The sequence below is a fragment of the Festucalex cinctus genome, chromosome 9 (assembly GCF_051991245.1).
Source record: "Festucalex cinctus isolate MCC-2025b chromosome 9, RoL_Fcin_1.0, whole genome shotgun sequence".
NCBI classification, from domain to species: Eukaryota; Metazoa; Chordata; class Actinopteri; order Syngnathiformes; family Syngnathidae; genus Festucalex; species Festucalex cinctus.
In genome coordinates this window covers 25,649,070-25,793,248 of record NC_135419.1, presented here as the reverse complement: position 1 = coordinate 25,793,248, position 144,179 = coordinate 25,649,070, and the positions used below count along the sequence as shown (strand labels likewise).

Below are 144,179 nucleotides of genomic sequence, written 5' to 3'. Positions count from 1 at the left end.
AATGAGCTATGAATTTTTTTATGTCCAATTTTGGCCTATTTTGGCACATTCACTGTGGTCATGCTTTTTCCCCCTCTGCAAACATTTTTCATCCAATTCACATCAAACTTGGCATTTATCATCTCAAGACCTGAGAGAACAACTGGGCAAAAAGTCTTGCCTTTTCGAAATACTATATGATGGGGGCGGGGCATCAAATATTGTCTTTAAAATTTCATTTGTCCAGAAAGAGCAAATGCTTAATAACTCCCATGTTCAAGCTCCAAAAAATCTCAAACTTCTCAGGCAACGTAATAGTCACGGCCTGAAAACATCTATATGATAAAATTCAGTTATACATATAGCGCCACCTAGTGGTGACAATAAATGTCATACTTTACGTTTTTAGCTACTGCGCTGAGCTCGTTGAAGGGATCCAGTTGAAAGTTGGTCAGAAAAGCCTTAAGATGTTGATCATGCGCCACACCGAATATTGTAACTTTTCGCCAAAGGGCGTGGCCGCTACGGTGCCGCAAAGTCTGAAGATTTTTCGTGACAATAAAAGCTGCATGAACTTGACCGAGATGATCCTATCTTCTCAAAATTTCACACATTTGATGAGAGTCCAGCCCTAAAGACATCTACGAACTTATATTTCATCTTACTGATAGCGCCACCTAGTGGCAATTTTTTTTCTTACGAATTTTCTTGTACATTTTTTCTCCAAACACGTTACCTGGACCAACCTCATATTTGCTCAGATGAGGGTTTCGGCCTTCATGATGTCACAACACGAAGTTTGTGAGTTTTCGCGAATCGCTGTGGGCGTGGCTAAGCACTGTTCGCCAAGAAAACAACGCCAGTTTTGAGGGTCTAAACATGCGCAGAAACTCATGAAACTTGGCACACACATCTGGCCTGGTAAAATGAACAATATTTTATTGTTGATTGTGCTATTTTTACAAAAATGACTCAATAGCGCCCCCTAGAAAATTTTAACGAAGCAGCCCCGATTGTACGTTTAAGCAAGATCTACGAAAATTTTTACGTGTATGAGGGAGCCAAAGACCTACAAAAAAAGTCTCTTGGACCCATATGCTAAAATGAACAGGAAGTGAGCTACGAATTTTTGAATGTCCCATTTTTGACGATTTTTGCACATTTTCAGGGGGCATACTTTTGCCCACTTCTCCTACACGTTTTATCCGACTGACTTATGACTTAACCTGGACCATGCCAAGACCTGAGCCAACAACAGACGGAAAAATCTTGACTTTTGGAAATACTATATGATGAGGGCGGGGCATCAAAATTTGTGTTTCGCACTGAAAAAGGATATGCTTAATAACTCCCCGATACATGCTCCAAAAAATCCCAAACTTGACATGTATGTTTATCGTCAAGGCCTGAAGGTATCTCTATGACAACATTCAGTTATATATGCAGCGCCACCTAGCCCTTGAGGCATGAAAAAAAAATACCCCACTTACGGTATTTTGTACAAAAAAATGTAAACTCATTCTCAGTGTGATAACTAAGTCATTTAGGAATATTCTTTTACTTTCCACCACTCAAAATATTCACTGGCATCAGACCTAACCAAACATACATATTTTTGTTATTTAGTTTTATGTATTTTTGATAGCCTCTATGGACATTAAAAGCAGTATCGTGAATGAAGGCTATGCTTAATAACTCCCAGGTACATGCTCCAAAAAATCCCATACTTGAAATGTATGCATATAATCAAGGCCTGAAGCTATCTCTATGACAAAATTCAGTTATAAATACAGCGCCACCTAGTCCTTGAGGCATAAAAAAAAAAATGCCTCACTTACGGTATTTTTGCAAAAATTGTAAACTCATTGTAAGTGTGATAACTAAGTCATTTATGAATATTCTTTTACTTTCCACCACTCAATATGTTCACTGGCATCAGACCGATCCAAACATACGTATTTTTTATTTAGTTTTATTTATTTTTTGATCACCTCTATGGACAATAAAAGCAACATTGTGCAATGAGTACGAGCGATGATGCGTGTATATATACTTTTACGAAAAATACCAATCAGGGCAACTCATTGCCTAAAAATAAAAAAAAGACGCTGATTTTTGCAGATCTTAACAATCACCACAACCCATTGAGCTTGACACACTCATCACACCTGGCAAAAAAAAAAAAAAAATCCACGTTTATCATGCCATTTTCAAAGAAATTCTGCTTCCAATGTGCCAGTACCCCAACGTGCAAGTACCCCAACGTGGCCCGGGCTGCGAGGGCCCTTTATAGCTGCTCGCAGCTCTAGTTATTATTATTCTTCTGCTTCTTCTTTATTCTCCGCAAACGATCGCGATTTTGGGTACCTAAACATTCACGAAAACTCACCGAACTTTGCACACTCCTCAGGCCCGGCGAAAAATTTGATATTATTAAGTCGTCATAACAATGCGACTCGATAGCGCCCCCTAGCGTAGAAAAATAAAAACCAAGCCCGGCACGTTTGAGCTAGAGCAACAAAAATTGGCAGGCACGTGTAGCACCCCGAGACGCACAAAAAAGTCTATTGGGACCATGTAGCTACAATGTACAGGAAGTGAGCTATGAATTTTTTAATGTCCAATTTTGGCCGATTTTGGCCACTTCTCCTACACGTTTCATCTGACTGAGTTAAGACTTGACCTGGACCATGTCAAGACCTGAGCCAACGACAGGGGGAAAAATCTTGACCTTTCGAAATACTATATGATGAAGGCGGGGCATCAAAATTTGTGTTTCGCACTGAAAAAGGATATGCTTAATAACTCCCCGGTACATGCTCCAAAAAATCCCAAACTTGACATGTATGTTTATCGTCAAGGCCTGAAGCTATCTCTATGACAACATTCAGTTATATATGCAGCGCCACCTAGCCCTTGAGGCATAAAAAAAAAATACCCCACATACGGTATTTTGTACAAAAAATGTAAACTCATTCTAAGTGTGATAACTAAGTAATTTATGAATATTCTTTTAGTTTCCACCACTCAAAATGTTCACTGGCATCAGACTTATCCAAACATATATATATTTTTATTTATTTTTGATAGCCTCTATGGACATTAAAAGCAATATCGTGAATGAAGGATATGCTTAATAACTCCACGGTACATGCTCCAAAAAAAATCCCACACTTGACATGTATGCTTATAATCAAGGCCTGAAGGTATCTCTATGACAACATTCAGTTATAAATACAGCGCCACCTAGCCCTTGAGGCTTATATAAAAAAAATAAATAAAATACCCCACATACGGTATTTTGTACAAAAAATGTACACTCATTCTAAATGTGATAACTAAGTCATTTATGAATATTCTTTTAGTTTCGACCACTCAAATTGTTCACTGGCTTCACACCGATCCAAACGTATGTACGTTTCCATTTTGTTTTATTCATTTTTGATTGCCCCTTTGGACAATAAAAGTAACATTGTGCAATGAGTACAACGAGCGATGATGTGTATATACACTTTTACAAAAAAATACCAATCAGGGCAACTCATTGCCTAAAAATAAAAAAGGACGCTGATTTTTGCAGGTCTTAACAATCACCAAAACCCGTTGAGCTTGATACACACACTGGCAAAAAAATATTCTACATGTAAACGTTTATTATGCCATTTTCAAAGAAATTTTGCTTCCAATATGCCAGTACCCCAATGTGCCAGTAACCCAACGTGCAAGTACCCCAACGTGCAAGGACCCCAACGTGGCCCGGGCTGCGAGGGCCCTTTATAGCTGCTCGCAGCTCTAGTTAGGGCCCGAGCAGCTACCGCTGCGAGGTCCCTATTGTTTTTCGATCGGATTATTATTATTATTATTATTAGGGCCCGAGCAGCGACCGCTGCGAGGTCCCTATTGTTCCTGAAGGAATTCTTATTATTATTCTTCTTCTTCTTTTTCTTTGTTATTATTCTTTTCCGCAAACAACCACATTTTTGAGGCACTAAACATGAACGAAAACTCACCAAACTTTACACGCAGATCGGGCCTGGCGAAAAATTTGATATTTTAAAGTCGCCATACATGATAACAGAAAAATGGCTCTGTAGCGCCACCTACATAGGTTTAACGGATCCCTGTCCCGCTACGATTGTCCTATGGCTACGAAAATTGTGTGGCACCTGTAGCACATCCAGATGAACAAAAACCTCTTTGATATGTGTACCCTAAAATAGACAGGAAGTGAGGTATGAGTATTTGAATGTCCAATTTTGGCCCATTTTTGCACATTTACAGGGGTCATACTTTTGCCCGCTTCTCCTACACGGTTAACCCGATTGACTTCAAACTTGGGCTGTACCATCTCAACACCTGGGACAACATCATGGTAAAAAATCTAAAGTTTTTGACATACTATATGACGGTGGCGGGGCATCAAATTTACAGTTTCAAAATTCTTACTTAACAAAGCATTGCCGGTGGTACGTTTAATTGAGAGCCACGAAAATTGGTACACATATGTAACAGACTATGATCTACAAAAAAGCCTGTTGGTGCCATATGCTAAACCTAACAGGAAGTCCGCCAGAGGAGAGGCATCAAATTTTGTGTTTCAAAATTCTTATTTAATGAAGCATTCCCGGCTGTACATTTCACCTAGAGTTACCAACATTTGAAGACATATGTAACAGCCCTCAAGGTACAAAAAACTCTTTTTGTACCATATGCTAAACCGAACAGGAAGTCCGCCATTTTGATTTACTTTGGAACGTGTTGCCATTTTTTGGGCCATTTCATAGGGGTCTTATTTTAACGAACTCCTCCTACAGAGTTTATCCGATCATCTCCAAACTTGGTGTGATTCATCTTAAAATGTTGAAGATGAAAAGTTATTGAAAGCTTTTTATTTCGTCGCACGCTGTTGCCGTGGCATGCACAGTTTGCAAAGGAAAAAAATTCCCTCTTAATGAAGCATTCCCAGTTGTACGAAGCAGCTAGAGCTACGAAAATTTGGAGACAAATTTAACAGCCCACGATGTACAAAAAAGTCTCTTGGTGCCATGTGCTAAACCCAACAGGAAGTCCCGTAGGGGCCGGTCATCACATTTTGAGGTAAAAAACTCCTCTTTAACGAAGCATTCCCGGTTGTACGTTTCACCTAGCGCTATGATAATTTGCAGGCATACATAAGTGCCCACGATGTACAAAAAAGTCTCTTGGAACCATATGCTAAACCAAACAGGAAGTCCGCCATTTTGATTTACGTTGGGATTTGTAGCCATTTTTTGTGGCCTTTTTTAGGGGTCATATTTTAACGAACTCCTCCTACAAAATTTATCCGACTGTCTTCAAACTTGGTGTGCTTCATCTTAAGATGTTTAAGATACAAAGTTATCGGAAGTTATTTATTTTGTCGCACGCCGTTTCATGGCGATGGATTGTTTGCCAAGTAAAATGCTGCTTTTTTTTTTTTGGTCTAAACATGTGCAAAAACTCATGAAACTTTACACACACATCAGGCTTGTCATAAGCATGAATATTTTAGAGATTTCTTATTAAATTTGCAATAAATGCTTCAATAGCGCCCTCTAGACATTTTTATGAAGTCTTTCCGATTATATGATTCAGCTAGATGTGTGAATATTGGCAGGCATGCTTAATATATTCAAAAAGTATTCTATATAGCCATGTGCCAATCCATTTTGATTTTATTTTGTTAATTGTGCATCATTTTTGGCCTTTCCATGAAACTTTACAAACACAAAGCATGGCAAAAACGTTTAAAATTTAGATGATTTCCTATTTGACAGTACCCCAACATGCCAGTACCCCGACGTGCAAATACCCCAACGTGGCCCGGGTTGCGAGGGCCCTTTATAGCTGCTCGCAGCTCTAGTTAGGGCCCGAGCAGCGACCGCTGCGAGGTCCCTATTGTTTTTCGTTCGAATTATTATTATTAGGGCCCGAGCACCGACCGCTGCGAGGTCCCTATTGTTTTTGTAAAAATTATTATTATTATTATTATTATTATTATTATTATTATTATTATTATTATTATTCTTTATTCTCCGCAAACAATCGCGATTTTGGGTACCTAAATATTCACGAAAACTCACCAAACTTTGCACACTCCTCAGGTCCGGCGAAAAATTTGATATTATGAAGTCGTTATAACAACGCGGCTCTATAGCGCCCCCTAGCGTAGAAAAATAAAAACCAAGCCCGACACGTTTGAGCTAGAGCAACGAAAATTGGCAGGCACGTGTAGCACCCCGAGACGCACAAAAAGGTCTATTGGGACCATGTAGCTAAAATGTACAGGAAGTGAGCTATGAATTTTTTAATGTCCAATTTTGGCCTATTTTGGCACATTCACTGTGGTCATGCTTTTTCCCCCTTTGCAAACATTTTTCATCCAATTGACTTCAAACTTGGCATTTATCATCTCAAGACCTAAGAGAACAGCTGGGCAAAACATCTTGCCTTTTCGAAATACTATACGACGGGGGCAGAGCATCAAATATTGCCTTTAAAATTTCATTTGTCCAGAAAGAGCAAATGCTTAATAACTCCCATGTTGAAGCTCCAAAAAATCTCAAACTTCTCAGGCAACGTAATAGTCACAGCCTGAAAACATCTATATGACAAAATTCAGTTATACATATAGCGCCACCTAGTGGTTACAATAAATGTCATACTTTACGTTTTTAGCTACTGTGCTGAGCTTGTTGAAGGGATCCATTTGAAAATTGGTCAGAAAAGCCTTAAGATGTTGATCATGCCCCACACCGAATATTGTAACTTTTCATCAAAGGGCGTGGCCGCTACGGTGACGCAAAATCTGAAGATTTTTCGTGAAAATAAAAGCTGCATTAACTTGACCGAGATGATCCTATCTTCTCAAAATTTCACACATTTGATGAGAGTCCAGCTCTAAAGACATCTACTAACTTACATTTCATCTAACTGATAGCGCCACCTAGTGGCAATTTTTTTTCTTACGAATTTTCTTCTACGTTTTTCTCCAAACACGTTAACTGGACCTACCTCATATTTGCTCAGAGGAGGGTTTCGGCCTTCATGATGTCACAACACGAAGTTTGTGAGTTTTCGCGAATTGCTGTAGGCGTGGCTAAGCGCTGTTCGCCAAGAAAACAACGCCAGTTTTGAGGGTCTAAACATGGACAGAAAATCCTGAAACTTGGCACACACATCTGGCCTGGTAAAATGAGCAATATTTTATTGTTGATTGTGCTATTTTTACAAAAATGACTCAATAGCGCCCCCTCGAAATTTTTAACGAAGCAGCCCCGGTTGTACGTTTAAGCAAAAACGCCGAATATTTTTAGGTGTATGAGGGAGCCCAAGACCTACAAAAACGTCTCTTGTACCCATATGCTAAAATGAACAGGAAGTGAGCTATGAATTTTTGAATGTCCCATTTTTGACGATTTTTGCACATTCACAGGGGGCAGACTTTTGCCCACTTCTCCTACACGTTTCATCCGACTGAGTTAAGACTTGGCCTGGACCATGTCAAGACCTGAGCCAACGACAGGGGGAAAAATTTTGACTTTTCGAAATACTATATGATGAGGGCGGGGCATCAAAATTTGTGTTTCACAATGAAAAAGGATATGCTTGATAACTCCCCGGTACATGCTCCAAAAAATCCCAAACTTGACATGTATGTTTCTCGTCAAGGCCTGAAGTTATCTCTATGACAACAGCGCCACCTAGCCCTTGAGGCATGAAAAAAAAATACCCCACATACGGTATTTTGTACAAAAAATGTACACTCATTCTAAGTGTGATAACTAAGTCATTTATGAATATTTTTTTAGTTTCCACCACTCAAAATGTTCACTGGCATCAGACTTATCCAAACATATATATATTTTTATTTATTTTTGATAGCCTCTATGGACATTAAAAGCAATATCGTGAATGAAGGATATGCTTAATAACTCCACGGTACATGCTCCAAAAAAAAATCCCACACTTGACATGTATGCTTATAATCAAGGCCTGAAGGTATCTCTATGACAACATTCAGTTATAAATACAGCGCCACCTAGCCCTTGAGGCTTATATAAAAAAAAAATAAAAATACCCCACATACGGTATTTTGTACAAAAAATGTACACTCATTCTAAGTGTGATAACTAAGTCATTTATGAATATTCTTTTAGTTTCCACCACTCAAATTGTTCACTGGCTTCACACCGATCCAAACGTATGTACGTTTCCATTTTGTTTTATTCATTTTTGATTGCCCCTTTGGACAATAAAAGTAACATTGTGCAATGAGTACAACGAGCGATGATGTGTAATACACTTTTACAAAAAAATACCAATCAGGGCAACTCATTGCCTAAAAATAAAAAAGGACGCTGATTTTTGCAGGTCTTAACAATCACCAAAACCCGTTGAGCTTGACACACACACTGGTAAAAAAATATTCTACATGTAAACGTTTATTATGCCATTTTCAAAGAAATTTTGCTTCCAATATGCCAGTACCCCAACGTGCCAGTACCCCAACGTGCAAGTACCCCAACGTGCAAGGACCCCAACGTGGCCCGGGCTGCGAGGGCCCTTTATAGCTGCTCGCAGCTCTAGTTATTATTATTATTCTTTTTCTCCGTAAACGATCACGATTTTGGGTACCTAAACATTTACGAAAACTCACCAAACTTTGCACACTCCTCAGGCCCGGCGAAAAATTTGATATTATGAAGTCGTCATAACAACGCGACTCTATAGCGCCCCCTAGCATCGAAAAATAAAAACCAAGCCCGGCATGTTTGAGCTAGAGCAACGAAAATTGGCAGGCACGTGTAGCACCCCGAGACGCACAAAAAAGTCTATTGGGACCATGTAGCTAAAATGTACAGGAAGTGAGCTATGAATTTTTTAATGTCCAATTTTGGCCTATTTTGGCACATTCACTGTGGTCATGCTTTTTCCCCCTTTGCAAACATTTTTCATCCAATTGACTTCAAACTTGGCATTTATCATCTCAAGACCTGAGAGAACAACTGGGGAAAAAATCTTGCCTTTTCGAAATACTATATGACGGGGGCGGGGCATCAAATATTGCCTTTAAAATTTCATTTGTCCAGAAAGAGCAAATGCTTAATAACTCCCATGTTCAAGCTCCAAAAAATCTCAAACTTATCAGGCAACTTAATAGTCACGGCCTGAAAACATCTATATGATAAAATTCAGTTATCCATGTAGCGCCACCTAGTGGTAACAATAATTGTCATACTTTACGTTTTTAGCTACTGTGCTGAGCTCGTTGAAGGGATCCAGTTGAAAATTGGTCAGAAAAGCCTTAAGCTGTTGATCATGCCCCACACCGAATATTGTAACTTTTCGCCAAAGGGCGTGGCCGCTACGGTGCCGCAAAGTCTGAAGATTTCTCGTGACAACAAAAGCTGCATTAACTTGACCGAGATGATGCTATCTTCTCAAAATTGTACACAATTGATGAGAGTCCAGCCCTAAAGACATCTACAAACTTATATTTCATCTTACTGATAGCGCCACCTACTGGCAATTTTTTTTCTTACGATTTTTCTTCAATGTTTTTCTCCAACCATGTTAACTGGACCTACCTCATATTTGCTCAGATGAGGGTGTCGGCCTTCATGCTGTCACAACACGAAGTTTGTGAGTTTTCGCGAGTCGCTGTGGGCGTGGCCAAGCGCTGTTCGCCAAGAAAACAACGCCAATTTTGAGGGCCTAAACTGGCACAGAAACACACGAAACTTGGCACACACAGCTGGCCTGGCAAAATGAGCAATTTTTTATCGGCGATTGTGCTATTTTTACAAAAATGACTCAATAGCGCCCCCTAGAAATCTTTAACGAAACAGCCCCAGTTGTACGTTTAAGCAAGAACGACGAATATTTTTAGGTGTATGAGGGAGCCCAAGACCTACAAAAAAGTCTCTTGTACCCATATGCTAAAATGAACAGGAAGTGAGCTATGAATTTTTTAATGTCCAATTTTGGCCTATTTTGGCACATTCACTGTGGTCATGCTTTTTCCCCCTTTGCAAACATTTTTCATCCAATTGACTTCAAACTTGGCATTTATCATCTCAAGACCTGAGAGAACAACTGGGGAAAAAATCTTGCCTTTTCGAAATACTATATGACGGGGGCGGGGCATCAAATATTGCCTTTAAAATTTCATTTGTCCAGAAAGAGCAAATGCTTAATAACTCCCATGTTCAAGCTCCAAAAAATCTCAAACTTATCAGGCAACTTAATAGTCACGGCCTGAAAACATCTATATGATAAAATTCAGTTATCCATGTAGCGCCACCTAGTGGTAACAATAATTGTCATACTTTACGTTTTTAGCTACTGTGCTGAGCTCGTTGAAGGGATCCAGTTGAAAATTGGTCAGAAAAGCCTTAAGATGTTGATCATGCCCCACAGCGAATATTGTAACTTTTCGCCAAAGGGCGTGGCCGCTACGGTGCCGCAAAGTCTGAAGATTTCTCGTGACAACAAAAGCTGCATTAACTTGACCGAGATGATGCTATCTTCTCAAAATTGTACACAATTGATGAGAGTCCAGCCCTAAAGACATCTACAAACTTATATTTCATCTTACTGATAGCGCCACCTACTGGCAATTTTTTTTCTTACGATTTTTCTTCAATGTTTTTCTCCAACCATGTTAACTGGACCTACCTCATATTTGCTCAGATGAGGGTGTCGGCCTTCATGCTGTCACAACACGAAGTTTGTGAGTTTTCGCGAGTCGCTGTGGGCGTGGCCAAGCGCTGTTCGCCAAGAAAACAACGCCAATTTTGAGGGCCTAAACTGGCACAGAAACACACGAAACTTGGCACACACAGCTGGCCTGGCAAAATGAGCAATTTTTTATCGGCGATTGTGCTATTTTTACAAAAATGACTCAATAGCGCCCCCTAGAAATCTTTAACGAAACAGCCCCAGTTGTACGTTTAAGCAAGAACGACGAATATTTTTAGGTGTATGAGGCAGCCCAAGACCTACAAAAAAGTCTCTTGTACCCATATGCTAAAATGAACAGGAAGTGAGCTACGAATTTTTGAATGTCCCATTTTTGACGATTTTTGCACATTCACAGGGGGCAGACTTTTGCCCACTTCTCCTACACGTTTCATCCGACTGAGTTAAGACTTGGCCTGGACCATGTCAAGACCTGAGCCAACGACAGGGGGAAAATTTTTGACTTTTCAAAATACTATATGATGAGGGCGGGGCATCAAAATTTGTGTTTCGCAATGAAAAAGGATATGCTTGATAACTCCCCGGTACATGCTCCAAAAAATCCCAAACTTGACATGTATGTTTATCGTCAAGGCCTGAAGTTATCTCTATGACAACATTCAGTTATATATGCAGTGCCACCTAGCCCTTGAGGCATAAAAAAAAAATACCCCACATACGGTATTTTGTACAAAAAATGTAAACTCATTCTAAGTGTGATAACTAAGTCATTTATGAATATTCTTTTAGTTTCCACCACTCAAAATGTTCACTGGCATCAGACTTATCCAAACATATATATATTTTTATTTATTTTTGATAGCCTTTATGGACATTAAAAGCAATATCGTGAATGAAGGATATGCTTAATAACTCCACGGTACATGCTCCAAAAAAAATCCCACACTTGACATGTATGCTTATAATCAAGGCCTGAAGGTATCTCTATGACAACATTCAGTTATAAATACAGCGCCACCTAGCCCTTGAGGCATTTATATATATATATATATATATATAAAAAAAACTCACAGACGGTGTTTTGTACAAAAAATGTACACTCATTCTAAGTGTGATAACTAAGTCATTTATGAATATTCTTTTAGTTTCCACCACTCAAATTGTTCACTGGCTTCACACCGATCCAAACGTATGTACGTTTCCATTTTGTTTTATTCATTTTTGATTGCCCCTTTGGACAATAAAAGTAACGTTGTGCAATGAGTACAACGAGCGATGATGTGTATATACACTTTTACAAAAAATACCAATCAGGGCAACTCATTGCCTAAAAATAAAAAAGGACACTGATTTTTGCAGGTCTTAACAACCACCAAAACCCGTTGAGCTTGACACACACTGGCAAAAAAAAATATTCTACATGTAAACGTTTATTATGCCATTTTCAAAGAAATTTTGCTTCCAATATGCCAGTACCCCAACGTGCAAGGACCCCAACGTGGCCCGGGCTGCGAGGGCCCTTTATAGCTGCTCGCAGCTCTAGTTAGGGCCCGAGCAGCGACCGCTGCGAGGTCCCTCTTGTTTTTGTAAGAATTATTATTATTCTTCTTCTTCTTCTTCTCCGTAAACGATCGCATTTTTGAGGGCCTAAACATTTACGAAAACTCACCAAACTTTGCAGTCTCTTCGGGCCCGGCGAAAAATTTGATATTATGTAGTTGTCATAACAACGCGACTCTATAGCGCCACCTAGCGTAGAAAAATAAAAACCAATCCCGGTCCGTTTGAGCTAGAGCTACGAAAAATGGCAGGCACGTGTAGCACTACGAGACGCACAAAAAAGTCAGTGGAAGCCATTTCCTAAAATGTACAGGAAGTGAGCTATGAATTTTTTAATGTCCAATTTTGGCCTATTTTGGCACATTCACTGTGGTCATGCTTTTTCCCCCTATGCAAACATTTTTCATCCCATTGACTTTAAACTTGGCATTTATCATCTCAAGACTTAAGAGAAAAACTAGGCAAAAAATCTTGCGTTTTCGAAATACTATATGACGGGGGCGGGGCATCAAATATTGCCTTTAAAATTTCATTTGTCCAGAAAGAGCAAATGCTGAATAACTCCCATGTACAAGCTCCAAAAAATCTCAAACTTCTCAGGCAACGTAATAGTCACGGCCTGAAAACACCTATATGAAAAAATTCAGTTATACATATAGCGCCACCTAGTGGTTACAATAAATGTCATACTTTACGTTTTTAGCTACTGTGCTGAGCTCGTTGAAGGGATCCAGTTGAAAATTGGTCAGAAAAGCCTTAAGATGTTGATGATGCCCCACACCGAATATTGTAACTTTTCGCCAAAGGGCGTGGCCGCTACGGTGACGCAAAGTCTGAAGATTTTTCGTGACAATAAAAGCTGCATGAACTTGACCGAGATGATCCTATCTTCTCAAAATTTCACACATTTGATGAGAGTCCAGCCCTAAAGACATCTACGAACTTATATTTCATCTAACTGATAGCGCCACCTAGTGGCAATTTTTTTTCTTACGAATTTTCTTGTACATTTTTCTCCAAACACGTTAACTGGACCAACCTCATATTTGCTCAGATGGGGGTTTCGGCCTTCATGATGTCACAACACGAAGTTTGTGAGTTTTCGCGAATCGCTGTGGGCGTGGCTAAGCACTGTTCACCAAGAAAACAACGCTAGTTTTGATGGTCTAAACATGCGCAGAAACTCATGAAACTTGGCACACACATCTGGCCTGGCAAAATGAGCAATATTTTATCATGTATTGTCCTATTTTTACAAAAATGACTCAATAGCGCCCCCTAGAAATTTTTAACGAAGCAGCCCCGATTGTACGTTTAAGCAAGATCTACGAAAATTTTTAGGTGTATGAGGGAGTCCATGACCTACAAAAAAGTCTCTTGGACCCATGTGCTAAAATGAACAGGAAGTGAGCTATGAATTTTTGAATGTCCCATTTTTGACGATTTTTGCACATTTTCAGGGGGCATACTTTTGCCCACTTCTCCTACACATTTCATCCGACTGACTTTAGACTTGACCTGGACCATGTCAAGACCTGAGCCAACTACAGGCAGAAAAATCTTGACTTTTGGAAATACTATATGATGAGGGCGGGGCATCAAATTTTGTGTTTCGCACTGAAAAAGGATATGCTTAATAACTCCCCGGTACATGCTCCAAAAAATCCCAAACTTGACATGTATGTTTATAGTCAAAGCCTGAAGGTATCTCTATGACAAAATTCAGTTATATATGCAGCGCCACCTAGCCCTTCAGGCGTGAAAAAAAAATACCCCACATACGGTATTTTGTACAAAAAATGTCAACTCATTCTAAGTGTGATAACTCCCATGTTCAAGCTCCAAAAAATCTCAAACTTCTCAGGCAACGTAATAGTCACGGCCTGAAAGCATCTATATGATAAAATTCAGTTATACATATAGCGCCACCTAGTGGTAACAATAAATGTCATACTTTACGTTTTTAGCTACTGTGCCGAGCTCGTTGAAGGGATCCAGTTGAAAATTGGTCAGAAAAGCCTTAAGATGTTGATCATGCCCCACACCGAATATTGTAACTTTTCGCCAAAGGGCGTGGCCGCTACGGTGACGCAAAGTCCGAAAATTTTTCGTGACAATAAAAGCTGCATGAACTTGACCGAGATGATCCTATCTTCTCAAAATTTCACACATTTGATGAGAGTCCAGCCCTAAAGACATCTACGAACTTATATTTCATCTTACTGATAGCGCCACCTAGTGGCAATTTTTTTTCTTACGAATTTTCTTGTACATTTTTCTCCAAACACGTTAACTGGACCAACCTCATATTTGCTCAGATGAGGGTTTCGGCCTTCATGATGTCACAACACGAAGTTTGTGAGTTTTCGCGAATCGCTGTGGGCGTGGCTAAGCACTGTTCGCCAAGAAAACAACGCTAGTTTTGAGGGTCTAAACATGCGCAGAAACTCATGAAACTTGGCACACACATCTGGCCTGGTAAAATGAACAATATTTTATTGTTGATTGTACTATTTTTACAAAAATGACTCAATAGCGCCCCCTAGAAATTTTTAACGAAGCAGCCCCGATTCTACGTTTAAGCAAGATCTACGAAAATTTTTACGTGTATGACGGAGCCAAAGACCTACAAAAAAGTCTCTTGGACCCATATGCTAAAATGAACAGGAAGTGAGGTACGAATTTTTGAATGTCCCATTTTTGACGATTTTTGCACATTTTCAGGGGGCATACTTTTGCCCACTTCTCCTACATGTTTTATCCGACTGACTTATGACTTGACCTGGACCATGCCAAGACCTGAGCCAACAACAGACGGAAAAATCTTGACTTTTGGAAATACTATATGATGAGCGCGGGGCATCAAAATTTGTGTTTCGCACTGAAAAAGGATATGCTTAATAACTCCCCGATACATGCTCCAAAAAATCCCAAACTTGACATGTATGTTTATCGTCAAGGCCTGAAGGTATCTCTATGACAACATTCAGTTATATATGCAGCGCCACCTCGCCCTTGAGGCAAAACAAAAAAATACCCCACATACGGTATTTTGTACAAAAAATGTAAACTCATTCTAAGTGTGATAACTAAGTCATTTATGAATATTCTTTTACTTTCCACCACTCAAAATGTTCACTGGCATTAGACTTATCCAAACATGTACTTTTTTATTTATTTTTGATAGCCTCTAATGGACATTAAAAGCAATATCGTGAATGAAGGATATGCTTAATAACTCCACGGTACATGCTCCAAAAAAATCCCACACTTGACATGTATGTTTAGAGTCAAGGCTTGAAGGTATCCCTATGACAACATTCCATTATATATACAGCGCCACCTAGCCCTAGAGGCATAAAAAAAAATACACCAACTTAACGGTATTTTTACAAAAAAAAAAAAAATCCACATGTCAAGGTTTATCATGCCATTTTCAAAGAAATTCTGCTTCCAATGTGCCTTACCTAAACTTGCCAGTACCCCAACGTGCCAGTACCCCAACGTGCAAGTACCCCAACGTGCAAGTACCCCAACGTGGCCCGGGCTGCGAGGGCCCTTTATAGCTGCTCGCAGCTCTAGTTATTATTATTCTTTATTCTCCGCAAACAATCTCATTTTTGAGGACCTAAACATTCACGAAAACTCACCGAACTTTGCACACTCCTCAGGCCCGGCGAAAAATTTGATATTATGAAGTCGTCATAACAATGTGACTCTATAGCGCCCCCTAGCGTAGAAAAATAAAAACCAAGCCCGGCACGTTTGAGCTAGAGCAACGAAAATTGGCAGGCACGTGTAGCACCCCGAGACGCACAAAAAATTCTATTGGGACCATGTAGCTAAAATGTACAGGAAATGAGCTATGAATTTTTTTATGTCCAGTTTTGGCCTATTTTGGCACATTCACTGTGGTCATGCTTTTTCCCCCTTTGCAAACATTTTTCATCCAATTGACTTCAAACTTGGCATTTATCATCTCAAGACCTGAGATAACAACTGGGCAAAACATCTTGCCTTTTCGAAATACTATATGACGGGGGCGGGGCATCAAATATTGCCTTTAAAATTTCATTTGTCCAGAGAGAGCAAATGCTTAATAACTCCCATGTTCAAGCTCCAAAAAAAACCTCAAACTTCTCAGGCAACGTAATAGTCACGGCCTGAAAACATCTATATGATAAAATTCAGTTATACATATAGCGCCACCTAGTGGTAACAATAAATGTCATACTTTACGTTTTTAGCTACTGTGCTGAGCTCGTTGAAGGGATCCAGTTGAAAATTGGTCAGAAAAGCCTTAAGATGTTGATCATGCCCCACACCGAATATTGTAACTTTTCGCCAAAGGGCGTGGCCGCTACAGTGCCGCAAAGTCTGAAGATTTTTCGTGACAATAAAAGTTGCTTTAACTTGACCCAGATGATCCTATCTTCTCAAAATTTCACACATTTGATGAGAGTCCAGCCCTTAACACATCTACGAACTTATATTTCATCTTACTGATAGCGCCGCCTACTGGTGATTTTTTTCTTACGATTTTTCTTCTACGTTTTTCTTCAACCACGTTAACTGGACCTACCTCATATTTGCTCAGATGAGGGTTTCGGGCCTAATGATGTCACAACACGAAGTTTGTGAGTTTTCGCGAATCGCTGTGGGCCTGGCTCAGCGCTGTTCTCCAAGAAAACAACGCTAGTTTTAAGGGCCTAAACTAGCACAGAAACACATGAAACTTGGCACACACATCTGGCCTGGAAAAATGAAAAATATTGTATTGTTGATTGTGCTATTTTTACAAAAATTACTCAATAGCGCCCCCTAGAATTTTTTAACGAAGCAGCCCCGGTTGTACGTTTAAGCAAGATCTTTGGAAAGTTTTAGGTGTATGAGGGAGCCCAAGACCTACAAAAAAGTCTCTTGGACCTATATGCTAAAATGAACAGGAAGTGAGCGACGAATTTTTGAATGTCCTGTTTTTTACGATTTAAGCACATTTACAGGGGGCATACTTTTGCCCACTTCTCCTACACGTTTCATCCGACTGACTTCAGACTTGACCTGGACCATGTCAAGACCTGAGCCAACGACAGGGGGAAAAATCCTGACTTTTCGAAATACTATATGATGAGGGCGGGGCATCAAAATTTGTATTTTGCAATGAAAAAGGATATGCTTAATAACTCCCCAGTACATGCTCCAAAAAATCCCAAACTTGAAATGTGTGTTTATAGTCAAGGCCTGAAGCTATCTCCATGACAACATTCAGTTTTATATGCAGCGCCACCTAGCCCTTGAGGCATGAAAAAAATTACCCCACTTACCGTATTTTTACAAAAATTGTAAACTCATTCTCAGTGTGATAACTAAGTCATTTATGAATATTCTTTTACTTTCCACCACTCAAAATGTTCACTGGCATCAGACCGATCCAAACATACGTACTTTTTTATTTTGTTTTATTTATGAGCTATGAATTTTTTTATGTCCAATTTTGGCCTATTTTGGCACATTCACTGTGGTCATGCTTTTTCCCCCTTTGCAAACATTTTTCATCCAATTGACTTCAAACTTGGCATTTATCATCTCAAGACCTGAGATAACAACTGGGCAAAACATCTTGCCTTTTCGAAATACTATATACTACGGTGCCGCAAAGTCTAAAGATTTTTCGTGACACTAAAAGCTGCATTAACTTGACCGATATGATCCTATCTTCTCAAAATTTCACACATTTGATGAGAGTCCAGCCCTAAAGACATCTATGAACTTATATTTCATCTTACTGATAGCGCCACCTAGTGGCAATTTTTTTTCTTACGAATTTTCTTCTACGTTTTTCTCCAAACACGTTAACTGGACCTACCTCATATTTGCTCAGATGAGGGATTCGGCCTTCATGATGTCACAACACGAAGTTTGTGAGTTTTCGCGAATCGCTGTGGGCGTGGCTAAGCACTGTTCGCCAAGAAAACAACGCCAGTTTTGAGGGTCTAAACATGCGCCCAAACTCATGAAACTTGGCACACACATCTGGCCTGGTAAAATGAACAATATTTTATTGTTGATTGTGCTATTTTTACAAAAATGACTCAATAGCGCCCCCTAGGAATTTTTAATGAAGCAGCCCCGGTTGTACGTTTAAGCAAGATCTACGAAAATTTTTAGGTGTATGAGGGAGCCCAAGACCTACAAAAAAATCTCTTGGACCCATATGTTAAAATAAACAGGAAGTGAGCTACGAATTTTTGAATGTCCCATTTTTGACGATTTTTGCACATTCACAGGGGGCAGACTTTTGCCCACTTCTCCTACACGTTTCATCTGACTGAGTTAAGACTTGACCTGGACCATGTCAAGACCTGAGTCAACGACAGGGGGAAAAATCTTGACTTTTCGAAATACTATATGATGAAGGCGGGCCATCAAAATTTGTGTTTCGCACTGACAAAGGATTTGCTTAATAACTCCCCGGTACATGCTCCAAAAAATCCCAAACTTGACATGTATGTTTATAGTCAAGGCCTGAAGCTATCTCTATGACAACATTCAGTTATATATGCAGCGCCACCTAGCCCTTGAGGCATGAAAAAAAAATACCCCACTTACGGTATTTTTACAAAAATTGTAAACACGTTTCGCAATGAAAAAGGATATTCTTGATAACTCCCCGGGACATGCTCCAAAAAAATCCCAAACTTGACATGTATGTTTATCATCAAGGCCTGAAGGTTTCTCTATGACAACATTCAGTTATATATGCAGCGCCACCTAGCCCTTGAGGCAGAAAAAAAAATACCCCACTTACGGTATTTTTACAAAAATTGTAAACTCATTCTCAGTGTGATAACTAAGTCATTTATGAATATTCTTTTACTTTCCACCACTTAAAATGTTCACTGGCATCAGACCTATAACATACGTATTTTTTATTTAGTTTTATTCTTTTTTTATAGCCCCTATGGACGTTAAAAGCAGTATCGTGAATGAAGGATATACTGAATAACTCCCCGGTACATGCTTAAAAAAATCCCAAACTGGACATGTATATTTATAGTCAAGGCCTGAAGGTATCTCTACGACAAAATTCAGTTATAAATACTGCGCCACTTAGTCCTTGAAGCATTAAAAAAAAAAAACACTTATGGTATTTTGAACAAAATTTGTGAACTCGTGTTATAACCAAGTCATTTATGAATATTCTTTTACTTTCCACTACTCAAGATGTTCGCTGGTATCAGACCGATCCAAGCATATGTAAATTTTTTATTCAGTTTCATTTATTTTTTTATTTTTTTTTGATCGCCTCTATGGACAATAAAAGCAACATTGTGCAATGAGCACGAGCGATGATTGGTATATATATACTTTTGCAAAAAAAATTAAAAAAACAGTCAGGTCAACTCATTCCCTAAAAATAAAAAAGGACGCTGATTTTTGCAGATCTTGACAATCACCAAAACACATTGAGCTTGACACGCACATCACACCTGGCAAAAAAATTCACATGTAAAGGTTTATCATGCCATGTTCAAAGAAATTTTGCTCCTAATGTGCCAGTACACCAATGTGCGAATACCCCAATGTGCGAATAAACGTGCAAGTACCCCAACGTGCAAGTACCCCAACGTGGCCCGGGCTGCGAGGGCCCTTTATAGCTGCTCACAGCTCTAGTTATAGTTAGTTTTGTAAACATAAAATGTAGTTTCAGTTTTCGTTTTAAAAAAAAATGCATTTTCGTTTTTATTTTATTTCGATAACAATATTGTTTTTTTGAATTTCAGTTTTAGTTCTTTCATTAGTTTTAGTTAACTAAAATAACCTTTAATGGCACCTTTTTTTCGATAATTATAGTAAGTTTTAGTTAGTTTTGTAAACATAAAATGTAGTTTCAGTTGGTTTTCATTTTTTAACTCTTTGACCGCCATAAACGTTTCAAAACGTTCAGTATAATCCTAGGATAGGCCGCCATAGACCTCAATTGACGTCTACTATGTTTTTTTATGGAAACGGGTGGAGGAAAGCCTTGGGCAGCTGTGCTCCAAGTATCAAGCCGATCGGGTTACTATAATGAGTATTCCTGGCCACTAGATGGCTGTGATGAGTCTTTTGGACAAGATCGGGTAGGAGACATCAGTAGAAGGAGAGAGGCTGAGCTAGAGTGTTGAGGGGGAGAGAATGGCTAACTTGGCTAAGGGAGTCAAAAAGGCTACAGATGGCAATCAGCTCACGCTTGATCCTTATTTTCAAAGCTCAAAAGCATCGACCAGTGCTAAAGAGCACAGTGATGACAGGGTTAAGTCATAGTTGAAGTGGTGACGCGACCGTTTCGACCACGTCCTAAGGCCTAATAACGTCCTAAGGCCCCACCGGCTAGCGATGCTAACACCGGAGAAAAGTGGTGCACAACCGAGCACGTCTGCACAGATGACGTTTCATCGGACGATGACGACTACTATGGGTCCGATGCAAGACAGTCTTGGACAGTCTTCCAAAGAACGTGAAGGTAAGCGCTAACATGCTAAGAGATTGCTAGTAAGATTACTTTCCTAACTTTTCGGGCGATCTGCTAGCAGCGTGTGTAAATGTGCTGATATACACTAAAACATCTATTACCTATAAAAACGTGAATGTATATTTTATAGATCGTGCTCACAGCAACGTCCGACCGCTGGTTCTACGACAAAGAAAGGTAAAAAAAACAAAAACGTTTTCAATACACCGCAACAATAAAAGGAAAGTCTTTCGGATAGTATTGTAATTGTATATGTTTCTTTCAGCTCCTCCTCAAAGGGCCCAAAGTGACCCTTCTCACAGTGAGCAGAACAAAGGTAAAAAGAAAAAAGATTCTCCACAGCACTAATAAAATATTTGATGGTAAACGTCTTCTATAATTTACAGAATGTGCATCAACCAATACATCCAAGAAAAAAGGTAAACATGCACACACACACACACACACACACACATTGCATCACAGTGCTCTAAAATAATATATGATATTGAAATGTATATTTGCAGATCCCAAAGATTCTGGCTGGCTTGATGAATTCGGCTGGCAGCCAACCATCTTCCCCTTTGCTGCAAAACCAGGACCAAGGGATGCTGCAGCAGAGCTGAATTCCCACCTGCCAGCTGACATCCTGGAGCTCTTCATCACGGATGAACTTCTCCAGCACATCGTTCATCATACCAACCTCTACGCAAATCAGTCTATGTAGAAGCAGACTGACAAAAACTGTTGCGCACGTGTAAATAGTTTGCAAAGAGTTTTCCAAATTGTTTGTTCGGATTGCTACTGTTGCATGTAAATAAACTGTTATTTTGCAATCAAAAAACATTTTTTATTTTTGGGGTAGTGTTTTATAGAAGTTTAGGTGTTTGTAGAATCACTCATGCAAAAAAAAAAAGTGCCAACTTCATTAGAGTGCATGAAATAACATCGTTTCACAAAAAGCTTGATTTCTCCGTATTTTGGAAGAAAATAGAGGATTTGGGTGAAACAAAGCTGTTTTCTATTGTTGATTACTGAAGATCCGAATAAGGTAGAAACAAACTTTTTTTTTTTAGATGAAAGATGAGACTTCAATCTTTCATTTGGTAGTATCCGCGTTTCCATAGTCCTAACACATTTTCTGTGGAGCTTGAAAGATCGGTAAAATTCTGTAACTCAGCTGGCACTATGGGGTTACCTTTTCCGAAAATGGCTGGCAGTCAAAGAGTTAAAAAGCATTTTCGTTTTTATTTGATTTCGGTACTATTGTTTTTTTGAATTTTTTGTTTTCGTTAACTAAAATAACCTTTAATGGCACCGGTTTTTCGATACCCTCCCTTGTTACTTTGACCATCTCCAAACATTTTTGTTAGGGGTGTGCCAAAAAAAAGAATCGAGATTCTCATTTATTAATCGAATAGAATCTATTAATATCCTATAATCGATTTTATTTAAATTAGAAATGAAGAAGACCCCTGCAGTTGCAGCCCACATGCTGTTTTTGTGGAAAAGGCACTTCCAATACAAAATGAATAAATGTTTAAACAAAAATATTTATACGTGGCCCTACACGAGACACTTTAATGTCTCTATTTGTCATTTTGTCTTGCAAAGCAGACTGGAGTAGATCATGACAATTTTGTGCATATCTGTAAATTGAAGCAGAAATCATTTGTCAATCAAATAATTTTGAATCGAGAATCGAAAATTGATTCTGAATCGAATCGTAGACCCAAAAATCGTAATCGAATTGAATCGTGAGACAGTCAAAGATTCCCAGCCCTAATTTTTGTTTTGTTTATTTTATTTGAACTGAGTCAAATGCCATTTTTAGCATATGTCGCGGGCCACTGAAAGATGGACGACGGGCCGCAAATGGCCCCCGGGCCGTGGTTTGGACACCCCTGATGTAAATGATCAAAGCCTTTGTAATATTAGTTTTTTTTTTATTATTTATTTATTTTTTATTTTTTTATTTTTTTTTTTTTTATAACATGTGGCAGTAAATAATAAATGTAAAACATAAAGCTCACTACTTTGCAGCTTTCATTTATTGCGGGTATATTTTGGAACCTAACCCTGGCGGAAAACGAGGGAACACTGAAGTCTAGTTTTTGGAAACGCCTGTCAGTAGTCAGCATGTTGGTGTGCTGGTGTTAATGATTCTGTTTTTTCTTCTCCAACAGGCCCATTCGTGCCATGCCTGTGGTCATGACTAACTCTCTTGGTCAAGTGACATTAAACTCTTCCCCCATCCTAACCACCACTGCCGGAGCCCCAGTCACGGTCGCTAGCGCTAGTGCGACTCCAAAATTTGTCATCCAGACCCTGCCGACCGTGCTGCCGTCTGGTTCCAAAGCCGGCGAGAAAATAACAATCATCACGATCCCAGCCAACCAGCTCGCCACGCTCATGCAGGCCAGTCCGTCAGGCCAGGTGACGCAGCTCGTACAGGCCAAACCTGTCGCTACGCGTCTAGCACAGGCCGTGACAAAACCAGCCGCAACCCCTACCGTCCACCTAGCAGCAGGCACCCCAGTACCACAGCTCATCCTAGCCAAACCGCAGCGCTCTGTAGAACAGGTCCAAAGTCCCAGCCAGCTAAAGGAGTCCTCCAACAGTCAGCCACAAGCAGCACAATCAGAGGTCCCATCCCTCTCCAGTCAACCGGTAGCGGCCGAAGAAAGCCCAGCTTCGTGAGAAGTCAAAAGCTCGGTTGAGATGCGTTCGGGGGGCAGACGACAGAGTAAAAATGCTGCAGAGGAGGCAATCCATGTCCCATCCCTGCTTACAGAGCACTTCTCTTAGAACCGACACAGGCTGCTCTCACCGTGGACAAATTGAAACCCGGCAGAAAAAGAACTATACCTGGTATGTGAATAAATGAAGCTCAGAGAAGATGGGCAGCCTTAGATTGCAAATGAAACTATTACCATATGCAGTCAAACCATATATAAACTCACTGAAAAGATTTTGTAAATGGAAATGTACAGAGCATTTTGATACGCAGCAGATATGTTTTTCTCTTCAGCAGAGTTTGGTTGATGTCATCTTTGTTTTACGTTTGTTCTTGTCTGAAGATTTCTGTCCTTCCCCAGCACTGTTAAAAACACTGCTTTTTTTTGTACTGCAATTTAAAAGGGAGTCAAAAGATGTCTATATCAAAATAAGAAGTTAGATTTGTGCTCCACATATGAAGTATAGTCTGCTATTATTTCTTGTACTATCAATTTTACGAAAACAAAATGTGCTATAAAAAGATGAAAAAAAGGAATTGCCTTTCATGGTGTCTGTCATTACAGCTGTAAAATGTGAGCGAAAAGTCGGTGGTGGGTTGTGGTATGTGGGGCGACATTTGCAAAGCATATCAACAGTGAAAATGTTAAACATTTAGTCTTATATACCTTCACGAAATCATTTACTCTTTGACCGCCAAAAACGTTTAATGACGTATTCTAAAATCCTAACGAAGCCCGCCAAAGAATGTAGTTTATCACGTTTTTTTTTTTTCTCAATGGGCAGCGCGACGTCCTGTGCAGCGCTGCCTTGTCACTAAACAAAAAATATTGGTGTCAAAGTCACAGTTGTGCAAAATTTTTTTATCTTTTCACAAAAAGCTTGTTTTTCTCTTTAATATGTTTGTATTTTTGCTTATGTCACTCAAATGACCTAATTTCAAATGGTGATTACTAAAGAACGGAATAAGGTCAAAACATATTTTTTTTTCTCATGAAAGAATGGAATCCAATCTTTCATATGGTATCCACTAGGGATGTAACGATAAGCGCAATATTGTGATATTAAAATTGCCACAATATCGTCATCGTCATGTTCATGATATTTAAATGCAACATATCTGTTAACAAAGTCAGATTGATTTCCATTTGTGCAGTTCTAGCACCCTCTGGTGGCTAGTTTTTTAGTGGAGTTTAATTTCCATTAGGGATGTTTTGGCCCTTCTATGTTTAAAAATGCTATTGGTCAGATGAAGGGGAACGTAATAGGCCTGTGAACTGAGTCAATATGTGGAGGAACTCTATGTGCGTGTATTAACAAAATAATATAACATTGATGTTATGTACAAAAGCATAATATTGTGCTTTTTTTTTTTTTTTTTTTTTTTTTTTTTTTTAACAATATTATGACCTTTTTTAAATATTGCCAACCTCCTCACAATATCGTGATAATTATCACATTGTGAGCTTCATATCGTGATATCGTATCTTGATGTTTGGATATCGTTACATCCCTAGTATCCACCATATTTATGTCGTCATACCGCACAATATTCTGTTTGCTTTTTGGATAACGTTTGGCAGTCAGAGTTAATTAAAAATGTAAGAAGTTGAGTCACTTTTTTTTTTTTTTTTGCAAATTTAAAACAATACTGTATTTGTCAACTTCAATCCAAATATTTAAATGTCAAATTTTCAAATGTAAAATCTAAATGTTAATTTTCAAATCTGGCTCCCTAGAGCTGTCGCAGAAGGTTCCTTTAAGGAGGCGTTGTGCAAGCACGTTCAGCGGCTTTTTGTTTTGTTTTTTGTTTTGTTTTGTTTTTTGGTTTTTGTTTTTTTTAATAAATATGTCTATGACTACAACCGGGCAGTAATTCACAGTTTATTTCCTGTTACGCATGCGAGGAGCCGATGGACACAGGCTTATATTAATGTGATAACGTAATTATTTTTCATGAACTATTAATACCTTTTAAAAGCTAAATTTTCCACTTACTGTCAATTGAAGATGACATCACCTGTGCCAGTGGCGTAACCCGATGCAAAACAATTTTTGGGCATACCTCCCCCAAAATTTTTCCCCAGCCAAGCTACTGTCAGTTGCATTTGCAAAATTTCGCTGTGCGAACTCCCGCTCACGATTGGTGGGCTGGTTTCACGCTCATTCCTGATTGGCTGCTGTCCTCGAGCGTCAGTTTTGAATGCTCTTTACAAACCGCAACAGAAAAACAGACAGCACCTTTAACTTCAACATGTTTTTTTTTTTTCTTTTCTCTTTTGCGCGTTGATTTTTTTTTTTTTTTTTTTGGCAAACAATGATGACAACGGCAAATCCACTAGCTATCCAGCTTTTTTTGTTTTTTCCCAGCTCGCATAACGTCATTGAAACTCATTGTAATGACAGATTCCGAAGTCCGGTGATTGTAAATGTTCATTTCCACCTCCCATACCAGCCACACAGCGTGACTGACACACCCACAGATATTCAATTTACATAACTCTGGCCGGGGTTTTTTTCTCTCTCTCTCTCTCTCTCTCTCTCTCTCTCTCTCTCTCTCTCTCTCTCTCTCTCTCTCTCTCTCTCGTTTAAATTTTTTTCTTTCTTTCTTTTTTTCCCCCCTTTCCTTCTATTATGGGCCTCTAGTCGAGCCATTTTTTTATTTTTTTTTTAATTGTCCAAATCTTCTGATGTCAGCATATCAGCAGTAATTATTCACTGGTTTCTGTAGTCCTTCATGAAAGAAAATTGATTATCTTCTGCTTTTAATCAAAATAAGACATTTGCAAACATCTGTTTTTACTTTGGAAAACGATGACCGAACCGGTAACATAGTACAACATCAATCCACCCTTCCTTTTAATTACTACAGGAATATGAATTACGAAGTAAACGGCAATCATAACAAACAGTAATTAGTAGGGATGTAATGATATGGGTAGTATCGTGATATCAAAACTGCCACAATATCGTCGTCGTCATGTTCACAATATTTAAAAGGAACACATCTGTTAAAAAAAGTCAAGTTGATTTCCATTTGTGCAGTTCAAGCACCCTCTAGTGGCTAGTTTATTCGTGCAAATTTTCATTAGGGATGTTTTGGCCTTCTATGTTTAAAATCTATGCTAATTGTCAGATGAAGGGGAACCTAATTTGCTTGTGAAGCGATCAATGTGTGCTTGCATTTGCAAGTAAGTGCCTCAATATTGTTATTAGAGATTATAGGTGGTTTATATGCATTGCTGTTATGGACAAAAGCACAATAATTGTTTTAGTATGAGCATTTTTTAGTGATCTTATTTAAATATCGCCAAAGGAACAACCCCCCAATATTGTGATAATTATCATATTGTGATATTGTATCGTGATGTTTGTATATCATACATCCCTAGTAATTAGGGGGAAATGTTTTTAAGACATTTAAATGCAAAATTGAAATGAATCTGATCAATTGAATAACCGATAGATTTATAGATTCTAAAACATATTAGGTAGTTACAGCTCTAGATCGATTCCATGTCCTGTGCTCTTTTCGCTAGTCTAAATCTCTCAGTTGCTAGGCTAATAAAGATGGTGGTCATTATCTATTTGGAGACGTTGATCAGCATCGCTGTTGCTTTCAAGATGGTGTTGGCATCTTCGTCAAACTAGAACCTCTCCTTCTCCTTGTTTGTTTCCTTCAGGCCAGCCTTCTTACTCGACTGTTCTGAAACTGCATGAGTTCAGGGCACATGAAGGATCCTGGGTGCTGTGGCTTGCCCCCTGGCCTCGCTCCTACAGGCTTATTTTTAGGGGTGTAACAATATCCAAATATAACGATATGATATCACAATATGAAGCTCACGGTACGATAATTATCACGATATTGTGGGGAGGTTGCCGATATTTAAAAAAAGGTCACAATATTGTAACAAAAAAAAAAGCTCATACCAAAAAAAGCACAATATTGTGCTTTTGTACATAACAGCAATGCATACAAGCCACCTATATTCTCTAATAATATTGAGGCACTTATTTGCTAATCCATGCACACATTGAGTTCCTCCACCTATCGACTCTGTTCACAGGCATATTACTTTCCCCTTCATCTGACAATTAGCAATGGCGTGGGGTGCACTTTTAGCGCAAATGCAATAATAGTCAATAAATAGACCAACTAGTAACCAAACAGCCCAAGGGCCTGAGAATGAAAAATACTGACAGTTGTCATTTCAAGAAGGCAAAAGGGTATTTCTCACAGGCAAGTGACAATTCCAAACATCCGGGCATTTCTGATATTTCCACAATGCAACTCAATTAAAATACTTCGACCACCCAGGATGTATTGGCCTGCTTTTGAATGTGATTAGTGACTACTAGCCAGTGGTGGGCAGTGAGTTTTTGGAGTGGACATACCGAAGTGTCACATATGCGAGCGCCTGCAAAGGCACGAGCAGAAAAATTTGGGGGTATTTTTATTGTTAATGATCCAAAGTCCATTGCTTTTCAATGCATGGTTCACAGAGAGCTTCCTTTAACCATCATTATATTAGTCTGACTATGTGGTGGTTATCACATTATCTATTATTGAATTAGCATATAATTTTAAACTAGCTATTTAGGTGGCCATTCGGCTAATTTATGCTCATTTGTTTGTGCTGTATGAGACATATGCTACTTCACAACCAAATGTTTATAGGTAAGGAATAGAGGGCAACCACCAATACAATTCCACTGGATTCATAATAAGTTACCTGGCTGGTGGAGAAGCAGGGGAAGGAGACACAATGGTCTTCTTTTACATAATGGCGTTTTACAGCCGAATGTCTTGGCCTGTCAATCAAAGTCAGTGGGTGGGACCACCTGTGTGAGCCGAGATCGCCGTGACGCCTACCCCGTAGCCTGACGCAGAAGTTTAACAAGGCCTTTACGTTCTGATCCGATTCTAAACGATTTGCTACTTCTTGGAGTACTTCTGAAAGTGACTTATCTTCCGTATCCATGCTTTAGCAAGCCTGTGACCGCCGCGGCTCCTCATAGGCCGCCTCAGTATGCTTCTGCGAGAGGCTTGCGTGGAGGCGTCACGTTGGAGCTCCGCTCGTGCGTTTGCCTTCCAACTTGTGCGCAATACACATCACAATACACATCGGTGTCTGCTGGAGTTTCACACCAAGTCCCGCTGTCGCTATGGCTGGGACGCCACAGAGTGGCGATTCCTCTGCATTTTATGACGGATTCAGGAAGTTCAATTTAATTCAGAAACACGAAACAAAGCCGGGGGGAGAGTAAGTTCATCACCGTGGCAATTAATTATTGCCAATTTGCACCGGTGTCGGCCGTAAACTCTCCAAAACACAACAGCCAAGCGCTTAGCGAACACATTTTTTTTTTTTTTTTTTTTAAGTTGTTGTTTTCCGCCTCTCGTCCCAGGCACATATCCACATGCACAGCCGTGGTCTCCGAGCAGGAAGTCGATTTGCGCCGCCAGTTGCCTTCACGGAAACTAGGGGTGTTAAAAAAAAAAAATCGATTCGGCAATATATCGCGATACTACATCGCGCGATTCTCGAATCGATTAAAAAAAAGCGATTTTTATTTTTTATTTTTATTTTTTTTAAGAGCTCAGAATTGTTCCTTCGGTAGTCTTACCGATTCAACGTCTTATCATCATTGCCTTTTTTTTTCTTTTTTCTTTTTTGTGTGTGTGAATCGATTTTTAAACTTCCATTTTTAATGGAAAAATATTCAACAAAACGTCTGACTTCGGGTTAGGATTCACACCTTGAGCATGGAAGAATGTTATATGAACGGAACATTAAGCCTTAATATTTTATTTTAATGCTGTTCAAACATGAAACAGATTACCTCTATAAAACTGAAATTTCAGATAAATAAATAATACATTTTCATATAAATCTTACACTCTACAAGCTTACTGATTAGTATTTTCTAAATTTGAATGAAAAAAAATCGCAACAATCGACTTATAAATTCGTATCGGGATTAATCGGTATCGAATCGAATCGTCAGGTACTAGGCAATTCACACCCCTAACGGAAACTATCTGGGCGGGGGGCGGGGAGAGAGAGAGAAAAAAAGAAAAAACGCCATCGAACGGACCAATCAGAAACGAGCTACGCCCCGCCACCTACGGCGTTCAAGGATTGGCGACGTGTGCACGGCAGCCGGCCACGAGCGACGCGGCACTTAAAATTCATGGCTCGCATCGATCATGTGCCCTACGGCGATCATCAACGCGAGAGCAAACGTGGAGGCATGAATTAGGCTTTAATCGCTGTTTAATCAAGCTGCTGCAGTTTTACTTGCAGAAAGTTGGTGCAAAAAACACTGCTACATTGAGAAAAATGTGTCAAGAGAATGGTATTTCTTTTGTGAAACTGGGTAAGTTACATAATATCAGATGGTCTGCATGGAGGCATGAAACACTGTTAAAAATATCAAGACTACTAACAGCCATTAAAATGCAGCTGGCTACAAGTGACACAAGGGAATTTCAGCATATCTGCACAGAGCGTTTTCAATGTTTTCTGGCCAACATGCTTGATATTGGTAACATTTTGAAGAGCACATCTTTGAGGTTTCAGAAGGAAAAAATGACCATTGGAGAATGTAAAGATGTAAAGATGGCCATTGGACAGTTCACACTTCTGCTTGATAGTAAATGTCACCACAGGACACACGCTGTTTCCAATACTGATGCTGACAGAGACAAGTCAAATTTACTCAGAGGGTTAATTGAAGAATTTGAAAGTAGATACAACTCCCTCAAGTCATGTGACCACTTCTTAGTATTTGATCCCACAACATGGCCTCAAGAAATGCAAGACCTCCACCGTTTTGGCAACACAACTGTTCAAAGCATTCTTCAGAAATATGAAGTTGTCTTACACCTTGACAGTGAAATGAGTGTGAGAGAATGGATGCACTTAAAACAGACAGGAAAACGCTCGGGAGCCTCCTCTGTGTATGACTTGGTTCGAATAGTAAATTCAAGTAACCTGGATATGTATCCAAACATCAACAAAATGATTAAATTGTCTCTTACACTGCCTTTCAGCAGTGCAGTCGGACGGCGGCTGGCGACTATCGCCGCCTCAATGATGCCACGCCGCACGATCGCTATCCGGTCCTGCACATACAGGACTTCTCTACCCACCTGGCAGGTGCGAAGGTGTTTTCCAAGGTGGACTTGGTACGGGGCTATCACCAAGTTCCGGTACACCCCATCGATGTGCCTAAGACTGCTGTGGTAATACCTTTCGGACTGTTCGAGTTTCTCAGGATGCCATTTGGCCTTAAAAACGCGGCCCAGTCTTTTCAGCGTCTCATGGACTCTGTTCTCGGGGACATGCCGTTCCTCTTCGTCTACTTGGATGACAAACTAGTGGCCAGTTCCTCCATCGGAGAACACCTTTTACACCTCCCGCAGCTTTTCTCCAAGCTCAGCCAGGCTGGACTGATTATTAACCGAGCTCAATGTGTCTTTGGTGTGCCCTCCATCCAATTCCTCGGCCACCTCATCAACGAGGACGGTGCCACCCCGCTCCCGGCAAAAGTGGAAGCTGTTGCCGTTTTTCCTCGACCCCAGATGGCCCAGGGTCTCCGTGAGTTCCTCGGGATGGTGACTTTTTACCACAGGTTCATCCACCACGCTTCCCATTTGATGCACCTGCTTTACAACGCACTTAAGGGTGTGGCTCCTAACCGTGCAGTCGACTGGACGGATGTGAGAGTCAAGGCTTTTGAAGAGACGAAAGCCGCGCTGTCCCGAGTGGCCTTGTTGGCCCACCCGCGCTCGGATGCCCCAGTCGCCCTCACTACTGACGCATCCGATTTTGCCGTCGGGGCCGTTTTGGAGCAGCGCGCCGAAGGTGTGTGGCAGCCGCTCGCCTTTTTCAGCCGCCGGTTAGTCCCTCGGGAGCACAAGTACAGCACGTTCAACAGGGAGCTCCTCTCTGTCTGGCTGGCGATTCGCCACTTTCGCTTCATCCTGGAGGGTTGTGAGTTCATGGTCTTCGTTGAGCACAAGCCCCTCACCTTCTCGAAGTTGTCCGAGCCGTGGTCCGCGCGGCAACAGCGCCAGCTGTCGTTCATATCTGAATACTAGGGGTGGGAATCTCTGACATGAGGCCGATTCGATATGTATCTCGATACACAAGTTGCGATTCGATTGAAAAACGATTATCTTTCAGAACAGAACGGTTCGATACGGTTCGATTAAGTTTGGGAACGATACAATTTTCGATTCGATACGATTAATTTCAATATTCAAAACTAATAGTGACATTTGTTGGTTGTAAACATTAATCTTAAAACACCACACATTTTTACAGTATCTACAAATGTGTAAAAAAAAGAACAACAACAATGTCTTCTATATTTTTATATATTGAATCAATTATTTAAATGGACCGGAACAAAGGGCTGGGCGATATGACTGAAAAATGTATCAGTTTAAATATTTATTAGTTGTTATTGACAGTTATAATTTTTTTTTTTTTTTTTTTTTGTAATTCAAAATCAGGATAAGGAAAACAAAAGGCTGATAATTCAATTTGAAATATAAATATTTAACCTTTAAAAAAGACACCAACACAATTAAACAGAATATGTCCACATTGTGAAGTATTTCAGAAACATAAATTTAAGACATGAAATAAACCTACCGTCCAGCCAAAAGAAATATGAAGCCACCTTATGGAACAATAAATCTATCAAACCCATTTTAACAACTTAATATATCCAAAAATATTTCCAAAAGTGCCCTAACTTTTTTTATCAACAATTTTTGTTTTTAACAATTTTTGTTTTTCTTTGCCATCACATTCATTTTTGGTTAATGTATGACATCTTTTTTGTTTTTTTAATCTGAGACACGATGATGACCACAGAATTACTACTGTTTATATTTTGTTTTTTGGGCTGTCGTTCATTTTGAGTTTGATGACGTAATCGCGGGCACGTCTCAGTTCTCCTATCTGCTGCTCATGCTAGTTGTGTACATTGACAGGGAGCCACAAACTGAGAAATGAGATGCTTGCAGTATGCTTTTAGCTTAGCTGGTGTGTTGGCTGTGGGACATACCCGTGTCGTTTGAATCCATGCATTGGATCGTCACGGGAGTTATTCTTTTTGGCTCGCGCGCAGTACCAACGCCGTCCCGGGACATACAAGTGCACCGAGAGGACTCGATAGCCATGGGAAATACCGAGATGTACGGCACCGGCCTCTGCTAAATGTCTCCATTTGCATGTTGCCACTTGTTGTGTGCGACTGCGCGCGAGCGCGCGTGCCGTGTCGCGAGCACGGCGTTGACGATAGGCGGCCCCCCCTCCCCCCCAAAAAAGGTGCGTAACGTCTTTGCATTATGTTTACAACATCCGAGGAATGAAGCGTCTCTGAGCGCTACTTTGCTGGCTCTCTGTAAACACGGAAGTAGCTTGAATAGTGCTGCTACTGAAATGTAAACAAAACAAGTAGAGCACGGTGCAGAACTCTTGCTATTGTTATGAAAACCATAAAGCCTCACTCGCAACCGATTCACAGCAACGCGATATCCGGTCCACAGCTTGACAAGCAATGTATCTAAGGATTCCCGGCGGATTTTGTATCGGTTGACATGTCTGCTACCGATACGGCCGTTTAGCTCCCCTTGACGACCGATGGTTCGGTCGAATCGTTTTTTTGTCCCACCCCTACTGAATACACCACGGACATCCGACATATCGCTGGCAAGGACAACGTGGTCGCGGATTTTCTGTCCAGGGCAGCCGTCAACACGGTACACCTGGGCCTCGACTTTTCCCGGATGGCGGCCGACCAGGCTTCCGATCGTGACACCCAGTTGCTTCGGGGCTCCGACACCAGGTGGCAAGTTAAAAGGGTGGCGGTCGACGACTCCAGGGTCGAGCTGTGGTGCGACGTCTCCATGGACTGGCCTAGACCGCTGGTGCCCTCTGGTTGCCAGAGGGCCGCCTTCAACATGGTGCATGGTCTCTCACAACCCGGCAGGAAGGCATCGGCTAGGTTATTGGCTCAGAAGTTCATCTGGTCTGGGTTGAAGAAAGATGTACGGACCTAGGTCGATTCATGCGTGGCTTGTCAGCGAGCCAAAGTCCACCGTCACACCAAGGTGCCTTTGGAGACTTTTGTTGTCCCTGCGAGGAAGTTTGACCATGTCAACGTCGACATCGTAGGTCCGCTTCCTCCTTCCCAGGGCTTCACCTACCTCCTGACGATGGTGGACAGGACGACCCGCTGGCCGGAGGCCGTTCCCCTCACCTCCATATCGACCAGTGACGTGGCCCGGGCGTGTATCGGGACCTGGGTCGCTCGGTTTGGACCGCCGGCGGACCTCTCATCCGACAGGGGTGCGCAGTTCACGTCAGAGGTTTGGAACTCTGTTGCTGAAAGCCTCGGGGTCAAGCTACACCGCACCTCTGCTTATCACCCTCAGGCTAACGGGCTATGCGAACGGTTCCATCGTTCGATGAAGGCCGCTTTGCGCTCTGGACTTTCTGACGGTAATTGGGTCGACAAGCTACCCTGGATCATGCTGGCCCTTCGTACTGCACCTAAGGAGGACCTGCAGTGTTCGTTGGCTGAGTTGGTCTATGGACAGGTGCTAAGAGTGCCAGGAGATTTCATTCCAGACGCCTCGATGCTTTGGCCCGCACCCAGGCCTGGGCCGCCGGTGGATGCTGCTGGTGCGTTCCAGCCCGTTCCCACGTCGCAGCATGGCACCCCCGTGGCCCGGCTACCTTCCAACCTGCAGTCGGCCGAGTTTGTTTTCATCCGACACGATGCACACCGTGGTCCCTTGCGTCCCCCCTACGACGGGCCATTTAGGGTCCTGCAGCATGGTGCCAAGACTATGGTCGTGGCTGTTGGGGGCCGTTCCGAAACTGTTTCTGTTGACAGGCTTAAGCCGGCTCATGTTGACCTGGCCGGACTTTGGACTTGCCCCGCGCCCTCCGCCGCGGCCGCCCCCCTGGGCTGCGCCTGGGGGACTGTGCGGGGTCCCTTCCAGTTGTTCCTGCATCCCCGCCAGTTGATGCGCGGGACTGTTCTGATGTTTCTGCTGTGCCCCTCCAGCCCGCGCTCCCTGGGTACTTTACTCGCAGGGGTTGGGCAGTTTTGCCGCCCCGTCATCCGGAGTTTGATTATGGGTGAATTCTGGGGGGGCTTGTGTAGTGATGGGAACATAATTCACCCATGGAACATTGGGACGAAGGGGGAGTTCCGGGTGGGAGGAGTTGGTTAGGATGAAAGGATGAAAGGATAAAAGGACGAAATGTTAGTAGGCCTGTGAGCCTCGCGCATAGTGAGTTGTTGTTGCTGTTAAACACTGAGAAGCTGATGTCAATAAAACGCCGGTCTTTGGCTCTAGACTTCAACACTCCGCCTCCGACTCTCGTCACTACTCGCTACAATATAAATCAAAACAAAAAAACGGAAATCGGTTTGTTTCCCGTTTTTCCATGTCCTTGCTTCAGAAGGAAAAACGAATGGCCGAAAAGTACACGGACCGGATCGGACCCACGTTGACGTGACTGCGTTGCATACTGGTTGCCCACATACGAAACGCCCCTTTTATTTGCGTGCAAACCGCCGCGTTACGCAAGGTGGGGCACAGTCGTCAGCGAATTCAAGTGTGTGAGTGGCAAGAATACAAATTTTCCTTTTTTTATTTTATTTATTTATTTATTTATTTATTTTATGTTTCTGTTTTGGTAGTACACGGTTTGGGCATTGACAAAAATAAAAAAGTTAACCACAGGAATATCATGTAAGAGGTGAGCAAGTAACGACTTGCAATCAGTGTACTTGTACATGCATTGCCAATGACTGGAAAGTCGCCCCTGCTAAGATGGCCGCCACGTGAGCACGGCGGTGAGCCGGTTTTCTACAGCTGCCATAACTGGAAACTTTTTTTTTTTTTTTTTTTTTTTCTCATTTCAGTGGACCCGCCTCTCAATTATACGTCAATATGGACCGAACCAAAATACTGTAAGGGGGAACCACGGTAGTTTCAAACATTGTTTCAAACAAAAACTGCTTACACGCACAATGTAAAAGAACGTCCAGAAATAATAGGTAGAGATTTCTACCACATTTAGTCATTTTAGACGATTTTAGCTGTTATCTGTAAAAATTAACTGGACCTAAAATTTCATTGTTCACCTCGTTAACCTTTGTGCAGTGATCAACTGAATATGATGTAACATTTACCGGCTTTTTGACTGTCGTTAAGTATGACTCAACAGGTAATTTGGGGAATATTCTTCATTTGAATTTGTAAGTTTTTCGGGGGTCATAATGAATCCAGCTCGCCGCTGCTGTTCAGCTCTTCTGAGCCAAATGTGTATTTCATCGCTGGAGGGAAGTACTACCAGAAGAGCATTTTCGCCGGTTCATTCTGGTATACAACCGGTAGAAATACGGTACAATTATCCGGGAGGGGAGAAGATATGTCGACAACCGAAGTCAGCTGGAGCATCGGGAACAGTGTCAGGTACAGAATGTCTCGTTCTCAAATTCATCCATTACCCCCTGCTTTCCGCCGACGTACGTACGTGGCTTTTCTAGATACAGTACTTCACAAGCGAAACTTTTTTTTTTTTTAAATTCATTTTTGTATTGACATGCCTTGACATTACAGTAGCAAAACCTTTGCCAATATAACAAATAACGAGAAGCGCCCCCCCCCCCCCAAAAAAAAAAGAAACAATCATACTTTCCCGGTCAGTTACATAATCATAAACATACGCTTAACTTTTATAGGTGCTCACTCCTCAGCCGTTAATACTTAGTTATATATAAATTCGTAAGCATTTAATATGCTTTCAGGCAATTACAGCATATTTTTTGGCACAGTAGTGGTGAGTTTATTCTTCAAAATTATATAACCATTTAACTCAGTAAAGTGGCAAAGTCTAAAATGCTGAAGTGGTACTCAATCGATACCAACTTTTCCCCCCCGACAAACTATATGTTACCTGCTCCAGCAAAACAGTCCGCATCTGGGCAGGATAGAGAGATGGAGGATATGAGACTGTCACTAATGACTTTTTTTTTTTTTTAATTGACTTGCCTATCAATTGTTCCAACAATTAATCGACTAATAGCCCCGCCCCTCCAAAAAATTCTATTTTTTTTTTTTAAGTCCACTAAGTTTGAACCTGAGTTTAATTTAGTCGATATGATACTTATTGTTCCTTATCTTCGCTGCATATATTACACAAACACCATAAAATTAGCCTATGCTAAACGATTAACAATCGCGATTCGCATTAGCTCTGAATCACTTGCTTGGGGTACTTTTCCTGAAAATCAGTTCATAGTCCAACATAATGAAAAATCCAATTTGACCACAATATTAATGCACTTAAATAGATAGCGCTGCATCTTCATCATATGTTTACTAAGCCTGACGTATTCACTTGTCTCGTTCAAACATATTGAGTTAATGAAGCCTACAATGGCCATTGATGCAGCATACTAACGGTCCCCCACACGCACAGAAAGGTTTTCCAAATAACTCGCGTTGTGCTCCAAGATCCTGCGCCGTCACCCTTGTTCCATTCCATCCCATTCAAATCCATAAACGTCCAAATTGAGTCTGTTTCTACCGCCAACGTCCGTGCTAACTCCCTTCCAAAGTTCTGTCTGTTGTTAACACATGACCTAGAAGCTACTGAGCAAAAATGCTAATATTTACGGGCAAAAAATTATTAAAAATAAGTGGAGCTCTAAAATGAAAAAAAAAATAAGAGGTGTGCATCATCCAGCCGACATGCCACTATGAGCCAGCACTGATTTGGGGTCAATAGGTCACATGACCTGGAAGCTATTGAGCTAAAATGCTAATTTTTGCTAGAAAAAAAAAAGAATAAGTGGAGGTCTAAACTGAAATAAATAAGAGGTGTGCATTATCTATCAGACATGCCACTATGATGCAGCACTGATTTGGGGTCAATAGGTCACATGATCTGGAAGCTATTGAGCTCAAACGCTAATATTTACAGAAAAAAATAAATAAATAAGTGGTCTAAAATGACAAGAGGTGTGCATCATCCAGCCAACACCCAACCCTCAATAGCTTCCAGGTCATGTGACCTATTGACTCCAAATTATTGTTGGCTCATAGTGGCATGTTGGCTGGATGATGTGCATATCTTATTTTGTCATTTTAGATCTCCACTTCTTTTTAATTACTTTTTCCTGTAAACATTAGCGTTTGAGCTCAATAGCTTCCAAGTCATGTAACCTATTGACCCCAAATCATTGCTGGCTCATAGTGGCACGTCGGCTGGATGATGCATACTTCTTATTTTAGATTTCCACTTATTTTTAATTATTTTTTTCTGTAAATACTAGCGTTTGAGCTCATTAGCTTCCAGATCATGTGACCTATTGACCCCAAATCAGTGCTGGCTCATAGTGGCATGTCTGATAGATGATGCACACCTCTTATTTATTTCAGTTTAGACCTCTACTTATTTTATTTTATTTTCTAGCAAAAATTAGCATTTTAGCTCAATAGCTTCCAGGTCATGTGATCTATTGAACCCAAATCAGTGCTGGCTCATAGTGGTGTGTCGGCTGGATGATGCACATCTCATTTTTTCATTTTAGAACTCCACTAATTGTTAATAATTTTTTGCCTGTAAATATTATCATTTTTGCTCAATAACTTCTACGTCATGTGACCTATTGACCCCAAATTAGTACTGGCTCATAGTGGCATGTCTGCTTGATGACACCCACCTCTTCTTTTTTCTCCATTTCAACCTTTTCTTCATTTTAAATTAACTTAATATTGTACATATCAATGTTATTGTACTAGGTCATGGAACGTATTCCCCCCACAACAGTGCATACCCAGTGAAGTGGGAATTGGTGCTGTGTTATAGTGAAACATCTTTTAAACTGTTAATAATAATAAAACATCTTTTAAACTGTTTGAATTCAATTTTATTTTTGAAAACAATCTTTTATTTTGAAAACCCAATGTGTTCTCCATGCCAGCGTCCCTTCGTGCACACTACCGTAAATCCTACAAAAGGGCAGACATGAAATGAAGAGCGGCTGGCTTGACTGCGTAGAAAGAAAAGTCGGCTAGCTTCACTGCAGTCAGATGCAATGTTGTCATCGGCTCGAATACCTGCGAATTGTCGTCCAAACTGACAGAGATATTCTCCAGGATGTCGTTCTTAATGAATTGATTTCTACTTTTAATTCAAATTACTACATTCACACACTAAACCATTTTCCCTAAGGTACTGGTTGCTATGGACATTTGAAAGATGCAAATACCAAAACTTTAAACCCCTTTTTCTAAAAACTAGGGATTTCGACCTTCCAACATTAAAAGTGCTGTAACTTTGTCAATTTTTGAGGTCCATCCATGTATTATATATCAATTTAAAGGGAATTAAATGCAGAAGTCGAATATATCAATATCTCAAATTTGATATTTTTATTTTTTTTGGCACATGAGGACCCTTTTGCCAGAGCCGGTCGCACATATACACACACATATACTTTAGGGGTGTGCTCAATAAATCGGTCAACCAAGGTTTAAGCTGCTCCACACTGTGTTGGTATATTGAAGCATGTTGACATTTTCACGCCTGCGATGTCCTCTTATTCCAAAATGACCATACACTGGTGTTGCTCCTCTGTTTATTTGAGACCTCGTGCATACTAATGAGAGTAACGTGACCTCTTTTGAGATCAACCCACTGTCGTTCGCTGAACCAATGAGGTTCAGCTTCAGCCCACTCCCAAATTCTCCAGAGCCCGCCCCCCTTCCAAAGACGTACAAATCATGGAGCTCTACGAGGACGAATCGTTCTTGCTACATTCTCAGCTTCAGATTTGTAGCAAAAGTCACGTGACTGGACAGCAGCAGAAAAAACACTTGTGACTCCTAGTGGCGACTTCTTACACTACAAGTTGTCATTTCTACAGGTACAAATCATGATTTTTACAGATACAAAGTTACCCCGGGTTTTCACCGGATGCGGTTGCGGTGCGGTGCGTCTTGACTGCGTGCTCCGGACGGGTCAATTTTTTTGTCAATCCACACCGGCTCCGCACAGCTGCGGTCCGGCAGCTCCGTCGCCGCCCACTTCCCAACGTGTCTCGCGGGACCGCGCGCGCGCGATCATGTGGCATTTCACAACGACAAACATACAGAAAGTCTGTGCTCAACAGAGAAGCAGAAAGAGAGGTGGACTTCTTTTGATTTAACCTTTTCTTCTTCTTCTGCTATGAGATTCCATGCAGCATCCTTTTTTTGGTTGTCCTTGTAAAGTATATTAATAACGAGAGTCGGGTCAGTGCGTGTCCAGTGTCCACTCTTTATTTCTGTCTTCCGCGTTCGGCTGCCGCTCAGTACGGCAAGCGAGACGGGCACAACAAGCAATCGCGAACATCAAACTCACAATACATTACAGTCCTTATAAAAAGGATGTGCCGTGTCATATATTATTTTGTGGTTTTCCACCTCCAATATAAACCTCTCCTCGTCCATGTTCGCTGGCGTCTAAACCGTGAATGAGCACATGGCCCGGCGACGCCCACGTCACGTTTTGCTGAAAAACTTGCGAAATAGGAGCTGGCGAGTGTTTTATTCTGAAAGGTAACCGGAAATTTATTTTGAAACTGCCTCGGTCTTCCTGTCCCGCTCGATGTGTTTTGTGCTAGCTTGCCATTTGCCGGAGGCCTACCGCTGCGGCGTCCGGCAAAAATAGAAAATAGGTCTATCCTTGCGGAAGGCTTGCGGCACGCCGCAGGCCTTCCGCAGTCGACACGCAACGCACCCGCAAGCGGTGTAAACTGCACCATTCGAATGAATGGAATCTAATTGCTTGCGTCGCCGGACCGCACCGCAACCGCACCGCAACCGCATCCGGTGTAAACCCGGGGTTACACTTCTTTCTCCAGGTACACATATTTTTATACGTACAAATTTTTTTATACGAACAATTTTTTTTTTACGTACAATTTTTTTTCTTTACGTACAAATGTTTTGTTTTGTTTTAAACGCACTTTTTTTTTTTTTCAGTACACATTTTCTATTTTCCAGGTACAAATTTTTTTTTCCAGGTACAAATCATGCCTTTTACAGATACAAATTTATGCTTTTTTCTACATGTACAATTTTTTTTTTTACAAGTTTCTTTTGCACCATATTTAACTCCATAGATTGGTATTGGAATTGGCTGCATAAAACCCTGATTGGAACACCCCAAAATCAAACTCGTGTTGAATGTGACGCCACACGTTACGCCACACGTTTTTTTTTAAATTGCCACAAAACCAACAACACATGATGAGGGATAATAGTATTTTTAGTAGCTATGTTTTATGGCACTTGTACTACAACTGCAGTGAGTGAGTGAGAGAAAGATAGAGGGAGGGAGTGGAAGAGTGGGGAGTGGGGGGGGGGGGGGGTAAAGGAGAGGGTGATATAGAAGTGCTTGAGTCATCACTTCATCTGGCTGCCACAGCACAAGGGAGGCACACTGTCGACATCAGCAGACTACTTGCTGAACCATGGAGGCCAAGTACAGGAAGTGCAAGATGCAAAACCAATGGAAGAGCTAAAACTGCCAGATTGTCTGCCTGCCTGATTATTATTATTTTCTTTCTGTTCTTTCTTACATGTGAGTATCTCTTATTGCATTTTTCTAGGTAGAATTTCTTGTTCATAACTCTTTGACTGCCAAAGACGTTTCATGATGATTAGTAAAATTCCAATGAATGGAATGCGATCTTTCATTGAGTAGCCACATTGTATATGTAGTAAAGGCAAACAATATTTTTTTTGCCTTGAAAGATGAGTTAAAATGTTCAAAAGCGGCTGGCACTGTGGATTTTTTTATTTTGTTTTTATAACGCCTGGCAGTCAAAGAGTTTTAATATATATTGATTTAAAAGTGTATAAGGACAAGGGCTGCTCGATTATGGAAAAAATAATAATCATGATTATTTTGGTAATAATTGAAATCACGATTATTCAAACGATTATTATTATTATTTTTTTGGTACAAAACATGTTTAAACCCTTTAAGCCCTAAGCTATTTTGTCGGCTTTTTGTTTTGTTTTTTTTGTTTTTTTAGAAAATTACATACCCAAAATAAAAATAGGATATGTCCGCAACCACGAGGTCCATTTGAATAATTTTTGTGTCATAATAAAGGGAACACTTGTGAGATTTGTTCAGATCTGTAAATATACGGGCGATAAATGTTACTGGTTATAAATGAAGATGGCACATAGCACAAATGTGAAAAGAGCAAAACACAAACACTGTTTTGCATGAAGTAGCACAGCGGGAGAACCGAGTTATTTCACTGTGTGGCGCGATACACTTTCTATAATTGCTAATTAAATTAGTTGGTGCATGTAAAAATGGCTTATATATTCTTGTAGCCCCGCTCCTGCAGTTTAATTTGATGTACAACATCATTATATTCTTTCATGATTAGTGTCATGTTTCACACAATTTCTTCGTCAAGTCTGAAGGGACCCAATTGGGGGGGTGGGGGGTCTGCGGACGGCGCTAGGGCTGAAAGGGGAAACATTTAAAAATATTAAGACAAATAAACTTATTTGAAACACTTTAATTATGTAAGTTCCTTTTGGATCAAACAAGATGTATTAAATTAGTCATTTTAAAATAAAAAAAGAAAGTGCAAATATATACATTGAAGCTAGTGTTGTTCTGATACCGTTTTTTCGCCCCCGATACCGATTCCGATACCCAGCTTTGCAGTATCGGCCGATACTGATACCATACCGATACCTAAGTTGTTTTTTTTTCCCCTTAACATGAAAAAGCTGTCCTGCCATTGGCTCAGAGCATTCAAGGGCCAGTAGGATATCTTAGATCAGCATGCAGTGAGCATGTCACATATCAGTGAGTTCGTGCACGAGCAAGACACAAGATGCTGCATCCAAAATCCTATATTAGCGTTGGAATTAATGGTATCGGCATGTTACTTGTGAGTGTTATTGTGAGTTGAGTTGTATTTTTGCACAAGTGGTAGAATACTGGATGTGTGGTTTAAAATACCCGTTTACAATTGTTAGAACTACGTATTAAGCATGACTTACTTTATTAATACCCAACATATCTGCCGGCATTCGACAATTAGTATTACTTCTGGATCCACTTGCAAAGTAAATAATTGAATTTCAGGGTGGAGATGCACTAGTAGAGACTATTATTAGTTTAATTTGACATGTGAGATATTTCACAAATGTCTCATGAAGCCTTCACGCTCTGCAAATTAGGGCCACCGTTGGAAGTCAAAGAGTCACACCTTTGCAACCACCCAACTTTATGCGGGATCAAGCTTGGTTTATGCTTGACACATCCGTGTGGTCTTTTTTTTTTTTTTTCCTCCACTTACTCACTCACACAAACACGAGGCCGAGGGCGCGCACGGCCTCGGATGAGTCGGACGCTCGCGGGAGCGGGGACGCCCCCCCGCCAGTGCCAGCGTGGCCCGGCCACCTCGGAACCTTACCCAACAGCCGACGGGTACGCAACTCTCCCCGCGCCGCGACACGTCCACGTTGCCCACACGCGCACCTACGAGAATTTGTAAACTACGCGGAGTCGCGGACGAGCAAACGCTGTCGTGAACAGTGTTTTCTACTTTCCAATTCTGTGTTTTATTTACTTTGCAAACTCATCCCAAACTGTTTTTGTCGATTAGTTTATTGAGGAAAAAAACATACTCAACTTCTATAGAGCGTTTTCACGACACGTCATCCGGTGCATAATTAACCCGGAAGTAGCCATCTTGGAGATACTCCGTTGTCCACACTCCGAGTCTGCACCACATTACCACAACAGAGAACTTTGTTGAGGACAATGGTGAACCTTTGTCCATCAGATGTTGATTTTGATTAAAGTGTATTCCATATTCACTTCGGAAATATAATGGGGCGACATGGCTCAGTGGTATGGTGGTTGTCTCCCAACCCAGAGGTTGAGGGTTCGATCCCAGGCCATTGTGACCACGTCGAAGTATCCTTGAGCGAGATACTGAACCCCCAATTGCTCCTGATGCTGCGTCATCAGTAGGTGAATGGGTAGTTAAAAATGTAAAGCGCTTTGAGGGCCTTGAAGGTGGAAAAGCGCTATATAAATGAAGTGCCATTTGCCATAATACCGTTACTAATTAATAGATGACTATTTTTAATTCTGTAACTAAAATATAAAAAAAAAAAAAACACACAGATGAAATGCTAAATGCGTCAAGCTTAATTAGGGTGTTTCCGTATTAATAATAGCAACTATCCGGTCTATACCTAGTGAGCTGTTTTCAGTAAAGACAATGACGTTTGTTACAATTCAACAATCAGAATGAAAGGATAATAGTAATACAATAGCGGTCTCTAGTGGTGAGAACATCCATTCATTTTGTTGCATATACTTCCCTGGTCTGCAAATATGTAGCCTCAATCGCGGGCTTTTTCCTGTTGCCAAGTCCGTCCCTATATGCCTTAGCATATTTGGTGGGCTTTGCCGAGCTTTAGAAGTTGTTTTGACATCGATAAAGACTCGCCAAACAATTCTCATTGTAATTCTCCATTAGCTTGCGTTAGCTTGTTTACGTCAATATCGCCAATATGACCGCGCATCCGGGTTACTGCCGAGTTCGTGACGTCAGTGAAAACGCTCTATTGTGGTGTTAACTAGCGCAGTTCATACACCGTTGGCACTCTACTGCCTCCTGTAGTCTGGGAGAATATCGACCGCAGCTGCTATAATTGCACTATTTCAATTGAAACCTGTTCAGAAAGCTTAGTTGGCTTAAGATGTCTGTTTTTTTTTCTTTTAGGGTTTTATTTACATTGTAGATATGTTTTCAATTTAACAAAAATGTTCAGAAATGTGAAGATTAGTCTAAAAATATGTAAAAAAAAAAAAAAAAAGAATCGTGATAAAATCGAGATCGTGAATTTATTTTTAAAGAATAGTGCTATGACATTTTTACCATATCGCCCACCCCTAACCCAATTATACTTTCAGTTAGAGGTGTGTCGATTAATCGACAACTAATTGATTATCAAATTAATCAATATATATATTTTTTTTTATAATGGATGAATCATTTAGATGTATTTTCCAATTTAAAATTGTCCAAATGGTTGGAATTTCAGCTCCTCAACAGTTGCTTAGATGGCAGCATATGTTTCTCCAAAATCTTTATGTATGTTTCAGCATTAATAGTGCCTACACAGCTGTTTCACATGCCCTTGGCACTAACATAGTCCCATAGCGTCACAGATCCTGACTGCCTTTTGAACTTTGTGTCCATAACAGTCTGGATTGTTCTTTTCCTCTTTGGCCCAGAGGACATGACGTCCACAATTTCCAAAAGCAATTTGTAATGTGGACTCGTCCGACCATAAATACTTTTCCACTCGAGCTCGGGCCCAGAGAAAATGACGGTGTTTCTGGGTTTTGTTCATAATTGGCTTTTCCTTTGCATAGTTCGAGTTTTAAGTTCCACCTATGGATGTAGTGCCGAATTTTACTTACTGTCCGTTTTTCTGAAGTATTCCAGAGCCCACGTGGCGATACCTTTTACACATTGTTGTTTTATTTGATGCAGTGCTGCCTGAAGGATTGAAGGTCACGAGTATTCAATGCTAGTTTTTGGCCTCGCCGCTTACTGTACATGCAGTATTTCTCCAGATACTCTAAACCTTTTGATATTGTGGACCGTAGATGATGAAATCCCTAAATTCATTGCAACTGTACGTTGAGGAACATTGCCCTTAAACTACTTTCTCACGCAATTGTTCACAAAAAGGTGAACCTCGCCCCACCTGTTTCCAATTAGCCTGTTCACCTGTAGGATGTTCTAAACAGGTGTTTGATGAGCATTCCTCAACTTTCTCAGTCTATTTTGCCACCTGTCCCATCTTTTTTGGAACATGTTGTAGCTATAAAATTATAAGTCAATGATTGATTTCTAAAAACAATAATGGTTATCAGTTTGAACATTAAATATCTGGTCTTCGTAGTGTATTCAATTAAATATATGTTGAACATGATTTGAAAATCATTGTCTTGTTTTTATTTATGTTAAACACGACGTCCCAACTTTATTGGAATTGTACTTGTATGTACATTATGTATGATAGAAAGGTATAGAGCAGGGGTGTCCAAACTTTTTCATTTGAGGGCCACATACAGAAAATCAGAAGGACGCAAGGGCCACATAATGTTATGAAGAGAAATTGTGTTTAGTCCTAAAAATTGTACAAATAATTTATTTGTGCTTTTGCAGATTTAGAAAAATGCTACAATATATGAACCAATTTATTTGTAATATGGCAGTAGGGTTATTATAGTTTTGGAATTTTTCATTTTAATTAGTTTTTATTAGTTTTCAGGGTGGTTCTGTTAGTTTTTTAGGGCCCGAGCAGCGACCGCTGCGAGGTCCCTATTGTTTTTGTAAAAATTATTAGGGCCCGAGCAGCGAACGCTGCGAGGTCCCTATTGTTTTTGTAAAAATTATTATTATTATTATTATTAGGGCCCGAGCAGCGACCGCTGCGAGGTCCCTATTGTTTTTCGTTCGAATTATTATTAGGGCCCGAGCAGCGACCGCTGCGAGGTCCCTCTTGTTTTTGTAAGAATTATTCTTCTTCTCCGTAAACGATCGCATTTTTGAGGGCCTAAACATTTACGAAAACTCACCAAACTTTGCAGTCTCTTCGGGCCCGGCGAAAAATTTGATATTATGTCGTTGCCATAACAATGCGACTCTATAGCGCCCCCTAGCGTAGAAAAATAAAAACCAATCCCGGCCCGTTTGACCTAGAGCTACGAAAATTGCCAGGCACGTGTAGCACCCCGAGACGCACAAAAAAGTCAGTGGAAGCCATTTCCTAAAATGTACAGGAAGTGAGCTATGAATTTTTGAATGTCCAATTTTGGCCCATTTTGGCACATTCACTGTGGTCATACTTTTTCCCCCTTTGCAAATATTTTTCAGCCAGTTGACTTCAAACTTGCCATGTATCATCTCAAGACCCAAGACAACAACTGGGCAAAATATCTTGACTTTTTGGAATACTATATGACGGGGGCGGGGCATCAAATATTGATTTTAAAATTTAATTTGTCCAGAAAGACAAAATGCTGAATAACTCCCATGAACAAGCTAAAAAAAATCTCAAACTTCTCACGCAACTTAATAGTCACGGCCTGAAAACATCTATATGATACAATTCTGTTATATATATAGCGCCACCTAGTGGTGACAATAAATGTCATACTTTACGTTTTTAGCTACTATGCCAAGCTCTTTGAAGGGATCCAGTTGAAAATTGGTCAGACAAGCCTTAAGATGTTGATCATGCCCCACACCGAATATTGTAACTTTTCGCCAAAGGGCGTGGCCGCTACGGTGCCGCAAAATCTGGTAATTTTTCGTGGCAATAAAAGCTGCTTTTACTTGACCCAGGTCATCCTATCTTCTCAAAATTTCACACATTTGATGAGAGTCCAGCCCCTAAAGACATCTACAAACTTATATTTCATCTTACTGATAGCGCCACCTACTGGCAATTTTTTTTCTTACGATTTTTCTTCAATGTTTTTCTCCAACCATGTTAACTGGACCTACCTCATATTTGCTCAGATGAGGGTGTCGGCCTTCATGCTGTCACAACACGAAGTTTGTGAGTTTTCGCGAGTCGCTGTGGGCGTGGCTAAGCGCTGTTCGCCAAGAAAACTATGCCAATTTTGAGGGCCTAAACTGGCACAGAAACACACGAAACTTGGCACACACAGCTGGCCTGGCAAAATGAGCAATTTTTTATCGGCGATTGTGCTATTTTTACAAAAATGACTCAATAGCGCCCCCTAGAAATCTTTAACGAAACAGCCCCAGTTGTACGTTTAAGCAAGAACGACGAATATTTTTAGGTGTATGAGGGAGCCCAAGACCTACAAAAAAGTCTCTTGTACCCATATGCTAAAATGAACAGGAAGTGAGCTACGAATTTTTGAATGTCCCATTTTTGACGATTTTTGCACATTCACAGGGGGCAGACTTTTGCCCACTTCTCCTACACGTTTCATCCGACTGAGTTAAGACTTGGCCTGGACCATGTCAAGACCTGAGCCAACGACAGGGGGAAAATTTTTGACTTTTCAAAATACTATATGATGAGGGCGGGGCATCAAAATTTGTGTTTCGCAATGAAAAAGGATATGCTTGATAACTCCCCGGTACATGCTCCAAAAAATCCCAAACTTGACATGTATGTTTATCGTCAAGGCCTGAAGTTATCTCTATGACAACATTCAGTTATATATGCAGCGCCACCTAGCCCTTGAGGCATAAAAAAAAAAATACCCCACATACGGTATTTTGTACAAAAAATGTAAACTCATTCTAAGTGTGATAACTAAGTCATTTATGAATATTCTTTTAGTTTCCACCACTCAAAATGTTCACTGGCATCAGACTTATCCAAACATATATATATTTTTATTTATTTTTGATAGCCTTTATGGACATTAAAAGCAATATCGTGAATGAAGGATATGCTTAATAACTCCACGGTACATGCTCCAAAAAAAATCCCACACTTGACATGTATGCTTATAATCAAGGCCTGAAGGTATCTCTATGACAACATTCAGTTATAAATACAGCGCCACCTAGCCCTTGAGGCATTTATATATATATATATATATATATAAAAAAACTCACATACGGTGTTTTGTACAAAAAATGTACACTCATTCTAAGTGTGATAACTAAGTCATTTATGAATATTCTTTTAGTTTCCACCACTCAAATTGTTCACTGGCTTCACACCGATCCAAACGTATGTACGTTTCCATTTTGTTTTATTCATTTTTGATTGCCCCTTTGGACAATAAAAGTAACATTGTGCAATGAGTACAACGAGCGATGATGTGTATATACACTTTTACAAAAAATACCAATCAGGGCAACTCATTGCCTAAAAATAAAAAAGGACGCTGATTTTTGCAGGTCTTAACAATGACTAAAACCCGTTGAGCTTGACACACACACTGGCAAAAAAATATTCTACATGTAAACGTTTATTATGCCATTTTCAAAGAAATTTTGCTTCCAATATGCCAGTACCCCAACGTGCCAGTACCCCAACGTGCAAGTACCCCAACGTGGCCCGGGCTGCGAGGGCCCTTTATAGCTGCTCGCAGCTCTAGTTAGGGCCCGAGCAGCGACCGCTGCGAGGTCCCTATTGTTTTTGTAAAAATTATTATTATTATTATTATTATTATTATTATTCTTTATTCTCCGCAAACAATCGCGATTTGGGGTACCTAAATATTCACGAAAACTCACCGAACTTTGCACACTCCTCAGGTCCGGCGAAAAATTTGATATTATGAAGTCGTTATAACAACGCGACTCTATAGCGCCCCCTAGCATAGAAAAATAAAAACCAAGCCCGGCACGTTTGAGCTAGAGCAACGAAAATTGGCAGGCACGTGTAGCACCCCGAGACGCACAAAAAAGTCTATTGGGACCATGTAGCTAAAATGTACAGGAAGTGATCTATGAATTTTTTAATGTCCAATTTTGGCCTATTTTGGCACATTCACTGTGGTCATGCTTTTTCCCCCTATGCAAACATTTTTCATCCCATTGACTTCAAACTTGGTATTTATCATCTCAAGACCTAAGAGAACAGCTGGGCAAAAAGTCTTGCCTTTTCGAAATACTATATGACGGGGGCGGGGCATCAAATATTGCCTTTAAAATTTCATTTGTCCAGAAAGAGCAAATGCTGAATAACTCCCATGTTCAAGCTCCAAAAAATCTCAAACTTCTCAGGCAACGTAATAGTCACGGCCTGAAAACATCTATATGACGAAATTCAGTTATACATATAGCGCCACCTAGTGGTTACAATAAATGTCATACTTTACGTTTTTAGCTACTGTGCTGAGCTCGTTGAAGGGATCCAGTTGAAAATTGGTCAGAAAAGCCTTAAGATGTTGATGATGCCCCACACCGAATATTGTAACTTTTCGCCAAAGGGCGTGGCCGCTACGGTGACGCAAAGTCTGAAGATTTTTCGTGACAATAAAAGCTGCATTAACTTGACCGAGATGATCCTATCTTCTCAAAATTTCACACATTTGATGAGAGTCCAGCTCTAAAGACATCTACTAACTTACATTTCATTTAATTGATAGCGCCACCTAGTGGCAATTTTTTTTCTTACGAATTTTCTTCTACGTTTTTCTCCAAACACGTTAACTGGACCTACCTCATATTTGCTCAGATGAGGGTTTCGGCCTTCATGATGTCACAACACGAGGTTTGTGAGTTTTCGCGAATTGCTGTGGGCGTGGCTAAGCGCTGTTCGCCAAGAAAACAACGCCAGTTTTGAGGGTCTAAACATGCACAGAAACTCCTGAAACTTGGCACACACATCTGGCCTGGTAAAATGAGCAATATTTTATTGTTGATTGTGCTATTTTTACAAAAATGACTCAATAGCGCCCCCTCGAAATTTTTAACGAAGCAGCCCCGGTTGTACGTTTAAGCAAGAACGACGAATATTTTCAGGTGTATGAGGGAGCCCAAGACCTACAAAAAAGTCTCTTGTACCCATATGCTAAAATGAACAGGAAGTGAGCTACGAATTTTTGAATGTCCCATTTTTGACGATTTTTGCACATTCACAGGGGGCAGACTTTTGCCCACCTCTCTTACACGTTTCATCCGACTGAGTAAAGACTTGGCCTGGACCATGTCAAGACCTGAGCCAACGACAGGGGGAAAAATTTTGACTTTTCGAAATACTATATGATGAGGGCGGGGCATCAAAATTTGTGTTTCGCAATGAAAAAGGATATGCTTGATAACTCCCCGGTACATGCTCCAAAAAATCCCAAACTTGACATGTATGTTTATCGTCAAGGCCTGAAGTTATCTCTATGACAACATTCAGTTATATATGCAGCGCCACCTAGCCCTTGAGGCATGAAAAAAAAAATACCCCACATACGGTATTTTGTACAAAAAATGTAAACTCATTCTAAGTGTGATAACGAAGTCATTTATGAATATTCTTTTAGTTTCCACCACTCAAAATGTTCACTGGCATCAGACTTATCCAAACATATATATATTTTTATTTATTTTTGATAGCCTCTATGGACATTAAAAGCAATATCGTGAATGAAGGATATGCTTAATAACTCCACGGTACATGCTCCAAAAAAAATCCCACACTTGACATGTATGCTTATAATCAAGGCCTGAAGGTATCTCTATGACAACATTCAGTTATAAATACAGCGCCACCTAGCCGTTGAGGCTTATATAAAAAAAATAAAAAAAATACCCCACATACGGTATTTTGTACAAAAAATGTACACTCATTCTTAGTGTGATAACTAAGTCATTTATGAATATTCTTTTAGTTTCCACCACTCAAATTGTTCACTGGCTTCACACCGATCCAAACGTATGTACGTTTCCATTTTGTTTTATTCATTTTTGATTGCCCCTTTGGACAATAAAAGTAAACATTGTGCAATGAGTACAACGAGCGATGATGTGTATATACACTTTTACAAAAAAATACCAATCAGGGCAACTCATTGCCTAAAAATAAATAAGGACGCTGATTTTTGCAGGTCTTAACAATCACCAAAATCCGTTGAGCTTGACACACACTGGCAAAAAAAATATTCTACATGTAAACGTTTATTATGCCATTTTCAAAGAAATTTTGCTTCCAATATGCCAGTACCCCAACGTGCCAGTACCCCAACGTGCAAGTACCCCAACGTGGCCCGGGCTGCGAGGGCCCTTTATAGCTGCTCGCAGCTCTAGTTAGGGCCCGAGCAGCGACCGCTGCGAGGTCCCTATTGTTTTTGTAAAAATTATTATTATTATTAGGGCCCGAGCAGCGATCGCTGCGAGGTCCCTATTGTTTTTGTAAAAATTATTATTATTATTATTATTATTATTATTATTCTTTATTCTCCGCAAACGATCGCGATTTTGGGTACCTAAACATTCACGAAAACTCACCGAACTTTGCACACTCCTCAGGCCCGGCGAAAAATTTGATATTATTAAGTCGTCATAACAATGCGACTCGATAGCGCCCCCTAGCGTAGAAAAATAAAAACCAAGCCCGGCACGTTTGAGCTAGAGCAACAAAAATTGGCAGGCACGTGTAGCACCCCGAGACGCACAAAAAAGTCTATTGGGACCATGTAGCTAAAATGTACAGGAAGTGAGCTATGAATTTTTTTATGTCCAATTTTGGCCTATTTTGGCACATTCACTGTGGTCATGCTTTTTCCCCCTTTGCAAACATTTTTCATCCAATTGACTTCAAACGGCATTTATCATCTCAAGACCTGAGAGAACAACTGGGCAAAACATCTTGCCTTTTTGAAGTACTATATGACGGGGGCGGGGCATCAAATATTGCCTTTAAAATTTCATTTGTCGAGAAAGAGCAAATGCTTAATAACTCCCATGTTCAAGCTCCAAAAAATCTCAAACTTCTCAGGCAACGTAATAGTCACGGCCTGAAAACATCTATATGATAAAATTCAGTTATACATATAGCGCCACCTAGTGGTTACAATAAATGTCATACTTTACGTTTTTAGCTACTGTGCTGAGCTTGTTGAAGGGATCCATTTGAAAATTGGTCAGAAAAGCCTTAAGATGTTGATCATGCCCCACACCGAATATTGTAACTTTTCGCCAAAGTCTGAAGATTTTTCGTGAAAATAAAAGCTGCATTAACTTGACCGAGATGATCCTATCTTCTCAAAATTTCACACATTTGATGAGAGTCCAGCCCTAAAGACATCTACTGACTTATATTTCATCTAACTGATAGCGCCACCTAGTGGCAATTTTTTTTCTTACGAATTTTCTTCTACGTTTTTCTCCAAGCACGTTAACTGGACCTACCTCATATTTGCTCAGATGAGGGTTTCGGCCTTCATGATGCCACAACACGAAGTTTGTGAGTTTTCACGAATTGCTGTGGGTGTGGCTAAGCGCTGTTCTCCAAGAAAACAACGCCAGTTTTGAGGGTCTAAACATGCACAGAAACTCATGAAACTTGGCACACACATCTGGCCTGGTAAAATGAGCCATATTTTATTGTTGATTGTGCTATTTTTTACAAAAATGACTCAATAGCGCCCCCTAGAAGTTTTTAACAAAGCAGTCCCGGTTGTACGTTTAAGCAAGAACGACGAATATTTTTAGGTGTATGAGGGAGCCCAAGTCCTACAAAAAAGTCTCTTGGACCCATATGCTAAAATGAACAGGAAGTGAGCTATGAATTTTTGAATGTCCCATTTTTTACGATTTTTGCACATTCACAGGGGGCAGACTTTTGCCCACTTCTCCTACACGTTTCATCCGACTGAGTTAAGACTTGGCCTGGACCATGTCAAGACCTGAGCCAACGACAGGGGGAAAAATTTTGACTTTTCGAAATACTATATGATGAGGGCGGGGCATCGAAATTTGTGTTTCGCAATGTAAAAGGATATGCTTGATAACTCCCCGGGACATGCTCCAAAAAATCCCAAACTTGACATGTATGTTTATCGTCAAGGCCTGAAGTTATCTCTATGACAACATTCAGTTATATATGCAGCGCCACCTAGCCCTTGAGGCATGAAAAAAAAATACCCCACATACGGTATTTTGTACAAAAAATGTACACTCATTCTAAGTGTGATAACTAAGTCATTTATGAATATTCTTTTAGTTTCCACCACTCAAATTGTTCACTGGCTTCACACCGATCCAAACGTATGTACGTTTCCATTTTGTTTTATTCATTTTTGATTGCCCCTTTAGACAATAAAAGTAACATTGTGCAATGAGTACAACGAGCGATGATGTGTATATACACTTTTACAAAAAAATACCAATCAGGGCAACTCATTGCCTAAAAATAAAAAAGGACGCTGATTTTTGCAGGTCTTAACAATCACCAAAACCCGTTGAGCTTGACACACACACTGGCAAAAAAATATTCTACATGTAAACGTTTATTATGCCATTTTCAAAGACATTTTGCTTCCAATATGCCAGTACCCCAATGTGCCAGTACCCCAACGTGCAAGTACCCCAACGTGCAAGGACCCCAACGTGGCCCGGGCTGCGAGGGCCCTTTATAGCTGCTCGCAGCTCTAGTTAGGGCCCGAGCAGCGACCGCTGCGAGGTCCCTATTGTTTTTCGTTCGAATTATTATTATTATTAGGGCCCGAGCAGCGACCGCTGCGAGGTCCCTATTGTTTTTGTAAAAATTATTATTAGGGCCCGAGCAGCGACCGCTGCGAGGTCCCTATTGTTTTTGTAAAAATTATTATTATTATTATTATTATTATTATTATTATTATTATTATTATTATTCTTTATTCTCCGCAAACGATCGCGATTTTGGGTACCTAAACATTCACGAAAACTCACCGAACTTTGCACACTCCTCAGGCCCGGCGAAAAATTTGATATTATTAATGCGTCATAACAATGCGACTCGATAGCGCCCCCTAGCGTAGAAAAATAAAAACCAAGCCCGGCACGTTTGAGCTAGAGCAACAAAAATTGGCAGGCGCGTGTAGCACCCCGAGACGCACAAAAAAGTCTATTGGGACCATGTAGCTAAAATGTACAGGAAGTGAGCTATGAATTTTTTTATGTCCAATTTTGGCCTATTTTGGCACATTCACTGTGGTCATGCTTTTTCCCCCTTTGCAAATATTTTTCAGCCAGTTGACTTCAAACTTGCCATGTATCATCTCAAGACCTGAGAGAAAAACTGGGCAAAACATCTTGCCTTTTTGAAATACTATATGACGGGGGCGGGGCATCAAATATTGCCTTTAAAATTTCATTTGTCCAGAAAGAGCAAATGCTTAATAACTCCCATGTTCAAGCTCCAAAAAATCTCAAACTTCTCAGGCAACGTAATAGTCACGGCCTGAAAACATCTATATGATAAAATTCAGTTATACATATAGCGCCACCTAGTGGTTACAATAAATGTCATACTTTACGTTTTTAGCTACTGTGCTGAGCTTGTTGAAGGGATCCATTTGAAAATTGGTCAGAAAAGGCTAAAGATGTTGATCATGCCCCATACCGAATATTGTAACTTTTCGCCAAAGGGCGTGGCCGCTACGGTGACGCAAAGTCTGAAGATTTTTCGTGAAAATAAAAGCTGCATTAACTTGACTGAGATGATCCTATCTTCTCAAAATTTCACACATTTGATGAGAGTCCAGCACTAAAGACATCTACTGACTTATATTTCATCTAACTGATAGCGCCACCTAGTGGCAATTTTTTTTATTACGAATTTTCTTCTACGTTTTTCTCCAAACACGTTAACTGGACCTACCTCATATTTGCTCAGATGAGGGTTTCGGCCTTCATGATGTCACAACACGAAGTTTGTGAGTTTTCGCGAATTGCTGTGGGTGTGGCTAAGCGCTGTTCGCCAAGAAAACAACGCCAGTTTTGAGGGTCTAAACATGCACAGAAACTCATGAAACTTGGCACACACATCTGGCCTGGTAAAATGAGCAATATTTTATTGTTGATTGTGCTATTTTTACAAAAATGACTCAATAGCGCCCCCTAGAAGTTTTTAACGAAGCAGCCCCGGTTGTACGTTTAAGCAAGAACGACGAATATTTTTAGGTGTATGAGGGAGCCCAAGACCTACAAAAAAGTCTCTTGGACCCATATGCTAAAATGAACAGGAAGTGAGCTACGAATTTTTGAATGTCCCATTTTTTACGATTTTTGCATATTCACAGGGGGCAGACTTTTGCCCACTTCTCCTACAGGTTTCATCTGACTGAGTTAAGACTTGGCCTGGACCATGTGAAGACCTGAGCCAACGACAGGGGGAAAAATCTTGACTTTTCGAAATACTATATGATGAGGGCGGGGCATCAAAATTTGTGTTTCGCAATGTAAAAGGATATGCTTGATAACTCCCCGGGACATGCTCCAAAAAATCCCAAACTTGACATGTATGTTTATCGTCAAGGCCTGAAGTTATCTCTATGACAACATTCAGTTATATATGCAGCGCCACCTAGCCCTTGAGGCATGAAAAAAAAATACCCCACATACGGTATTTTGTACAAAAAATGTACACTCATTCTAAGTGTGATAACTAAGTCATTTATGAATATTCTTTTAGTTTCCACCACTCAAATTGTTCACTGGCTTCACACCGATCCAAACGTATGTACGTTTCCATTTTGTTTTATTCATTTTTGATTGCCCCTTTGGACAATAAAAGTAACATTGTGCAATGAGTACAACGAGCGATGATGTGTATATACACTTTTACAAAAAATACCAATCAGGGCAACTCATTGCCTAAAAATAAAAAAGGACGCTGATTTTTGCAGGTCTTAACAATGACTAAAACCCGTTGAGCTTGACACACACACTGGCAAAAAAATATTCTACATGTAAACGTTTATTATGCCATTTTCAAAGAAATTTTGCTTCCAATATGCCAGTACCCCAACGTGCCAGTACCCCAACGTGCAAGTACCCCAACGTGGCCCGGGCTGCGAGGGCCCTTTATAGCTGCTCGCAGCTCTAGTTAGGGCCCGAGCAGCGACCGCTGCGAGGTCCCTATTGTTTTTGTAAAAATTATTATTATTATTATTATTATTATTATTATTCTTTATTCTCCGCAAACAATCGCGATTTGGGGTACCTAAATATTCACGAAAACTCACCGAACTTTGCACACTCCTCAGGTCCGGCGAAAAATTTGATATTATGAAGTCGTTATAACAACGCGACTCTATAGCGCCCCCTAGCATAGAAAAATAAAAACCAAGCCCGGCACGTTTGAGCTAGAGCAACGAAAATTGGCAGGCACGTGTAGCACCCCGAGACGCACAAAAAAGTCTATTGGGACCATGTAGCTAAAATGTACAGGAAGTGATCTATGAATTTTTTAATGTCCAATTTTGGCCTATTTTGGCACATTCACTGTGGTCATGCTTTTTCCCCCTATGCAAACATTTTTCATCCCATTGACTTCAAACTTGGTATTTATCATCTCAAGACCTAAGAGAACAGCTGGGCAAAAAGTCTTGCCTTTTCGAAATACTATATGACGGGGGCGGGGCATCAAATATTGCCTTTAAAATTTCATTTGTCCAGAAAGAGCAAATGCTGAATAACTCCCATGTTCAAGCTCCAAAAAATCTCAAACTTCTCAGGCAACGTAATAGTCACGGCCTGAAAACATCTATATGACGAAATTCAGTTATACATATAGCGCCACCTAGTGGTTACAATAAATGTCATACTTTACGTTTTTAGCTACTGTGCTGAGCTCGTTGAAGGGATCCAGTTGAAAATTGGTCAGAAAAGCCTTAAGATGTTGATGATGCCCCACACCGAATATTGTAACTTTTCGCCAAAGGGCGTGGCCGCTACGGTGACGCAAAGTCTGAAGATTTTTCGTGACAATAAAAGCTGCATTAACTTGACCGAGATGATCCTATCTTCTCAAAATTTCACACATTTGATGAGAGTCCAGCTCTAAAGACATCTACTAACTTACATTTCATTTAATTGATAGCGCCACCTAGTGGCAATTTTTTTTCTTACGAATTTTCTTCTACGTTTTTCTCCAAACACGTTAACTGGACCTACCTCATATTTGCTCAGATGAGGGTTTCGGCCTTCATGATGTCACAACACGAGGTTTGTGAGTTTTCGCGAATTGCTGTGGGCGTGGCTAAGCGCTGTTCGCCAAGAAAACAACGCCAGTTTTGAGGGTCTAAACATGCACAGAAACTCCTGAAACTTGGCACACACATCTGGCCTGGTAAAATGAGCAATATTTTATTGTTGATTGTGCTATTTTTACAAAAATGACTCAATAGCGCCCCCTCGAAATTTTTAACGAAGCAGCCCCGGTTGTACGTTTAAGCAAGAACGACGAATATTTTCAGGTGTATGAGGGAGCCCAAGACCTACAAAAAAGTCTCTTGTACCCATATGCTAAAATGAACAGGAAGTGAGCTACGAATTTTTGAATGTCCCATTTTTGACGATTTTTGCACATTCACAGGGGGCAGACTTTTGCCCACCTCTCTTACACGTTTCATCCGACTGAGTAAAGACTTGGCCTGGACCATGTCAAGACCTGAGCCAACGACAGGGGGAAAAATTTTGACTTTTCGAAATACTATATGATGAGGGCGGGGCATCAAAATTTGTGTTTCGCAATGAAAAAGGATATGCTTGATAACTCCCCGGTACATGCTCCAAAAAATCCCAAACTTGACATGTATGTTTATCGTCAAGGCCTGAAGTTATCTCTATGACAACATTCAGTTATATATGCAGCGCCACCTAGCCCTTGAGGCATGAAAAAAAAAATACCCCACATACGGTATTTTGTACAAAAAATGTAAACTCATTCTAAGTGTGATAACGAAGTCATTTATGAATATTCTTTTAGTTTCCACCACTCAAAATGTTCACTGGCATCAGACTTATCCAAACATATATATATTTTTATTTATTTTTGATAGCCTCTATGGACATTAAAAGCAATATCGTGAATGAAGGATATGCTTAATAACTCCACGGTACATGCTCCAAAAAAAATCCCACACTTGACATGTATGCTTATAATCAAGGCCTGAAGGTATCTCTATGACAACATTCAGTTATAAATACAGCGCCACCTAGCCGTTGAGGCTTATATAAAAAAAATAAAAAAAATACCCCACATACGGTATTTTGTACAAAAAATGTACACTCATTCTTAGTGTGATAACTAAGTCATTTATGAATATTCTTTTAGTTTCCACCACTCAAATTGTTCACTGGCTTCACACCGATCCAAACGTATGTACGTTTCCATTTTGTTTTATTCATTTTTGATTGCCCCTTTGGACAATAAAAGTAAACATTGTGCAATGAGTACAACGAGCGATGATGTGTATATACACTTTTACAAAAAAATACCAATCAGGGCAACTCATTGCCTAAAAATAAATAAGGACGCTGATTTTTGCAGGTCTTAACAATCACCAAAATCCGTTGAGCTTGACACACACTGGCAAAAAAAATATTCTACATGTAAACGTTTATTATGCCATTTTCAAAGAAATTTTGCTTCCAATATGCCAGTACCCCAACGTGCCAGTACCCCAACGTGCAAGTACCCCAACGTGGCCCGGGCTGCGAGGGCCCTTTATAGCTGCTCGCAGCTCTAGTTAGGGCCCGAGCAGCGACCGCTGCGAGGTCCCTATTGTTTTTGTAAAAATTATTATTATTATTAGGGCCCGAGCAGCGATCGCTGCGAGGTCCCTATTGTTTTTGTAAAAATTATTATTATTATTATTATTATTATTATTATTCTTTATTCTCCGCAAACGATCGCGATTTTGGGTACCTAAACATTCACGAAAACTCACCGAACTTTGCACACTCCTCAGGCCCGGCGAAAAATTTGATATTATTAAGTCGTCATAACAATGCGACTCGATAGCGCCCCCTAGCGTAGAAAAATAAAAACCAAGCCCGGCACGTTTGAGCTAGAGCAACAAAAATTGGCAGGCACGTGTAGCACCCCGAGACGCACAAAAAAGTCTATTGGGACCATGTAGCTAAAATGTACAGGAAGTGAGCTATGAATTTTTTTATGTCCAATTTTGGCCTATTTTGGCACATTCACTGTGGTCATGCTTTTTCCCCCTTTGCAAACATTTTTCATCCAATTGACTTCAAACTTGGCATTTATCATCTCAAGACCTGAGAGAACAACTGGGCAAAACATCTTGCCTTTTTGAAGTACTATATGACGGGGGCGGGGCATCAAATATTGCCTTTAAAATTTCATTTGTCGAGAAAGAGCAAATGCTTAATAACTCCCATGTTCAAGCTCCAAAAAATCTCAAACTTCTCAGGCAACGTAATAGTCACGGCCTGAAAACATCTATATGATAAAATTCAGTTATACATATAGCGCCACCTAGTGGTTACAATAAATGTCATACTTTACGTTTTTAGCTACTGTGCTGAGCTTGTTGAAGGGATCCATTTGAAAATTGGTCAGAAAAGCCTTAAGATGTTGATCATGCCCCACACCGAATATTGTAACTTTTCGCCAAAGTCTGAAGATTTTTCGTGAAAATAAAAGCTGCATTAACTTGACCGAGATGATCCTATCTTCTCAAAATTTCACACATTTGATGAGAGTCCAGCCCTAAAGACATCTACTGACTTATATTTCATCTAACTGATAGCGCCACCTAGTGGCAATTTTTTTTCTTACGAATTTTCTTCTACGTTTTTCTCCAAGCACGTTAACTGGACCTACCTCATATTTGCTCAGATGAGGGTTTCGGCCTTCATGATGCCACAACACGAAGTTTGTGAGTTTTCACGAATTGCTGTGGGTGTGGCTAAGCGCTGTTCTCCAAGAAAACAACGCCAGTTTTGAGGGTCTAAACATGCACAGAAACTCATGAAACTTGGCACACACATCTGGCCTGGTAAAATGAGCCATATTTTATTGTTGATTGTGCTATTTTTTACAAAAATGACTCAATAGCGCCCCCTAGAAGTTTTTAACAAAGCAGTCCCGGTTGTACGTTTAAGCAAGAACGACGAATATTTTTAGGTGTATGAGGGAGCCCAAGTCCTACAAAAAAGTCTCTTGGACCCATATGCTAAAATGAACAGGAAGTGAGCTATGAATTTTTGAATGTCCCATTTTTTACGATTTTTGCACATTCACAGGGGGCAGACTTTTGCCCACTTCTCCTACACGTTTCATCCGACTGAGTTAAGACTTGGCCTGGACCATGTCAAGACCTGAGCCAACGACAGGGGGAAAAATTTTGACTTTTCGAAATACTATATGATGAGGGCGGGGCATCGAAATTTGTGTTTCGCAATGTAAAAGGATATGCTTGATAACTCCCCGGGACATGCTCCAAAAAATCCCAAACTTGACATGTATGTTTATCGTCAAGGCCTGAAGTTATCTCTATGACAACATTCAGTTATATATGCAGCGCCACCTAGCCCTTGAGGCATGAAAAAAAAATACCCCACATACGGTATTTTGTACAAAAAATGTACACTCATTCTAAGTGTGATAACTAAGTCATTTATGAATATTCTTTTAGTTTCCACCACTCAAATTGTTCACTGGCTTCACACCGATCCAAACGTATGTACGTTTCCATTTTGTTTTATTCATTTTTGATTGCCCCTTTAGACAATAAAAGTAACATTGTGCAATGAGTACAACGAGCGATGATGTGTATATACACTTTTACAAAAAAATACCAATCAGGGCAACTCATTGCCTAAAAATAAAAAAGGACGCTGATTTTTGCAGGTCTTAACAATCACCAAAACCCGTTGAGCTTGACACACACACTGGCAAAAAAATATTCTACATGTAAACGTTTATTATGCCATTTTCAAAGACATTTTGCTTCCAATATGCCAGTACCCCAATGTGCCAGTACCCCAACGTGCAAGTACCCCAACGTGCAAGGACCCCAACGTGGCCCGGGCTGCGAGGGCCCTTTATAGCTGCTCGCAGCTCTAGTTAGGGCCCGAGCAGCGACCGCTGCGAGGTCCCTATTGTTTTTCGTTCGAATTATTATTATTATTAGGGCCCGAGCAGCGACCGCTGCGAGGTCCCTATTGTTTTTGTAAAAATTATTATTAGGGCCCGAGCAGCGACCGCTGCGAGGTCCCTATTGTTTTTGTAAAAATTATTATTATTATTATTATTATTATTATTATTATTATTATTAGGGCCCGAGCAGCGGCGGCGGCGGTGCCGCTGCGAGGCCCTATTGTTTTTGTAGGAATTCTTCTTATTATTAGGGCCCGAGCAGCGGCGGCGGCGGTGCCGCTGCGAGGCCCTATTGTTTTTGTAGGAATTCTTCTTATTATTATTCTTATTATTATTATTCTTATTATTATTCTTCTCCGCAAACAATCGCATTTTTGAGACGCTAAACGTGAACGAAAACTCACCAAACTTTACACGCACATCAGGCCTGGCGAAAAATTTGATATTTTAAAGTCGCCATACATGATAACAGAAAAATGGCTCCATAGCGCCACCTACATAGGTTAAACGGATCCCTGTCCCGCTACGATTGTCCTATGGCGACGAAAATTGTGTGGCACCCGTAGCACATCCAGATGAACAAAAACCTCTTTGATGTGTGTACCCTAAAATAGACAGAAAGTGAGGTATGATCATCTGACTGTCCAATTTTGGCCCAGTTTTGCACATTTACAGGGGTCATACTTTTGCCCGCTTCTCCTACACGGTTAACCCGATTAACTTCAAACTTGGGATGGACCATCTCAACACCTGGGACAACATCATTGTAAAAAATCTAAAGTTTTTGATATACTATATGACGTCGGCGACGCATCAAATTTAGAGTTTAAAAATTCTTACTTCATGAAGCATTGCCGGTTGTACGTTTAATCTAGAGCTACGAAAATTTGTACACATATGTAACAGGCTATGACCTACAAAAAACTCTTTTTGAACCATATGCTAAACCTCACAGGAAGTCCGCCATTTTGATTTATTTTGGAACGTGTTGCCATTTTTTTGGCCATTTCATTGGGGTCTTATTTTAACGAACTCCTCCTACAGTGTTTATCCGATCATCTTCAAACTTGGTGTGATTCATCTTAAGATGTTGAAGATGAAAAGTTATTGAAAGCTTTGTATTTCGTCGCACGCTGTTGTCATGGCATGCACTGTTTGCAAAGGAAAAAAAATATCCTTAAAGAAGCATTGCCAGTTGTACGAAGCAGCTAGAGCTACGAAAATTTGTAGACATATGTAACAGCCCAAGATGTACAAAAAAGTCTCTTGGTGCCCTGTGCTAAACACAACAGGAAGTCCCCCAGGGGCCGGGCATCACATTTTAAGCTAAAAAACTCCTCTTTAACAAAGCATACCCGGCTGTACGTTTCACCTAGAGTTACCAAAATTTGTAGAGGTATATAACAGCCCTCGAGGTACAAAAAACTCTTTTTGAACCATATGCTAAACCTAACAGGATGTCCGCCATTTTTATTTACTTTGGAATGTGTTGCCATTTTTTGGGCCATTTCATAGGGGTCATATTTTAACGAACTCCTCCTACAGAGTTTATCCGATCATCTTCAAACTTGGTGTGACTCATCTTAAGATGTTGAGGATGAAAAGTTATTGAAAGCTCTTTATTTCGTCGCACGCTGTTGTCGTGGCATGCACTTTTTGCAAAGGAAAAAAATCCCTCTTAATGAAGCATTCCCAGTTGTACGAAGTAGCTAGAGCTACAAAAAATTGTAGACATATGTAACAGCCCACAGTGTACAAAAAAGTCTCTTGGTGCCATGTGCTAAACCCAAAAGGAAGTCCCCCAGGGGCCGGGCATCACATTTTGAGCTAGAAAACTCCTCTTTAACGAAGCATTCCCGGTTGTACGTTTCACCTAGCGCGATGATAATTTGCAGGCATACATAAGAGCCCACGATGTACAAAAAAGTCTCTTGGAACCATGTGATAAACCAAACAGGAAGTCTGCCATTTTGATTTACGATGGGATTTGTTGCCATTTTTTGTGGCCTTTTTCAGTTGTCATATTTTAACGAACTCCTCGTACAAAGTTCATCCGACCGTCTTCAAACTTGGTGTGTTTCATCTTAAGATGTTTAAGATGCAAAGTTATCAAAAGTTTTTTATTTTGTCGCACGCTGCTGCTATAGCGATGCAGTTTGCCAAGTGAAGTGCTGCTTTGTTTTTTTATCTATACATGTGTGAAAACTTATGAAACTTTGCAAACACATCAGACTTGTCATGAACATGAATTTTTAGAGATTTATTGTGCAATTTGCAATAAATAGCGCCCTCTAGACATTTTTATGAAGTATTTCCGATTGTATGATTCTGCTAGATTTGTGAAAATTAGGACAGACCCCTATCAGCCTAATACCTACAAAAAAGTATTATGTAGCCATTTGCCAAACCAAAGAGGAAGTCCGCTATTTTGATTTTATTTTGGGAATTATACATCATTTTTGGCCTCTTTCATTAAACTTTGCACAGACAAGGCATGGAAAAAACTAACATTTTAAATGGTCCTTGTTCCATGTAACAGTACCCCAACGTGCCAGTACCCTGACGTGCAAGTAACCCAACGTTGTGCTCAATAGCGCCCTCTATGCATTTTTATGGAGCATTTCCAATTGTATGATTCAAGCGATACACAACTAAAGATGACTTGACCTAGATTTGTGAAAACTGGGAGGCATACCTATTAGCTTAAGACCTACAAAAAGTCTTCTGTAGCCGTATGCTAAACCTAAAAGGAAGTCCGCCATTTTGAATTTATTTTGGGAATTGCACACCATCTTTGGCCTTTTGCACTCACAAAGCTTGTCAAAAACATTTTAGATGGTCCGTGTCCGATTTGACAGTACCCCAACGTGCCAGTACCCCGACGTGCAAGTACCCCAACGTGGCCCAGGTTGCGAGGGCCCTTTATAGCTGCTCGCAGCTCTAGTTATTCTTATTATTATTATTCTCCGCAAACAATCGCATTTTTGAGACACTAAACGTGACCGAAAACTCACCAAACTTTACACGCACATCAGGCCTGGCGAAAAATTTGATATTTTAAAGTCGCCATACATGATAACAGAAAAATGGCTCCTTAGCGCCCCCTACATAGGTTAAACGGATCCCTGTCCCGCTACGATTGTCCGACGGCTATGAAAATTGTGTGGCACCTGTAGCACATCCCAATGAACAAAAACCTCTTTGAAGTGTGTACCCTAAAATAGACAGAAAGTGAGGTATGAGTATTTAAATGTCCAATTTTTGCCAATTTTTGCACATTTACAGGGGTCATACTTTTGCCCGCTTCTCCTACACGGTTAACCCGATTGACTTCAAACTTGGGATGTACCATCTCAACACCTGGGACAACATCATTGTGAAAAATGAAAAGTTTTTGATATACTATATGACGGCGGCGGCGCATCAAATTTAGAGTTTAAAAATTCTTACTTCACGAGGCATTGCCGGTTGTACGTTTAATCTAGAGCTACGAAAATTGGTACACATATGTAACAGGCTATGACCTACAAAAAACTCGTTTTGAACCATATGCTAAACCTAACAGGAAGTCCACCATTTTGATTTATTTTGGAACGTGTTGCCCTTTTTTTGGCCATTTCATTGGAGTCTTATTTTAACGAACTCCTCCTACAGTGTTTATCCGATCATCTTCAAACTTGGTGTGATTCATCTTAAGATGTTGAAGATGAAAAGTTATTGAAAGCTTTGTATTTCGTCGCACGCTGTTGTCATGGCATGCACTGTTTGCAAAGGAAAAAAAATATCCTTAAAGAAGCATTGCCAGTTGTACGAAGCAGCTAGAGCTACGAAAATTTGTAGACATATGTAACAGCCCAAGATGTACAAAAAAGTCTCCTGGTGCCCTGTGCTAAACCCAACAGGAAGTCCCCCAGGGGCCGGGCATCACATTTTGAGCTAAAAAAAACTCCTCTTTAACAAAGCATACCCGGCTGTACGTTTCACCTAGAGTTACCAAAATTTGTAGAGGTATATAACAGCCCTCGATTTACAAAAAACTCTTTTTGAACCATATGCTAAACCTAACAGGACGTCCGCCATTTTGATTTACTTTGGAATGTGTTGCCATTTTTTTTGGCCATTTCATAGGGGTCATATTTTAACAAACTCCTCCTACAGAGTTTATCCGATCATCTTCAAACTTGGTGTGATTCATCTTAAGATGTTGAAAATGAAAAGTTATTGAAAGTTTTTTATTTCGTCACATGCTGTTATCGTGGCATGCACTTTTTGCAAAGGAAAAAAATCCTTCTTAATGAAGCATTCCCAGTTGTACGAAGCAGCTAGAGTGACGAAAAATTGTAGACATATGTAACAGCCCAGGATCTACAAAAATGTCTCTTGGTGCCATGTGCTAAACGCAACAGGAAGTCCCCCAGGGGCCGGGCATCACATTTTGAGCTAAAAAACTCCTCTTTAACTAAGCATTCCCGGTAGTACGTTTCACCTAGCGCTATGATAATTTGCAGGCATACATAAGAGCCCACGATGTACAAAAAAGTCTCTTGGAACCATGGGCTAAACCAAACAGGAAGTCCGCCATTTTGATTTATGATGGGATTTGTTGCCATTTTTTGTGGCCTTTTTCAGGGGTCATATTTTAACGAACCCCTCCTACAAAATTTATCCGACTGTCTTCAAACTTGGTATGTTTCATCTTAAGATGTTTAAGATGCAAAGTAATCGAAAGTTTTTTATTTTGTCACACGCTGTTGCCATAGCAATGCATGGGAATTGCACACCATATTTTGCGTTTTGATTAAACACCTAAAGCTATGATAATTTGCAGGCAAACATAAGAGCTCAGGATGTACAAAAAAAGTCTCTTGGAGCAATATGCTAAACCAATCAGGAAGTCCACCATTTTGATTTACGTTGGGATTTGTAGCCATTTTTTGTGGCCTTTTTTAGGGGTCATATTTTAACGAACTCCTCCTACAAAATTTATCCGACTGTCTTTAAACTTGGTGTGCTTCATCTTAAGATGTTTAAGATGCAAAGTTATCGAAAGTTATTTATTTTGTCGCACGCCGTTGTCATGGCGATGCATTGTTTGCCAAGTAAAATGTTACTTTTTTTTTTTGGTCTAAACATGTGCAAAAACTCATGAAACTTTACACACACATCAGGCTTGTCATCAGCATGAATATTTTAGAGATTTCTTATTCAATTTGCAATAAATGGTTCAATAGCGCCCTCTAGACATTTTTATGAAGCTTTTGCAAATGTTTTGTGTTTTATGATTCAGCTAGATTTGTAAAAATTGGGATACCTATCAGCCTAAGACTTACAAAAAGGTTTCTAAAGCCATATGCTGAATCAAAAAGGAAGTCTGCCATTTTGATTTACTTTGGTATTTGTAGCCATTTTTTGGGGCCTTTTATAGGGGTCATATTTTCAACAGAACTTATCAGATCGTCTTCATTCTTTGGCGTGTTTCATCTTAAGATATTTAAGATGAAAAGTTATTTAATTTTTTTATTTTGTCACACGCCTTTGCTGTAGCCATGCATTGTTTGTGAAGAAAAATGCTTTTTTGAGAGTCTAAATATGGGTGAAAACTCACAAAACTTTGCACACGCACCAGACCTGTCTAGAACATGAATATTTTATTTAGAGATTTGTTGTGCTATTTGTAATAAATGGCTCAATAGCGCCCTCTAGACATTTTTATGAAGTCTTTCCGATTATATGATTCAGCTAGATGTGTGAATATTGGCAGGCATGCCGAATATATTCAAAAAGTATTCTATATAGCCATGTGCCAATCCATTTTGATTTTATTTTGTTAATTGTGCATCGTTTTTGGCCTTTCCATGAAACTTTAAAAACACAAAGCATGGCAAAAACGTTTACAATTTAGATGGTTTCCTATTTGACAGTACCCCAACATGCCAGTACCCCGACGTGCAAATACCCCAACGTGGCCCGGGTTGCGAGGGCCCTTTATAGCTGCTCGCAGCTCTAGTTATTATTATTCTTTATTCTCCGCAAACGATCGCGATTTTGGGTACCTAAACATTCACGAAAACTCACCGAACTTTGCACACTCCTCAGGCCCGGCGAAAAATTTGATATTATTAAGTCGTCATAACAATGCGACTCGATAGCGCCCCCTAGCGTAGAAAAATAAAAACCAAGCCCGGCACGTTTGAGCTAGAGCAACAAAAATTGGCAGGCGCGTGTAGCACCCCGAGACGCACAAAAAAGTCTATTGGGACCATGTAGCTAAAATGTACAGGAAGTGAGCTATGAATTTTTTTATGTCCAATTTTGGCCTATTTTGGCACATTCACTGTGGTCATGCTTTTTCCCCCTTTGCAAATATTTTTCAGCCAGTTGACTTCAAACTTGCCATGTATCATCTCAAGACCTGAGAGAAAAACTGGGCAAAACATCTTGCCTTTTTGAAATACTATATGACGGGGGCGGGGCATCAAATATTGCCTTTAAAATTTCATTTGTCCAGAAAGAGCAAATGCTTAATAACTCCCATGTTCAAGCTCCAAAAAATCTCAAACTTCTCAGGCAACGTAATAGTCACGGCCTGAAAACATCTATATGATAAAATTCAGTTATACATATAGCGCCACCTAGTGGTTACAATAAATGTCATACTTTACGTTTTTAGCTACTGTGCTGAGCTTGTTGAAGGGATCCATTTGAAAATTGGTCAGAAAAGGCTAAAGATGTTGATCATGCCCCATACCGAATATTGTAACTTTTCGCCAAAGGGCGTGGCCGCTACGGTGACGCAAAGTCTGAAGATTTTTCGTGAAAATAAAAGCTGCATTAACTTGACTGAGATGATCCTATCTTCTCAAAATTTCACACATTTGATGAGAGTCCAGCACTAAAGACATCTACTGACTTATATTTCATCTAACTGATAGCGCCACCTAGTGGCAATTTTTTTTATTACGAATTTTCTTCTACGTTTTTCTCCAAACACGTTAACTGGACCTACCTCATATTTGCTCAGATGAGGGTTTCGGCCTTCATGATGTCACAACACGAAGTTTGTGAGTTTTCGCGAATTGCTGTGGGTGTGGCTAAGCGCTGTTCGCCAAGAAAACAACGCCAGTTTTGAGGGTCTAAACATGCACAGAAACTCATGAAACTTGGCACACACATCTGGCCTGGTAAAATGAGCAATATTTTATTGTTGATTGTGCTATTTTTACAAAAATGACTCAATAGCGCCCCCTAGAAGTTTTTAACGAAGCAGCCCCGGTTGTACGTTTAAGCAAGAACGACGAATATTTTTAGGTGTATGAGGGAGCCCAAGACCTACAAAAAAGTCTCTTGGACCCATATGCTAAAATGAACAGGAAGTGAGCTACGAATTTTTGAATGTCCCATTTTTTACGATTTTTGCATATTCACAGGGGGCAGACTTTTGCCCACTTCTCCTACAGGTTTCATCTGACTGAGTTAAGACTTGGCCTGGACCATGTGAAGACCTGAGCCAACGACAGGGGGAAAAATCTTGACTTTTCGAAATACTATATGATGAGGGCGGGGCATCAAAATTTGTGTTTCGCAATGTAAAAGGATATGCTTGATAACTCCCCGGGACATGCTCCAAAAAATCCCAAACTTGACATGTATGTTTATCGTCAAGGCCTGAAGTTATCTCTATGACAACATTCAGTTATATATGCAGCGCCACCTAGCCCTTGAGGCATGAAAAAAAAATACCCCACATACGGTATTTTGTACAAAAAATGTACACTCATTCTAAGTGTGAAGTCATTTATGAATATTCTTTTAGTTTCCACCACTCAAATTGTTCACTGGCTTCACACCGATCCAAACGTATGTACGTTTCCATTTTGTTTTATTCATTTTTGATTGCCCCTTTAGACAATAAAAGTAACATTGTGCAATGAGTACAACGAGCGATGATGTGTATATACACTTTTACAAAAAAATACCAATCAGGGCAACTCATTGCCTAAAAATAAAAAAGGACGCTGATTTTTGCAGGTCTTAACAATCACCAAAACCCGTTGAGCTTGACACACACACTGGCAAAAAAATATTCTACATGTAAACGTTTATTATGCCATTTTCAAAGAAATTTTGCTTCCAATATGCCAGTACCCCAATGTGCCAGTACCCCAACGTGCAAGTAACCCAACGTGCAAGGACCCCAACGTGGCCCGGGCTGCGAGGGCCCTTTATAGCTGCTCGCAGCTCTAGTTATTATTATTCTTCTTCTTCTTTATTCTCCGCAAACAATCGCGATTTTGGGTACCTAAATATTCACGAAAACTCACCGAACTTTGCACACTCCTCAGGTCCGGCGAAAAATTTGATATTATGAAGTCGTTATAACAACGCGACTCTATAGCGCCCCCTAGCATAGAAAAATAAAAACCAAGCCCGGCACGTTTGAGCTAGAGCAACGAAAATTGGCAGGCACGTGTAGCACCCCGAGACGCACAAAAAAGTCTATTGGGACCATGTAGCTAAAATGTACAGGAAGTGAGCTATGAATTTTTTAATGTCCAACTTTGGCCTATTTTGGCACATTCACTGTGGTCATGCTTTTTCCCCCTATGCAAACATTTTTCATCCCAGTGACCTCAAACTTGGCATTTATCATCTCAAGACCTAAGAGAACAGTTGGACAAAAAGTCTTGCCTTTTCGAAATACTATATGACGGGGGCGGGGCATCAAATATTGCCTTTAAAATTTCATTTTTCCAGAAAGAGCAAATGCTGAATAACTCCCATGTACAAGCTCCAAAAAATCTCAAACTTCTCAGGCAACGTAATAGTCACGGCCTGAAAACATCTATATGACAAAATTCAGTCATACATATAGCGCCACCTAGTGGTTACAATAAATGTCATACTTTACGTTTTTAGCTACTGTGCTGAGCTCGTTGAAGGGATCCAGTTGAAAATTGGTCAGAAAAGCCTTAAGATGTTGATGATGCCCCACACCGAATATTGTAACCTTTCGCCAAAGGGCGTGGCCGCTACGGTGACGCAAAGTCTGAAGATTTTTCGTGAAAATAAAAGCTGCATTAACTTGACCGAGATGATCCTATCTTCTCAAAATTTCACACATTTGATGAGAGTCCAGCCCTAAAGACATCTACTGACTTATATTTCATCTAACTGATAGCGCCACCTAGTGGCAAATTTTTTTCTTACGAATTTTCTTCTACGTTTTTCTCCAAACACGTTAACTGGACCTCCCTCATATTTTCTCAGATGAGGGTTTCGGCCTTCATGATGTCACAACACGAAGTTTGTGAGTTTTCGCGAATTGCTGTGGGTGTGGCTAAGCGCTGTTCGCCAAGAAAACAACGCCAGTTTTGAGGGTCTAAACATGCACAGAAACTCCTGAAACTTGGCACACACATCTGGCCTGGTAAAATGAGCAATATTTTATTGTTGATTGTGCTATTTTTACAAAAATGACTCAATAGCGCCCCCTAGAAGTTTTTAACGAAGCAGCCCCGGTTGTACGTTTAAGCAAGAACGACGAATATTTTTAGGTGTATGAGGGAGCCCAAGACCTACAAAAAAGTCTCTTGGACCCATATGCTAAAATGAACAGGAAGTGAGCTACGAATTTTTGAATGTCCCATTTTTGACAATTTTTGCACATTCACAGGGCGCAGACTTTTGCCCACTTCTCCTACACGTTTCATCTGACTGAGTTAAGACTTGACCTGGACCATGTCAAGACCTGAGCCAACGACAGGGGGAAAAATCTTGACCTTTCGAAATACTATATGATGAAGGCGGGGCATCAAAATTTGTGTTTCGCACTGAAAAAGGATATGCTTAATAACTCCCCGGTACATGCTCCAAAAAATCCCAAACTTGACATGTATGTTTATCGTCAAGGCCTGAAGTTATCTCTATGACAACATTCAGTTATATATGCAGCGCCACCTAGCCCTTGAGGCATAAAAAAAAAATACCCCACATACGGTATTTTGTACAAAAAATGTAAACTCATTCTAAGTGTGATAACTAAGTCATTTATGAATATTCTTTTAGTTTCCACCACTCAAAATGTTCACTGGCATCAGACTTATCCAAACATATATATATATATTTTTATTTTTGATAGCCTCTGTGGACATTAAAAGCAATATCGTGAATGAAGGATATGCTTAATTAATAACTCCACGGTACATGCTCCAAAAAAAATCCCACACTTGACATGTATGCTTATAATCAAGGCCTGAAGGTATCTCTATGACAACATTCAGTTATAAATACAGCGCCACTTAGCCCTTGAGGCATAAAAAAAAAAAAAAAACATACGGTATTTTGTACAAAAAATGTAAACTCATTCTAAGTGTGATAACTAAGTCATTTATGAATATTCTTTTAGTTTCCACCACTCAAATTGTTTACTGGCTTCACACCGATCCAAACGTATGTACGTTTCCATTTTGTTTTATTCATTTTTGATTGCCCCTTTGGACAATAAAAGTAACATTGTGCAATGAGTACAAGAAGCGATGATGTGTATATAGACTTTTACAAAAAATACCAATCAGGGCAACTCATTGCCTAAAAATAAAAAAGGACGCTGATTTTTGCAGGTCTTAACAATCACCAAAACCTGTTGAGCTTGACACACACTGGCAAAAAAAATATTCTACATGTAAACGTTTATTGTGCCATTTTCAAAGAAATTTTTCTTCCAATATGCCAGTACCCCAACGTGCCAGTACCCTAACGTGCAAGTACCCCAACGTGCAAGGACCCCAACGTGGCCCGGGCTGCGAGGGCCCTTTATAGCTGCTCGCAGCTCTAGTTATTATTATTATTCTTCTCCGTAAACGATCGCATTTTTGAGTACCTAAACATTCACGAAAACTCACCAAACTTTGCACACTCCTCAGGCCCGGCGAAAAATTTTATATTATTAAGTCGTCATAACAACGCGACTCTATAGCGCCCCCTAGCGTAGAAAAATAAAAACCAAGCCTGGCACGTTTGAGCTAGAGCAACGAAAATTGGCAGGCACGTGTAGCACCCCGAGACGCACAAAAAAGTCTATTGGGACCATGTAGCTAAAATGTACAGGAAATGAGCTATGAATTTTTTTATGTCCAATTTTGGCCTATTTTGGCACATTCACTGTGGTCATGCTTTTTCCCCCTCTGCAAACATTTTTCATCCAATTCACATCAAACTTGGCATTTATCATCTCAAGACCTGAGAGAACAACTGGGCAAAAAGTCTTGCCTTTTCGAAATACTATATGACGGGGGCGGGGCATCAAATATTGCCTTTAAAATTTCATTTGTCCAGAAAGAGCAAATGCTTAATAACTCCCATGTTCAAGCTCCAAAAAATCTCAAACTTCTCAGGCAACGTAATAGTCACGGCCTGAAAACATCTATATGATAAAATTCAGTTATACATATAGCGCCACGTAGTGGTGATAATAAATGTCATACTTTACGTTTTTAGCTACTGCGCTGAGCTCGTTGAAGGGATCCAGTTGAAAGTTGGTCAGAAAAGCCTTAAGATGTTGATCATGCCCCACACCGAATATTGTAACTTTTCGCCAAAGGGCGTGGCCGCTACGGTGCCGCAAAGTCTGAAGATTTTTCGTGACAATAAAAGCTGCATGAACTTGACCGAGATGATCCTATCTTCTCAAAATTTCACACATTTGATGAGAGTCCAGCCCTAAAGACATCTACGAACTTATATTTCATCTTACTGATAGCGCCACCTAGTGGCAATTTTTTTTCTTACGAATTTTCTTGTACATTTTTTCTCCAAACACGTTAACTGGACCAACCTCATATTTGCTCAGTTGAGGGTTTCGGCCTTCATGATGTCACAACACGAAGTTTGTGAGTTTTCGCGAATCGCTGTGGGCGTGGCTAAGCACTGTTCGCCAAGAAAACAACGCCAGTTTTGAGGGTCTAAACATGCGCAGAAACTCATGAAACTTGGCACACACATCTGGCCTGGTAAAATGAACACTATTTTATTGTTGATTGTGCTATTTTTACAAAAATGACTCAATAGCGCCCCCTAGAAATTTTTAACGAAGCAGCCCCGATTGTACGTTTAAGCAAGATCTACGAAAATTTTTACGTGTATGAGGGAGCCCAAGACCTACAAAAAAGTCTCTTGGACCCATATGCTAAAATGAACAGGAAGTGAGCTACGAATTTTTGAATGTCCCATTTTTGACGATTTTTGCACATTTTCAGGGGGCATACTTTTGCCCACTTCTCCTACACGTTTTATCCGACTGACTAATGACTTGACCTGGACCATGCCAAGACCTGAGCCAACAACAGACGGAAAATTCTTGACTTTTGGAAATACTATATGATGAGGGCGGGGCATCAAAATTTGTGTTTCGCACTGAAAAAGGATATGCTTAATAACTCCCCGATACATGCTCCAAAAAATCCCAAACTTGACATGTATGTTTATCGTCAAGGCCTGAAGGTATCTCTATGACAACATTCAGTTATATATGCAGCGCCACCTAGTCCTTGAGGCATGAAAAAAAAATACCCCACTTACGGTATTTTGTACAAAAAATGTAAACTCATTCTCAGTGTGATAACTAAGTCATTTAGGAATATTCTTTTACTTTCCACCACTCAAAATATTCACTGGCATCAGACCTAACCAAACATACATATTTTTGTTATTTAGTTTTATGTATTTTTGATAGCCTCTATGGACATTAAAAGCAGTATCGTGAATGAAGGCTATGCTTAATAACTCCCAGGTACATGCTCCAAAAAATCCCATACTTGAAATGTATATTTATAGTCAAGGCCTAAAGGTATCTCTATGACAAAATTCAGTTATAAATACAGCGCCACCTAGTCCTTGAGGCATAAAAAAAAAAAATGCCTCACTTACGGTATTTTTGCAAAAATTGTAAACTCATTGTAAGTGTGATAACTAAGTCATTGATGAATATTCTTTTACTTTCCACCACTCAATATGTTCACTGGCATCAGACCGATCCAAACATACGTATTTTTTATTTATTAGGGCCCGAGCAGCGACCGCTGCGAGGTCCCTATTGTTTTTGTAAAAATTATTATTATTAGGGCCCGAGCAGCGACCGCTGCGAGGTCCCTATTGTTTTTGTAAAAATTATTATTATTATTATTATTATTATTATTATTATTATTATTAGGGCCCGAGCAGCGGCGGCGGCGGTGCCGCTGCGAGGCCCTATTGTTTTTGTAGGAATTCTTATTATTATTATTCTTATTATTATTCTTCTCCGCAAACAATCGCATTTTTGAGACGCTAAACGTGAACGAAAACTCACCAAACTTTACACGCACATCAGGCCTGGCGAAAAATTTGATATTTTAAAGTCGCCATACATGATAACAGAAAAATGGCTCCATAGCGCCACCTACATAGGTTAAACGGATCCCTGTCCCGCTACGATTGTCCTATGGCGACGAAAATTGTGTGGCACCCGTAGCACATCCAGATGAACAAAAACCTCTTTGATGTGTGTACCCTAAAATAGACAGAAAGTGAGGTATGTTCATCTGACTGTCCAATTTTGGCCCAGTTTTGCACATTTACAGGGGTCATACTTTTGCCCGCTTCTCCTACACGGTTAACCCGATTAACTTCAAACTTGGGATGGACCATCTCAACACCTGGGACAACATCATTGTAAAAAATCTAAAGTTTTTGATATACTATATGACGTCGGTGACGCATCAAATTTAGAGTTTAAAAATTCTTACTTCATGAAGCATTGCCGGTTGTACGTTTAATCTAGAGCTACGAAAATTGGTACACATATGTAACAGGCTATGACCTACAAAAAACTCTTTTTGAACCATATGCTAAACCTCACAGGAAGTCCGACATTTTGATTTATTTTGGAACGTGTTGCCATTTTTTTGGCCATTTCATTGGGGTCTTATTTTAACGAACTCCTCCTACAGTGTTTATCCGATCATCTTCAAACTTGGTGTGATTCATCTTAAGATGTTGAAGATGAAAAGTTATTGAAAGCTTTGTATTTCGTCGCACGCTGTTGTCATGGCATGCACTGTTTGCAAAGGAAAAAAAATATCCTTAAAGAAGCATTGCCAGTTGTACGAAGCAGCTAGAGCTACGAAAATTTGTAGACATATGTAACAGCCCAAGATGTACAAAAAAGTCTCTTGGTGCCCTGTGCTAAACCCAACAGGAAGTCCCCCAGGGGCCGGGCATCACATTTTGAGCTAAAAAACTCCTCTTTAACAAAGCATACCCGGCTGTACGTTTCACCTGGAGTTACCAAAATTTGTAGAGGTATATAACAGCCCTCGAGGTACAAAAAACTCTTTTTGAACCATATGCTAAACCTAACAGGATGTCCGCCATTTTTATTTACTTTGGACTGTGTTGCCATTTTTTGGGCCATTTCATAGGGGTCATATTTTAACGAACTCCTCCTACAGAGTTTATCCGATCATCTTCAAACTTGGTGTGACTCATCTTAAGATGTTGAGGATGAAAAGTTATTGAAAGCTCTTTATTTCGTCGCACGCTGTTGTCGTGGCATGCACTTTTTGCAAAGGAAAAAAATCCCTCTTAATGAAGCATTCCCAGTTGTACGAAGTAGCTAGAGCTACAAAAATTTGTCGACATATGTAACAGCCCACAATGTACAAAAAAGTCTCTTGGTGCCATGTGCTAAACCCAACAGGAAGTCCCCCAGGGGCCTTGCATCACATTTTGAGCTAGAAAACTCCTCTTTAACGAAGCATTCCTGGTTGTACGTTTCACCTAGCGCGATGATAATTTGCAGGCATACATAAGAGCCCACGATGTACAAAAAAGTCTCTTGGAACCATGTGCTAAACCAAACAGGAAGTCTGCCATTTTGATTTACGATGGGATTTGTTGCCATTTTTTGTGGCCTTTTTCAGTTGTCATATTTTAACGAACTCCTCGTACAAAGTTCATCCGACCGTCTTCAAACTTGGTGTGTTTCATCTTAAGATGTTTAAGATGCAAAGTTATCGAAAGTTTTTTTATTTTGTCGCACGCTGCTGCTATAGCGATGCTGTTTGCCAAGTGAAGTGCTGCTTTGTTTTTTTTTTATCTATACATGTGTGAAAACTCATGAAACTTTGCAAACACATCAGACTTGTCATGAACATGAATTTTTAGAGATTTATTGTGCAATTTGCAATAAATAGCGCCCTCTAGACATTTTTATGAAGTATTTCCGATTGTATGATTCTGCTAGATTTGTGAAAATCCGATATTTTGATTTTATTTTGGGAATTATACATCATTTTTGGCCTCTTTCATTAAACTTTGCACAGACAAGGCATGGAAAAAACTAACATTTTAAATGGTCCTTGTTCCATGTAACAGTACCCCAACGTGCCAGTACCCTGACGTGCAAGTAACCCAACGTTGTGCTCAATAGCGCCCTCTATGCAGTTTTATGGAGCATTTCCAATTGTATGATTCAAGCGATACACAACTAAAGATGACTTGACCTAGATTTGTGAAAACTGGGAGGCATACCTATTAGCTTAAGACCTACAAAAAGTATTCTGTAGCCGTATGCTAAACCTAAAAGGAAGTCCGCCATTTTAAATTTATTTTGGGAATTGCACACCATCTTTGGCCTTTTGCACTCACAAAGCTTGTCAAAAACATTTTAGATGGTCCTTGTCCGATTTGACAGTACCCCAACGTGCCAGTACCCCGACGTGCAAGTACCCCAACGTGGCCCAGGTTGCGAGGGCCCTTTATAGCTGCTCGCAGCTCTAGTTATTATTCTTCTTCTTCTTCTTCTTCTTCTTCTCCGTAAACGATCACGATTTTGGGTACCTAAACATTTACGAAAACTCACCAAACTTTGCACACTCCTCAGGCCCGGCGAAAAATTTGATATTATGAAGTCGTCATAACAACGCGACTCTATAGCGCCCCCTAGCATAGAAAAATAAAAACCAAGCCCGGCATGTTTGAGCTAGAGCAACGAAAATTGGCAGGCACGTGTAGCACCCCGAGACGCACAAAAAAGTCTATTGGGACCATGTAGCTAAAATGTACAGGAAGTGAGCTATGAATTTTTTAATGTCCAATTTTGGCCTATTTTGGCACATTCACTGTGGTCATGCTTTTTCCCCCTTTGCAAACATTTTTCATCCAATTGACTTCAAACTTGGCATTTATCATCTCAAGATCTGAGAGAACAACTGGGGAAAAAATCTTGCCTTTTCGAAATACTATATGACGGGGGCGGGGCATCAAATATTTCCTTTAAAATTTCATTTGTCCAGAAAGAGCAAATGCTTAATAACTCCCATGTTCAAGCTCCAAAAAATCTCAAACTTCTCAGGCAACGTAATAGTCACGGCCTGAAAACATCTATATGATAAAATTCAGTTATCCATGTAGCGCCACCTAGTGGTAACAATAAATGTCATACTTTACGTTTTTAGCTACTGTGCTGAGCTCGTTGAAGGGATCCAGTTGAAAATTGGTCAGAAAAGCCTTAAGATGTTGATCATGCCCCACGCCGAATATTGTAACTTTTCGCCAAAGGGCGTGGCCGCTACGGTGCCGCAAAGTCTGAAGATTTCTCGTGACAACAAAAGCTGCATTAACTTGACCGAGATGATGCTATCTTCTCAAAATTTTACACAATTGATGAGAGTCCAGCCCTAAAGACATCTACAAACTTATATTTCATCTTACTGATAGCGCCACCTACTGGCAATTTTTTTTCTTACGATTTTTCTTCAATGTTTTTCTCCAACCATGTTAACTGGACCTACCTCATATTTGCTCAGATGAGGGTGTCGGCCTTCATGCTGTCACAACACGAAGTTTGTGAGTTTTCGCGAGTCGCTGTGGGCGTGGCTAAGCGCTGTTCGCCAAGAAAACTATGCCAATTTTGAGGGCCTAAACTGGCACAGAAACACACGAAACTTGGCACACACAGCTGGCCTGGCAAAATGAGCAATTTTTTATCGGCGATTGTGCTATTTTTACAAAAATGACTCAATAGCGCCCCCTAGAAATCTTTAACGAAACAGCCCCAGTTGTACGTTTAAGCAAGAACGACGAATATTTTTAGGTGTATGAGGGAGCCCAAGACCTACAAAAAAGTCTCTTGTACCCATATGCTAAAATGAACAGGAAGTGAGCTACGAATTTTTGAATGTCCCATTTTTGACGATTTTTGCACATTCACAGGGGGCAGACTTTTGCCCACTTCTCCTACACGTTTCATCCGACTGAGTTAAGACTTGGCCTGGACCATGTCAAGACCTGAGCCAACGACAGGGGGAAAAATTTTGACTTTTCAAAATACTATATGATGAGGGCGGGGCATCAAAATTTGTGTTTCGCAATGAAAAAGGATATGCTTGATAACTCCCCGGTACATGCTCCAAAAAATCCCAAACTTGACATGTATGTTTATCGTCAAGGCCTGAAGTTATCTCTATGACAACATTCAGTTATATATGCAGCGCCACCTAGCCCTTGAGGCATAAAAAAAAAATACCCCACATACGGTATTTTGTACAAAAAATGTAAACTCATTCTAAGTGTGATAACTAAGTCATTTATGAATATTCTTTTAGTTTCCACCACTCAAAATGTTCACTGGCATCAGACTTATCCAAACATATATATATTTTTATTTATTTTTGATAGCCTTTATGGACATTAAAAGCAATATCGTGAATGAAGGATATGCTTAATAACTCCACGGTACATGCTCCCAAAAAAATCCCACACTTGACATGTATGCTTATAATCAAGGCCTGAAGGTATCTCTATGACAACATTCAGTTATAAATACAGCGCCACCTAGCCCTTGAGGCATTTATATATATATATATAAAAAAAAACACATACGGTGTTTTGTACAAAAAATGTACACTCATTCTAAGTGTGATAACTAAGTCATTTATGAATATTCTTTTAGTTTCCACCACTCAAATTGTTCACTGGCTTCACACCGATCCAAACGTATGTACGTTTCCATTTTGTTTTATTCATTTTTGATTGCCCCTTTGGACAATAAAAGTAACATTGTGCAATGAGTACAACGAGCGATGATGTGTATATACACTTTTACAAAAAATACCAATCAGGGCAACTCATTGCCTAAAAATAAAAAAGGACGCTGATTTTTGCAGGTCTTAACAACCACCAAAACCCGTTGAGCTTGACACACACTGGCAAAAAAAAATATTCTACATGTAAACGTTTATTATGCCATTTTCAAAGAAATTTTGCTTCCAATATGCCAGTACCCCAACGTGCAAGGACCCCAACGTGGCCCGGGCTGCGACCGCTGCGAGGTCCCTATTGTTTTTGTAAAAATTATTATTAGGGCCCGAGCAGCGACCGCTGCGAGGTCCCTATTGTTTTTGTAAAAATTATTATTATTATTATTATTATTATTATTATTATTATTATTATTATTATTATTCTTCTTCTTCTTCTTCTTTATTCTCCGCAAACAATCGCGATTTGGGGTACCTAAATATTCACGAAAACTCACCGAACTTTGCACACTCCTCAGGTCCGGCGAAAAATTTGATATTATGAAGTCGTTATAACAATGCGACTCGATAGCGCCCCCTAGCGTAGAAAAATAAAAACTAAGCCCGGCACGTTTGAGCTAGAGCAACAAAAATTGGCAGGCACGTGTAGTACCCCGAGACGCACAAAAAAGTCTCTTGGGACCATGTAGCTAAAATGTACAGGAAGTGAGCTATGAATTTTTTTATGTCCAATTTTGGCCTATTTTGGCACATTCACTGTGGTCATGCTTTTTCCCCCTTTGCAAACATTTTTCATCCAATTGACTTCAAACTTGGCATTTATCATCTCAAGACCTGAGAGAACAACTGGGCAAAACATCTTGCCTTTTTGAAATACTATATGACGGGGGCGGGGCATCAAATATTGCCTTTAAAATTTCATTTGTCGAGAAAGAGCAAATGCTTAATAACTCCCATGTTCAAGCTCCAAAAAATCTCAAACTTCTCAGGCAACGTAATAGTCACGGCCTGAAAACATCTATATGATAAAATTCAGTTATACATATAGCGCCACCTAGTGGTTACAATAAATGTCATACTTTACGTTTTTAGCTACTGTGCTGAGCTTGTTGAAGGGATCCATTTGAAAATTGGTCAGAAAAGCCTTAAGATGTTGATCATGCCCCACACCGAATATTGTAACTTTTCGCCAAAGGGCGTGGCCGCTACGGTGCCGCAAAGTCTAAAGATTTTTCGTGAAAATAAAAGCTGCATTAACTTGACCGAGATGATCCTATCTTCTCAAAATTTCACACATTTGATGAGAGTCCAGCCCTAAAGACATCTACTGACTTATATTTCATCTAACTGATAGCGCCACCTAGTGGCAATTTTTTTTCTTACGAATTTTCTTCTACGTTTTTCTCCAAACACGTTAACTGGACCTACCTCATATTTGCTCAGATGAGGGTTTCGGCCTTCATGATGTCACAACACGAAGTTTGTGAGTTTTCGCGAATTGCTGTGGATGTGGCTAAGCGCTGTTCGCCAAGAAAACAACGCCAGTTTTGAGGGTCTAAACATGCACAGAAACTCATGAAACTTGGCACACACATCTGGCCTGGTAAAATGAGCCATATTTTATTGTTGATTGTGCTATTTTTTACAAAATTGACTCAATAGCGCCCCCTAGAAGTTTTTAACAAAGCAGCCCCGGTTGTACGTTTAAGCAAGAACGACGAATATTTTTAGGTGTATGAGGGAGCCCAAGTCCTACAAAAAAGTCTCTTGGACCCATATGCTAAAATGAACAGGAAGTGAGCTATGAATTTTTGAATGTCCCATTTTTTACGATTTTTGCACATTCACAGGGGGCAGACTTTTGCCCACTTCTCCTACACGTTTCATCCGACTGAGTTAAGACTTGGCCTGGACCATGTCAAGACCTGAGCCAACGACAGGGGGAAAAATTTTGACTTTTCGAAATACTATATGATGAGGGCGGGGCATCAAATTTTGTGTTTCGCAATGAAAAAGGATATGCTTGATAACTCCCCGGTACATGCTCCAAAAAATCCCAAACTTGACATGTATGTTTATCGTCAAGGCCTGAAGTTATCTCTGTGACAACATTCAGTTATATATGCAGCGCCACCTAGCCCTTGAGGAATAAAAAAAAAATACCCCACATACGGTATTTTGTACAAAAAATGTACACTCATTCTAAGTGTGATAACGAAGTCATTTCTGAATATTCTTTTAGTTTCCACCACTCAAAATGTTCACTGGCATCAGACTTATCCAAACATATATATATTTTTATTTATTTTTGATAGCCTCTATGGACATTAAAAGCAATATCGTGAATGAAGGATATGCTTAATAACTCCACGGTACATGCTCCAAAAAAAATCCCACACTTGACATGTATGCTTATAATCAAGGCCTGAAGGTATCTCTATGACAACATTCAGTTATAAATACAGCGCCACCTAGCCCTTGAGGCTTATATAAAAAAAAATAAAAATACCCCACATACGGTATTTTGTACAAAAAATGTACACTCATTCTAAGTGTGATAACTAAGTCATTTATGAATATTCTTTTAGTTTCCACCACTCAAATTGTTCACTGGCTTGACACCGATCCAAACGTATGTACGTTTCCATTTTGTTTTATTCATTTTTGATTGCCCCTTTGGACAATAAAAGTAACATTGTGCAATGAGTACAACGAGCGATGATGTGTATATACACTTTTACAAAAAAATACCAATCAGGGCAACTCATTGCCTAAAAATAAAAAAGGACGCTGATTTTTGCAGGTCTTAACAATCACCAAAACCCGTTGAGCTTGACACACACACTGGCAAAAAAATATTCTACATGTAAACGTTTATTATGCCATTTTCAAAGAAATTTTGCTTCCAATATGCCAGTACCCCAATGTGCCAGTACCCCAACATGCAAGTACCACAACGTGCAAGAACCCCAACGTGGCCCGGGCTGCGAGGGCCCTTTATAGCTGCTCGCAGCTCTAGTTATTATTATTATTATTAGGGCCCGAGCAGCGACCGCTGCGAGGTCCCTATTGTTTTTGTAAAAATTATTATTATTATTATTATTATTATTATTATTATTATTATTATTCTTTATTCTCCGCAAACGATCGCGATTTTGGGTACCTAAACATTCACGAAAACTCACCGAACTTTGCACACTCCTCAGGCCCGGCGAAAAATTTGATATTATTAAGTCGTCATAACAATGCGACTCGATAGCGCCCCCTAGCGTAGAAAAATAAAAACCAAGCCCGGCACGTTTGAGCTACAGCAACAAAAATTGGCAGGCACGTGTAGCACCCCGAGACGCACAAAAAAGTTTATTGGGACCATGTAGCTAAAATGTACAGGAAGTGAGCTATGAATTTTTTTATGTCCAATTTTGGCCTATTTTGGCACATTCACTGTGGTCATGCTTTTTCCCCCTCTGCAAACATTTTTCATCCAATTAACTTCAAACTTGGCATTTATCATCTCAAGACCTGAGAGAACAACTGGGCAAAACATCTTGCATTTTTGAAATACTATATGACGGGGGCGGGGCATCAAATATTGCCTTTAAAATTTCATTTGTCCAGAAAGAGCAAATGCTTAATAACTCCCATGTTCAAGCTCCAAAAAATCTCAAACTTCTCAGGCAACGTAATAGTCACGGCCTGAAAACATCTATATGATAAAATTCAGTTATACATATAGCGCCACCTGGTGGTTACAATAAATGTCATACTTTACGTTTTTAGCTACTGTGCTGAGCTTGTTGAAGGGATCCATTTGAAAATTGGTCAGAAAAGCCTTAAGATGTTGATCATGCCCCACACCGAATATTGTAACTTTTCGCCAAAGGGCGTTGCCGCTACGGTGACGCAAAGTCTGAAGATTTTTCGTGAAAATAAAAGCTGCATTAACTTGACCGAGATGATCCTATCTTCTCAAAATTTCACACATTTGATGAGAGTCCAGCCCTAAAGACATCTACTGACTTATATTTCATCTAACTGATAGCGCCACCTAGTGGCAATTTTTTTTCTTACGAATTTTCTTCTACGTTTTTCTCCAAACACGTTAACTGGACCTACCTCATATTTGCTCAGATGAGGGTTTCGGCCTTCATGATGTCACAACACGAAGTTTGTGAGTTTTCGCGAATTGCTGTGGGTGTGGCTAAGCGCTGTTCGCCAAGAAAATAACGCCAGTTTTGAGGGTCTAAACATGCACAGAAACTCATGAAACTTGGCACACACATCTGGCCTGGTAAAATTAGCAATATTTTATTGTTGATTGTGCTATTTTTACAAAAATGACTCAATAGCGCCCCCTAGAAGTTTTTAACGAAGCAGCCCCAGTTGTACGTTTAAGCAAGAACGACGAATATTTTTAGGTGTATGAGGGAGCCCAAGACCTACAAAAAAAGTCTCTTGTACCCATATGCTAAAATGAACAGGAAGTGAGCTACGAATTTTTGAATGTCCCATTTTTGACGATTTTTGCACATTCACAGGGGGCAGACTTTTGCCCACTTCTCCTACACGTTTCATCCGACTGAGTTAAGACTTGGCCTGGACCATGTCAAGACCTGAGCCAACGACAGGGGGAAAAATTTTGACTTTTCGAAATACTATATGATGAGGGCGGGGCATCAAAATTTGTGTTTCACAATGAAAAAGGATATGCTTGATAACTCCCCGGTACATGCTCCAAAAAATCCCAAACTTGACATGTATGTTTATCGTCAAGGCCTGAAGTTATCTCTATGACAACATTCAGTTATATATGCAGCGCCACCTAGCCCTTGAGGCATGAAAAAAAAATACCCCACATACGGTATTTTGTACAAAAAATGTACACTCATTCTAAGTGTGATAACTAAGTCATTTATGAATATTTTTTTAGTTTCCACCACTCAAAATGTTCACTGGCATCAGACTTATCCAAACATATATATATTTTTATTTATTTTTGATAGCCTCTATGGACATTAAAAGCAATATCGTGAATGAAGGATATGCTTAATAACTCCACGGTACATGCTCCAAAAAAAAATCCCACACTTGACATGTATGCTTATAATCAAGGCCTGAAGGTATCTCTATGACAACATTCAGTTATAAATACAGCGCCACCTAGCCCTTGAGGCTTATATAAAAAAAAAAAAAAATACCCCACATACGGTATTTTGTACAAAAAATGTACACTCATTCTAAGTGTGATAACTAAGTCATTTATGAATATTCTTTTAGTTTCCACCACTCAAATTGTTCACTGGCTTCACACCGATCCAAACGTATGTACGTTTCCATTTTGTTTTATTCATTTTTGATTGCCCCTTTGGACAATAAAAGTAACATTGTGCAATGAGTACAACGAGCGATGATGTGTATATACACTTTTACAAAAAAATACCAATCAGGGCAACTCATTGCCTAAAAATAAAAAAGGACGCTGATTTTTGCAGGTCTTAACAATCACCAAAACCCGTTGAGCTTGACACACACACTGGCAAAAAAATATTCTACATGTAAACGTTTATTATGCCATTTTCAAAGAAATTTTGCTTCCAATATGCCAGTACCCCAACGTGCCAGTACCCCAACGTGCCAGTACCCTAACGTGCAAGTACCCCAACGTGCAAGGACTCCAATGTGGCCCGGGCTGCGAGGGCCCTTTATAGCTGCTCGCAGCTCTAGTTCTTCTTCTTCTTCTTCTTCTTCTTCTTCTTCTTCTTCTTCTTCTCCGTAAACGATCGCGATTTTGGGTACCTAAACATTTACGAAAACTCACCAAACTTTGCACACTCCTCAGGCCCGGCGAAAAATTTGATATTATGAAGTCGTCATAACAACGTGACTCTATAGCGCCCCCTAGCATAGAAAAATATAAACCAAGCCCGGCATGTTTGAGCTAGAGCAACGAAAATTGGCAGGCACGTGTAGCACCCCGAGACGCACAAAAAAGTCTATTGGGACCATGTAGCTAAAATGTACAGGAAGTGAGCTATGAATTTTTTAATGTCCAATTTTGGCCTATTTTGGCACATTCACTGTGGTCATGCTTTTTCCGCCTTTGCAAACATTTTTCATCCAATTGACTTCAAACTTGGCATTTATCATCTCAAGACCTGAGAGAACAGCTGGGCAAAACATCTTGCCTTTTCGAAATACTATATGACGGGGGCGGAGCATCAAATATTGCCTTTAAAATTTCATTTGTCCAGAAAGAGCAAATGCTTAATAACTCCCATGTTCAAGCTCCAAAAAATCTCAAACTTATCAGGCAACGTAATAGTCACGGCCTGAAAACATCTATATGATAAAATTCAGTTATACATATAGCGCCACCTAGTGGTTACAATAAATGTCATACTTTACGTTTTTAGCTACTGCGCTGAGCTCGTTGAAGGGATCCAGTTGAAAATTGGTCAGAAAAGCCTTAAGATGTTGATCATGCCCCACACTGAATATTGTAACTTTTCGCCAAAGGGCGTGGCCGCTACGGTGACGCAAAGTCTGAAGATTTTTCTTGAAAATAAAAGCTGCATTAACTTGACCGAGATGATCCTATCTTCTCAAAATTTCACACATTTGATGAGAGTCCAGCCCTAAAGACATCTACTGACTTATATTTCATCTAACTGATAGCGCCACCTAGTGGCAATTTTTTTTCTTACGAATTTTCTTCTACGTTTTTCTCCAAACACGTTAACTGGACCTACCTCATATTTGCTCAGATGAGGGTTTCGACCTTCATGATGTCACAACACGAAGTTTGTGAGTTTTCGCAAATTGTTGTGGGTGTGGCTCAGCGCTGTTCGCCAAGAAAACAACGCCAGTTTTGAGGGTCTAAACATGCACAGAAACTCATGAAACTTGGCACACACATCTGGCCTGGTAAAATAAGCAATATTTTATTGTTGATTGTGCTATTTTTACAAAAATGACTCAATAGCGCCCCCTAGAAGTTCTTAACGAAGCAGCCCCGGTTGTACGTTTAAGCAAAAACGACGAATATTTTTAGGTGTATGAGGGAGCCCAAGACCTACAAAAAAGTCTCTTGGACCCATATGCTAAAATGAACAGGAAGTGAGCTACGAATTTTTGAATGTCCCATTTTTGACGATTTTTGCACATTCACAGGGGGCAGACTTTTGCCCACTTCTCCTACACGTTTCATCTGACTGAGTTAAGACTTGACCTGGACCATGTCAAGACCTGAGCCAACGACAGGGGGAAAAATCTTGACCTTTCGAAATACTATATGATGAAGGCGGGGCATCAAAATTTGTGTTTCGCACTGAAAAAGGATATGCTTAATAACTCCCCGGTACATGCTCCAAAAAATCCCAAACTTGACATGTATGTTTATCGTCAAGGCCTGAAGCTATCTCTATGACAACATTCAGTTATATATGCAGCGCCACCTAGCCCTTGAGGCATAAAAAAAAATACCCCACATACGGTATTTTGTACAAAAAATGTAAACTCATTCTAAGTGTGATAACGAAGTCATTTATGAATATTCTTTTAGTTTCCACCACTCAAAATGTTCACTGGCATCAGACTTATCCAAACATATATATATATTTTTATTTATTTTTGATAGCCTCTGTGGACATTAAAAGCAATATCGTGAATGAAGGATATGCTTAATAACTCCACGGTACATGCTCCAAAAAAAATCCCACACTTGACATGTATGCATATAATCAAGGCCTGAAGGTATCTCTATGACAACATTCAGTTATAAATACAGCGCCACCTAGCCCTTGAGGCATAAAAAAAATAAAAAATACCCCACATACGGTATTTTGTACAAAAAATGTAAACTCATTCTAAGTGTGATAACGAAGTCATTTATGAATATTCTTTTAGTTTCCACCACTCAAAATGTTCACTGGCATCAGACTTATCCAAACATATATATATATTTTTATTTATTTTTGATAGCCTCTGTGGACATTAAAAGCAATATCGTGAATGAAGGATATGCTTAATAACTCCACGGTACATGCTCCAAAAAAAATCCCACACTTGACATGTATGCTTATAATCAAGGCCTGACGGTATCTCTATGACAACATTCAGTTATAAATACAGCGCCACCTAGCCCTTGAGGCTTATATATAAAAAAAAAAAAATACCCCACATACGGTATTTTGTACAAAAAAATGTAAACTCATTCTAAGTGTGATAACTAAGTCATTTATGAATATTCTTTTAGTTTCCACCACTCAAATTGTTCACTGGCTTCACACCGATCCAAACGTATGTACGTTTCCATTTTGTTTTATTCATTTTTGATTGCCCCTTTGGACAATAAAAGTAACATTGTGCAATGAGTACAACGAGCGATGATGTATATATACACTTTTACAAAAAATACCAATCAGGGCAACTCATTGCCTAAAAATAAATAAGGACGCTGATTTTTGCAGGTCTTAACAATCACCAAAACCCGTTGAGCTTGACAGACACTGGCAAAAAAAATATTCTACATGTAAACGTTTATTATGCCATTTTCAAAGAAATTTTGCTTCCAATATGCCTGTACCCCAACGTGCCAGTACCCTAACGTGCAAGTACCCCAACGTGCAAGGACCCCAACGTGGCCCGGGCTGCGAGGGCCCTCTATAGCTGCTCGCAGCTCTAGTTATTCTTCTTCTTCTTCTTCTTCTTCTTCTTCTTCTTTATTCTCCGCAAACGATCGCGATTTTGGGTACCTAAACATTCACGAAAACTCACCGAACTTTGCACACTCCTCAGGCCCGGCGAAAAATTTTAGATTATTAAGTCGTCATAACAATGCGACTCGATAGCGCCCCCTAGCGTAGAAAAATAAAAACCAAGCCCGGCACGTTTGAGCTAGAGCAACAAAAATTGGCAGGCACGTGTAGCACCCCGAGACGCACAAAAAAGTCTATTGGGACCATGTAGCTAAAATGTACAGGAAGTGAGCTATGAATTTTTTAATGTCCAATTTTGGCCTATTTTGGCACATTCACTGTGGTCATGCTTTTCCCCCCTTTGCAAACATTTTTCATCCAATTGACTTCAAACTTGGCATTTATCATCTCAAGACCTGAGAGAACAACTGGGCAAAACATCTTGCCTTTTTGAAATACTATATGACGGGGGCGGGGCATCAAATATTGCCTTTAAAATTTCATTTGTCCAGAAAGAGCAAATGCTTAATAACTCCCATGTTCAAGCTCCAAAAAATCTCAAACTTCTCAGGCAACGTAATAGTCACGGCCTGAAAACATCTATATGATAAAATTCAGTTATACATATAGCGCCACCTAGTGGTTACAATAAATGTAATACTTTACGTTTTTAGCTACTGTGCTGAGCTTGTTGAAGGGATCCATTTGAAAATTGGTCAGAAAAGCCTTAAGATGTTGATCATGCCCCACACCGAATATTGTAACTTTTCGCCAAAGGGCGTGGCCGCTACGGTGACGCAAAGTCTGAAGATTTTTCGTGAAAATAAAAGCTGCATTAACTTGACCGAGATGATCCTATCTTCTCAAAATTTCACACATTTGATGAGAGTCCAGCCCTAAAGACATCTACTGACTTATATTTCATCTAACTGATAGCGCCACCTAGTGGCAATTTTTTTTCTTACGAATTTTCTTCTACGTTTTTCTCCAAACACGTTAACTGGACCTACCTCATATTTGCTCAGATGAGGGTTTCGGCCGGATGTCACAACACGAAGTTTGTGAGTTTTCGCGAATTGCTGTGGGTGTGGCTAAGCGCTGTTCGCCAAGAAAACAACGCCAGTTTTGAGGGTCTAAACATGCACAGAAACTCATGAAACTTGGCACACACATCTGGCCTGGTAAAATGAGCAATATTTTATTGTTGATTGTGCTATTTTTACAAAAATGACTCAATAGCGCCCCCGAGAAGTTTTTAACGAAGCAGCCCCGGTTGTACGTTTAAGCAAGAACGACGAATATTTTTAGGTGTATGAGGGAGCCCAAGACCTACAAAAAAGTCTCTTGGACCCATATGCTAAAATGAACAGGAAGTTAGCTACGAATTTTTGAATGTCCCATTTTTGACTATTTTTGCACATTCACAGGGGGCAGACTTTTGCCCACTTCTCCTACACGTTTCATCTGACTGAGTTAAGACTTGACCTGGACCATGTCAAGACCTGAGCCAACGACAGGGGGAAAAATCTTGACCTTTCAAAATACTATATGATGAAGGCGGGGCATCAAAATTTGTGTTTCGCACTGAAAAAGGATATGCTTAATAACTCCCCGGTACATGCTCCAAAAAATCCCAAACTTGACATGTATGTTTATCGTCAAGGCCTGAAGCTATCTCTATGACAACATTCAGTTATATATGCAGCGCCACCTAGCCCTTGAGGCATAAAAAAAAAAATACCCCACATACGGTATTTTGTACAAAAAATGTAAACTCATTCTAAGTGTGATAACTAAGTCATTTATGAATATTCTTTTAGTTTCCACCACTCAAAATGTTCACTGGCATCAGACTTATCCAAACATATATATATTTTTATTTATTTTTGATAGCCTCTGTGGACATTAAAAGCAATATCGTGAATGAAGGATATGCTTAATAACTCCACGGTACATGCTCCAAAAAAAATCCCACACTTGACATGTATGCTTATAATCAAGGCCTGAAGGTATCTCGATGACAACATTCAGTTATAAATACAGCGCCACCTAGCCCTTGAGGCTTATATAAAAAAAAAAAAAACACATACGGTATTTTGTACAAAAATGTAAACTCATTCTAAGTGTGATGACTAAGTCATTTATGAATATTCTTTTAGTTTCCACCACTCAAATTGTTCACTGGCTTCACACCGATCCAAACGTATGTACGTTTCCATTTTGTTTTATTCATTTTTGATTGCCCCTTTGGACAATAAAAGTAACATTGTGCAATGAGTACAACGAGCGATGATGTATATATACACTTTTACAAAAAATACCAATCAGGGCAACTCATTGCCTAAAAATAAAAAAGGACGCAGATTTTTGCAGGTTTTAACAATCCCCAAAACCCGTTGAGCTTGATACACACTGGCAAAAAAAATATTCTACATGTAAACGTTTATTATGCCATTTTCAAAGAAATTTTGCTTCCAATATGCCAGTACCCCAACGTGCCAGTACCCTAACGTGCAAGTACCCCAACGTGCAAGGACTCCAACGTGGCCCGGGCTGCGAGGGCCCTTTATAGCTGCTCGCAGCTCTAGTTATTATTATTCTTCTTCTTCTTCTTCTTTATTCTCCGCAAACAATCGCGATTTTGGGTACCTAAATATTCACGAAAACTCACCGAACTTTGCACACTCCTCAGGTCCGGCGAAAAATTTTATATTATGAAGTCGTTATAACAACGCGACTCTATAGCGCCCCCTAGCATAGAAAAATAAAAACCAAGCCCGGCACGTTTGAGCTAGAGCAACGAAAATTGGCAGGCACGTGTAGCACCCCGAGACGCACAAAAAAGTCTATTGGGACCATGTAGCTAAAATGTACAGGAAGTGAGCTATGAATTTTTTAATGTCCAATTTTGGCCTATTTTGGCACATTCACTGTGGTCATGCTTTTTCCCCCTATGCAAACATTTTTCATCCCATTGACTTCAAACTTGGCATTTATCATCTCAAGACCCAAGAGAACAGCTGGGCAAAAAGTCTTGCCTTTTCGAAATACTATATGACGGGGGCGGGGCATCAAATATTGCCTTTAAAATTTCATTTGTCCAGAAAGAGCAAATGCTGAATAACTCCCATGTACAAGCTCCAAAAAATCTCAAACTTCTCAGGCAACGTAATAGTCACGGCCTGAAAACATCTATATGACAAAATTCAGTTCTACATATAGCGCCACCTAGTGGTTACAATAAATGTCATACTTTACGTTTTTAGCAACTGTGCTGAGCTCGTTGAAGGGATCCAGTTGAAAATTGGTCAGAAAAGCCTTAAGATGTTGATGATGCCCCACACCGAATATTGTAACTTTTCGCCAAAGGGCGTGGCCGCTACGGTGACGCAAAGTCTGAAGATTTTTCGTGACAATAAAAGCTGCATTAAACCTGACCGAGATGATTCTATCTTCTCAAAATTTCACACATTTGATGAGAGTCCAGCTCTAAAGACATCTACTAACTTACATTTCATCTAACTGATAGCGCCACCTAGTGGCAATTTTTTTTCTTACGAATTTTCTTCTACGTTTTTCTCCAAACACGTTAACTGGACCTACCTCATATTTGCTCAGATGAGGGTTTCGGCCTTCATGATGTCACAACACGAAGTTTGTGAGTTTTCGCGAATTGCTGTGGGCGTGGCTAAGCGCTGTTCGCCAAGAAAACAACGCCAGTTTTGAGGGTCTAAACATGCACAGAAACTCCTGAAACTTGGCACACACATCTGGCCTGGTAAAATGAGCAATATTTTATTGTTGATTGTGCTATTTTTAAAAAAATGACTCAATAGCGCCCCCTCGAAATTTTTAACGAAGCAGCCCCGGTTGTACGTTTAAGCAAGAACGACGAATATTTTTAGGTGTATGAGGGAGCTCAAGACCTACAAAAAAGTCTCTTGTACCCATATGCTAAAATGAACAGGAAGTGAGCTACGAATTTTTGAATGTCCCATTTTTTACGATTTTTGCACATTCACAGGGGGCAGACTTTTGCCCACTTCTCCCACACGTTTCATCCGACTGAGTTAAGACTTGGCCTGGACCATGTCAAGACCTGAGCCAACGACAGGGGGGAAAATTTTGACTTTTCGAAATACTATATGATGAGGGCGGGGCATCAAAATGTGTGTTTCGCAATGAAAAAGGATATGCTTGATAACTCCCCGGTACATGCTCCAAAAAATCCCAAACTTGACATGTATGTTTATCGTCAAGGCCTGAAGTTATCTCTATGACAACATTCAGTTATATATGCAGCGCCACCAAGCCCTTGAGGCATGAAAAAAAAATACCCCACATACGGTATTTTGTACAAAAAATGTAAACTCATTCTAAGTGTGATAACTAAGTCATTTATGAATATTCTTTTAGTTTCCACCACTCAAAATGTTCACTGGCATCAGGCTTATCCAAACATATATATATTTTTATTTATTTTTGATAGCCTCTTGGACATTAAAAGCAATATCGTGAATGAAGGATATGCTTAATAACTCCACGGTACATGCTCCAAAAAAAAATCCCACACTTGACATGTATGCTTATAATCAAGGCCTGACGGTATCTCTATGACAACATTCAGTTATAAATACAGCGCCACCTAGCCCTTGAGGCTTATATATAAAAAAAAAAAAATACCCCACATACGGTATTTTGTACAAAAAATGTACACTCATTCTAAGTGTGATAAGTCATTTATGAATATTCTTTTAGTTTCCACCACTCAAATTGTTCACTGGCTTCACACCGATCCAAACGTATGTACGTTTCCATTTTGTTTTATTCATTTTTGATTGCCCCTTTGGACAATAAAAGTAACATTGTGCAATGAGTACAACGAGCGATGATGTGTATATACACTTTTATAAAAAAATACCAATCAGGGCAACTCATTGCCTAAAAATAAAAAAGGACGCTGATTTTTGCAGGTCTTAACAATCACCAAAACCCGTTGAGCTTGACACACACACTGGCAAAAAAATATTCTACATGTAAACGTTTATTATGCCATTTTCAAAGAAATTTTGCTTCCAATATGCCAGTACCCCAACGTGCCAGTACCCCAACGTGCAAGTACCCCAACGTGCAAGGACCCCAACGTGGCCCGGGCTGCGAGGGCCCTTTATAGCTGCTCGCAGCTCTAGTATTAGTTTAGTTCTTTAAAAATGCTTGTTTTAATTTAGTTTGTTAGGTTCAGTATTAGTATTAATTTTTTATGTGTATTACTTGTGCGCAATATTTAAAAAACACCATGGGCGCGATGTCATCTGAAGGTGCTTTTCTATTGGCTGCTGCTAGATGACATCACTTCTGTGTGACATACTTTCAAACGTCATTTTTCCGGTTTATATCAAAAATAAATCTACTAAAAATCACATTTAAAATCATCCCCAAAAGATCATGCATTAAATTAATTCCCAAAGACTAAAACGAAGGACATGTTTTCTATAATTATAGTTTTATAAACATAAAATGTAGTTTCAGTTAGTTTTTGTTTTTTAAAAAGCATTTTTGTTTTTATTTTATTTCAGTAACAATATTGTTTTTGTCTGTTTGTTTTTATTTTACTTTTAGCTTTTTTTTTTCATTAGTTTTAGTTAACAAAAATAATCTTTAATGGCACCTGTTTTTCGATACCCTCCCGTCTTACTTTGACCATCTCCAAACATTTTTGTTTGGTTTATTTTATTTGAAATGACTCAAATGCCATTTTTAGCATGTGTCACGGGCCACTGAAAAATGGACGGCGGTCCGCAAATGGCCCCCGGGCCGTAGTTTGGACTGGTGTAGCGCTTGCTTTATTGAACCCCTGACAATCTCTTTGGTCTTAATTTTCTACAATATTTGTAAATGTTACTGTACATAGTGAAGATTGCATTGAAGCTTGATTTGGTAGAAAAGAAATAATCATGAATCTAATTAAAATAGCAATATCTTTCAGGGAAAAAAAAGGCAATTCAATGTTTTACCTGAAGTTGTTCAGCCCTAGCCTACCACATATTTAGTTTTCCATGTTTTTCGTAGTCCTGTGTGAACATTGTTGTCTGTACATACATGTAAATATGTAAAGCACTGCTGTGACTGAGAATCTCCTGAAAGAGTAGTTGTTGTCCAAGCATTTCTGTCACATATTTAAGCTGACGTGTAACATTCATGAGACTAAAAAAATGGACCCAAATTAGATTAGTAAAAACACTTGTTTGGAAATGTGGAACTGTCAACAATTGAGACTTGGACCACTCATACCTCCTTAATTATCATAGTGCAACGTATTGTACTGTGTGTGTGTGCGCGCGTGTGTTTGTCAGTGTGTGGTATGCCAGTGGGAGGGAATTTGATACTGAACTGAAAGCCTGCAAAGTAAATAATTCAATTCCAGGGTGGAGACTCACTAGAGACTAGACAGCACATTTCCGCAATACGACGGCGTATTTATATAAATAAAGCCACAAATTTGCCACTTTATAAAGTGGCAAATTTGCAATTTATTTATTTTTTCTCAGAATATTGCCCACACCCTCTAAAAATATATATATTTATACGTGGCCCTAATACGCCATCGTAGTATTGCGGAAATGTGCTGTCTATAGGTTTATTTTTTAAATGCATTTTTACAGTATACTTAACTTACGGCACTATAAAGTAGGGATGTAACGATATCCAAACATCACGATACGATATTATCATGATATGAATGTCATGGTACGATAATTATCACGATATTGTGGGGGGGTTGGTGATATTTAAAAAAGACCACGATATTGTAAAAAAAAAAAAGAAAAAAAAAAGAGCTCATACTACAAAAAGGAACAATATTGTGCTTTTGTACTTAACAGCAATACATATAAACCACCTACAATCGCTAATAACAATATTGAGGCATTTACTTGCAAATGCAAACACACATTGATCGCTTCACAAGCAAATTCGGTTTCCCTTCATCGGACAATTAGCATAGATTTTGAACATAGAAGGCCAAAACATCCCTAATGAAAATGAAATTGCACTAATAAACTAGCCACTAGAGGGTGCTAGAACTGCACACATGGAAATCAAGATGACTTTTTTAACAAATGTGTTCCTTTTAAATATTGTGAACATGACAACCTCGATATCGTGGCAGTTTTAATATCACGATATTGCCCTTATCGTTACATCCCTATTATAAAATCATCACGTGGGAATGCAGAACCACAATCACCGATTCACTTTACAGCTGAACAACTAACAGATGTTTTTTCTTCTTCTTTTTCCTTTAGTTAGTCCAATGGGCAGCAACGGCAGCAGGCTATATAGTGCGTTGGCCCAGACACTTAACAGCGCCCCGTTGGACCAAACAGACGAGAATCTGGTTGAGAAAGATCCGATTGCGCTTGACCCGGACCAGCTGCTCAGAGAGTGTGAGGAGGCCCTGAGGAGGCGTCCGGCTAGGCCCCACAGAGATCTGATATATCTTAATGATGGTGGACCCTGCCGCCACAAGCGTGGACCCTCCATACGAGTAATGCAGTGGAATATCCTTGCTCAAGGTAAACATCTCATGCTTGTCGACACCTCAGGTCTGCAGAAAAAAAACATGCTAAATTTGTACCTTTAATGGTCCAGTGGCTTTTTACTCTAAACTAAATAAAAAACATTATTAAAAAAAAATAATAATAAAATAATTTAAAAAAACAGAAAAAAAAATTACTCCGAAAAACAGGGGTTGTATTACTCCGGGGGGAAAATAAACGGATTAAAAAAACATTATAAAAAAAAAAAAAACAGAAAAAAAAAAATATTCTGAAAAACAGAGCACCGACCTCTGAACTCCAAGTGACTTGTTTCAGACGACTGAACTGTATATATGACTGGATAGTCGATAGCCCAAATACGCTAGTGCAAGCCGTTGACGTCACAGGGCGGCCATCTTGTTACTCCCACCTTGCAGGCAGACTACTGTATAAAGTTAACTATACATATGCAGCTCGTATGCAGTTAGTATAAGGCCGGAGGCGAGGTGGTTGTTTTGTTCCATTTGTATTTTTTTTTCCTCGTTAAAAAAAAATAGTGACCACCCCGGCCTCATACTAACTGCCTACGAGCTGTATACTGTATGTCTCATCTGTACGTATAGCGTATAGTTTATACAGTAGTCTGCTCGCGACGTGGGAGTAACAAGATGGCTGCCCTGTGACTTCAACTGCTTGCACTGGCGTGTAAAGGTTATCGGCTATCCAGTCATAATATACAGGTCAGTGGACTGCAACAAGTTGTTTGGAGTTCAGTGGTCCAAAAAAATTACTCTGAAAAACAGAAGTTGGTGCTCTGTTTTTTGAAATATATATATATATATTTTTCAGTTTTTTGGAATAATTTTTTTCCTTCTGTTTTTCTGAGTAATTTTTTTTTCTGTTTTTTTGGATTTTTTTTTTTCCATTACAGAAAAAAAATTCAGTAAAACAGAAAAAAACATTCAGAAAGAAAATACTCAAAAAAAACAAAGCTCCCCCAAAAAAATAGTCAGAAAAAAAGGAGGGTTTTTTTTTTTCCAAGTGAATGCAATACGCTTCCATACCCATGGAGACTGTACAATCTTTTTTTCTTTTCTCTCTCTCTGTATTAGCCACATTCCTAAGACAAAAATAGAATTTGAAAAAAATTACCTCCTTTCATTACAACGGAAACCAAATGCAATGTGTGTTTGATATTACACGGGTCTACACTAACTTTTCCACTACTAGCACTGGTGCGAGTAACATTTTTAGTTGCTCGTACAGCACAGGATTTGGTCACACCATTTTTTGTGGAGGTACAGCATGACCTTAGGCATACGCAACTCGATACATTTGCAAAATATTTCATTGGAACACGAGGTTTGCCTGCAACAGCAGTGGCCATCAAAACAAGTCAATAATTTCGTATAACTTAAATCATGTCAACATTATTTTGTTTAGCTCATTAAAAGTTAGTACTTTTTTTCCCTTCACCTGCTCCTCGGCTGTCCTCGCTCTGAAGCTTCTAGATTTCACCAGCTAGACAGAGAGTTAACGACATTCCAAATAACCAGACTTCGTTTTCCTTTTGTGCTGTTAATTTGAACAATGGCCTCTGACCATTACCGTCTTTAAGGCATCGTAAAACTAGAAAATAAAATAACAAACAATGTAATATTAGCTAACTATACACGACACACTTTCATGCTAGTAGCAAGTTACATTGCACATGCAACATTCTCTAATTGTCCTAATTAACTAAAATAAATCTACAGAGTTTTTATATTGACATCGCATGTACTTACGGATAATTCTTGTCCAAAGCAACAACAAAAATAAGATCCAACAGTCTGCGTAACAATGAATGTGTTGGCATTCCGTGCTGCCACATTGGAGTGGTGTTAAACCTACCAACCACAGGAGGGCGCTTAAAGACTGCACAAATTCTAAAACTTCTGACGGGCAAAATAATCTGCATGTCCGCTGGCCTTCCTTTACCACCGTCATTATCCTCCTCATTCTCATTTTGTTTTAGAAAATAATCAAAAATAGATCGCTTCATTTTTTTTTTTTATTCGCTGCCGCTTTTCTTTATTTTATTTTTATTTATTTTTTTAAAACGTGTAATTAGCCCCGCACGGCAAGCTACCACACCACAACGTTTCCGTACAGTCGGCGCACAGCGGGAAGGGGGCGGGATAATTTGAACTCTCCAAGCCAAGCTTGCGTTCCCCAATGCCTGCGGATCTGCCATAACATTTCATGAGTGGCAAGTCACGCCAACATTGAACCATATTTACAGTTTAATATGGACCACCATGGGTGAAATATTGCGATTCAGGACCGGCTTGCGAGTCACGAAGCTATTTGTGGATGGAGAACTCTCCCGCTGGCGCTCTCATTCAAGTTAATGGGGACACACGACTGCAATTTTTAAAAAATGTTTTTTAACCACAAACATTACAAATCCATCCACAAGTACCTTTTTAAATTAGCGTTGTTGTAAAAGATTATTATATTGATTGTATATACCATATTTTTATGACTTTGGTGAAGACCGGCCGGCGCCTTTGGTTCTTTCGCGCAAAATGCGTTGCTGTCGGTTAATCAGGTGACAGGTGACAAGGCCCCTCTCGTCCCCCGACGACCGGCGCTGCAGAACCACTGCCGAAAGGGTTCTAAACAGCAGTTACAATGGAACCGCTCGGCCCGAAAGAGTCCCATGGAGGTATCCGGGGACAAAAAAAAATGCCGCTTCCTTGTGGAACCGGTCCGGTGGAAGAGCGCCATGTTACATATGTTTGTATGTAAATTGTAGTCTGCGCGGTGCGCATGTACACGTATGCTGTGCCGATCAGGAAGTAGCCAGCCAATCAGATTGCAGTGGCTCATGTTTCACTCAAATGCTATTGGATTGAATCGGCGCACGGCGGCGCTCTCTCGTTGCTTGTACGGCAGAGCCAGCGGAGGACACAGCGACTAGCGAATGTACGTTTTAAACATAGTGCAGAGGGAGCATTAATGCACTCGCACCGCGCGAGTGGCATTTTTGTTCACTAGCACGCACTTGAAAGTTACCCGCATTTGCGAGTGAAATTTTCGCACTGTCGAGCCCTGTATTATATGAATACAATGGTGTCATGGTGAGTTAATGAATTCTTCCCAAACAGCTATTCAAGTCATCTGGTATAAATTCTTCCATTTAATATCGCAATATATATCGCAGACCCCCCAAAAAATCGCAATGTCCATTTTTTCCAATATCGTGCAGCCCTACTTGTTTCGGTGTTTGTGCTGCTAGTACAGGTACGAGGGCTGGGTTCAAAATATTGCCTTTTCATATCCCAATATCGATACATAAAACCATGTATCAATATATCTATCCCCCCACCAAAGGCAGCTGAGATAGGCTCCAGCACCCCCGCGACACTTGTGAGGAAAAACGGTTAAGAAAATGGATGGATGGATGGATGGATGGATGGATGGATGTCACAACAATGTGAATGTCATGAGTGTCATTTTTTTTGTCACTTTATTTACACAGCCTGTACTGTGGTTGTAATTGTTTGAAATTATTATTTGTTTTTATAAGGCCATGTTAGGTAAATAAAACGGATTATTAGTGTAACTGCAATGGATTCAATTCTCAATGTAAATATTCATATTTTTACTAATGCATTAAATTAGAGCCCTGCGATTGGTTGGCAACCAGTCCAGGGTGTCCCCCGCCTACTGCCCAGAGCCAGCTGAGATAGGCGCCAGCACCCCCCGCAACCCTTGTGAGGAATAAGCGGTCAAGAAAATGGATGGATGGATGCATTAAATTAGAGTAAGAAGTTTCTACTATTTGCAGCATTGGTAATTTTGACTAAAATAGCGACTGCATGAATTCTTCAACTGAATCGAAAACTGTTGTGAATTGTGAATCAAATCGAATTGGGCCCTTGTGAATTGAATCGAATCGATTCTGGAAATCTGAATCGATACCCACCCCTAACAAGTACATGACAATACATAGTGGATTTGCGTTTGTTGTTGCAGCCTTTTATTAATCAGACGCTGACCACCCTCCACCCCCATTTTCACTATAGTTAGGGCCCGAGCAGCGACCGCTGCGAGGTCCCTATTGTTTTTGTAAAAATTATTATTATTAGGGCCCGAGCAGCGACCGCTGCGAGGTCCCTATTGTTTTTCGTTCGAATTATTCTTATTAGGGCCCGAGCAGCTACCGCTGCGAGGTCCCTATTGTTTTTCGATCGGATTATTATTATTATTATTAGGGCCCGAGCAGCGACCGCTGCGAGGTCCCTATTGTTTTTCAAGGAATTCTTATTATTCTTCTTTTTATTTTTTGTTATTATTCTTTTCCGCAAACAATCACATTTTTGAGACACTAAACGTGAACGAAAACTCACCAAACTTTACACACACGTCAGGCCTGGCGAAAAATTTGATATTTTAAAGTCGCCATAGGTGATAACAGAAAAATGGCTCCATAGCGCCACCTACATAGGTTAAACAGATCCCTGGCCCGCTACGATTGTCCGACGGCTATGAAAATTGTGTGGCACCTGTAGCACATCCAGATGAACAAAAACCTCTTTGATGTGTGTACCCTAAAATAGACAGGAAGTGAGATATGAGTATTTAAATGTCCAATTTTGGCCAATTTTTGCACATTTACAGGGGTCATACTTTTGCCTGCTTCTCCTACACGGTTAATCCAATTGACTTCAAACTTGGGATGTACCATCTCAAGACCTGGGACAACACCATGGTAAAAAATCAAAAGTTTTCGACATACTATATGACGGCGGTGGGGCATCAAATTTAGAGTTTCAAAACTCTTACTAAACGTAGTATTGCCGGTTGTATGTTTAACCTAGAGCTATGAAAATTGGTACACATATGTAACAGACTATGACCTACAAAAAAGTCTGTTGGTGCCATATGCTAAACCCAACAGGAAGTCCGCCAGAGGCGGGGCATCAAATTTTGAGTTTCAAAATTCTTACTTAATGAAGCATTCCCGGCTGTACGTTTCACCTAGAGTTACCAAAATTTAAAGACATATGTAACAGCCCTCAAGGTACAAAAAACTCTTTTTGAACCATATGCTAAACCTAACAGAAAGTCCACCATTTTGATTGACTTTGGAACGTGTTCCCATTTTTTTGGCCATTTCATAGCGGTCCTATTTTAACGAACTCCTCTTACAGAGTTTATCCGATCATCTTCAAACTTGGTGTGATTCATCTTAAGATGTTGAAGATGAAAAGTTATTGAAAGCTTTTTATTTCGCTGCACGCTGTTGTCGTGGCATGCACTTGTTTGCAAAGGAAAAAAATTCTTCTTAATGAAGAATTCTCAGTTGTACGAAGCAGCTAGAGCTACGAAAATTTGTAGACATATGTAACAGCCCACGATGTACAAAAAAGTCTCTTGCTGCTTTGTGCTAAACCCAACAGGAAGTCCCGCAAGGGCCGGGCATCACTTTTTGAGCTAAAAAACTCCTCTTTAACGAAGCATTCCCGGTTGTACCTTTCACCTAGCGCTATGATAATTTGGAGGCATACATAAGAGCCCACGATGTACAAAAAAGTCTTTTAGAACCATATGCTAAGCCAAACAGGAAGTCCGGCATTTTGATTTACTTTGCTATTTGTAGCCATTTTTTGGGGGCCTTTTATAGGCCTCATATTTTCTACAAAACTTATCAGATTGTCTTCATTCTTTGGCATGTTTCATCTGAAGTATTGCCGGTTATACGTTTAATCTAGAGCTACGAAAATTGGTACACATATGTAACAGACTATGATCTACAAAAAAGCCTGTTGGTGCCATATGCTAAACCTAACAGGAAGTCCGCCAGAGGCAGGGCAAGCATTCCCGGTTGTACGTTTCACCTAGCGCTATGATAATTTGCAGGCATACATAAGAGCCCATGATGTACAAAAAAGTCTCTTGGAACCATGTGCTAAACCAAACAGGAAGTCTGCCATTTTGATTTATGATGGGATTTGTTGCCATTTTTTGTGGCCTTTTTCAGGGGTCATATTTTAACGAACCCCTCCTACAAAATTTATCCGACTGTCTTCAAACTTGGTGTGTTTCATCTTAAGATGTTTAAGATGCAAAGTAATCGAAAGTTTTTTATTTTGTAACACGCTGTTGCCATAGCAATGCATCGTTTGTCAAGTGCTGTTTTTTTTTTTTTTTTATACACATGAAAACTCATGAAACTTTGCAAACACATCAGACTTGTCATGAACATGAATTTTCAGAGATTTATTGTGCAATTTGCAATAAATAGCGCCCTCTAGACATTTTTATGAAGCATTTCCGATTGTATGATTATGCTAGACCTACAAAAAAGTATTATGTAGCCATTTGCCAAACCAAAGAGGAAGTCCGCTATTTTGATTTTTTTTGGGAATTATACATCATTTTTGGCCTTTTTCATTAAACTTTGCACAGACAAGGCATGGAAAAAACTAACATTTTAAATGGTCCTTGTTCCATGTAACAGTACCCCAACGTGCCAGTACCCTGACGTGCAAGTAACCCAACGTTGTGCTCAATAGCGCCCTCTATGCATTTTTATGGAGCATTTCCAATTGTATGATTCAAGCGATACACAACTAAAGATGACTTGACCTAGATTTGTGAAAACTGGGAGGCATACCTATTAGCTTAAGACCTACAAAAAGTATTCTGTAGCCGTATGCTAAACCTAAAAGGAAGTCCGCCATTTTGAATTTATTTTGGGAATTGCGCACCATATTTTGCGTTTTGATTAAACTTTGCACACACAAGGCTTGTCAAAAACATTTTAGATGGTGCTTGTCCTATTTGACAGTACCCCAACGTGCCAGTACCCCGACGTGCAAGTACCCCAACGTGGCCCGGGTTGCGAGGGCCCTTTATAGCTGCTCGCAGCTCTAGTTATTATTATTATTATTATTCTCCGTAAACGATCACGATTTTGGGTACCTAAACATTCACGAAAACTCACCAAACTTTGCACACTCTTCAGGCCCGGCGAAAAATTTGATATTATGAAGTCGTCATAACGACGCGACTCTATAGCGCCCCCTAGCGTAGAAAAATAAAAACCAAGCCCGGCACGTTTGAGCTAGAGCAACAAAAATTGGCAGGCACGTGTAGCACCCCGAGACGCACAAAAAAGTCTATTGGGACCATGTAGCTAAAATGTACAGGAAATGAGCTATGAATTTTTTTATGTCCAATTTTGGCCTATTTTGGCACATTCACTGTGGTCATGCTTTTTCCCCCTTTGCAAACATTTTTCATTCAATTGACTTCAAACTTGGCATTTATCATCTCAAGACCTGAGAGAACAACTGGGCAAAACATCTTTCCTTTTTGAAATACTATATGACGGGGGTGGGGCATCAAATATTGCCTTTAAAATTTCATTTGTCCAGAAAGAGCAAATGCTTAATAACTCCCATGTTCAAGCTCCAAAAAATCTCATACTTCTCAGGCAACGCAATAGTCACGGCCTGAAAACATCTATACGATAAAATTCAGTTATACATATAGCGCCACCTAGTGGTAACAAATGTCATACTTTACGTTTTTAGCTACTGTGCTGAGCTCGTTGAAGGGATCCAGTTGAAAATTGGTCAGAAAAGCCTTAAGATGTTGATCATGCCCCACACCGAATATTGTAACTTTTCGCCAAAGGGTGTTGTCGCTACGGTGCCGCAAAATCTGAAGATTTTTCGTGACAATAAAAGCTGCATTAAGTTGACCGAGATGATCCTATTCTTCTCAAAATTTGACACATTTGATGAGAGTCCAGCCCTAAAGACATCTACGAACTTATATTTCATCTTACTGATAGCGCCACCTAGTGGCAATTTTTTTTTCTTAAGAATTTTCTTCTATGTTTTTCTCCAAACACGTTAACTGGACCTACCTCATATTTGCTCAGATGAGGCTTTCGCCCTTCATGATGTCACAACACGAAGTTTGTGAGTTTTCGCGAATCGCTGTGGGCGTGGCTAAGCGCTGTTCACCAAGAAAACAACGCCAGTTTTGAGGGTCTAAACATGCGCAGAAACACATGAAACTTGGCACACACATCTGGCCTGGTAAAATGAACAATATTTTATTGTTGATTGTGCTATTCTTACAAAAATGACTCAATAGCGCCCCCTAGAAATTTTTAACGAAGCAGCCCCGGTTGTACGTTTAAGCAACATCTACGAAAATTTTTAGGTGTATGAGGGAGCCCAAGACCTACAAAAAAGTCTCTTGGACCTATATGCTAAAATGAACAGGAAGTGAGCTACAAATTTTTGAATGTCCCATTTTTTATGATTTTAGTACATTTACAGGGGGCATACTTTTGCCCACTTCTCCTACACGTTTCATCCGACTGACTTCAGACTTGACCTGGACCATGTCAAGACCTGAGCCAACGACAGGGGGAAAACTTTTGACTTTTCGAAATACTATATGATGAGGGCGGGGCATCAAAATTTGTGTTTCGCAATGAAAAAGGATATGCTTGATAACTCCCCGGTACATGCTCCAAAAAATCCCAAACTTGACATGCATGTTTATCGTCAAGGCCTGAAGTTATCTCTATGACAACATTCAGTTATATATGCAGCGCCACCTAGCCCTTGAGGCATAAAAAAAAAATACCCCACATACCGTATTTTGTACAAAAAATGTAAACTCATTCTAAGTGTGATAACTAAGTCATTTATGAATATTCTTTTAGTGTCCACCACTCAAAATGTTCACTGGCATCAGACTTATACAAACATATATATATTTTTATTTATTTTTGATAGTCTCTGTGGACATTAAAAGCAATATCGTGAATGAAGGATATGCTTAATAACTCCACGGTACATGCTCCAAAAAAAATCCCACACTTGACATGTATGCTTATAATCAAGGCCTGAAGGTTTCTCTATGACAACATTCAGTTATAAATACAGCGCCACCTAGCCCTTGAGGCATAATTATATTTAAAAAAAAAACCACATACGGTATTTTGTACAAAAAATGTAAACTCATTCTAAGTGTGATAACTAAGTCATTTATGAATATTCTTTTAGTTTCCACCACTCAAATTGTTCACTGGCTTCACACCGATCCAAACGTATGTACGTTTCCATTTTGTTTTATTCATTTTTGATTGCCCCTTTGGACAATAAAAGTAACATTGTGCAATGAGTATAACGAGCGATGATGTGTATATACATTTTTACAAAAAATACCAATCAGGGCAACTCATTGCCTAAAAATAAAAAAGGACGCTGATTTTTGCAGGTCTTAACAATCACCAAAACCCGTTGAGCTTGACACACACTGGCAAAAAAAATATTCTACATGTAAACGTTTATTATGCCATTTTCAAAGAAATTTTGCTTCCAATATGCCAGTACCCCAACGTGCCAGTACCCTAACGTGCAAGTACCCCAACGTGCAAGGACTCCAACGTGGCCCGGGCTGCGAGGGCCCTTTATAGCTGCTCGCAGCTCTAGTTATTATTATTCTTCTTCTTCTCCGTAAACGATCGCATTTTTGAGTACCTAAACATTCACGAAAACTCACCAAACTTTGCACACTCCTCAGGCCCGGCGAAAAATTTGATATTATGAAGTCGCCATAACAACGCGACTCTATAGCGCCCCCTAGCGTAGAAAAATAAAAACCAAGCCTGGCACGTTTGAGCTAGAGCAACGAAAATTGGCAGGCACGTGTAGCACCCCGAGACGCACAAAAAAGTCTATTGGGACCATGTAGCTAAAATGTACAGGAAATGAGCTATGAATTTTTTTATGTCCAATTTTGGCCTATTTTGGCACATTCACTGTGGTCATGCTTTTTCCCCCTCTGCAAACATTTTTCATCCAATTCACATCAAACTTGGCATTTATCATCTCAAGACCTGAGAGAACAACTGGGCAAAAAGTCTTGCCTTTTCGAAATACTATATGATGGGGGCGGGGCATCAAATATTGTCTTTAAAATTTCATTTGTCCAGAAAGAGCAAATGCTTAATAACTCCCATGTTCAAGCTCCAAAAAATCTCAAACTTCTCAGGCAACGTAATAGTCACGGCCTGAAAACATCTATATGATAAAATTCAGTTATACATATAGCGCCACCTAGTGGTGACAATAAATGTCATACTTTACGTTTTTAGCTACTGCGCTGAGCTCGTTGAAGGGATCCAGTTGAAAGTTGGTCAGAAAAGCCTTAAGATGTTGATCATGCCCAACACCGAATATTGTAACTTTTCGCCAAAGGGCGTGGCCGCTACGGTGCCGCAAAGTCTGAAGATTTTTCGTGACAATAAAAGCTGCATGAACTTGACCGAGATGATCCTATCTTCTCAAAATTTCACACATTTGATGAGAGTCCAGCCCGAAAGACATCTACGAACTTATATTTCATCTTACTGATAGCGCCACCTAGTGGCAATTTTTTTTCTTACGAATTTTCTTGTACATTTTTTCTCCAAACACGTTAACTGGACCAACCTCATATTTGCTCAGATGAGGGTTTCGGCCTTCATGATGTCACAACACGAAGTTTGTGAGTTTTCGCGAATCGCTGTGGGCGTGGCTAAGCACTGTTCGCCAAGAAAACAACGCCAGTTTTGAGGGTCTAAACATGCGCAGAAACTCATGAAACTTGGCACACACATCTGGCCTGGTAAAATGAACAATATTTTATTGTTGATTGTGCTAATTTTACAAAAATGACTCAATAGCGCCGCCTAGAAATTTTTAACGAAGCAGCCCCGGTTGTACGTTTAAGCAAGAACGACGAATATTTTTAGGTGTATGAGGGAGCCCAAGACCTACAAAAAAGTCTCTTGGACCCATATGCTAAAATGAACAGGAAGTGAGCTACGAATTTTTGAATGTCCCATTTTTGACAATTTTTGCACATTCACAGGGGGCAGACTTTTGCCCACTTCTCCTACACGTTTCATCTGACTGAGTTAAGACTTGACCTGGACCATGTCAAGTCCTGAGCCAACGACAGGGGTAAAAATCTTGACCTTTCGAAATACTATATGATGAAGGCGGGGCATCAAAATTTGTGTTTCGCACTGAAAAAGGATATGCTTAATAACTCCCCGGTACATGCTCCAAAAAATCCCAAACTTGACATGTATGTTTATCGTCAAGGCCTGAAGCTATCTCTATGACAACATTCAGTTATATATGCAGCGCCACCTAGCCCTTGAGGCATAAAAAAAAAAATACCCCACATACGGTATTTTGTACAAAAAATGTAAACTCATTCTAAGTGTGATAACTAAGTCATTTATGAATATTCTTTTAGTTTCCACCACTCAGAATGTTCACTGGCATCAGACTTATCCAAACATATATATTTTTTTATTTATTTTTGATAGCCTCTGTGGACATTAAAAGCAATATCGTGAATGAAGGATATGCTTAATAACTCCACGGTACATGCTCCAAAAAAAATCCCACACTTGACATGTATGCTTATAATCAAGGCCTGAAGGTATCTCGATGACAACATTCAGTTATAAATACAGCGCCACCTAGCCCTTGAGGCTTATATAAAAAAAAAAAAACCCACATACGGTATTTTGTACAAAAAAATTTAAACTCATTCTAAGTGTGATGACTAAGTCATTTCTGAATATTTTTTTAGTTTCCACCACTCAAATTGTTCACTGGCTTCACACCGATCCAAACGTATGTACGTTTCCATTTTGTTTTATTCATTTTTGATTGCCCCTTTGGACAATAAAAGTAACATTGTGCAATGAGTACAACGAGCGATGATGTATATATACACTTTTACAAAAAATATCAATCAGGGCAACTCATTGCCTAAAAATAAAAAAGGACGCTGATTTTTGCAGGTCTTAACAATCACCAAAACCCGTTGAGCTTGACACACACTGGCAAAAAAAATATTCTACATGTAAAGGTTTATTATGCCATTTTCAAAGAAATTTTGCTTCCAATATGCCAGTACCCCAACGTGCCAGTACCCCAACGTGCCAGTACCCCAACGTGGCCCGGGCTGCGAGTGCCCTTTATAGCTGCTCGCAGCTCTAGTTATAATTAGTTTTGTAAACATAAAATATAATTTGGTAGTTTTCAATCTTTTTTTTTTTTTTTAAATTAGGTTTCATTAATTAAAATAACTCTGAGGACTCCGGTTCGAGTCCAGGCTTCGGCCATTCCTGGGTGGAGTTTGCATGTTCTCCCCGTGCCTGTGTGGGTCTTCTCCGGGTACTCCGGTCTCCTCCCACATTCCAAAGACATGCATGGCAGGTTAATTGGGCGCTCCGAATTGTCCCTAGGTGTGCTTGTGAGTGTGGATGGTTGTTCGTCTCTGTGTGACCTGCGATTGGCTGGCAACCAGTCCAGGGTGTCCCCCGCCTACTGCCCAGAGCCAGCTGAGATAGGCGCCAGCACCCCCCGCGACCCTTGTGAGGAATAAGCGGTGAAGAAAATGGATGGATGGATGGATAATTAAAATAACCTTGGTGCCCACTGATCCTCAAACGCACATTCAAAAATATACAAGCAGAATTGAATATTTACAAATGCTAAATCATGGTACATGACATGTGCACACGATATTAAAAAAACACGTGTATAAATGGCGGCTGTATTTGTGTCATTAATTTTGAGACGAATCTCTCCCCATACCATTTAATTTGTACAGTCTTCCCTCGCTATAACGCGGTTCACTTTTCGCGGTCTCGCTGTATTGCGGATTTTTTTTTAAGTGCAATTTGGCATATTTTTCTACAGTAATATACCCATTTTATAAAAATTATGAAGGTTTGAACATTGTCAATGCTTGAACAAGAGAGAAATGGGAGAACATGTAAATGCCTCAATGAGAAAAGTGTATAAATTGTGCGGTCTGGGATTTTTGAGCCTTAAAACATTTATAAGAGTTGTAAAACATAAAGCTAACTACTTTGCGGATTTCATTTATTGCGGGTATTTTTTGGAACCTAACCCCAGCGGAAAACGAGGGAACACTGTACTTCAAATTGTGAACCCTCAGGGTACGTCACAAAAATGGACAACGTGAGCTCCAAAAACACACCAAGTAACCCCGGGTTTTCACTGGATGCGGTTGCGGTGCGGTTGCGGTGCGGTGCGTCTTGACTGCGTGCTCCGGACGGGTAAATTTTTTTGTCAATCCACACCGGCTCCGCACAGCTGCGGTCCGGCAGCTCCGGCAGCTCCGTCGCCGCCCACTTCCCAACGTGTCTCGCGGGACCGCGCGCGCGCGATCATGTGGCATTTCACAACGACAAACATACAGAAAGTCTGCTCAACAGAGAAGCAGAAAGATATGAGATTCCATGCAGCATCCTTTTTTTGGTTGTCCTTGTAAAGTATATTAATAACGAGAGACGGGTCAGTGCGGGTCCACTCTTTATTTCTGTCTTCCGCGTCCGGCTGCCGCTCAGTACGGCAAGCGAGACGGGCACAACAAGCAATCGCGAACATCAAACTCACAATACATTACAGTCCTTATAAAAAGGATGTGCCGTGTCATATATTATTTTGTGGTTTTCCACCTCCAATATAAACCTCTCCTCGTCCATGTTCGCTGGTGTCTAAACCATGAATGAGCACATGACCCGGCGACGCCCACGTCACGTTTTGCTGAAAAACTTGCGAAATAGGAGCTGGCGAGTGTTTTATTCTGAAAGGTAGCCGGAAATTTATTTTGAAACTGCCTCGGTCTTCCTGTCCTGCTCGATGTGTTTTGTGCTAGCTTGCCATTTGCCGGAGGCCTACCGCTGCGGCGTCCGGCAAAAATAGAAAATAGGTCTATCCTTGCGGAAGGCTTGCGGCACGCCGCAGGCCTTCCGCAGTCGACACGCAACGCACCCGCAAGCGGTGTAAACTGCACCATTCGAATGAATGGAATCTAATTGCTTGCGTCGCCGGACCGCACCGCAACCGCACCGCAACCGCAACCGGTGAAAACCCGGGGTAAGATTGTGACAATTTGTTTTCTCTCTTTCTTTACAGCACTTGGTGAAGGGAAAGATGGATTTATTCGTTGTCCTCTTGAAGCCCTCAACTGGAAGGAAAGGAAGTACTTGATCCTGGAGGAGATCCTCACCTACCGCCCTGACATTGTTTGTCTTCAGGAGGTTGACCATTACTACGACACTTTCCAGCCAATAATGGCCGGCTTAGGTTATCACGGCAGCTTCTTGGCCAAACCCTGGTCTCCTTGTTTAGATGTCGAGCAAAATAACGGTCCCGACGGTTGTGCCTTGTTCTACCGCCACTCGCGCTTCTCCTTACAGACGACGATTCACTTGCGGCTGTCGGCGATGATGTTACCCACCAACCAGGTAGCCATTGTGCAGATACTCGACTGCCGGCTAACGAGCCAACAACTTTGCGTGGCTGTCACTCATCTGAAAGCCCGGAGTGGCTGGGAGAGGCTGAGGAGCGCACAGGGCGCCGACCTGCTGCAGAGCCTCCGAAGCATAATTTCCAGGAGCGTAGGCTCGACGGGCACAAATCCTCTCGTGGTGTGCGGAGATTTTAATGCGGAGCCTTCGGAGGATGTTTACCGCCGTTTCAGAACCTCCCCGCTTGGCTTGGACTCTGCTTACAAGCTGCTGAGCACTGATGGTCAGACAGAGCCGCCGTACACGACCTGGAAGATCCGCCCGACCGGAGAGAGCTGCAGCACGCTTGACTATATCTGGTATACCCATAATGCCTTGAGTGTGGACTGTCTACTCGACATTCCTACAGAAGAGCAGATCGGTCCAGACCGCCTTCCTTCCTTTCACTACCCCTCAGACCATTTATCACTGCTTTGTGACATCAGCTTCAAGGAGGCACCTTAAATCACAATTCATTCACAGGGACCCCAAAACGTTCTGCTGAATAACGGTGAACACATTTGAACTGTGCGTGAGCGGAATCTGCTGCTTTGCGTCAAAGTTGTTCTTTTGGTTGCGCAATGAAGCGGGATTTGAGCAGAAACGCAAAAAATGGGAGCTAAACTAGGCATCCATCACTACCATTGTATATTTCAATTCAATTTCAACTTTGAATGAAGTGATTTTGTGAGTGTAATTTACTAAGTTGAATGAAATGTTATGATCTCGATTATGACTGCAAAATGTCATTCTCAATGAATGTTACTGAATTTACGTGATGGTAAGGATATGGATATGGAGTTATTTATTGTTATTCTCACACGTTTAATCTTATTTATTTTTTAAATTAATTTGCGGGAATGTTCCATATAAACATTTTAAATAAATTACGTTCAAATACTTGCATTGCATTGTCTTTGTTGACATGAACTTGCTAAATGTCAGGAAAACTGTTAATCTCTTTTACGGTCACACGTTATCAGAAAAACAACCCTTCCAGTGCCAGCTGATTTTGAGCATTTTAACTCACCTTTCAAGGCAAACACAATATTGTGTTCTTTTACTACATATACAGCATTGGCACCACATGAAAGATCGCATTCCATTCTTTCATTTAAAGAAAAAAAAGGATGTTTTACCTTATTCCGTTCTTCAGTAATCACCATTTAAAAATAGGTCATTTGAGTGACATTGAGCAAAAATTGAAAAAATAAGGAGAAAGGCTTTTTGTGAAAAAATTTTTTCCTCCATAACAGTGACTTTGACACTAATAATTTTTGTTTTGTGTGGCTCTGTGAATTAGGTTTAATGTGGACAAAGGCTTTGATCATCCACGTCATCCTTGAAAAAGTTCGATTTCATTAGATTTCACCAGATTCGACATGTTTCATTGTAATTCCATACACCGGCAGCCCATTAAAAAAAGAGATGCTGCCATCTGCTGGCCATAGTTAGTGGGTGTTTTTGATTCCACAACCCAATGACCAGGCAGTGTTGGACTCAGACGTTGACGTAGTTGACGTCATTTAACGTTTATGGCGGCGTGGCATACATTGTGATTTTACTAATCGTTATTAAATGTTTCTGGCGGTCAAAGACTTCATCTCTACTTTAAAAGAATGCAAGTACAGTGGTCCCCCCCCCACATAAAATAAAGCAAATAAAGTGCACCTCACTTCGTTTCAGGAAAAAGTCACGAGTGCAGTGATTCTCAAATGGAGGTACGTGAAGGCACTCCTGTGGGTACGCAAGATTTTAAAACAAATTGAAAAAGCAGCATCCATGCAAAATCCTCTAAAAAAAATTATCATATTTTGTAAATATTTCAGCAAAATCTAAGTTAATAAAATAAAATGAATATTCAGTAGGCTATTTAATTTCATTGTCCTAAAAACCCAGTCTCCTCAAACCAGAATGGTTCAACCCCAAACTGTGATATGCCGTCTACGACCACCTGTCAGTCATTTGAAATTTGATTTGAAATGAATGATTTCTTTTTGAGAACATATCTTAACCATGAACCCAAAGAAGGAGACTTAATGGTAATGATAATTTTATGTGCACAAATCTTTATTTATACTTAGTTACTTATTTCCTTTTTTTTTTTTTTTTTTTTTTTTTAAGTCGACCACTGTATAAAGTTTAATAACTCAGACAACAATGGCACTGCAATCTTGTTTTTCACTGGTGGGGTACTTGGCTGAAAAAAAATAAATAAAAAAAATCCATCACTTAAAAAAAAAAAAAAAAAAAAGTTGAGAACCACTGCACTCTGCAGTCAGATCGTGCAGATCCTTCAGTTTTGTACGCAAGGTCCCTTGCCAAGGAGACACAACTTGCTCGTTTGCTGTGGTGTAAACGAAATGAGTGAATTATCTTGTTGGTAACATCTTTGGTCACGCACTATACGCTATGATGTACTGCACATGCGCAGTTCTTTCTGGTTTGTTCTCGAGTGTTCAGTAAGCTATCGTCCAGCACACAGTTGTCCCACGAGGTTTTATTCGTTCGATTAAAGAATACGACATTAGGAGCCTGAGATGAAACTGCACTCTGTGGTTTTCTGGACACCCTAACCCTATTCAAGTTACCTGGTTCCTCACTGTGGGAGCGTTTTTCTGGTCCTTTCCGTGTGCGACAGGTTCTTAGTTTAGTTTAGTTTAGTTTATTCATTTTTTCCTTTCGGACACATTACAGTTTACATCAATCACATCACATCATTTGCAACATTGACATCCGAAAGAAGGGCTGACGGGTAGAAGCCGAAGCTTATTCGAGACCCGTCCCCATCGACCCATTACTATAACGCATCAATCATATACATTATTTAGAATAGTCATTAATTTTTATCGTTATCCATCCCATACTATCCCAGACACTGCTCGCTCAGTTCATCTTGAATGTCCGTGTGTAGATTGTGGCTAGTCCCAGTCATTTGGAACTGGTGAGTCGGTCCCCAGACGCCACCAGCAAGCCCACCCCGCCAGGCGAGCAGCCAAGGCAAGCGCAATTCTTCTCTTTCACCAGTAGGGTCTTCGCTGACCTCGGATCAGCTTTCACACATGTTGTGCTTTCCAGAAGAGTAGATCGGCTTGCATTCGGCCCATTGCTTTCAAGCAATTTCAGCACTCGATTCTGGTCAGGTAGCACCACTGGTTGCTAGCATGTTGTGGGTCTGATGACTCCTGTGCGCTGCCCAGCCTAGCTCACCCAGCAGAGCGGCCTACGCCAGCTGCATTCCAGGAACCAGACCACCAACCCCCATTTTGCGTATTGACAGCAGATTCATTGGAGCCACAATACAGCCTTATCATGTAGCCTTGACTGTTAGAACAAACGGAATTCGAGCCAGACAATATTTAGATTCAAACGGGAACAGCAATACATGTTATCAATGCAGGTGTATAAACAAGAGTTAGCTTTGGCAAAGTCAGCAAATAATCATATACAACTCCAGCTTTGGGTAATTAGTGATGTTGTTGTTGTTGTTGTTGTGATATTGTGAATTACTGTTGTCTCTCAAGCGCTGCCAATTCCTCAGCTCCTTTCACGATTCGTGTTTTTAGTTGACCAGAGTTGTCTTTAGTTTGAATAAAAATTCGGCAGTCTTTTGTCCACGTGCTTTCGATAAGTCCATTCTTTCTCATTTGTCGAGCCTTTTTGGCGATGTCAGCATTTCGTTTGGTGAGGTTTTCGTTGATGTAGACATGTTTCCCACGAAGCTTGTGACGGTCTCTCAGAAGAGCAATCTTTTTCTTTCTGTCAACAAACCTGATCAGAACTGCCGGTGGTCGTGTCCCTCCAGTTGGAAGCGAAAAGCACATCTGAATGTGCGCAGGATCAACAGTTAATCCCAAATCTCTGAGTTGAAGTGTCACTTGCTGTTCCACAGTCTCGTTCCCTGAATATTGGTCAGAATCTTCCGTGCTCGTGCTAGCCGCAGCTCTCAAAGGGCCACGGCGCGGCTTGATCTTGATACCGGTGACTATCACATCGTTGATACGAAGATTTTGTTCCAAATCATCCACTTTTTGTTCCAAGGCAACAATGCGTCGATCTTTTTCCTGTGTCTCTTTCTTCAATTGCTGTATTTCCTGAAGAAGTGGCTCAATGCTCTTCTTCATTTCAAGTAATTCGGCAACCATTCCACTGAGTTTTTTAAGAGAAGATTTTATCTCCTCAATCTCGAACAGCTCTTTTTCCGCCAGGCATTCTGCAACAATGTAGTTAAAAATCCCAATGCAAAAATCAACAAGTAGTTAGATTCACGAGCGAGTGCAGGAGCAAGTACAGATGCGTCCTTCCTCAACAGATGCGTCCTTGAATGATTGTGTAATAGAAACCGCTGACGGGAAAATCACGTGACCCCGGGTTTACACCGGTTGCGGTGCGGTTGCGGTGTGTTCCGGCGACGCAAGCAATTAGATTCCATTCATTCGAATGGTGCCGTTTACACCGCTTGGGGGTGCGTTGCGTGTCGACTGCGTCTCAGCTGCGGCGTGCCGCAGCCCTTCCGCTTTCTATTTTTGCCGGACGCCGCAGCGGTAGGCCTCCGGCAAATGGCAAGCTAGCACAAAACACATCGAGCGGGACAGGAAGACCGTCGCAGTTTCAAAATAAATTTCCGGTTACCTTTCAAGATAAAACACTCGCCAGCTCCTATTTCGCAAGCATGCTAGCAAAACGTGATGTGGGCGTAGACGGGCTTGGAGTTAACGTGCGAGGTGCTCATTCACGGTTTAGACACCAGCGAACATGGACGAGGAGAGGTTTATATTGGAGGTAGAAAACCACAAAATAATAAAAGTCCACCTCTTTCTGCTTCTCTATTGAGCACAGACTTTCTGTGTGTTTGTCGTTGTTTTTAATGCCACATGATCGCGCGCGGTCACGCGAGACACGGCGGGAAGTGGTCGGCGACGGAGCTGCCGGACCGCAGCTGTGCGGAGCCGGTGTGGATTGGCCAAAAAATTGACGCGTCCGGAGCACGCAGTCAAGACGCACTGCACCGCAGCCGCACCGCACACGCAACCGGTGTAAACCCGGGGTGACATACACATGCTAAAAGTTTACCATCCACATGAGGTTCAAACACCTAACTGGCCCAGCAGATAGCACTCTTGCTTCAAGTTGCAGTGTCCAAGGACGATGTTCTGCCTGGAGCGTGTTTCCCCTCTATTGTGAGATGTTAAAAGTGAAATCATCATACATCAAATTCTTGTCTTTTCTCAAATGTTCCCATACATACTATGGTACTCGAGCATGACATTGATGATGAAGGCACCGTGCCCATGAGACAACATACCTATAGATTCAGCTCGGCAAAGCGCGATTTGATGGGTCAGGAATGTGCCTACTTGTTAAAACATGTTTTGCTATGGCCTAATTCGTCTGCCTGGAGCAGAAAAATTAATTCGGTAGCCACGCCTGACTCGTATCCACTGCCACGCACGGAGGATTGCGTTATCGGCTCAGCGAGGTACGTTAGGAAATTGAATCTTTGCAGGTACCACTGGCAACACACGCGCCACAAGTGTTCACTTTCATTACTCCTGATCACTTACGTGTTAAAATAATATATTATGTTTAGGCAGTAACGAGGTAATATAACAAGTTACTCAATACACTTTTGTAATATTTATTGCAGTTGCAGTCCCGTAACGAAGAAAAAATACAATCAATACAATAATGTTTTGGGGAAAATGAGGAGACGTATATGGAGAGTTGGAGACGTCTACTAAGGGTGACGTCACGTCATTGCCTCGTGGAATAAATAAACCGTCTGCAGGGCTGAATTTCTTCTATCGCCACAGATGTCAACTTATTGCTTCATGTTTCAAATGGAATTAAATTAAAGACAAATATAATTCGACAATGTTACTCAAAACAACTACATTCATATTGCAGACGTATCGATTAATATCTGATTTGTAGAGGAGAAGAAATCAAATTTGTAGCCTACTATTTACACTTCATGAAAAAAAGTCAGACACGTGTTACATATGGGCAAAAAAATCGGAATTGGGCTGCAGTGTGAACAATGCATAGCCTAGAGTGCTCAGTTTGTATTTCCATTGGATCTGTCTTTATCAATACATATTTTTGCTTTAATTACACACTCCATCCATCCATCCATCCATCTATCCATCTTGTTAGACCATTTCTCAATTTTACTTCATCTATCACTATTATTTGTTAGGTCAATGATGAAGTTTACTTAAATAAAAAATAAAAATAAAAAATACACTGTGTTATTGACCAGAGGAACACATGTTGGCAATATAAACTCATCTTTCCCTTGTGTGTAAATTAATTTGAGTATCTTGACAATTTTGATAAAAGTCTGGGAATATTTATTTACTGGACCAAATACCAGTTCCAATATTTATATTTGAATATTTATATTTAAAAAAAAAATACATCTTGAATTGATTCAAATATGTCAAAATATTTAGCATTTTACCACACACATTATAGTTAAATGCCCTCATTACAAATTAACTTTAGTAGCTATGGTTGCAAATTTTCTTTTTAAATTCTCAAAATCATGATTAAATAAATTAAACCCCGATTTAAAATAATAATAATAATAATAATAATAAAAAGTAACGTGGTCTGCTATCTTTCTCCTCCAGTCCATCACCACCTCCATGCCTGTCATGACTCGTGTTATACAGGAGTTATGTTTGGGTCTTGTCTCATGCCTGGGGTCACGCCTGGGTTACGTTTGAGTTCATGACCGAGGTCAAGTGTCTATTTTGTACTTATGCAACCATCATCTAGTTTAGGACTATATGATGTCAAGGATCTTTAATGCTGTATGGTGTCAGGAACTATCTGTAATTACGGAGTCAACAGCCAATCAGAGAATTCCATGTCAGTACTGGTACTCCCATGTCTAGCCACAACCAATGAGATTGATTGACTGTCTATATCTGAGAAATGTGTTTGGTCGCCGGATTATTGCTCGCTGTTCTCTGTGCTTCTCCGCAGCCTAAGGGGGCTTGGCGTCTCATGATTCTCGATGCATTCTCATTTTTTGTTTAGTCAAGTTATGTGAATAAATAGTTAAAACCTTATTTGTGTCTGCGCTTTGGGATCCAACCTATCAGCACACAACAATGCCGGTATTCAACAAAAGGTTATTTGCAGAGTACCATGATACGAGCCTCTGGACCTCCTCCCTGTATAATGTTTTGTCACTGCCCGAGATGAGACCACCGTGGTGTCATCAGCAAACTTGACGATGAGTGGTGGATGTGTACAGCGTGAACAGGAAGGGGCTGAGCACGCATCCCTGAGGAGAAATCAGTAAAATAAATAAATAATAAATAAATAATAAATAGTCCAACAGAAAAAGATGCAGGTCTCTGGAACAAAATGTCATCACCAGTATTTTAACAAGACATTGGTTGATGGTGCAAACATTTCCAGAATTTGGTTAGGGTATTCAGAGAAAAACAACAGCCTTTCCCCCACCCCCCTTTCTTTTCTAATGCCTGTTTCACATGGCAAGATTTTAAAATTGTAGGGCGACTTCCAAACTGTGAGAGACCCACACATGACGAGAAAAAAAAAAAATCACGCCTTGCTTTCTAATTGGCTGCACATCGTCAACGGGCTACGTGCTCGTTTGTCCACGGCACAGGATTGAACAATCCAACATGGTGAATATACCCGATTTGAGATCTGAGCGGCAGGGATCAGTCTGAACCAGGCTTATTATAGTTTCGGAATTTTTATTTTAGTCCATTTTTATTTTGTTTTGAGTTTTGTTTGTTAATTTTGCTAGTTTTAATTAGCTTTAGGTATTTAAAAAAATGCTTAGTTTTAGTTAGTTCTAGTATTACAGTAATAGGCATTCTTGGAGAAAAAAAATAGCACATTTAATTTAATGCAGATTTGTTTTTTGTTTTTTTGTTTTTTTTACATTACATACATTAAATTACACCAAGCAAATAATAGCTACTACCATCAACATAAAGATGCCACAGTCGATCCCATATGGCTGTCCTGTAAAACCCTACAATGTCCAAAAAAAGCTGTCAGTTTTGTTGTTGTTGGTTTTTAAACAACATTTTTCAACTATGTATACATTATACTTTTTATTCTTACCTGTATTTGTAATCCTGTTTTCTGAGTCCACTTGCTAGGATTCAATGATTGTGAAAGGTCTCTAAAATAGAAAAGACAAATTGCATTAATGCTAAATATTAATTAAAATGATCAATACGGGGTCGTTTCATGCAGAACAGGCACTACTAGCTCCAATTCAGGAAACACCATCCATGCATTTAACTCCATGCAGTCACACTCCCCACATGCATTTAACAGGTTTTTACGATGCCTATTCTCAATTGCTGGTATAAATTAATGTAAGGTTGTTTGGTCTGGCTGGTCATGTTAGATCAGTGAAACTCCAATGTACAATTGCTAATTATGATTTCATACATTTACCTTGCACCATAAAAAGGCTATCACAGATCAGAACATGATCCACCTTAAAATCCAATATTGGAACTCCCAAAAGCACACAAAAGCGTTTTTGCTAGTGACCTCAGCAGTTCCCACATCTCCTGATCACCAAATCCAAATGGCACTTGTGCACATTTGGAGTCGAGAAAGGCTATTTCTCGCTGTCTTGGTTTCAAAACCTATAATTGCGGTTAGTGACATTTGAAGCCAGTGACATTTGAAGCCAGTGTTGCCGGTAACGCGTTACTCAAAAAAGTTGCTTTCTAAAGTAACTAATAGTCTAAGGCGTTACTTTATTCTACAAAGTAGTCTGATTAAAGTTACTGTCCAGAGAATCAATGCGTTACTCCACATTTTCATGAAGAAGGCAAACTATCTCACTGTTGTAACAGTCACAAACAACTACTGCTAACTACGAAGATGAGGCAGAAGTCATTGATCACCACACTGAATTCAGCCATGGTCTGGTCATGAATGGTTTGCACATTCAAAACAAAAGTGATGATACTTTTACTACTAGTTTTATTAACCAACAGGCACACAACACAACAAAAAAGTGTGCATTATGGACCATAAAAGTGGTAAAAAAAAATAATTTATTTCCATCCTCAACTGGTCCGTGAAGCATTATGGGATGAGGTCGTCTCCGCCCTCTCGCCAGGGGGAGTGACGTCAGACAAGTTACGTTTTCAGTAGGGGTGGAACAAAAAAACGATTCGACCGAACCATCGTTCGTCAAGGGGAGCTAAACGACCGTATCGGTTGCGAGTGAGGCTTTATGGTTTTCATAACAATAGCAAGAGTTCTGCGCCGTGCTCTACCTGTTTTGTTTACATTTCAGTAGCATCACCATTCAAGCTACTTCCGTGTTTCCGTGCTCGCGACACGGCGCGCGCGCGCGCAACGAGTGACAACATACAAATGGAGACAGTTAGCAGAAGCCGGTGCCGTACGTCTCGGTATTTCCCATGGCTATCGAGTCCTCTCGGCGCACTTGTATGTCCCGGGCCGGCGTTGGTACTGCGCGCGAGCCAAAAAGAATAACTCCCGTGACGATCCAATGCATGGATTCAAACGACACAGGTATGTCCCACAGCCAACACACCAGCTAAGCTAAAAGCACACTGCAAGTATCTCATTTCTCAGTTTGTGGCTCCCTGTCAATGTCTACAACTAGCATGAGCAGCAGATAGGAGAACTGAGACGTGCCCGCGATTACGACAGCCCAAAAAACAAAATATAAACAGTAGTGATTCTGTGGTCATCATCGTGTCTCAGATTAAAAAAACAAAAAAAGATGTCATACATTAACCAAAAATGAAAGTGATGACAAAAGAAAAAACAATTGTTAAATACAAAAATTGTTGATTAAAAAGGGAAATTAACTTTTGGAAATATTTTTGCATATATTAAGTGGTTAAAATGTGTTTGATAGATTTATTGTTCCATAAGGTGGCTTCATATTTCTTTTGGCTGGACGATAGGTTTATTTCATGTCTTAAATTTATGTTTCTGAAATACTTCACAATGTGCAAATATTCTGTTTAATTGTGTTGGTGTCTGTCTAAAGGTTAAATATTTATATTTAACATTAAATTATCAACCTTTTGTTTTCCTGATCCTTATTTTGAAGAGAAAAAACAAACAAACCAAAAAACAATTATAACTGTCAATAACTACTAATAAATATTTAAACTGATACATGTGTACACACTGGAATTGCGGAACAAACAAACAATAGAGGAATTTAGGGGATTTTTATTTTCAACCTGGATAGATTTTTATTTTTTGTTTTATAAAAAGTATTTACGTTACAAGAAGTCAAGAGAGACTGCCTATTTTGTTTTTCATAAAAAAAACCTTTATTTTCATGTTAAAAATGCACTTTCAATAAAGTATTTGGAACTCCGTTTCTACTGCATTATTTTTATGTTGAGATGGTGTTAACGGCAGCTGCTGAAAGTAACTAAAAAAGTAACTTTTAATCTAACTTAGTTACTTTTAAAATCAAGTAATCAGTAACGCAATTTAGTTACTTTTAAAACCAAGTAATCAGTAAAGTAACTAAGTTACTTTTTCAAGGTAACTGTGGCAACACTGTTTGAAGCCGACATTAGTCGCCATTAGTGCGCTTATTGATTGTAATCGACAACCTCGCCGCCGAAAAGATTAACGATTCTATATGTGTTTACAGCAGTTATACTGACGACCAACAAAATAAACTTTGCATTTATAGTTTCTGTGCATAACAAAAAATAAATAAAAAATCAGCAACTCACCGTTAAACACAGACAGAAAAACTAAATGTCAGTCGTTGTTGTTGTTGTCGCCGTCTGCTCTTCTCTTCTTCGTCTTCTTCTTTCAAGTACTAGAGCACTTTTTCTTCTTCGAATGTACTTAGTGGTTAGTAAATAAGATTACGGCGCGTTGCCGCCACCTGTCGGCCTGGATGCGTTGACGTCATTTCCGTCTTCACAGTAGAGGTGTCTCTACAGGGGAGCCTGCACCGGAAGCGACCTCCCAGTGGAGGTCTGCAGCTTGGAGCCTCTCGAGAAACCTGTTTATTCAAATTCTCCTGATTTGCAGTTAAAGTTGAAATTGTGATGTTGTAGATTAAGCAGTGGACCACTTTTTTAAGAAGTAATCCAAAGTTCAACAACAATACTGTTCTAATTTCACTTGCAAGCTTATTTTCTCTCTTTTCTGCTTAATGCTTGGATTTCTTGACAGTCGTGCTTTGATCATTATACTGCATGAGGTTTGTTTTGTCTACTATGCATGGGATTTGACGAGGTGATGGTGTGGAGCACGCCGGCCCCAAAGATGTAAAAGTCGGCGGACTGACAGGGGATTGAATTCATACCTTATAAAGACAAATAAAAGGGTCAATAGTGTGAACTTTCTCAGTAAGGTTAAGGGTGCTCTACAGTCCACACCATATGGTAATGAAAATAAGATGTGTTTTGACAGGATATAACATGCACATGGGTAAGTAAAAGGTGAGTACTTTTGATTTTTATATTTTTGGTGTGAATGAAATCGTGTGTGGTATCGCTGTGGCGGCTAATTGTAAGTTTCTGTGATACAAAATGGACGGGAGACTCAAGTTGTTTTTCTTCGGGTTTTTACTAGAACTTGCACACAAATATACAACTGCGTCATTAACGTCAATTGTGGTCTTTTCTGGGGCTCCAGGTGGAGGAGTGGCACCGTCACTTGCCTTTGGTGCCGGTTGGCGTGGGTTCGATCCTCCGCCTGGGAGAGGCCCATGTGTGGCTTACAAGAAGTAAGCTTGTGTGAGTGAGTGGATATAAAAAAATAATAATAATAAAATTAAAAAAAATAAAATAAAAATAAAAAGTCTCTCTTTTCTCCTTGTGTCCATCTCCAAAATGCACAGCAATGTCCAGTTATAAAACACTACCACCTAGTGGCGGATAATTTCAGTGCACTTACATTTAACTGAAAAGAGTCAATGTTTTTGATTCTCTTTTTAACTACATCTTAATATATACTAACATCAATAACTTCTATTATTAGGGCCCGAGCAGCGACCGCTGCGAGGTCCCTATTGTTTTTGTAAAAATTATTATTAGGGCCCGAGCAGCGACCGCTGCGAGGTCCCTATTGTTTTTGTAAAAATTATTATTATTATTATTATTATTATTATTATTATTATTATTATTAGGGCCCGAGCAGCGACCGCTGCGAGGTCCCTATTGTTTTTGTAAAAATTATTATTATTATTATTAGGGCCCGAGCAGCGACCGCTGCGAGGTCCCTATTGTTTTTGTAAAAATTATTATTATTATTATTATTATTATTAGGGCCCGAGCAGCGACCGCTGCGAGGTCCCTATTGTTTTTGTAAAAATTATTATTATTATTATTATTAGGGCCCGAGCAGCGACCGCTGCGAGGTCCCTATTGTTTTTCAAGGAATTCTTATTATTAGGGCCCGAGCAGCGGCGGCGGCGGTGCCGCTGCGAGGCCCTATTGTTTTTGTAGGAATTCTTCTTATTATTATTATTATTAGGGCCCGAGCAGCGGCGGCGGCGGCGCCGCTGCGAGGCCCTATTGTTTTTGTAGGAATTCTTCTTCTTATTATTATTATTAGGGCCCGAGCAGCGGCGGCGGCGGTGCCGCTGCGAGGCCCTATTGTTTTTGTAGGAATTCTTCTTCTTATTAGGGCCCGAGCAGCGACCGCTGCGAGGTCCCTATTGTTCCTGAAGGAATTCTTATTAGGGCCCGAGCAGCGACCGCTGCGAGGTCCCTATTGTTTTTCAAGGAATTCTTATTATTAGGGCCCGAGCAGCGGCGGCGGCGGTGCCGCTGCGAGGCCCTATTGTTTTTGTAGGAATTCTTCTTATTATTAGGGCCCGAGCAGCGACCGCTGCGAGGTCCCTATTGTTTTTCAAGGAATTCTTATTATTCTTCTTCTTTTTATTTGTTATTATTCTTTTCCGCAAACAATCACATTTTTGAGACACTAAACGTGAACGAAAACTCACCAAACTTTACACACACGTCAGGCCTGGCGAAAAATTTGATATTTTAAAGTCGCCATAGGTGATAACAGAAAAATGGCTCCATAGCGCCACCTACATAGGTTAAACAGATCCCTGGCCCGCTACGATTGTCCGACGGCTATGAAAATTGTGTGGCACCTGTAGCACATCCAGATGAACAAAAACCTCTTTGATGTGTGTACCCTAAAATAGACAGGAAGTGAGATATGAGTATTTAAATGTCCAATTTTGGCCAATTTTTGCACATTTACAGGGGTCATACTTTTGCCTGCTTCTCCTACACGGTTAATCCAATTGACTTCAAACTTGGGATGTACCATCTCAAGACCTGGGACAACACCATGGTAAAAAATCGAAAGTTTTCGACATACTATATGACGGCGGTGGGGCATCAAATTTAGAGTTTCAAAACTCTTACTAAACGTAGTATTGCCGGTTGTATGTTTAACCTAGAGCTACGAAAATTGGTACACATATGTAACAGACTATGACCTACAAAAAAGTCTGTTGGTGCCATATGCTAAACCCAACAGGAAGTCCGCCAGAGGCGGGGCATCAAATTTGGAGTTTCAAAATTCTTACTTAATGAAGCATTCCCGGCTGTACGTTTCACCTAGAGTTACCAAAATTTAAAGACATATGTAACAGCCCTCAAGGTACAAAAAACTCTTTTTGAACCATATGCTAAACCTAACAGAAAGTCCACCATTTTGATTTACTTTGGAACGTGTTCCCATTTTTTTGGCCATTTCATAGGGGTCCTATTTTAACGAACTCCTCTTACAGAGTTTATCCGATCATCTTCAAACTTGGTGTGATTCATCTTAAGATGTTGAAGATGAAAAGTTATTGAAAGCTTTTTATTTCGCTGCACGCTGTTGTCGTGGCATGCACTTGTTTGCAAAGGAAAAAAAATCTTCTTAATGAAGAATTCTCAGTTGTACGAAGCAGCTAGAGCTACGAAAATTTGTAGACATATGTAACAGCCCACGATGTACAAAAAAAGTCTCTTGCTGCTTTGTGCTAAACCCAACAGGAAGTCCCGCAAGGGCCGGGCATCACTTTTTGAGCTAAAAAACTCCTCTTTAACGAAGCATTCCCGGTTGTACCTTTCACCTAGCGCTATGATAATTTGGAGGCATACATAAGAGCCCACGATGTACAAAAAAGTCTTTTAGAACCATATGCTAAGCCAAACAGGAAGTCCGGCATTTTGATTTACTTTGCTATTTGTAGCCATTTTTTGGGGGCCTTTTATAGGCCTCATATTTTCTACAAAACTTATCAGATTGTCTTCATTCTTTGGCATGTTTCATCTGAAGTATTGCCAGTTATACGTTTAATATAGAGCTACGAAAATTGGTACACATATGTAACAGACTATGATCTACAAAAAAGCCTGTTGGTGCCATATGCTAAACCTAACAGGAAGTCCGCCAGAGGCAGGGCATCAAATTTTGCATTTCAAAATTTTTACTTAATGAAGCATTTCCGGCTGTACGTTTCACCTAGAGTGACCAAAATTTGAAGACATATGTAACAGCCCTCGAGGTACAAAAAACTCTTTTTGAACCATATGCTAAACCTAACAGGAAGTCTGCCATTTTGATTTACTTTGGAACATGTTGCCATTTTTTTGGCCATTTCATAGGGGTCTTATTTTAACGAACTCCTCCTACAGAGTTTATCCGATCATCTTCAAACTTGGTGTGATTCATCTTAAGATGTTGACGATGAAAAGTTATTGAAAGCTTTTTATTTCGTCGCACGCTGTTGTCGTGGCATGCACTGTTGGCAAAGGAAAAAAAAATCCTTCTTAATGCAGCGTTCCCAGTTGGACGAAGCAGCTCGAGCTACAAAAATTTGTAGAGATATGTACACATTTGTCCACATATATATATTTACATATGCATGTAAAAAAATTATGTCAGGCTAAACTAAATGGTTGATTAGGCCCCACACATTCTCACCTTACCATACCCGGCCCTCTTTGCAAAAGGTTTGAACACTCCTGGCCTAAACCTAGGTGTATACTCAAACTATGCACGCACATAAAGCCTGGAACAAAATGTGTAATTTAGAGGGTTCTTGTTTTGTTTTTTGTATTCCTTATATTTCATGTCATTATACTTGACACACTATTTTTACTACTCACTGAATCAGTTATAAGAACATTTAATTGATACAATCCAATCACATCCTAGAGAATTGAAAACACATTCAATCATGAGGTTGTTAAGACACATTTACTTCTGTAGCACTTAACCACAAACAAGTTGCGACATCCCCTGATCTAACCCTCCAACCGGGCAAGGAAAAACTTTCAGGGGTCATATTTTAACGAACCCCTCCTACAAAATTTATCCGACTGTCTTCAAACTTGGTGTGTTTCATCTTAAGATGTTTAAGATGCAAAGTAATCGAAAGTTTTTTATTTTGTAACACGCTGTTGCCATAGCAATGCATTGTTTGTCAAGTGCTGCTTTTTTTTTTTTATACACATGAAAACTCATGGAACTTTGCAAACACATCAGACTTGTCATGAACATGAATTTTCAGAGATTTATTGTGCAATTTGCAATGAATAGCGCCCTCTAGACCTTTTTATGAAGCATTTCCGATTGTATGATTATGCTAGACCTACAAAAAAGTATTATGTAGCCATTTGCCAAACCAAAGAGGAAGTCCGCTATTTTGATTTTATTTTGGGAATTATACATAATTTTTGGCCTTCTTCATTAAACTTTGCACAGACAAGGCATGGAAAAAACTAACATTTTAAATGGTCCTTGTTCCATGTAACAGTACCCCAACGTGCCAGTACCCTGACGTGCAAGTAACCCAACGTTGTGCTCAATAGCGCCCTCTATGCATTTTTATGGAGCATTTCCAATTGTATGATTCAAGCGATACACAACTAAAGATGACTTGACCTAGATTTGTGAAAACTGGGAGGCATACCTATTAGCTTAAGACCTACAAAAAGTATTCTGTAGCCGTATGCTAAACCTAAAAGGAAGTCCGCCATTTTGAATTTATTTTGGGAATTGCGCACCATATTTTGCGTTTTGATTAAACTTTGCAAACACAAGGCTTGTCAAAAACATTTTAGATGGTCCTTGTCCTATTTGACAGTACCCCAACGTGCCAGTACCCCGACGTGCAAGTACCCCAACGTGGCACGCCTTTGCTGTAGCGATGCATTGTTTGCAAAGAATTTTTTTTTTTTTATATGATTCAGCTAGATGTGTGAATATTGGGAGGCATACCTATCAGCCGAATACCTCGACAAAGCATTCCATAGCAATGTGAACAAACACAAAAAGCATGGAAAAACATTTACAATTTAGACGGTTTCTTATGAAACAGTACCCTAACGTGCCAGTACCCCGACGTGCAAATACCCCAACGTGGCACGGGTTGCGAGGGCCCTTTATAGCTGCTCGCAGCTCTAGTTATTCTTATTATTATTCTTCTCCGCAAACAATCGCATTTTTTAGACGCTAAGCATGAACGAAAACTCACCAAACTTTACACGCACATCAGGCCTGGCGAAAAATTTGATATTTTAAAGTCGCCATACATGATAACAGAAAAATGGCTCCATAGCGCCCCCTACATAGGTTAAACGGATCCCTGTCCCGCTACGATTGTCCTATGGCGACGAAAATTGTGTGGCACCCGTAGCACATCCAGATGAACAAAAACCTCTTTGATGTGTGTACCCTAAAATAGACAGAAAGTGAGGCATGATCATCTGAATGTCCAATTTTGGCCCAGTTTTGCACATTTACAGGGGTCATACTTTTGCCCGCTTCTCCTACACAGTTAACCCGATTGACTTCAAACTTGGGATGGACCATCTCAACACCTGGGACAACATCATTGTAAAAAAATCTAAAGTTTTTGATATACTATATGACGGCGGCGACGCATCAAATTTAGAGTTTAAAAATTCTTACTTCACGAAGCATTGCCGGTTGTACGTTTAATCTAGAGCTACGAAAATTGGTACACATATGTAACAGGCTATGACCTACAAAAAACTCTTTTTGAACCATATGCTAAACCTCACAGGAAGTCCACCATTTTTATTTATTTTGGAACGTGTTGCCATTTTTTTGGCCATTTCATTGGGGTCTTATTTTAACGAACTCCTCCTACAGTGTTTATCCGATCATCTTCAAACTTGGTGTGATTCATCTTAAGATGTTGAAGATGACAAGTTATTGAAAGCTTTGTATTTCGTCGCACGCTGTTGTCATGGCATGCACTGTTTGCAAAGGAAAAAATATATACTTAAAGAAGCATTCCCATTTGTACGAAGCAGCAAGAGCTACGGAAATTTGTAGACATATGTAACAGCCCAAGATGTACAAAAAAAGTCTCTTGGTGCCCTGTGCTAAACCCAACAGGAAGTCCCCCAGGGGCCGGGCATCACATTTTGAGCTAAAAAAAACTCCTCTTTAACAAAGTATACCCGGCTGTACGTTTCACCTAGAGTTACCAAAATTTGTAGAGGTATATAACAGCCCTCGAGGTACAAAAAACTCTTTTTGAACCATATGCTAAACCTAACAGGACGTCCGCCATTTTGATTTACTTTGGAATGTGTTGCCATTTTTTTTGGCCATTTCATAGGGGTCATATTTTAACAAACTCCTCCTACAGAGTTTATCCGATCATCTACAAACTTGGTGTGATTCATCTTAAGATGTTGAAAATTAAAAGTTATTGAAAGTTTTTTATTTCGTCACACGCTGTTGTCGTGGCATGCACTTTTTGCAAAGGAAAAAAATCCTTCTTAATGAAGCATTCCCAGTTGTACGAAGCAGCAAGAGCGACGAAAAATTGTAGACATATGTAACAGCCCAGGATGTACAAAAAAGTCTCTTGGTGCCATGTGCTAAACCCAACAGGAAGTCCCGCAGGGGCCGGGCATCACATTTTGAGCTAAAAAAACTCCTCTTGAACGAAGCATTCCCGGTTGTACGTTTCACCTAGCGCAATGATAATTTGGAGGCATACATAAGAGCCCACGATGTACAAAAAAGTCTCATGGAACCATCTGCTAAACCAAACAGGAAGTCTGCCATTTTGATTTACGTCGGCATTTGTAGCCATTTTTTGTGGCCTTCCTTAGGGGTCATATTTTCACGAACTCCTCGTACAAAATTCATCCGACCGTCTTCAAACTTGGTGTGTTTCATCTTAAGATGTTTAAGATGCAAAGTTATCGAAAGTTTTTTATTTTGTCACATGCTGTTGCCATAGCGATGCATTGTTTGCCAAGTAAAGTGCTGCTTATTTTTTTGGTCTATACATGTGTGAAAACTCATGAAACTTTGCACACACATCAGACTTGTCATGAACATGAATTTTTAGAGAATTCTTGTGCAATTTGCAATAAATCGCGCCCTCTATACATTTTTATGGAGCATTTCCGATTGGATGATTCAAGCGCGAAATAACTAAAGATACTCTTGACTTGACCGAGATTTGTGAAAACTCAGAGGCATACCTATTAGTCTAAGACCTACAAAAAGTATTCTGTAGCCGTATGCTAAACCTAAAAGGAAGTCCGCCATTTTGAATTTATTTTGGGAATTGCACACCATATTTTGCGTTTTGATGAAACTTTGCACACACAAGGCTTGTCAAAAACATTTTAGATGGTCCTTGTCCTATTTGACAGTACCCCAACGTGCCAGTACCCCGACGTGCAAGTACCCCAACGTGGCCCGGGTTGCGAGGGCCCTTTATAGCTGCTCGCAGCTCTAGTTAGGGCCCGAGCAGCGGCGGCGGCGGTGCCGCTGCGAGGCCCTATTGTTTTTGTAGGAATTCTTATTATTATTATTCTTATTATTATTCTTCTCCGCAAACGATCACATTTTTGAGACACTAAACGTGACCGAAAACTCACCAAACTTTACACGCACATCAGGCCTGGCGAAAAATTTGATATTTTAAAGTCGCCATACATGATAACAGAAAAATGGCTCCTTAGCGCCCCCTACATAGGTTAAACGGATCCCTGTCCCGCTACGATTGTCCGACGGCTATGAAAATTGTGTGGCACCTGTAGCACATCCCAATGAACAAAAACCTCTTTGAAGTGTGTACCCTAAAATAGACAGAAAGTGAGGTATGAGTATTTAAATGTCCAATTTTTGCCAATTTTTGCACATTTACAGGGGTCATACTTTTGCCCGCTTCTCCTACACGGTTAACCCGATTGACTTCAAACTTAGGATGGACCATCTCAACACCTGGGACAACATCATTGTGAAAAATGAAAAGTTTTTGATATAATATATGACGGCGGCGGCGCATCAAATTTAGAGTTTAAAAATTCTTACTTCACGAGGCATTGCCGGTTGTACGTTTAATCTAGAGCTACGAAAATTGGTACACATATGTAACAGACTATGACCTACAAAAAACTCTTTTTGAACCATATGCTAAACCTAACAGGAAGTCCACCATTTTGATTTATTTTGGAACGTGTTGCCATTTTTTTGGCCATTTCATTGGGGCCTTATTTTAACGAACTCCTCCTACAGTGTTTATCCGATCATCTTCAAACTTGGTGTGATTCATCTTAAGATGTTGAAGATGAAAAGTTATTGAAAGCTTTGTATTTCGTCGGACGCTGTTGTCATGGCATACACTGTTTGCAAAGGAAAAAAAATATCCTTAAAGAAGCATTGCCAGTTGTACGAAGCAGCTAGAGCTACGAAAATTTGTAGACATATGTAACAGCCCAAGATGTACAAAAAAGTCTCTTGGTGCCCTGTGCTAAACACAACAGGAAGTCCCCCAGGGGCCGGGCATCACATTTTGAGCTAAAAAAACTCCTCTTTAACAAAGAATACCCGGCTGTACGTTTCACCTAGAGTTACCAAAATTTGTAGAGGTATATAACAGCCCTCGAGGTACAAAAAACTCTTTTTGAACCATATGCTAAACCTAACAGGACGTCCGCCATTTTGATTTACTTTGGAATGTGTTGCCATTTTTTTTGCCCATTTCATAGGGGTCATATTTTAACAAACTCCTCCTACAGAGTTTATCCGATCATCTTCAAACTTGGTGTGATTCATCTTAAGATGTTGAAAATGAAAAGTTATTGAAAGTTTTTTATTTCGTCACACGCTGTTGTCGTGGCATGCACTTTTTGCAAAGGAAAAAAATCCTTCTTAATGAAGCATTCCCAGTTGTACGAAGCAGCTAGAGCGACGAAAAATTGTAGACATATGTAACAGCCCAGGATGTACAAAAAAAGTCTCTTGGTGCCATGTGCTAAACCCAACAGGAAGTCCCGTAGGGGCCGGTCATCACATTTTGAGCTAAAAAACTCCTCTTTAACGAAGCATTCTCGGTTGTACGTTTCACCTAGCGCTATGATAATTTAGAGGCATACATAAGAGCCCACGATGTACAAGAAAGTCTCTTGGAACCATGTGCTAAACCAAACAGGAAGTCCGCCATTTTGATTTATGATGGGATTTGTTGCCATTTTTTGTGGCCTTTTTCAGGGGTCATATTTTAACGAACCCCTCCTACAAAATTTATCCGACTGTCTTCAAACTTGGTATGTTTCATCTTAAGATGTTTAAGATGCAAAGTAATCGAAAGTTTTTTATTTTGTCACACGCTGTTGACATAGCAATGCATCGAATTGCACACCATATTTTGCGTTTTGATTAAACAGACAAAGCATTCCCGGTTGTACGTTTCACCTAAAGCTATGATAATTTGCAGGCAAACATAAGAGCTCAGGATGTACAAAAAAAGTCTCTTGGAGCCATATGCTAAACCAATCAGGAAGTCCACCATTTTGATTTACGTTGGGATTTGTAGCCATTTTTTGTGGCCTTTTTTAGGGGTCATATTTTAACGAACTCCTCCTACAAAATTTATCCGACTGTCTTTAAACTTGGTGTGCTTCATCTTAAGATGTTTAAGATGCAAAGTTATCGAAAGTTATTTATTTTGTCGCACACCGTTGTCATGGCGATGCATTGTTTGCCAAGTAAAATGCTGCTTTTTTGTTTTGGTCTAAACATGTGCAAAAACTCATGAAACTTTACACACACATCAGGCTTGTCATCAGCATGAATATTTTATAGATTTCTTATTCAATTTGCAATAAATGGTTCAATAGCGCCCTCTAGACATTTTTATGAAGCTTTTGCAAATGTTTTGTGTTTTATGATTCAGCTAGATTTGTAAAAATTGGGATACCTATCAGCCTAAGACTTACAAAAAGGTTTCTAAAGCCATATGCTGAATCAAAAAGGAAGTCTGCCATTTTGATTTACTTTGGTATTTGTAGCCATTTTTTGGGGCCTTTTATAGGGGTCATATTTTCAACAGAACTTATCAGATCGTCTTCATTCTTTGGCGTGTTTCATCTTAAGATATTTAAGATGAAAAGTTATTGAATTTTTTTATTTTGTCACACTCCTTTGCTGTAGCCATGCATTGTTTGTGAAGAAAAATGCTTTTTTGAGAGTCTAAATATGGGTGAAAACTCAACAAAACTTTGCACACACACCAGACCTGTCTGGAACATGAATATTTTATTTAGAGATTTGTTGTGCAATTTGTAATAAATGGCTCAATAGCGCCCTCTAGACATTTTTATGAAGTATTTCCGATTATATGATTCAGCTAGATGTGTGAATATTGGCAGGCATGCCGAATATATTCAAAAAGTATTCTATATAGCCATGTGCCAATCCATTTTGATTTTATTTTGTTAATTGTGCATCGTTTTTGGCCTTTCCATGAAACTTTAAAAACACAAAGCATGGCAAAAACGTTTACAATTTAGATGGTTTCCTATTTGACAGTACCCCAACATGCCAGTACCCCGACGTGCAAATACCCCAACGTGGCCCGGGTTGCGAGGGCCCTTTATAGCTGCTCGCAGCTCTAGTTAGGGCCCGAGCAGCGACCGCTGCGAGGTCCCTATTGTTCCTGAAGGAATTCTTATTATTATTAGGGCCCGAGCAGCGACCGCTGCGAGGTCCCTATTGTTCCTGAAGGAATTCTTATTATTATTCTTCTTCTTCTTTTTCTTTGTTATTATTCTTTTCCGCAAACAACCACATTTTTGAGGCACTAAACATGAACGAAAACTCACCAAACTTTACACGGAGATCGGGCCTGGCGAAAAATTTGATATTTTAAAGTCGCCATACATGATACATGAAAAATGGCTCTGTAGCGCCACCTACATAGGTTTAACGGATCCCTGTCCCGCTACGATTGTCCTATGGCTACGAAAATTGTGTGGCACCTGTAGCACATCCAGATGAACAAAAACCTCTTTGATATGTGTACCCTAAAATAGACAGGAAGTGAGGTATGAGTATTTGAATGTCCAATTTTGGCCCATTTTTGCACATTTACAGGGGTCATACTTTTGCCCGCTTCTCCTACACGGTTAACCCGATTGACTTCAAACTTGGGCTGTACCATCTCAACACCTGGGACAACATCATGGTAAAAAATCTAAAGTTTTTGACATACTATATGACGGTGGCGGGGCATCAAATTTACAGTTTCAAAATTCTTACTTAACAAAGCATTGCCGTGGTACGTTTAATTGAGAGCCACGAAAATTGGTACACATATGTAACAGACTATGATCTACAAAAAACTCTTTTTGAACCATATGCTAAACCTAACAGGAAGTCCGCCAGAGGCGAGGCATCAAATTTTGTGTTTCAAAATTCTTATTTAATGAAGCATTCCCGGCTGTACATTTCACCTAGAGTTACCAACATTTGAAGACATATGTAACAGCCCTCAAGGTACAAAAAACTCTTTTTGAACCATATGCTAAACCGAACAGGAAGTCCGCCATTTTGATTTACTTTGGAACGTGTTGCCATTTTTTGGGCCATTTCATAGGGGTCTTATTTTAACGAACTCCTCCTACAGAGTTTATCCGATCATCTCCAAACTTGGTGTGATTCATCTTAAATTGTTGAAGATGAAAAGTTATTGAAAGCTTTTTATTTCGTCGCACGCTATTGCCGTGGCATGCACAGTTTGCAAAGGAAAAAATTCCCTCTTAATGAAGCATTCACAGTTATACGAAGCAGCTCGAGCTACGAAAATTTGGAGACAAATTTAACAGCCCACAATGTACAAAAAAGTCTATTGGTGCCATGTGCTAAACCCAACAGGAAGTCCCGTAAGGGCCGGTCATCACATTTTGAGGTAAAAAACTCCTCTTTAACGAAGCATTCCCGGTTGTACGTTTCACCTAGCGCTATGATAATTTAGAGGCATACATAAGAGCCCACGATGTACAAAATAGTCTCTTGGAACCATCTTCCAAAACAAACAGGAAGTCCGCCATTTTGATTTACGTTGGGATTTGTAGCCATTTTTTGTGGCCTTTTTTAGGGGTCATATTTTAACGAATTCCTCCTACAAAATTTATCCGACTGTCTTCAAACTTGGTGTGCTTCATCTTAAGATGTTTAAGATACAAAGTTATCGAAAGTTATTTATTTTGTCCCACACCGTTTCATGGCGATGCATTGTTTGCCAAGTAAAATGCTGCTTTTTTTTTTGGTCTAAACATGTGCAAAAACTCATGAAACTTTACACACACATCAGGCTTGTCATAAGCATGAATATTTTAGAGATTTCTTATTAAATTTGCAATAAATGCTTCAATAGCGCCCTCTAGACATTTTTATGAAGTCTTTCCGATTATATGATTCAGCTAGATGTGTGAATATTGGCAGGCATGCCTAATATATTCAAAAAGTATTCTATATAGCCATGTGCCAATCCATTTTGATTTTATTTTGTTAATTGTGCATCATTTTTGGCCTTTCCATGAAACTTTACAAACACAAAGCATGGCAAAAACGTTTAAAATTTAGATGGTTTCCTATTTGACAGTACCCCAGCATGCCAGTACCCCGACGTGCAAATACCCCAACGTGGCCCGGGTTGCGAGGGCCCTTTATAGCTGCTCGCAGCTCTAGTTATTATTATTATTCTTATTATTATTCTTCTCCGCAAACGATCACATTTTTGAGACACTAAACGTGACCGAAAACTCACCAAACTTTACACGCACATCAGGCCTGGCGAAAAATTTGATATTTTAAAGTCGCCATACATGATAACAGAAAAATGGCTCCTTAGCGCCCCCTACATAGGTTAAACGGATCCCTGTCCCGCTATGATTGTCCGACGGCTATGAAAATTGTGTGGCGCCTGTAGCACATCCCAATGAACAAAAACCTCTTTGAAGTGTGTACCCTAAAATAGACAGAAAGTGAGGTATGAGTATTTAAATGTCCAATTTTTGCCAATTTTTGCACATTTACAGGGGTCATACTTTTGCCCGCTTCTCCTACACGGTTAACCCGATTGACTTCAAACTTGGGATGGACCATCTCAACACCTGGGACAACATCATTGTGAAAAATGAAAAGTTTTTGATATAATATATGACGGCGGCGGCGCATCAAATTTAGAGTTTAAAAATTCTTACTTCACGAGGCATTGCCGGTTGTACGTTTAATCTAGAGCTACGAAAATTGGTACACATATGTAACAGACTATGACCTACAAAAAACTCTTTTTGAACCATATGCTAAACCTAACAGGAAGTCCACCATTTTGATTTATTTTGGAACGTGTTGCCATTTTTTTGGCCATTTCATTGGGGCCTTATTTTAACGAACTCCTCCTACAGTGTTTATCCGATCATCTTCAAACTTGGTGTGATTCATCTTAAGATGTTGAAGATGAAAAGTTATTGAAAGCTTTGTATTTCGTCGGACGCTGTTGTCATGGCATGCACTGTTTGCAAAGGAAAAAAAATATCCTTAAAGAAGCATTGCCAGTTGTACGAAGCAGCTAGAGCTACGAAAATTTGTAGACATATGTAACAGCCCAAGATGTACAAAAAAGTCTCTTGGTGCCCTGTGCTAAACCCAACAGGAAGTCCCCCAGGGGCCGGGCATCACATTTTGAGCTAAAAAAAACTCCTCTTTAACAAAGCATACCCGGCTGTACGTTTCACCTAGAGTTACCAAAATTTGTAGAGGTATATAACAGCCCTCGAGGTACAAAAAACTCTTTTTGAACCATATGCTAAACCTAACAGGACGTCCGCCATTTTGATTTACTTTGGAATGTGTTGCCATTTTTTTTGCCCATTTCATAGGGGTCATATTTTAACAAACTCCTCCTACAGAGTTTATCCGATCATCTTCAAACTTGGTGTGATTCATCTTAAGATGTTGAAAATGAAAAGTTATTGAAAGTTTTTTATTTCATCACACGCTGTTATTGTGGCATGCACTTTTTGCAAAGGAAAAAAATCCTTCTTAATGAAGCATTCCCAGTTGTACGAAGCAGCTAGAGCGACGAAAAATTGTAGACATATGTAACAGCCCAGGATGTACAAAAATGTCTCTTGGTGCCATGTGCTAAACGCAACAGGAAGTCCCCCAGGGGCCGGGCATCACATTTTGAGCTAAAAAAAACTCCTCTTTAACGAAGCATTCTCGGTTGTACGTTTCACCTAGCGCTATGATAATTTGCAGGCATACATAAGAGCCCACGATGTACAAAAAAGTCTCTTGGAACCATGTGCTAAACCAAACAGGAAGTCCGCCATTTTGATTTATGATGGGATTTGTTGCCATTTTTTGTGGCCTTTTTCAGGGGTCATATTTTAACGAACCCCTCCTATAAAACTTATCCGACTGTCTTCAAACTTGGTATGTTTCATCTTAAGATGTTTAAGATGCAAAGTAATCGAAAGTTTTTTATTTTGTCACACGCTGTTGACATAGCAATGCATCGAATTGCACACCATATTTTGCGTTTTGATTAAACAGACAAAGCATTCCCGGTTGTACGTTTCACCTAAAGCTATGATAATTTGCAGGCAAACATAAGAGCTCAGGATGTACAAAAAAAGTCTCTTGGAGCCATATGCTAAACCAATCAGGAAGTCCACCATTTTGATTTACGTTTGGATTTGTAGCCATTTTTTGTGGCCTTTTTTAGGGGTCATATTTTAACGAACTCCTCCTACAAAATTTATCCGACTGTCTTTAAACTTGGTGTGCTTCATCTTAAGATGTTTAAGATGCACAGTTATCGAAAGTTATTTATTTTGTCGCACGCCGTTGTCATGGCGATGCATTGTTTGCCAAGTAAAATGCTGCTTTTTTGTTTTGGTCTAAACATGTGAAAAAACTCATGAAAATTTACACACACATCAGGCTTGTCATCAGCATGAATATTTTAGAGATTTCTTATTCAATTTGCAATAAATGGTTCAATAGCGCCCGCTTTTGCAAATGTTTTGTGTTTTATGATTCAGATACATTTGTAAAAATTGGGATACCTATCAGCCTAAGACTTACAAAAGGTTTCTAAAGCCATATGCTGAATCAAAAAGGAAGTCTGCCATTTTGATTTACTTTGGTATTTGTAGCCATTTTTTGGGGCCTTTTATAGGGGTCATATTTTCAACAGAACTTATCAGATCGTCTTCATTCTTTGGCGTGTTTCATCTTAAGATATTTAAGATGAAAAGTTATTTAATTTTTTTATTTTGTCACACTCCTTTGCTGTAGCCATGCATTGTTTGTGAAGAAAAATGCTTTTTTGAGAGTCTAAATATGGGTGAAAACTCACAAAACTTTGCACACACACCAGACCTGTCTGGAACATGAATATTTTATTTAGAGATTTGTTGTGCAATTTGTAATAAATGGCTCAATAGCGCCCTCTAGACATTTTTATGAAGTCTTTCCGATTATATGATTCAGCTAGATGTGTGAATATTGGCAGGCATGCCGAATATATTCAAAAAGTATTCTATATAGCCATGTGCCAATCCATTTTGATTTTATTTTGTTAATTGTGCATCGTTTTTGGCCTTTCCATGAAACTTTAAAAACACAAAGCATGGCAAAAACGTTTACAATTTAGATGGTTTCCTATTTGACAGTACCCCAACATGCCAGTACCCCGACGTGCAAATACCCCAACGTGGCCCGGGTTGCGAGGGCCCTTTATAGCTGCTCGCAGCTCTAGTTAGGGCCCGAGCAGCGGCGGCGGCGGTGCCGCTGCGAGGCCCTATTGTTTTTGTAGGAATTCTTCTTATTATTATTATTCTTATTATTATTATTCTCCGCAAACAATCGCATTTTTGAGACACTAAACGTGACCGAAAACTCACCAAACTTTACACGCACGTCAGGCCTGGCGAAAAATTTGATATTTTAAAGTCGCCATACATGATAACAGAAAAATGGCTCCTTAGCGCCCCCTACATAGGTTAAACGGATCCCTGTCCCGCTACGATTGTCCGACGGCTATGAAAATTGTGTGGCACCTGTAGCACATCCCAATGAACAAAAACCTCTTTGAAGTGTGTACCCTAAAATAGACAGAAAGTGAGGTATGAGTATTTAAATGTCCAATTTTTGCCAATTTTTGCACATTTACAGGGGTCATACTTTTGCCCGCTTCTCCTACACGGTTAACCCGATTGACTTAAAACTTGGGATGTACCATCTCAACACCTGGGACAACATCATTGTGAAAAATCTAAAGTTTTTGATATACTATATGACGGCGGCGGCGCATCAAATTTAGAGTTTAAAAATTCTTACTTCACGAAGCATTGCCGGTTGTACGTTTAATCTAGAGCTACGAAAATTGGTACACATATGTAACAGGCTATGACCTACAAAAAACTCTTTTTGAACCATATGCTAAACCTAACAGGAAGTCCACCATTTTGATTTATTTTGGAACGTGTTGCAATTTTTTTGGCCATTTCATTGGGGTCTTATTTTAACGAACTCCTCCTACAGTGTTTATCCGATCATCTTCAAACTTGGTGTGATTCATCTTAAGATGTTGAAGATGAAAAGTTATTGAAAGCTTTGTATTTCGTCGCACGCTGTTGTCATGGAATGCACTGTTTTTAAAGGAAAAAAAATATCCTTAAAGAAGCATTCCCATTTGTACGAAGCAGCTAGAGCTATGAAAATTTGTAGACATATGTAACAGCCCAAGATGTACAAAAAAGTCTCTTGGTGCCCTGTGCTAAACCCAACAGGAAGTCCCCCAGGGGCCGGGCATCACATTTTGAGCTAAAAAACTCCTCTTTTACAAAGCATACCCGGCTGTACGTTTCACATAGAGTTACCAACATTTGTAGAGGTATATAACAGCCCTCGATGTACAAAAAACTCTTTTTGAACCATATGCTAAACCTAACAGGACGTCCGCCATTTTGATTTACTTTGGAATGTGTTGCCATTTTTTTTGGCCATTTCATAGGGGTCATATTTTAACAAACTCCTCCTACAGAGTTTATCCGATCATCTTCAAACTTGGTGTGATTCATCTTAAGATGTTGAAAATGAAAAGCTATTGAAAGTTTTTTATTTCGTCACACGCTGTTGTCGTGGCATGCACTTTTTGCAAAGGAAAAAAATCCTTCTTAATGAAGCATTCCCAGTTGTACGAAGCAGCTAGAGCGACGAAAAATTGTAGACATATGTAACAGCCCAGGATGTACAAAAAAGTCTCTTGGTGCCATGTGCTAAACCCAACAGGAAGTCCCCCAGGGGCCGGGCATCACATTTTGAGCTAAAAAACTCCTCTTTAACGAAGCATTCCCGGTTGTATGTTTCACCTAGCGCTATGATAATTTGCAAGCATACATAAGAGCCCATGATGTACAAAAAAGTCTCTTGGAACCATGTGCTAAACCAAACAGGAAGTCTGCCATTTTGATTTATGATGGGATTTGTTGCCATTTTTTGTGGCCTTTTTCAGGGGTCATATTTTAACGAACCCCTCCTACAAAATTTATCCGACTGTCTTCAAACTTGGTGTGTTTCATCTTAAAATGTTTAAGATGCAAAGTAATTGAAAGTTTTTTATTTTGTAACATGCTGTTGCCATAGCAATGCATTGTTTGTCAAGTGCTGCTTTTTTTTTTTTTTATACACATGAAAACTCATGAAACTTTGCAAACACATCAGACTTGTCATGAACATGAATTTTCAGAGATTTATTGTGCAATTTGCAATAAATAGCGCCCTCTAGACATTTTTATGAAGCATTTCCGATTGTATGATTATGCTAGACCTACAAAAAAGTATTATGTAGCCATTTGCCAAACCAAAGAGGAAGTCCGCTATTTTGATTTTATTTTGGGAATTATACATCATTTTTGGCCTTTTTCATTAAACTTTGCACAGACAAGGCATGGAAAAAACTAACATTTTAAATGGTCCTTGTTCCATGTAACAGTACTCCAACGTGCCAGTACCCTGACGTGCAAGTAACCCAACGTTGTGCTCAATAGCGCCCTCTATGCATTTTTATGGAGCATTTCCAATTGTATGATTCAAGCGATACACAACTAAAGATGACTTGACCTAGATTTGTGAAAACTGGGAGGCATACCTATTAGCTTAAGACCTACAAAAAGTATTCTGTAGCCGTATGCTAAACCTAAAAGGAAGTCCGCCATTTTGAATTTATTTTGGGAATTGCGCACCATATTTTGCGTTTTGATTAAACTTTGCACACACAAGGCTTGTCAAAAACATTTTAGATGGTCCTTGTCCTATTTGACAGTACCCCAACGTGCCAGTACCCCGACGTGCAAGTACCCCAACGTGGCCCGGGTTGCGAGGGCCCTTTATAGCTGCTCGCAGCTCTAGTTATTCTTCTTTTTCTTTGTTATTATTCTTTTCCGCAAACAACCACTTTTTTGAGGCACTAAACATGAACGAAAACTCACCAAACTTTACACGCAGATCGGGCCTGGCGAAAAATTTGATATTTTAAAGTCGCCATACATGATAACAGAAAAATGGCTCTGTAGCGCCACCTACATAGGTTTAACGGATCCCTGTCCCGCTACGATTGTCCTATGGCTACGAAAATTGTGTGGCACCTGTAGCACATCCAGATGAACAAAAACCTCTTTGATATGTGTACCCTAAAATAGACAGGAAGTGAGGTATGAGTATTTGAATGTCCAATTTTGGCCCATTTTTGCACATTTACAGGGGTCATACTTTTGCCCGCTTCTCCTACACGGTTAACCCGATTGACTTCAAACTTGGGATGTACCATCTCAACACCTGGGACAACATCATTGTGAAAAATGAAAAGTTTTTGATATACTATATGACGGCGGCGGCGCATCAAATTTAGAGTTTAAAAATTCTTACTTCACGAGGCATTGCCGGTTGTACGTTTAATCTAGAGCTATGAAAATTGGTACACATATGTAACAGACTATGACCTACAAAAAACTCTTTTTGAACCATATGCTAAACCTAACAGGAAGTCCACCATTTTGATTTATTTTGGAACGTGTTGCCATTTTTTTGGCCATTTCATTGGGGCCTTATTTTAACGAACTCCTCCTACAGTGTTTATCCGATCATCTTCAAACTTGGTGTGATTCATCTTAAGATGTTGAAGATGAAAAGTTATTGAAAGCTTTGTATTTCGTCGCACGCTGTTGTCATGGCATGCACTGTTTGCAAAGGAAAAAAAATATCCTTAAAGAAGCATTGCCAGTTGTACGAAGCAGCTAGAGCTACGAAAATTTGTAGACATATGTAACAGCCCAAGATGTACAAAAAAGTCTCTTGGTGCCCTGTGCTAAACCCAACAGGAAGTCCCCCAGGGGCCTGGCATCACATTTTGAGCTAAAAAAACTCCTTTTTAACAAAGCATACCCGGCTGTACGTTTCACCTAAAGTTACCAAAATTTGTAGAGGTATATAACAGCCCTCGAAGTACAAAAAACTCTTTTTGAACCATATGCTAAACCTAACAGGACGTCCGCCATTTTGATTTACTTTGGAATGTGTTGCCATTTTTTTTGGCCATTTCATAGGGGTCATATTTTAACAAACTCCTCCTACAGAGTTTATCCGATCATCTTCAAACTTGGTGTGATTCATCTTAAGATGTTGAAAATGAAAAGTTATTGAAAGTTTTTTATTTCGTCACACGCTGTTATCGTGGCATGCACTTTTTGCAAAGGAAAAAAATCCTTCTTAATGAAGCATTCCCAGTTGTACGAAGCAGCTAGAGCGACGAAAAATTGTAGACATATGTAACAGCCCAGGATGTACAAAAATGTCTCTTGGTGCCATGTGCTAAACGCAACAGGAAGTCCCCCAGGGGCCGGGCATCACATTTTGAGCTAAAAAACTCCTCTTTAACGAAGCATTCCCGGTTGTACGTTTCACCTAGCGCTATGAAAATTTGCAGGCATACATAAGAGCCCACAATGTACAAAAAAGTCTCTTGGAACCATGTGCTAAAACAAACAGGAAGTCCGGCATTTTGATTTATGATGGGATTTGTTGCCATTTTTTGTGGCCTTTTTCAGGGGTCATATTTTAACGAACCCCTCCTACAAAATTTATCCGACTGTCTTCAAACTTGGTATGTTTCATCTTAAGATGTTTAAGATGCAAAGTAATCGAAAGTTTTTTATTTTGTCACACTCTGTTGCCATAGCAATGCATTGGAATTGCACACCATATTTTGTGTTTTGATTAAACAGACAAAGCATTCCCGGTTGTACGTTTCACCTAAAGCTATGATAATTTGCAGGCAAACATAAGAGCTCAGGATGTACAAAAAAGTCTCTTGGAGCCATATGCTAAACCAATCAGGAAGTCCACCATTTTGATTTACGTTGGGATTTGTAGCCATTTTTTGTGGCCTTTTTTAGGGGTCATATTTTAACGAACTCCTCCTACAAAATTTATCCGACTGTCTTCAAACTTGGTGTGCTTCATCTTAAGATGTTTAAGATGCAAAGTTATCGAAAGTTATTTATTTTGTCGCACGCCGTTGTCATGGCGATGCATTGTTTGCCAAGTAAAATGCTGCTTTTTTTTTTGGGTCTAAACGTGCAAAAACTCATGAAACTTTACACACACATCAGGCTTGTCATCAGCATGAATATTTTAGAGATTTCTTATTCAATTTGCAATAAATGGTTCAATAGCGCCCTCTAGACATTTTTATGAAGCTTTTGCAAATGTTTTGTGTTTTATGATTCAGCTAGATTTGTAAAAATTGGGATACCTATCAGCCTAAGACTTACAAAAAGGTTTCTAAAGCCATATGCTGAATCAAAAAGGAAGTCTGCCATTTTGATTTACTTTGGTATTTGTAGCCATTTTTTGGGGCCTTTTATAGGGGTCATATTTTCAACAGAACTTATCAGATCGTCTTCATTCTTTGGCGTGTTTCATCTTAAGATATTTAAGATGAAAAGTTATTGAATTTTTTTATTTTGTCACACTCCTTTGCTGTAGCCATGCATTGTTTGTGAAGAAAAATGCTTTTTTGAGAGTCTAAATATGGATGAAAACTCACAAAACTGCACACACACCAGACCTGTCTGGAACATGAATATTTTATTTAGAGATTTGTTGTGCAATTTGTAATAAATGGCTCAATAGCGCCCTCTAGACATTTTTATGAAGTCTTTCCGATTATATGATTCAGCTAGATGTGTGAATATTGGCAGGCATGCCGAATATATTCAAAAAGTATTCTATATAGCCATGTGCCAATCCATTTTGATTTTATTTTGTTAATTGTGCATCATTTTTGGCCTTTCCATGAAACTTTAAAAACACAAAGCATGGCAAAAACGTTTACAATTTAGATGGTTTCCTATTTGACAGTACCCCAACATGCCAGTACCCCGACGTGCAAGGACCCCAACGTGCAAGGACCCCAACGTGCATGGACCCCAACGTGGCCCGGGTTGCGAGGGCCCTTTATAGCTGCTCGCAGCTCTAGTTATTCTTATTATTATTCTTCTCTGCAAACAATCGCATTTTTGAGACACTAAACGTGACCGAAAACTCACCAAACTTTACACGCACATCAGGCCTGGCGAAAAATTTGATATTTTAAAGTCGCCATACATGATAACAGAAAAATGGCTCCTTAGCGACCCCTACATAGGTTAAACGGATCCCTGTCCCGCTACGATTGTCCGACGGCTATGAAAATTGTGTGGCACCTGTAGCACATCCCAATGAACAAAAACCTCTTTGAAGTGTGTACCCTAAAATAGACAGAAAGTGAGGTATGAGTATTTAAATGTCCAACTTTTGCCAATTTTTGCACATTTACAGGGGTCATACTTTTGCCCGCTTCTCCTACACGGTTAACCCTATTGACTTCAAACTTGGGATGTACCATCTCAACACCTGGGACAACATCATTGTGAAAAATGAAAAGTTTTTGATATACTATATGACGGCGGCGGCGCATCAAATTTAGAGTTTAAAAATTCTTACTTCACGAGGCATTGGCGGTTGTACGTTTAATCTAGAGCTACGAAAATTGGTACACATATGTAACAGACTATGACCTACAAAAAACTCTTTTTGAACCATATGCTAAACCTAACAGGAAGTCCACCATTTTGATTTATTTTGGAACGTGTTGCCATTTTTTTGGCCATTTCATTGGGGTCTTATTTTAACGAACTCCTCCTACAGTGTTTATCCGATCATCTTCAAACTTGGTGAGATTCATCTTAAGATGTTGAAGATGAAAAGTTATTGAAAGCTTTGTATTTCGTCGCACGCTGTTGTCATGGCATGCACTGTTTGCAAAGTAAAAAAAATATCCTTAAAGAAGCATTGCCAGTTGTACGAAGCAGCTAGAGCTACGAAAATTTGTAGACATATGTAACAGCCCAAGATGTACAAAAAAGTCTCTTGGTGCCCTGTGCTAAACCCAACAGGAAGTCCCCCAGGGGCCGGGCATCACATTTTGAGCTAAAAAAACTCCTCTTTAACAAAGCATACCCGGCTGTACGTTTCACCTAGAGTTACCAAAATTTGTAGAGGTATATAACAGCCCTTGAGGTACAAAAAAACTCTTTTTGAACCATATGCTAAACCTAACAGGACGTCCGCCATTTTGATTTACTTTGGAATGTGTTGCCATTTTTTTTGGCCATTTCATAGGGGTCATATTTTAACAAACTCCTCCTACAGAGTTTATCCGATCATCTCCAAACTTGGTGTGATTCATCTTAAGATGTTGAAGATGAAAAGTTATTGAAAGCTTTGTATTTCGTCGCACGCTGTTGCCGTAGCATGCACAGTTTGAAAAGGAAAAAATTCCTTCTTAATGAAGCATTCCCAGTTGTACGAAG

General features: G+C 39.9%; 2 protein-coding genes and 1 long non-coding RNA gene across 6 annotated transcripts in view; 2 read left to right on the top strand and 1 right to left on the bottom strand.

Annotated features, from left to right (window-relative positions):
- The window catches only part of elf2a (E74-like factor 2a (ets domain transcription factor)), a 143,930-nt gene extending 119,901 nt beyond the window's left edge, over positions 1-24,029 (top strand). For all 3 annotated transcript variants that reach the window (XM_077531918.1, XM_077531916.1, XM_077531917.1), the window contains one exon: positions 22,942-24,029. In XM_077531918.1, the coding sequence (XP_077388044.1) occupies positions 22,942-23,455 (514 nt within the window). In that variant the 3' untranslated portion in view covers positions 23,456-24,029. The remainder of the gene's footprint in view (positions 1-22,941) is intronic.
- Positions 24,030-35,680: 11,651 nt separating this feature from the next.
- Positions 35,681-110,826, top strand: nocta (nocturnin a). 2 transcript variants are annotated; one of them, XM_077532379.1, is made up of 3 exons: positions 35,681-36,005; positions 95,280-95,549; positions 109,547-110,826. In XM_077532379.1, exons 1-3 carry the CDS (start codon positions 35,810-35,812, stop codon positions 110,383-110,385), a joined length of 1,305 nt encoding a protein of 434 aa, XP_077388505.1. In that variant the 5' UTR covers positions 35,681-35,809; the 3' UTR covers positions 110,386-110,826. The 2 variants fall into 2 exon arrangements, with proteins under 2 accessions (XP_077388505.1, XP_077388507.1); XM_077532381.1 differs by lacking the exon at positions 35,681-36,005 and adding an exon at positions 41,026-41,166.
- Positions 110,827-115,454: 4,628 nt separating this feature from the next.
- On the bottom strand, positions 115,455-120,746 carry LOC144025965 (uncharacterized). The gene is made up of 3 exons (XR_013285013.1): positions 120,675-120,746; positions 118,036-118,096; positions 115,455-117,217 (listed from the first exon to the last, which is right to left on the bottom strand). It is a non-coding gene; the product is annotated as an uncharacterized LOC144025965 (long non-coding RNA).
- Positions 120,747-144,179: the final 23,433 nt, after the last annotated feature.

Bases quoted from the DNA above. Each gene is read 5' to 3' on its own strand.
- nocta (XM_077532379.1), top strand. From the start codon at position 35,810: ATGAATCCAGCTCGCCGCTGCTGTTCAGCTCTTCTGAGCCAAATGTGT. The intron at 36,006-95,279 runs GTACAGAATGTC...TTTTTCCTTTAG, and splicing joins AGCATCGGGAACAGTGTCAG to TTAGTCCAATGGGCAGCAAC. The intron at 95,550-109,546 runs GTAAACATCTCA...CTTTCTTTACAG, and splicing joins GTGGAATATCCTTGCTCAAG to CACTTGGTGAAGGGAAAGAT.